This window comes from Scardinius erythrophthalmus (assembly GCF_964197995.2).
Source record: "Scardinius erythrophthalmus genome assembly, chromosome: 3".
Classification (NCBI taxonomy): Eukaryota; Metazoa; Chordata; class Actinopteri; order Cypriniformes; family Leuciscidae; genus Scardinius; species Scardinius erythrophthalmus.
In genome coordinates, this window is record NC_138223.1 from 31,517,072 (window position 1) to 31,661,250 (window position 144,179).

General features: G+C 37.6%; 1 protein-coding gene across 3 annotated transcripts; it reads right to left on the reverse strand.

Annotated features, from left to right (window-relative positions):
* Positions 1 to 13,753: 13,753 nt before the first annotated feature.
* vegfc (vascular endothelial growth factor c) lies at positions 13,754 to 88,377 on the reverse strand. Of its 3 annotated transcripts, none has more exons than XM_081361914.1 (7): positions 88,163 to 88,377; positions 52,431 to 52,641; positions 52,011 to 52,201; positions 46,832 to 46,971; positions 27,165 to 27,268; positions 19,888 to 20,206; positions 13,754 to 16,411 (listed from the first exon to the last, which is right to left on the reverse strand). In XM_081361914.1, exons 2-7 carry the CDS (start codon positions 52,579 to 52,581, stop codon positions 16,297 to 16,299), a joined length of 1,020 nt encoding a protein of 339 aa, XP_081218040.1. In that variant the 5' UTR covers positions 52,582 to 52,641; positions 88,163 to 88,377; the 3' UTR covers positions 13,754 to 16,296. The 3 variants fall into 3 exon arrangements, with proteins under 3 accessions (XP_081218040.1, XP_081218039.1, XP_081218041.1); XM_081361913.1 differs by lacking the exon at positions 88,163 to 88,377 and adding an exon at positions 64,827 to 65,427; XM_081361915.1 differs by lacking the exon at positions 88,163 to 88,377 and adding an exon at positions 64,827 to 65,191 and having other exon boundaries at positions 52,011 to 52,080; positions 52,484 to 52,641.
* Positions 88,378 to 144,179: the final 55,802 nt, after the last annotated feature.

Sequence of the window (144,179 nt, forward strand, 5' to 3'; positions counted from 1 at the left end):
CCTTTAAAGTTGTCAATTTATTTTCGCGGTTGTGCTGCATTCACAAAAATACATGTTTTATATATTTACGGTAGTAAATGTACAAAATATCTTCATGGAACATGATCTTTACTTAAAGCTGAACTTTTGGCGCTCTAGCGGTTAATAAGCAGAACTGCATGCGTCTTGCGGAAGAACATTGTAGCCGGAGCTACTTCTCTCTGTTTATGTCTATGACGAGTCACGCAGGTATTGGGCTACTCCGCAGCAGTACGAACCGAACCAGTCTAAAATAGTCCGAATATTAACACTTTTTTTTCACAGATGATTGCTTTTAAAATATGTTATCTGGGGTTTAAACTATTTTGCCCAAATAGAAGAAAAAATATCAGGTAGCCTACACCTTTAATATCCTAATGATTTTTGGCATAAAATAAAAATCAATCATTTTGACCCATGCAATGTATTGTTGGCTATTCCCGTGCTACTTGTGACTGGTTTTGTGATCCAGGATCTCACACACACACACACACACACACACACACACACACACACACACACACACACACACATATATATGAAGACTTCAGATGCAAAAGCCTCTAAGTGCCATCTGAAATTTCCTTCTAGAATGATCATTTTTATCAGGCTTGTATGTTTGAAAATGACCTATTAATTGTCATTAAAGTGAAATTATTGAACTTAAAAATACGAGCTTGATAAAAATACTCATTTTAGAAGAAAATTTCAGATGGCACTTAGAGGCTTTTGCATCTGAAGTCTTCATATATATATATATATAAATGGAGGAGAAATGTTTTAAATGATTGCATAATACTTTCATGATAAATTAGGGGGTTTTTTTCTACTGATCCTTTAGCCTATATTCACTAGCTGTTTAATTCATAACATTTCATTCAAATTGAATGTGAATTAAAAATAAATCCATAAAATTATCCCATAATGGAACCCCTAAAGGCTTCTATACATGAAGCACCTGACATAACACTTTAAGGTTTTATACAGAATCTTCTTCTGAGAGTGTTCAAATCAAAGTTACTCATTTCTGCAAACTAAATAGGCACCTACATGCAGAATTTAGTTCCAACTGAAATCAAACACATCTGATCCAAATAATAATGTTCTTTGGGCGTATTTGAAAATTACAACTGGGTGTGTGGAGTGTATTTGCTGCTAAACTGCGTCGCAAAGTGTCTCTTTAAAAAGTGTCTGACATTAAATTCCAAGTAAAAACTGTTATTACTTGAAGAATTGAAATTCTGCGTTTTGGGGAGAGACGAGAAATATTTGTTTTAACAGTTCCCGGATTCAGTCACCAGATGGCAGCACTTGAACACTTCACTTCAGTATGCCAGTTCCAGTATTTTACAGTTTTTCTCGATTGTTTACACACATTTTCTGAAAGCATGCCTCATATTCTCAGAACTCTACACACAAATCCAAAAACACACACACAATGGGCAAAACCCCTCAATTCTCCTGCAAAATGAAACTTTACATTCAAAACAATGTTATTTCTTCTCAAAATGGTATTTTGTTTTCAAATGACACACACAAACCCTCACATGAATAGACATTTATAAGAACCAGTTGAACACTGATGTGCTCAATGTAAAACACTATGATGAATGTAAAACACTTCTTCTCCATTCATCATAATGACTTAGGCCTTTATTTTGGTTCAGTGTTACACTTTCTACATACAGTAGTATACATAAGTGTGTTGTAAAATATTTGAGAATATTGTTTTTATACTCAGAACACACAAATACACGGTAACAAATATATTTTATTTTTTTCCACAAAAAACAATGTACACAGTGTACATCCCAACCAACACAAAGCTGCACATACAGTGGTCTACATACAAAACAACAGAAGAATTGACTGTATACAGTAAAAAAAAAAAAAAAAAATCCAATGTTGGCATCCATTGCTCCATTGAAGAGCTGACCTGTTGCCCTTTTATGCTAAAGCTCTGACTGCTAATTGTAAAACTGTGTGACGGGTGTTTGCCCATGTGATGAGTCAGTGTGCATATTTGAATGGCAGTGTGTTCCTTGTGAAAACAAGAGATTTTCTGCATGAAAATTGTGCCAAAAGCAGAGAATTGTGTGTAGTGTTTTGAAAAAAGTGTGTTTTAGAACTGCAATTTGAGTGTAAAGCAGGAATTGTGCTTGTAGTTTAGCAGATTTGGTTCAGGGGGTTGGTGAATGAGTTACATGTTGTGGTCATTGTGTCTCAAGTACCAGAAAATGTGTGTAAACAATTGAGGAAAAACTGTAACTAGAGAGACGCTATGATTAGAGAACCCCAGACAATTTTAACATTGAGCTCATTTTTTTGTAAATTTGGAGTGCTGTCAATACAGAGAACAACGACAAAAATCGGTGTTGCCTACACCGTGTTATCCTCTTTTTAAAATTTGCACCCTGTTGACTTCAATGGGGCAAGTTTTAAACCTGCTTTTAGCCTCTTAACATCCTTGATGTGTCATTACAAGTGCACAGCTAATGTGAGTGATTCCTTTAGAGTGAACACAGGTGAATCTGACTGCAGTAGATGTGAAAGATATGAATAAAAATGATGTTATTTCAGCCAGAGCACATACCCGTATTTACATCCTGTTTTCGGTTGAAGTCCATAGTAATTGATTGTCGAGTTCACACGCATAGGTTTAGTTACCTATGATCACGTGCATGAACTCGACAATCGATTACTGTGGACTTCAACCAAAAACAGGATGTAAATACGGGTATGTGCGCTGGCTGAAATAACATCATTTTTATTCATATCTTTCACATCTACTGCAGTCAGATTCACCCGTGTTCACTCTAAAGGAATCACTCACATGGCTGGGCACTTGTAATGACACATCAAGGATGTTAGGATGTCAACAGGGTGCAAATTTTAAAAAGAGGATAACACGGTGTAGGCAACACCGATTTTTGTCGTTGTTCTCTGTATTGACAGCACTCCAAATTTACAAAAAAATTAGCTCAATGTTAAAATCAATACACCAAGGCATAAATTGCTTGTGCTAACTGTTACCACATTCTGCTGCAAAAACTCCACGCATGATAACTTTATAATTTTTGAACTCAGTTCATAATCTAAAATCACTTGGACAAAAACTGAGCTAATGTGGAAAAACATCTCTCATCATCAGTCCAAACACAGTGAAACAAAATGCAATATTCTGCTTTCTTGATTGTCTCAAATATATCAGTCACACAATAGCTTTCCGAAATACCAAGAAATAGATTGATAATGGGAAAGAAATGAAATACTGTGCAATGTAATTATGTAATATGATTGAAAACTGCATTTGCAAGTAACTCATGATAAGGTCACTAATCGCTTGGCTAAGAAACCAGAAGTCATCTTGTAGATAAAGTTATATGCTCACATCCAAATTGCGTGACAATGCCTGTTCTACCGACATGATGGCATACAGACACACATTACATATTAAAGTATAATGTTTCTGCAAATGCTTGTTGGTGTATTGATTATGTTTTGAACATACTAAGTTGTTCAGTAAATAGTTAGATGCTTCTTATGTTTTAAAAAAAAATGAGAATATAGCATTTGACAACCGGCTTTCTAAATAGCAAATAGAAATTAGTATTTGCTTCTCTGTGTGTGTGTGTGTGTGTGTGTGTGTGTGTGTGTGTGTGTGTGTGTGTGTGTGTGTGTGTGTGTGTGTGTGTGTGTGTGTGTGTGTGTGTGTGTGTGTGTGTGTGTGTGTGTGTGTGTGTGTGTGTGTGTGTGTGTGTGTGTGTGTGTGTGTGTGTGTGTGTGTGTTAACTAAGCATATTCATTATTTGTTATTTTTAAGTTTGGTTGAAAGTAGTCCACTAAATTTAAAATACAGTTTTCTTTATTTCTTGCTGTGCCACCAAAAAAAAATAATAATAATTAGGCCTATGTAATAACTACTAGCCACTGTTTAATAATCTATTCATATTTTTTATTTTATGATAACATATGTACTTTTATTTTTAATTTTATGTTATGTAATGCTAACATGCTAATTTATTTTATTTTATTTTTTATTTTTTGAGTGTCCAGATGTCCAGAATCTATCTAGATACTCTGCTTTAAGATGGGTGAAAGAAAGAAAGAAAGAAAGAAAGAAAGAAAGAAAGAAAGAAAGAAAGAAAGAAAGAAAGAAAGAAAGAAAGAAAGAAAGAAAGAAAGAAAGAAACCATTATACATCTCATTCAGAGCAACAGTGTATCACACAAAAGAAACATAAGATCAAGTTTTCTCATTGAGTAAGAGCATGTGAAAGGAAATAGGTAAAATATTTGCACTCAAAATTCAATTTCTCAACATACGTAATAGAAATAAATAATAGTACACACAGAGAGGGTAATAAGAGGAAATTCAACCTCATGTGAGCCATTTGGACCAAAGGAGAATGTTCTGGACATTTTCACTAAAATAAAACACAAACCAAGGTTTATAATGAGGTGATTGTGGTGAATAAGAGGGATTTTATACTACAACAAAAGCAGATGATCACATAGTTGGAACTTCTCCCTGTCTCTTAAAGAATAAGCATGTCACCAGTAGATCAAAGATGGAAGCTAACACAGAGGATGCTCACAGGGCTTGTAAAGGGAAAACAATGTGATTAATATACACAACAAAACTATCAAATGGCTTCAGAAGGCATGAATAAAACACACAAGAACTGCTTCTTTAATGTCTTTCGTTATTTTGAAGCATAACAACCCTAGTCACGTTCATTATCAGCCCTTTCTCCGTTTTTGTTCTACCAAAAAAGAAAGAAAGAAAATCGGGTTTGGCATAACACAAGGGTGAGCTGACAGATTAATGACAGAATTTTCAAATATTCATTTAATGTGCATTTATGTGGACTGGGAGTTCAACTTTGATTGTTAACACATTGACACATTTTTATGACAAAAATGCTGTTCATGCAAGAGGAATGAAAACCCAAAAGTATGAAACTATTAATTTCAACCTATTTTTACTGTATTAATGTTGAGCATTCACTTTGAAATGTTAAGATTTATTAGGAGTTATTATTTGTTTTTCAAGAAATGCAGGTATGTCCTTGCACTATAGGGCTTAAGAAACTAATTCTGTTCTTGACAAATCTCCCAGAATTGCTTCATTTCTTAGTGAGTTAAGAAGGCCAAACTAATGTAATTTAATAAAGATCACACTAATTAAATGGCAGCAGAAACTTTTGGTTCATGCTTTTCTTGCTCTCCCACTCCTATAAATCCTAACAGTTTCTTACCACAGACAATTCACAATTCAAAAAGCACAGTTCATGTATTTACGGAAGTGGACTGCGTAAACGGGAATTAATATCTGATTTCTATGACAATTCCTGTTGTGAAGTCAGGTGGCGGGCAGCATTGTCTTGAAGTCCTTCAAACAGAATGCCACAGATGCTGTTTGTGTGAATTGTGCTTTGTCTCCATATGCTCTTCCTCTAATTCCCAGTGCGATTCATTGTAATATTTGCCATTATTGTGGGCAGATGCCCGTCTGTGGCATTTAAAGAATTCAGCTTTGTGCCATTTCCTAGACAGATATAATAGAGATTTATGCCACACTGATGCACTGTTGTGGTTTGTCTAATTGACGCATGTTTTTCTAGCCTCTGTGCTACACATTCCACTTCTCTGATTCATTTAACATTGAATCATAAGCATGTAAAGACATTGCAAATCGAATAACAAATAGTGTGTGTTCTTCCTGCAGATTCCACTGTTGTATGTGTCAGTGCTTATACTGTGTCTGTTTTCTCTTTACTGTGTCTATTGGCAATTTGTGTTTTGCCTTCTTCTCTGGAACGAAAATGGTCAGTCTCAACAACAATCACTTGATATTTCCTTCCCAGCTCGAGTTGTTCTGAGTATGTGCTTGTTTGTCTTGAGGGGAGAGTATGGAGTGCAAAGGATCTTCAGGAAAAAACATTTGAGGAGCAGGGCTATCTGAATCACCGGAGTTCAAAGGTGTCTGTTTTCCTTGCAACAAGCTTCAGAAGACTTCACGTATTATGCGCACGTATTGTGCTTCAGCAGGCGTCTCAGGAGAACGATGCAATTTGCTAAACTCAAACCTTTAGTTTCCTACATGAAAATGCCAAAACTCATGTTGCTGCAGTGTCAGACTGAACCTGGCCTTTTAATGGAAAAAAAATATATGTATATAAAAATTTATATAACCCTAAGGGCGCTTTCACACTAGCACTTTTGGTTCGAATGACGTCAGACTTCGGTTCGTTTGGATGATCTGTCTTCCGAACTCGGGTGCGCACCCGCGAACCGTACTCGAGTCCGCTTAAAAAGGTGGTCTGGGGTACGGTTCATGTGAACTCGGGTACGGTTCGCTGCTGATATGAACGCAATCGAACCAAACCGCGGAAGTGAATCGCTATGCCTTGACGTATAATGTGTCTTCAGCGGACAGGCCGCTGTCTTTGAAACGTTTTCAGATTTTTTACGGCAGACAGACGCAAGTGTGTTTCAGTATGTCTATGTTGAAAACAAAACCAAAGGTTAAAAAAAAGAAGAAATATTGTCAACCGAGCAAGTCTATCCACATTCGCGGTTACCAAGCAACACCATTACGCCAGCTGCAGCCTGATGACGCAAGTGTACCGCGGTTCGGATAGAAATAATATAATGTGAACACAGTCCATCGGGGGCAGGGGGAGGGGGGAGCAATCGAACTCGGGTTCGGAACAGGCAACCGAACCAAGTGTGAAAGCACCCTAAATCTACAACGGTCACCTTCGGTCCTTGAATCTGATTGGTCGAGCAGCATCCCAATAGCGCTTTCACAGTTGGTCTGTCATTGTCTGTTCCAGTCATTCTGTCCATTAGTGATATGGATTTCTGTGACTGGAGGTTACCAGTGGTAACGAATACCAGTAGGTGGCGACAAAAAGGTCATTCGCTCAACCGATTAGTTCAACAATCTCACATCTTTATGAGTGAGTCATTGAATAATTCTTTCAAACGATTTTTTTTTTTTTTTTAAACAAGTGACTGGCTGCATCCAAACTTTGTTTGAATAAGTATGAATAAGTACTTATTTAAGTATATACTTATTATATATATATAGTGAGTGAGTGTGTGTAGTATACAACATTCATCATGCTGTCATGTGACCAGCGTCACTTCCCGCTCTCTTGTGGCCTCTTGGGATAGAGTCCACCGGATGCGCATTTCAGAATTTTGCCGGAAGTAATATGTCATACGTTAATTTTGCTTACTGTTTCATGAACACTGTGAATACGGACATTCTCCAATAATATATAATAAGCTCAAACCATACACAAAGGCAAACTGATGTAGGCAATTTACACACTTTCTGCATTAAAAACTCTCCCTTCTTTCATTGTTGTACGCCCATTCCAGCACACACCCATCTAACGAAACACAAGCTAACTCAGATAATGGGATTCTCAGTGGTTCCTGCCTCGCCCCTTAAAAAGGGCAAAAGTCATCTACAATTTCTATAGCAGGAAGAGTGCATGATAGTAAATAATGGCCACTCTGATGTAATATATGGTGTGAACTGGTCACAGTGGCTTGAAGACTATCTGACAATCTGGAAAGCAAGGCAATTGACACCGTTTCCTTCCCTCCTCTGAGGATATTGGCCATCCTTGAAAGAGTTTCTTGGACCCAGTCAAGACACTTGTTGTTGACTTATGGTATCTAGGAGACAAGCTAACAACAAACAGTTTTTTCGCAAAGAAAGTATTTCGTTTAAGCATAATCCTGAAATTATGAAATTGAACTTTAAGCAACAGTGTTTGGAAGAATGTCAAGGCAATAACAAATTGTGCGATAAAGAATGATTGCCTGGAAAAGGACGAAATACGAGAGAGGAATTTTCATTTCACCTTAGAGGCTGGATTTAATTTTAGTATGTACTTTCAGTGCTGTACTACTAGACTTTGATTGAACTAAAACATAAATTGATGTTGACTCTTAAGATTATTATGGCCAGCCTGGCTCAGCCTATAACATTCAAAGACCGTTTCAGTTTTGTCTGAGGTGATGATCACTATAAACTGAACTGCTTGATGAATATGTGGTCTAAAAACCATTACCCCCCTATTGAATTTGGTAAGAAAACATATCCCTGCATTTGGTTAGAGCTGAAATATTACATAGGCAACATTAATTACGTGCTTTGACAACACAACAAAGGTTTCCCTGCTTTGCAATAGCATTGTCCCATAGTCCTCTGAGGTCATTGGCAAAAGATTGAATACCATTCGAGGAGTCTGACTGTAACAGTTCTGTGTGGCTGTAATAAAGCGCATGACACAGGGAGATTCAAAGAAGCAGTATTTAATAAGCTTAAAGATCCCTCAGGAAATCAACAACGTAAACGAGACCAAACAAAGAACTCAATGAACTGAAGGTTTAAATACACAGACTGAGTTGAGTAATCACCAGGAAACAGAACAGGTGCATAATTAGAAACTATGGAAACGAATAAGCACAGGGAAGAGGCAAACCAGTACAGGGAAAACGGAACCAACACACAAGGACACTAAACCTAAACAGAACATTCATGTTACACACTGACACATAGTGTCTCACATAACTGAAAAATAAGAGTGAAAATGGTAAAGAAAGGGAAAGATCTTCTGAAAATCTTGTTTAAAGGGATACTTTTTTTGGAAATAGGCTCATTTTACAACTCCCCCAGAGTTAAACAGTTGAGTTTTACCGTTTTCGAATCCATTCAGCTAATCTCCAGGTCTGGCAGTACCACTTTTAGCATAGCTTAGCATAGATCATTGATTCGGACAAGACCATTAGTCTAATCAGTATAATCAAGAAACTTTGCTGCCGTACCATGAGTGCAGCAGGCGTAATGATATGACGCAGCACCTGAAAATAGGTCTAGACAAACTTAGTCCCGGTCACGTTGGAAGTTACTGAGCTGGGGACTATTTTCAGGCACTGCGTCATATCATTACGCCTGCTGCACTCAAGGAATGAAAGTATAGTTCCTAGCCATATCAGCCTAGAAAATCGCAACTTTACATTTTCCGTCGGTCTTAGTGCACGATGTAACTACAGAAGAGTCCAGTTTTAAATAGGAAAAATATCGAAACTCTTTGGTCATTTTTTTGAGAGAGATGCTAATGGTCTTGTCCGATTCAATGATCTATGCTAAGCTATGCTAAAAGTGAATGGATTCAAAAACGGTAAAACTCAATTGTTTAACTCTGGGGGAGTTGTAAAATGAGCCTATTTCCAAAAATAAGTAGAGTATCCCTTTAAAACATGTGCAAGTTGTTAGAAATGTACTCTTTGTATTTATTTTGATTTCTCATGGTTTTGGAAAAACTATTATACCAACAAATGTTTAAGAGGTAATGAATCTTGATAAAAATGTAATGCGGTGAAACCATCAAGTAAATATAAATAGTAGGCTATATGTTTATTTACATTTCAAAATGACTGTTTACATCCTTATCATTATTTAATAAAATAGTATATTTTTATTTGAATAAATTAATAGATCTGAACACACACAAAAAATGTCATGACAAAAATATGATTAAAACGGATGGGCTTTTTTGCTATCTGGCTTTAGGACAAAATGTTTGGGTTAAGGCGGTTTGGGTTTAAAAAAAAATGGTTTCAATAAACCTCTCCTCTTGGCTATAGTTTTGTTTCATTAAACCACACAGGGGCTTGTCTCCCACATGGAGCTCGGTTGTGAAAATGTGTTGCAAAATGGCTTTCTTCAAGAGTAGTAAAGTTGAAAGTGTGAAAAGCAAGTCTGTGTATTTGTGCGTGGGTGTTGTTGGGCACCACAGGCTGTTTCAGTTAGATTCAGACATTTATGAACTACATCTGGAGTGTGACAATTACATTTACATGCTATAGTAGCCCCGAACAGCCTGAAGCCATACATTTATAGATCCTGCCTGTGACTTAGCTCATTCTCAGTTTTAACAACCATTATAGTCTCCGATATAGTTGTGAACCTCAGTGGAAAGCAATGGTAAATCTCCTCTTGTTTGTGCAAGCGACATGTGAGGAAAAAACTTCAAAACGTTAGCATCCAACCACATAGACTGAATAAGCCTAATATAATCAAATAATTCCCAGATGACACAAAGCAATTCCAGAAGTAAGGGTGCAGCTTTCTCTTTTGTGTTTATGGCTTGAAGAACGTTAACTTGTAAAAGCAGTGCATGACAACTGGCAACCTATTTGAAATGTGTTCCAAGTAGCACACATAGTCCTCTATAGGCAAATACACTGGTGGCTGAGAACAGATGGAAATTATCGGATGGATTTAGAAACAATGGAACGTTTTCATAAAGGCTCCAGACAATTCTACTGGGGTGATGCAGAATGTCTGATTGTATAATAGATTTTGCATTGTGGATGATCACGTAAACACACTGCCTTTGGTTTTGACCTTTAAAATGGCATAAGCCACTTTCATTGTACAAACTGAGGTCTGTTAACTTTTTAGTTTATTCACAAGTTTATTTGGGGCTGATCACTATCAGTGTGTGTCCAGAATCAGATTGAATCTGATGGCAATTTCCTCACACAATGATGTGACGTCTGGTAATTTTCATGCTGAATAGGACACTTTTTGTATGAACATAATAAAATGAAACCTCAAATGGGAAATTATTTTCTGACTGCTGATTAAAGGATTGTGTTTTGAATGCACATGGTCAATATCATCTTTGATGTGACAGTGCTGGACTTTGAATTGACTATATGTTATTTCCACCAACTGTGAGCCTGCCTGAACCGGAAAAAAAACCCTACTGAAATAATGCATGCCATATATATATATTTTTTTTTTTACAAATACCCCTTTAAGGGTAAATCTCCAGAAAAGGGAATGAAATCAACTGGATAGCATATCTGTGAATGAGAACTACACTGCTTGAACTAATTATAAGATAATATGAAATAAAAATAACCAAAAACAAGCTATTTTCAGAGAATAGTTTACAGTGGGTAAAAGAGTATTTGTTTTCTCAAATGTTTTTCCATGGGAGTGCAAATGTTGTAAAATTAAAAACTGATCAAACTAAAACATCCTAATGCTGCCAAGGAAATAAACGGCACGACTGTAATAATAAGACAAACCCAAATTGAGGCTTTGGATATTAAAGTGTGAAATTAGATCAATTTGAAACTTACTTTGCCTTTGATTGTCAAAATATCATATAGTAGATCGTGTTGCAGGTTGAACTGGTCACTGATATTTCTGTCTAAAACCATTGTTTTTATTTTGACTGCAATCTGATGATTGAATTGGTTTAGACCACCTGTGTGAAAAGTGCTTTTATTTCTTGTTTTGTTCCATTCTTAGTCTCTTTGACGTGAAAAAAGACGTGCTAAAAAAAACGAATGTGAAAAAATCCATGTCTGCCAAAAGCTTAATATATTTGCTGGATCCTAATGCACAGCTGTTTATTCTGGGCCATATTTTCCAAAGTATCACAGACCTAATGGCTTTAAATGGCATCTGCTTTGAGAGCTTATCTTGATAAATTAAGGCTCTACAAAAAGAAGGAATGTCATGTTTAAGTTTAAATGACAAATACTATAGAGAAAGTATCGAGACAGATAGATGGATTCTGAGAAGTCTGTGTCTATAGCAGGGCGTCTGTTGACCCCTGGCTTTTTCTTCACAGACGTACATAGGGTGGCTTTAATTGTTGAAAGGAAAACACCCTCACAACTTGCCAATATCCACATCCTCTCTTTCTTGCCCTTTCGATTAATTTTTCATAATCACTTAATGGTTTCCTTTTCCCACACGCTAAAAAAACAGGCCCATCAGGGCACACTGATCCTTATTCTGGCCTCTCTTGTCAGCAAGGCCTCAGAGGAATTCGACTCGCTGAGGAGATGAAGTTTGCTGTTTAGTACAGACAGTTCATTTTCCAGCACCCTGAGGCTGCTATCATTTTCAAGAGATGAACATTTAGACCTCTTCTGACACAGGTCCCAGCCATCATCCTGAGACTTGTGTGGGATACCGTGTTTTGGAGTTGGCTTGTGACTGATTGATTTGCTGAAAGGCGGAGACATGGGAAATAAGGCGACGTCCTCCTTTTTCCTTCGCGAGCTACTCCAGCAGTGGGTGTAATTTAGAGGAAGTCTTAATCCCTCAGCGGAGGAGTGGTCGGGAGGTGTTTACCTTCTTACACTTGTGTGTTTATTGTGGTGGTTTGGTGGTTTCAGGCCTGGAGGAAAATGTAGGAGGGGGCGCTCTGGCTGGGCTATAGCTGAGCAGGAAGAGGGTGAGGTGCTATGGAGGGTTTTGCATCCTGTAGGTCAGGTTGACCAGTCTTATTGTACTGTAAAATGGACAGTTTCATATGAATAAACTTACTAACATGAAACCTTGTGTGACAGCAAGACAACCATGACTCCCAGTGCTGCAGGATCCATAAAAGCAGCAAAGAGGCCAAAAACTGTGACCTCTCAGGAACTCAGTCTGAAATATCCATGATTTATGCCTCTGAGAGAAGTGAAAGAAATGGGGTCTGTTTTCCGGGACAATCACTCAGTCATTCCATATTCTGCCTCTGTGTATTTGCTCTTGGGTCTGTCAGGGACACTGAGAGGAAGTCATTCCGTGCCTCAGTCATTTGAACATACCAAGCGTTCCTCTTATGTTAGTGTATGGTTAATTTTTGGAAAACTTCTACATTTATTAATTTAGCAGATCTACAAATGAGGAATACAACAAGCGACTAATATTCCAGGAATGTTATTTGTAGGATTTTTATTTTTATAGCCATGAATTATATTTGCATATATGTTCTGAGTAAAGAACATATTCTAATAAAACTTATAAAAACGTTCACTAAAGGTTATTTTTAGGTTTCAATTTTAATACCAAAAAGTAATGTTTCAAAAAGTAAAACATTTTTGATACCTACACATTCATTCTGTAAAAGGATCTTAACCCTTAAATGCATGAATGTTTCACCGACCATTATTACATAATCGGGTCTTTAGCGACCTTAATTTATATATATCATTGATGGATCTCTACCTGTCACGATAGTATAAAACTCTACTGATATTAGAGTAACCATTACAGAAGAATAACATAAAGTATATTTTGTTACCTTTTGGAGCTTGGAAGGGTTCAGTTTGAGCAGATGTTTTAGATCATCATCACTGTCCTCATCAGAGCTCATTTTCCCAGTACATTCAGCATCTGGCTCATTTTCGCAATCTCAAACATATTCTGAAAACTATTATTTTCAACATCTTCGAAATCAATATTTTGATCGCTGACCAGATCCACCATCAAGTGACAGTAAATCTAATATTTGACTGTGTTCAGTACTTGCTCTGCAGTAAACCATTTCAAGTTTTGCTGATGATACTTACTATTCTTTTGTTTTCTGCCTGCGGTAACTATGAGTGAAACGTCACTTCATCATTGTAGATCAGATATTGCTACTTCATGTAATAAAGGTGAATTGCACTTCAGTCATCAAACATTCAATTCTTGTTGTGCAGAAAAAAATACACTGTTACACACCTCGGGTCATTATAACTACCTTAATAACTATTAATAAGCATAGGAGTTTATTGAGGCAAAAGTCGTAGTTAATATTTAGTTACTTCTGAGAATTTGACCCTAATCTAAAGAGTGACGATATATTCTTGCAATAGTGCAAAGTAAAACGAAACTGTCTTGTTTACTCATACAGAATCCACATCATAAGAATATAAACATGTCTTTTTATTCACATGACATTTTTATTTTATTTTTCAACTTGACAACTGGAGCTGTGTGAGTGCTTGGAAGAATAAATGCACAGGCTGGAAGTTCAGACAAATGCCCGAGGACAGGACTCAGTTGATTGCCAGCACTTTAGTAATGCCACAAACAGATTCCACAATCAGCTATGAAAACAAGCACTCATGCATTTCCCCTAAAGAGACATGTGATGTGTGGATAATGTACATGAAGGCAATAATAAACCCCTAACCAACTGCAACTTAATTTTGTACATCTGAATCCATATTAAAATCATACACAGGTGACTTAAGTTGCATCCAGTTTGTGATAGAACAGCACATAATGGAGAGAGTAATCTTAACTGCAATGAAAAGCCTAGCAATGCAGCAGATACCTAACCGATGCCAGGTGTATGATACTGGAGCCCATTCAGGTGAAAATACAGGCAGAAATTACAGCTTTTATGGACTTGAGGATTTATTTGATGACCTCTAGTTGAGGTTCCCAGGACCACACACAGGGAGAGATATTTCTTTAGCAGCGTAACATATTTCTGCTTGTTGACATGTTCTGGCTACCACATAGTTTTCTATGCATAATCAAATTTACGTTACTACGAACTTCTCTGTAAATTCTTTGTTGTGCTGCGTTTTACTCATCGCTTATTTTTGTTTACATTGTATAAACATGCTAGCTGGGACGTCTGAAACTCTAGTCCTTTAAATTATCAGAACAAACCACTCATTTATTTACATGTCTGTACTTATTTTCGTTTCTAGTTCACTGGAATATACAAGCACCAGATGAAAACCTAATGTCAGCTACATGTTGAAATTTAAACCTCATCTTCATTCACCACTATGAACTAGGTAAGCAAGCCAAGGCAGAGGGGAAAATCAGGCTAGACATGGCTTCACCCTCATTCTCAAAAACCCAAATCCACTGACAGGAAGACTGTTTCTAGTTATTTCACGGTGATTCACTGTGAGTCCACACGTGTTATTTTTATCAGGTCTCTCCTGGGATTGTGCAGCGGATGCAGATGGCTATGGTACAATCTGTTGCAAACCAGGGTACAGGGAAACCCTCGTTTCAGCTGGAAACAGATAAATGATGCACAATTTTACAGCGTAAAGTCCATGGTAGCATGTCAGAATGCATATGTCAGATGCATATGTCAGAATGTTAGAGAAGGAAGGGGTAATATAGTCCAGATGCAAAAGTGATGCAACTAGATCTGAAGAGTCCTGAAGAAAAGAAGCAAGGATGTGTGTGCATTTAGACAATGTCTATGCATGTACTGGGGTTAAAACACATGGGAACGAGGCCACCTGCTGTATAAATATGCTAGAAGACAAAAGATGTGCTGGATTTAGCTCCAGAGCTTGTTTCTGATTCTTCCCATCTGATGGCTGAAGATTATTGTTCCATTATGGATCAACAGGGGCTTTCTATGGAATGAGAAACAGTGAAAAAAAGGGAGAGAAAAAAAATCACACACACACTTTTGGCAGACACAGATGCAAGGACTGGGATGGAAGCAGAGGTGATTTATTATATTTACAGTGTCAAGCTGAAACAGTGGGCCGATATCAAGTGGAGTTGGGCCAATCACATTGCTCCTATTTACAAATCCATTGAGGTTAAAGTCCTAAAAGAAGACTGTTCTCCAAACTTCAGGTCATTCCACACACCACTTGCTCACTGTATACTGCTTTTACTTAAGGAGGCAGGTTGGATGTGACGTAAGTGGAATCCATTCATCCAAGTGTACATTGTCACTCATGTAACTTATGGAACTGCATACATGTAGCACCAGGTTTCAGCTTCTAATGGTCCATATCCAGGTTTTTCTCCTGTTAATATCATGCTGCATTTCCTTGTTCAGAGTCTTCGATGTTGTAGGTGACTTGCATGAGGGTTTTAGATTGTCAACAAGCAATGCTTCCAGCACTAAAACATTTCTTTGCCGGCTTGCACTGTCAGTTTGATATAATTTATCTGGAATGATAGGTGCATATATTTGGTAGTCAAAACTGAATAAATTTGAATCATGTGCAGTATTATTTCAATAAGATAGTCTAGCTTATAAATAAGTTAACAATATATAATACAACTGTATACTTTATTTTACGGGACTTAACATGATACAAAAATATTGATCACAGTGGTTTTTTTTCTTTGCAGAGATTCGAAATGAATGCTATGAACAAGGGAGATTCAAAACATTTCATGGCAATAAATTATATAATCATAATCATCTGACAAATAACGAAAAGACAATTCAGTTAAAACGATGAAAAAACATGGCTCCAGCCTTAGAAAATTTCTCTCTGTCCTTAATAGCTCACCCCATGCTTGATATGTGGGGTTAAATGTGGACATTTCTTGTCTCCCACTTACTCCACACTAGTCCACATGACTAGCACACGTGAGTCAGATAAGCAGCAGCCGAACATTAGCACTGCTCCAAATGCCAGCGTGTCCGTAAGCATTCAGCGCTACCTGCACTGTTGGTTGGGTTTAGTTCAGTCTCCCCCAGTATGTGGGTATACAGTGACACAGTTGCTCACTGAAATACTCATTATCCTTACATCTCCTTTTCCTGGGGTCCACGTTACACGGCGGCCAGACACAACTAACAATAAGAAAGGGAAAAAATGGTATTACTATCTGATATTATCACTGTAGCATGTACAGGTAAGCGCAGCAGAAATATTTTGTAAGGTTTTTTAAAATCAACAACAATCACAGAATTACTTGAATTATTTGATAAGAAAATAAATTAAACTGAAGCAAATATACAGTAAACCTTTACAAAATAAAGGTAAACATATAAAAATAAACAGCATTGTAAGACAATATGGAAAAATAAAACATTGCTAAAACATTTCCATAAACGGTAACACTTTACAAAAAGGTTTCATTTACGTTAAACGTACAGTATGTCATTTTTTTCGCCACTAGGGGTCGCTAACCTCTTACAATAACAAAGGCGTAGTTTGATGACGCAACATTTGCTAAGAATTATGGATCTTGTCGTCAACGTCAAGCCGACTGATCTAATAATGTTTACGGATGACTGAATACATCAATGCTTTTATCATGACTGTGATATGAAGCAGTTTGGGATTGCTAAGAGACAGCTATCAGCTCCACACGCGACGCGAGCTCCCGCGGATATAAAAGGAATATGGACATTTCATTCTACCGAACTACACGCGAGTGCAGAATTACAACTCACAGGTCAGTTTATTAGAAAAATTAAACTTGTGAGGTAATGCAGCGCTGTTTCACTTGGTCTAACATTACACTATCACACTAAACTGCATTTCAATGTGTTGAAATTTATGTGTTAGTTTGTCTGTATGAGACTAACAGTAAGCTAGATCAACATTAGAATAACATACAGATCATATTCTGACATTTTATCATTGTTGAACTATAAAACATTGATTAGTTTTATGTAAATGTGCTCACCTGTTTAATAAGTACATGTAGGAGCGGTCGAAGTCTCGGACGTGGAGCTCTCGTTTATATACTGTCTATGGGAGCTCTCGGCATCTCGAAAACACCGCGCTAATATTGATTCTCGTTTTAGTTCTCCTTTTTTATCCAAAGTCTGCTTGCCATGGTCCATAATGTTTGAACGAAACAACAACAGCGTGCAAATAGACATTGCGAACTACATTGTCCACGTCTGTCGCCTTGGTTACAATCAGAGGGCTCTGGTTACCATGGCAGTACGAGCGGAAACCAGGGACAACGCGGATATGACGCCACTGACTGCGACAAAACGGAAATAAAGAAACGTGCCGTGTCTTCAAATTAAATTAAAATTTCTCCTGGTTTGAAAGTTGTTGGAAACAGTCAGGATAATGTAAGTACACAACTAAAAAAATATATATAACATAGATATAGTGATTTTTGCTATTTTTAAAGCAAAAAAGTTACATGTTGTGCCTTTAACTACATTAGTTAACATGAACTAACAATGAACAATACTTCTAAATAATTTAATAATTTTAATTAATGTTAATTTCTTTCAACATTTAATTTCAATACATATATATGAATGGCTGCCCTGTCATCATAATTCATATAGCAAAGTGTGGCAATTTCATGCAGGGCTGGCCATTGTAATGAAAGGGCCTTAATTACCCATAATTCTGCAAAGTGTTTATTGTACATTAAATCCATCAACATTTTTGCTATTAGTGTGAATAGCATATAACACTTTGCATAAAACGATAACAACCTTTAATATTTATCTTTACACTTGCTAACGTAATTAAACTTTAGTTAATCATGGATTTCACATAATTATGGACAAACACAAATGCTTTAAGGTCCCGATATACTTCAAGCGTAATTGAAGAAAGGTTCCGAGGGTTTCGAAGGTTTCAGAGTTTGTTTCTGGAATTCAAAACGGATTGGTCAGGCGTAGGCATGTGCCGGTATCACATTTTCATGCTGCGATTAATTGAGTGAGCTTTTATCACGGTATACGGTATTATCACGATATTTTAATATTTTAATTTTAATTTAATTGGGGGGGGGGGGGGGTAAAAATAAAATAAAATAAAACTTGCATCACAAGGTGTAATTGTGATTGTCATAACATTTGGTAACTAAACTGAATTTTATTAAGTTTAGTGACAACATGTTACAATGATTACATGATACTATGACTGGTAGGCTACTGTTTGTATTGCTTAACACAAATTTAACGATTTCAATTCAATACTTGGAATTTGATTTAAATCTTGATTCAGTATTGACTAATTTTGGATAAATATTAGGAAGGCTACAGTAGATAGCCCACATGTTATTTTTTTCTCACGAAAAAAAAATAATCTCACATAATGCTATGTAACCATATAAAGCCCTATCAGCTGGTATTATTAAAGGTTCCAAATAACTAATTAAATCAAATATAATGTGGTTTTTATTATAATAACAATTATGTAATGACACAAGTAAAAATATAATAAATATGTAAAAAAGTGCAGTGCACATATTCAGCAAAATACTCCTCTTTATCTATTTGTTTTAGTCATCTAACATGCTGCTGGTCATTAAATGGTTTAAATGTAACGTTCTGTGACACAATTGTTCTCCTGTTTCATATCAAAAGTAACCTGCTCTGTCTTGTTTGACGGTCTTCGTGTCCTCTTTGCTCAGCGATTTTTCTCTGCGTGAGGAAACGGATGTGTGGCGTGAGCGTGTGAAGAGTCTCGCGCTGAATGCGTCGAGTTGGCAGCTCTGCTTTTAGAAGCGGGATGGATCCAGATAGATCGGCGGCGGCCATAGAGGCGGCGGCGTGTGAGGACTGTTTACATTAGACTAGAAAGTGCGCTCCGGCCGCATGCTTATACACGTGGCGATTGTTTACATCAGAGTGCGCACGTGTTTCGCGCAGCATATACGCAGTGTTTGTTTAAGCGGTTGATGGAAAATAAGCTATAAAGCGCGTTCTAAAAATCTAAATTCAGATCTATTATTTTTCACGGTATTTTGAAGTGCCCGCGATAACAATATCGTGCATATTTATTACCGCGATTTATCGCATTACCGAATACCGGCACATGCCTAGTCAGGCGCAAATAAAAAATTCAACACACTGGACAGCTGCTTTTATAGTAAAAATTATAATTGAAAGCAACAATTTTCAGATTTTTAATGTTTAATGCTGTAAAGCTGCTTACTTTAAAGTAATATATTCTATAAAGTGGTATATAAATAAATGTGACGTGACTGCCAAATTGCAGAACTCGTGCAAGCATATGCACACAAAGCTAAAATCAGATGCTATCTTATCTGCTGTCATTTTTGTTGTATAGAGAAATGTGAGCAGCACATATTTACATTTACATATTTACATATGCATCGGAATGCTTCTGAAAAGATTTTTCAAACTTCTTTTTAGCCCTAAGCGAAAAACGGAAAAGAACTTTGCCTTGAGTTTAATGGGCCTTTAGGGAGAACCATCAAACACAGCAACATAGCTCAACCAATGATGCAAGTTTGGGGTCCAATGGCAGATTGATATGACATCTGTCAGTATCTCAAAAGTCATTTTACATTTGATAAATAACAGACAACTTTTCTCACCTGCATGTGGCTGGGTGGAACCGACTCCCTTTTAAGAAGCACTTGTTAGGAGACTCTGTGCATTCACACACACATTTGGTGCGGTTAAGAGGATGATTCCTAGGACACACCTTGGCGCAGGTGCACTGGCAGGTGTCCTTGTTGAAGCTCTGATGAGACCCGCAGGAGGAGGGCTGCGCTTTACACACACACTGACAGGTGTTCTTGTCCAGGTAGTGGAGTGGTCCACAGTCTGCTGTTCTCAGCTCTTTTCGGCATACACACTGACAGGTCTCCTCATCCAGCTCTTTGTCCGGGCCACAAAAGTCCTGCTCAGTGTCTGCAGATGGAGAGAAGATAAATAGAAGTTCTATCATGACAGCTCTATGAATATTTTTGTGTCCTAACCAGAGGCGATACGATAAGATTCCAGCGACAAATCATTTGTCTGTCCACACTAGACGCGACGCGACTGCGAGATGCGTCAAAATCAATCAAAACCCACAGCCAATCAGAACAGTGTGTGGGCGGAGTCACCAGAGCACCAGAGAGTAATTTTGACGGCAAAACGGTGTAATGGAAATGACAATGGTAATGTATTTGTTATTGGCGAAATAGATCTGCTACACTGCTGCTTCTGATATTACTCATGCTTTTGAGTATTGCTGTTTTTGTAGGTTGCAGGAACTTGCTACTGCCAATACATACACTGATATGCTGCTGTTGAGCATGTATGACGTGACATACTGCTTCAGCACAAATAGGATATATAGCAGATCTATACAGGAAGTGGGGAAGGTGGAGGGTTTCATACTGCTAAAGTGAATGCTAACTATTTAAATGTTGAGAAGCAAGTTCATTGGCTGCTGATGCAACATTAACCAATCAGCTTGTGCCATGTAGATAGCAATGTAAATATCATCAGTTATGTTAAAGACCCATGAGTTTGCACCATCTAGAGTTTCATGACAGAGCTTCTTATTTTACATTACAACATATTTTTACATTTGTGAGGAAATCTTCGGTCAATGCTATGGAATGCCAGGCCAATTCCCAGAGCGTTACGCAAGTAAAGAACAATGTCCAGCATGCACATTTGTCAGACATGATAAAATGTTTAGAAATACAGTGTTTCTACCCAGCATTCCTCATGCTACCCCCAAAGGCCTAAACAGATGTTTTTCTTTACAACTCGATGAAAACAAATTCAGTGGCTAATTCAACTCTGCCACAGTATATTGCTTTCTTTGTTTTGGAGTACCCAAAATGGCCTAAACATTTGACTGATGAGAGAGAGTGAATTATTGTCACTGCTGTTTGTGATTGCTAATGATTAAACACATAGTGGACACATTACGAAGAATCAACCTTAAGTGGAAAGAGTTTATAAACTGCCTAATAAACATTTTTTCTATCATGTTGTTGCTCCACATGTGCAGGGAATCTTGCAAAATGGACAAAATGTTATGTCATTTAAACCAGAATGATTTAAACATTTAGGGGCCAGATTTACTAAACAGGGCAAATTAGCATGAGAGCACAATTACAAAAAAAGCGCCGATGGGAATGGAAAGTTCTGCGTGTGATCTACTGATGTCGTGCAAATTAAAGAACACAGACACAGCCGGATCATTTCCATAATGACCAACGCAATCTACCAAGACCAGCGCAAATTAGTGTCTGGTTTAAGACATTTTGGGCATTACATAATGGTACACATACCAGTAAATTGACGAGCGCAAACCTTAGGAAATCACCTTGCATGATTTAATTAAATACTCTCCTCCCATAGATATTGCGTCTGAAAGTGAAACTTCTCAGTCAGTCGCAAAAATAACACTGCGTGTCTTAAGTAAATCCTGACAGTAGTTTTTTTTTTTAACACCAAAAGAGGTAATCATGGCATGGCAATGGTATTTTTAGTGTGGTTTGCCGTTGCCATTTCAAGACATTTCTCTTGGGAAGCTGCTCAGTTACAGTAAATAAAAACTATTTGGTTTTCACTGGAAAGGTACCATGCTGGTCTGATTTTGTTGCAGTGACCACATTTTTAAAAAACTTTCACAACACAGGGGGAATTATTTTTTTAGTTTTTTTTTTTAATGTCACTCGGGATTAAACTCACATATGATTTCATAGAATGTATTCCCTTTGAGAGATATGGGGTTTACCTCATTTACCATACTTGAGATTCAAGTCTGCATTCGTATTGGTTAAAATAGCACGGAGAGCACATTTTTGCAGGTGTTGGATTTAGACAGTTGTTCTGAAACACTTTCAGAGTATTATGAGGTGAGGTTGGATATATAATTTGGTTCATTGGACTTGAGCAATCTTTGTGCAACTGCTTTGACATGACATTCATTTTGTCTGGACCTATTAATGCATTCAAGATACAACAAAATAGAGTTTTCAACGGGCCTGAAAATTACAACCCGACCCGACCCGTGGCTTTTAAAACCCGGACCCGATGTAACCCGACACATCAACATGAATTATCTGCCCGACCCGGCCTTTTTTTTTTTCTCATACACGTATTATCATGTAGCCTGACTACGTCAGACTTCCTACTTCCGCTCAATTTCATTTAGCTTCTGTAGTCAGTCTGAGATAGCAGCCTATCTTTCAGTTTTCCAGCGGCCTTCGGACGGCCGGGCCAATCAACGAACAGAGGGCGGGCTGAGAACCGTGACGTAGACGCTGATTGTAACATGGATGCGTAGATTTACTTCACATAATCTGCAAAAGTCGTTCACAGCCATGTTTACTCCGGTATTTCGCTCGATGTTTTTTTTTTCGCATCATACATGTGTTTACAGTGGAAGTTAGATGCGGCTGAGCATGCGCATAACACACGCCATAACCAAACGTCATGTGATTAGCTTACGGGTTACCAATGATTTTAAACTTCAGACAAGCGACCCCCGTGAGAGAGAAAACACTTCTTTATTATGCCATTCCAGACTCTGTCTACGAAGCAAAGCGAAGTAGCAGAGTTTGGTATTACCAGGCTAATTATTATGACCAGCAGACGGGAAATCAAATCAACCTTTAATGTTCATGCCTTTTAACAATACAAACAACTGACACAATAAACTTTAAATATATAAATAGGCTGTAGTAGTGACGGTGAATTCACCTGCGGCAAGTTTACTTTTCACCAACTCCATCTTCTTCTCTCCAGGCTAAAGGCGTGCACGTAGCAGCGTCAGGTCTGCCCCGCCCCTCTCCATGATGCACGTTGCACGCAGCAGCCAGACTTTCTTTACGGCGAACAGCAGCGATGATTAATAAATGTTTTTTATGTTTTATGTAATTTTTTTTTTTTTTTTTTTTTTTTTCACTGAGCGGAAAAGATTAAGCCCGAGGTCCGACCCGACCCGAGTCATTTGCTTATATTTTCGACCCGAACCCGCGGGTCCCGTCGGGTTTGTCGGGCCGACCCGACCCGTTGAGAACTCTACAACAAAACCTGAAATTCATCATAGTAATTACTTGAATACACCTCTCGTATGATGCATGTATGACATATTAGTGGTTTTTTTTTCGCCCTATTTTATTTTATTTTTTTGGGGGGGGGGGGAGAAGAAGAATAAGAAATAATGGAACATGGCAATGTTAGATGTAGATATAAAATGTCATGTGGTACACCCTCTATGATAATTCACAGTATGTTAAAGAAAGAAAGAAAGAAAGAAAGAAAGAAAGAAAGAAAGAAAGAAAGAAAGAAAGAAAGAAAGAAAGAAAGAAAGAAAGAAAGAAAGAAAGAAAGAAAGAAAGAAATTTTGAAAAAGTCACAGTTTTGAAAAACTGATCAATTCAAACCACACAAATAAAAATGTTAATGTACATACACAAAATAAAAATATCGTATTCTGCAAAAGGCTGCTTCACAAGCACCAAACACAATCCTGCCAAAGTTGCACACTCTGACAGCAATTAGTGTTTAAGCAGTGTTGCTCTGTGCTGGTCAAGCCACACAACTGCTCTCAAAGCATTTCAGCTGTGTTTATGTGCCTCAAAAGACATACAGAACAAAGAGAGAGAGAGAGAGAGAGAGAGAGAGAGAGAGAGAGAGAGAGAGAGAGAGAGAGAGAGAGAGAGAGAGAGAGAGAGAGAGAGAGAGAGAGAGAGAGAGAGAGAGAGAGAGAGAGAGAGAGAGAGAGAGAGAGAGAGAGAGAGAGAGAGAGACTCTCTAGATTAGTGTGACTGTAGTAACTGTAGTGTGACTGTAAACTGTACTGGAGACCCCTACCCCTGAAATAACCCCTACACTTTACATCAGTAGCATCAGTTCCTCTTACGTAACCTGCCACTGCAGCTGAGGAAGATCTTGCTACCTTTGAAGTGAGCATGTATATGTTCGAACATATGAAATTACACAGCTGGAAAGAGGCACATCTGTAGTGCTTAGCTATTAGTAGTTAAAGTAATCTGACCTCCAAGATAATGTACTAGCAGGGTGTACTATAAAGCTTTTCTGTCAAGGACTGAGCCAAGTACTGTAAAAAGGTGATGTGGGATATTTCCATGAAGCAAGCAACACGAATAACAATCCCGACACATTCCTCTTAGTGTGTCTGCTTTAGCAAAGATTAATTTCACCTGTGTCTCACTCCCTAACCGCTACAGAGGAGCTGAATGCAAATCTATTATTCCACTTCACTATGACAGTCAACAAAATTGGCCAGCATACTATAGTATTATAACAATCTACACCAAATCAACTTGTCTTTTCATATTTAATATAGTGCCCCAATATGTGTGCAGTAGTTTGCACTCACGCATGCAGTATATATTTGTCTATTTCGGAAACTGCTATCTGCTCCTCTTGAGACTCAATACTACATGTTAGCCTCAGGGTCTTCTGACTGCATATCTTATGTATTATTATGCTGTGTGCATAAACCAACAGACTGCTATTTCCATCTCAGGTTTGACCTGTCACATTTACTAAGCGTAAAGAAGACAAGTATGTCACTACCATTGCACTGAACCTGAATTACGTCATGCTCCACTTGAACCAGATCTCTGGTTTGAGATGGATTATAAGGCTGAGAATGAGACATTATTCCATTTTACTATGCACACTTTTCTGGGGATGTTTTTTGTTTGATTTAAATGATGTGCAGTTTTACCTTCTACTGAAACTCAACAGAGTTTTTGTAGGCCTTGTTTTGATGACAAGTAGACAAGGGTGTTGACTGCTGAGTGTTGTTTTTTTGGCAACAATTTAGAGTTTATTCTGTGATTGTGATCTGCCATGATGACAAACTATTTCCTATATTACAGAATGGCACTGGCACCACCCATATTGCCATGGCATATTCATTAATTTGTTCGTAAACATTTTTGTTTGAATTAATAAATGAGTACATTACATATAAATACATACACACAATATGTATGTATGTATGTATTTATATGAATGAATGAATTAATTAATACTTTGTATACTTAATGAATTAATTAAAGTTACTGCATAAAAGTCCAAAGAAATGTGATAAATGAGCTGGTTTGGTATACTTGGTATTTGCCCAATACAAATATGTTTTGCTCAGCAAGAACAAAAATTTGAGGGAACTCTGATTACATGCAAAGTAAAGAAAATTAATAACATACTTAAATGCTTCAAATAATTTCAGTGCAAGTCATGACATTTGAGAATACAGACATAAATAAACTAGCCAAAACCCTCAATATAATAATTCCTCAAACTTTTTTCTTTTTTTTTGTAAATGGATATACACTCACCGGCATCTTAGTTACACCTAGCTAGTACTGGGTTGACCCATGTTTGCCTTCAGAACTGCACTGATTCATCATAGCATAGATTCAACAAGGAGCTGGAAACATTCCTCAGAGAATTTGGTCCACTGACATCATATATAACGCAGTTGCTACAGATTTGTTGGCTGCACATCCATGATGCAAATCTCCCGTTCTACCACATCCCAAGGTGCTCTATTGGATTGAGATCAGGTGACTGTGGAGGCCATTTGACTAGTGAACTCATATAATGTTCATTAAAACAGTTTGCCATGATTTGAGCTTTGTGACATGGTGCATTATCCTGCTGGAAGTAACCATCAGAAGATGGGTACACTGTGGTCATAAAGGGATAGATATGGTCAGCAACACTACTCAGGCTGTGGTGTTTAAACAATGCTTAATTGGTACTAAGGGGCCCAAAGTGTAAAATAAAAGAAAGTATCCCCCACACCATTACACCGGCAGCATGAACTGTTGATGCAAGGCAGGATGGATCCATGCTTTCAAGTTGTTTACACCAAATTCTGACCCTACCATCTAAATGGTAAATGTCAAAATCAGATGTCGAATCAGAAATCAAGACTCAGCAACGTTTTTCCAATCTTCCATTGTCCAACTTTGGTGAGCCTCTGCGAATTGTAGCCTCATTTTCCTGTTCTTAGTTGACAGGAGTGGCACCTGGTGTGATGATCTGATGCTGTAGCCCATCTGTTTCAAGGTTCGATGTGTTGTGCATTCAGAGATGCTCTTCTGCAAACCTCTGTTGTAACAAGTGGTTTTTGAGTTACTGTTGCCTTTCTATCAGCTTGAACCAGTGTGGCCATTCTCCTCGGACCTCTGGCATCAACACGGCATTTTCGCCCACAGAACTGGTACTCGCTGAATATTTTCTCTTTTTCAGACCATTTTGTAAACTCTAGAGCAGTTCATCTCAAATCCTAATAAAACACACATGAAGCAACCAATTAACGTCTTCAGGATCACTTGAAAATTAAAGACAGGTGTGTTTGATTAGGGTTGGAGATGAACTGTGCAGGAGAGTCGATCGGCAGGAGCAGGATTGGGCACCCCTGCTCTAGAGATAGTTGTGCATGAAAATCTCAGTAGATTAGCAGTTTCTGAAATACTCATACCAGCCCATCTGGCACCAACAACTATGCAACATTCAATGTACTTAAATCTCCTTTCTTCCCCATTCTGATGCTCACTTTGAACTTCAGCAGATCGTCTTGACCATTTCTAAATGCACTGATTTGCTGCCATGTGATTGGATGATTAAATATTTGCATTAACAAGCAGTTGAATGTGTGTCTAAGAAAGTGGCCGCTAAGTGTATTTTTGTAGAGGCGATAGGGTCCTATGCGGCAAAAAGTCAACAAAAATTATCTAAAGAAGAGAAGTTCTGTCATCAGTTCTGTCTCTTTTTGGGTCCCTCTTTCAGTGGGTTTGTTTCTCTTTTATAGTCGCATGTAGACACACATGAAAAACACAGCATTGTAAGGCTGTGAACGTGCATTAGCACTTACCAGAATGTGGTTTTGAAAGAAGGTTGTCGGGCACCGGCTCACATCTGCATAAGCGATTACTCCAGCTGTGATTTTTTGGGCATGTTTTATTTGCCACATGACATCTGCGGAGGAAATAAGTGATTAGCAAGGAGACAGACGGTAGCGTGGGATTTATATATATATAAAAAGGCAGAATAATAGTTTTAATTCAAATAGCGCTGACTCGCATAAACACAAAAAAAATTTAGATGTTGACCTAACTATAATAACTCAGAAACTGATATTTCATAGACACATCTCTTTTGATCACAGGGTGTGTGTCTAAGCCTTGCTGCAAATTAGGCTGTTTGCTTTAGTTGATTCAATAGTAAAATGACCTACTTTCAAAGAGGACATGGAAGATGACCGCACTGTCTACAAATAAATTTTATTCAGATCACTCACTTCACTTCATTTCTTAACTAAACACACCTCAAATGAACTTTCCTTTTCTGAAGAAAAAAACAAAACAAAAAAAAACATTTTATACTGTGTTCTGGGTTTGGCATGACTCTGGCAGTCTATCAACAGGATGGAAGAGTCAGAGCTATTTACGACAGAAGGAAGGAGGGAGTGATGCTATCAGGGTCTTTTGCTGTCCTGCTAACCAGTAGCACATGGAGTAGTTGGCATGGAGGTTGAATGAAGTAGAAGCACACTTCAGTCCTTTAAATCATGAACAGAACTGGTCAGATTCTTTCAAATAGCTTATTCAGATGCCACAAAACTGCAATATGCAGAGCCTGATTCCACAAAGTGCAACATTCAACAAGTTCAACATCAAATCAGATTTGAGGGACAAGTTTACATTTTATGTCAAGTTTTGCCTTAAAATCAGGGTTAGGTGCTTCTGCATCAGTGTTATTCACCAACTATTTCCCTCTGATTTTAGGAATAATTTATGGGTAGGGTTAGGTTTAGGGAACAGGAATGTTGTTCCAGGATCAACAAAATATGTTGACCCAGGAAAGTGTCTAACTCTGCAAAATCAGGACGTGCCTGCAATAAAGATCTCTAAATATAATTATTTTCTTTCAAAATGTAGTATTCAGTTTATAAGTAATAAATAAAACGTATACTGTGGTATGTCTGAATACGCGATTCTGGTTGGCTGGAAGGTTGCATCTCACATGACGTGCGGTGAAACATATTTTTGCCATGTCAAGTCATAGACGTGCCAGGATCTACTGCATGTAGGAGTGGGATCAGTCTGGGCAATCTGATGTTTCAAGACTTTCCGATACTCAGGTCCCAATATAGCTTTTGTAATTCTTTCAAACTTGTGCAATACACTAAGTATTGCAAATCATTTCTGCGATTCAATGTGGTTTCTTACATTTTTAACCACACAAAGAATATGGAGTATGTGACTTTTGTTTGACATTGCTTGCAAAATACATTTTACATCAAGCTTTTCCTTTAAAACACTCCCCCGCCAACCGTAAACTGTACAACCTAGAGGTAATGCATTTTGTAATAAATACAAAAATAAATAATGCCTATTAGGAGGATCCAAACTAAAGTCACAGACTCACTCAAGCCCATCTTCTTGTCTGCTCTATTATCCATCCATCTTCTCAAGGCTGCAGCTACTGGGCAGTGAAATTACAGGCTTCCCCCAAGAAAAACTTTACTCTGGCTTCTCTTTTTTGAAGTGATATGAATCTACAAATTTGGAAAGTGACTGCTACGCTAAGAGTGGATCAACACTGGTGTGAAATGTTGCTTTTCTATTACATTTAAGTGTGGACTGCAAATCCTGCAGGAAAGAAAAAATTATATGGAGTAATCCATCGAAGAGAGTCTTGTTCTATTAAAACTGTGTGAGGAGGTAATTTCTAAAGCCTCTCTGAATTGCAAGGAATCTTTTTCCATTTGCATGAAGAGTAATCAGTGTATATGCATCTGGTTATAAACATCTGCAATGCATTTACATATATCCACAGCCGTAAGGCATTTATAAACCTGCACACTAAAGAGATTTATGTTAACTCCATCTGTATATTTTTTGACTATCAATGTTGGGAGTCGAGCCATAAAACATAGATTGTAGGATGCAGTATTTTTTATTTATTATTATCAACATATCAACAAATCCCAGAAACTTAAGCAACAATAATACTCTGTAGTAAAACTGCCACAATCCATACAGTCCAATGAAACTGAAAGGCCAAGAGCAATGCTTTTCCTGACCGCTAGAAAGACTATCCACTAAAAAATATCTTTTAGGGGCTCACTATGAAGAGAAGGTGGTCAAAATCCTTCAATACTCAAAATATAGTCTGTGCACATTTTCAGTATAGGGGACAGCAGGGATAACTAAAAATTGTTTTGGTTTAGGCCCACGTATTAAGAAAATCTTTAGCCTAAAGCTTTGAATTTTTGCATCAGACACCTTTGACGTGTCAGTTGTCATTTCTAATGTCAATTAAATTATTAAATTAATTGAGTTGGATATAATTAAGGTAGAAGCACACAAAGGTTAAGGTTAAATTCAGTGGGATATGTGATAAATATAACAGTATAGGTGATACATCAAATGTAAGACTAGTGAGAATGTATTTAAATGGAGAAAAATGTGTTAAAGATATAAAAGATTGGATGACGCGTAATTTTCTTTTATTAAATCCAGACAAGACAGAGGTACTACTTATCGGTTCAAAAAAACCACCCACGAAACCTCTCACAATACAACTTTAACATAGTAGGATGTCCTGTTACTTTATCCTCTACAGTAAAAGACCTGGGTGTTATACTAGATTGCAACCTGTCTTTTGAAAATCATATTTCATATGTTACAAAAACAGCCTTTTTCCACCTTAGAAACATTGCTAAGCTACGTAATATGGTATCGGTTTCTGATGCAGAAAAGTTAGTTCATGCGTTCATGACCTCGAGACTAGATCACTGTAATGCTTTATTAGCCGGTTGTCCTGCATCCTCAATAAACAAGCTACAGTTAGTCCAAAATGCAGCCGCTAGAGTTCTTACTAGATCAAGAAAATATGATCACATAACAACGATTTTATCATCACTACATTGGCTACCTATAAAGTTCCGTATTAATTACAAGGTATTGCTACTGACTTATAAAGCCCTAAACGGCTTAGCTCCAGTCTATTTAACAGATCTTCTATCGCCCTATAATCCATCGCGCTCTTTAAGATCACTAAATTCGAGGCTTTTGGTCATACCTAGGATATCTAGGTCCACCAAAGGAGGGAGAACATTTTCACATTTAGCTCCAAAACTCTGGAATAGCCTTCCTGATACTGTTCGTTGCTCAGACTCGCTCTCCCAGTTTAAAACTAGATTAAAGACGCATCTCTTCAGCCAGGCATTCATATAATATTTTTAATCTTACAGTTCAAACTACAATCCGGCCTCTAGTTCATAAACGCCAGAGGAGAACTGGCCCCCGACTGAGCCTGGGTTCTCCCAAGGTTTTTTTTTTCTCCATTAGGTCACCTGATGGAGTTTCAGGTCACCATTAGGTCACCTGATGGAGTTTTTCGGTTCCTTGCCTCTGTTGCCTTTGGCTTGCTCAGTTGGGGATATTTTGGGGATATTTAATTTAATTTTATCAATCAATAAATTCCACTAGAAACAAACCTTGTTGTATTATTTTAATTTAATACTGTGAAGCTGCTTTGATACAATCTGTATTGTGAAAAGCGCTATACTTTGCTTGACTTGACTTGACTTGACTTGAGAAGAGAAAACAGTTTCAGTTTAAAATCATCATCAATATCCAAAATTGCTTAAGACAAATATTTTTACTTAACTAAATATAAAATATACTAAGTATGCTCCTGATATTAATATTATTGAAACTGCCCATATTTTGAGAGGAGGTGAAGAATTGAATTGTGTGCACAACCATATGTAGCTGTATTGTGGGTTAACTTTGAACTTAGCAAATCTCAAAGTCAAATTTAGACCTACAGACCCTCCTCTCTCCAAATCTAACTTAAGGAAATACCAATCATGAACCCGTCCTCAGAGAGCAAAAAAAAAAGAAAAAGAAAAAAAACCCTGAAAAAAAAAAAAGAATGTGGATGTGAACAATCAGGTTGGGGCCATTCTGTTCTGTATTTTCAAGCCCACTCTATTTATTACTTTGTCACCTCCCTCCCCTTCCCTTAAGCACTCTCTCTCTCTCCTCTCTATTTTCGTGAGTTTAAGTGGCTCAGGCGTAATGTCAGGTCCCCAGGCAGATTTGGTCTCAGATTTATCCAGTGAAAAACCAGGCTCAGATGTGGGTTCCCTTTCTAGATCAGAGAGACACGAGACTTCTCAGTCTGCCCTCAACCTTTGCACTAAGTGTGTCTGTGTGCAAGTGTGTGTGTGTGTTCAATCTTACACCCTGCTGAGAACTGACTCGGATGTAACAGCTCCAGTTACAGGTCCACTATCATTAACCTCCCTTGGCTAAAAGGTGACAGGTCAGGACCAGTTAGCATGACCCAAGGCTGAATCAGGTCCAAAGAAGGACCATTCTCATGGATAGATCATCCCTCCTGTCTGGCTGTCCATGAAATCACTGCTTTTCCATCTAGACAGCATGGGTGATTTATTACCCATGTAGAATTGCATGTCAATAAGGGTTTATTCATACTGCACACAAATCTGATTTGGGTTTCATATCTGATCTTTAGGACTTAATATCCACACTTTTATTTTGCAAATGATGAAATCTGATCTGTTTGTTTGTAGTCAATATGCAGAGTATATGCCTCAGTTGTTATAGTAATGATGTAACTATCAACACAGAAAATAACCATTATAGGGGATGCACCGACATGAAATTTCTGGCTGATACTGATAAGATGATTTTCATGTTATTTGCTGATATAAATTAGTATAAATTAAGTCAGCATAAATTAAGAATAAAACACACAAAATGATATTGATCATCTTAAATGCTAAAAGTGAATTTAGGCATCACGACACTAAAAAGTGCTATACATTATTCAATTAAATGAAAATTAGATGATATAAAATATTGTCTAAAATGTCAAAATAAGAGAAATGAGCATGTACAATTAAATATCCAATATTGCCTGCTATTGTGCATGCCGAGTCGTAAGTGTGGAAAAAGAACGGAGAACGGAAAACTTGTGTGACCATCCCACAAGATGCATTAGACAAGATTGGCAATGTGCAAAAACTAACTCTGATTAAACCATTCGATGCATCAGAAGATGCTATCAAAAATGTGGTTTGGACCTGGTGTGTAAAAAGTTTGTTTGCTGTTTTGACTGAATTTGAGTCAAATACTCTAGAATATCAGAATATTGCTGCCTGTCTGAAGGCATATAATGAAAATTGGAGTAACCATTGAATACGATGGTTTATGGCAACAAAAGTAACATTAGATAATAACACAAGTGTTGATATTGCGTCCCACTGAGCACAGTATATGTGCTTATGTATCTAATGAACAACAAGCTTTATGAAACAAAACATCATAACACCATTACATATCAGTCCAGTATGCATTCTAAACTTAAAACATACCATGCACGCTTTTCAAACAGATATCCGCATGATTAGCGTTGTGAGTTGTTTACTTAGAAAAAGAAAAACAGGTTGTTGAATATCAGAACCGTGAAATAAAGCAAATTGCCGACTAGCCCTGAAACGGTTCAGTGGTAAACTACACATGTACAAGGTTCTCAATGTGTTTTGAATTACCATATGCTCAGTGGCATAAAACAACACATTCCTGAGAACAGAGCGGGGGGATAAAAAGGACTTATGATATGGTCCACGCGAGGTGATGCACTTGCACCTTGCGTAAAGCAAAACAGACGAGTCCATTTAGTCTAGCAAGGTGCCAGGAAGATAATATATAGGCTAGAATAACTTAGAGAGCATGTTTCTAATACGGCAACACTGTCGTACACGTCCCTTGGCCGCATTGAGACAAATCTGCATTCCCACCTCTACAGTAATTCAACTGCTTGGTCAATAAAGCCCATATGTTGTTTGTTACACAGAGCTGATTTGTTCTTTGCTGGGGGCTGTCTGAAGAGGTCTGCGGCTCAACTGATTTACATTTAAAAGGTTAAAGAGGTTATAAATATCCATTTTCCATATGTTAATGTAAACTACGCTACAAGGGATAGTCGGCCTGCACTTTGAATCATGTTAAAATGCCCAAATCAAGGTCGGCTGTTCAAACAAACACACATTTCACAACCTCTTCACTTTATTTCACAATGCTGAAAACACTACTTATCATACCTACAATAATGGACTGCTAAATGTTCCAGTAATACAAACTATGCACGAGATTGAAATCAGTGGTGTAACCAGTGTAATGGAAAATTTAGATTTTCATTGATTTACAGTGTTGATTTTCATTATTTTCATTATTAAGACATTGAAATGATCTTTGCTTGACTGTACGTAGTCTGCCAACATATGACTAATGTGTGTGTGTGTGTTTTTAAACACTGGGAAACAGGTGAGACATCAGGAGGAGGCAGGTTGAAAAGGGGCTCTGACCCCTAGGGTCAGAGGCCGGCCAATTTAGAACTTGTGAGTTTGTAAGAATAAACTCAGCAGAATTAGATGACTAGCAGAGAAACCTTCCCTTGTTTAGATAAGGGCCTGTAAGCAAGAGACCTTGAAATCAGTATAAAGGCTCCTCTGCCCTCCCTCCCTGGTCGCACTTGTTTCACAGACTGTACTGGTGACTTCTGTGTGGCAACTGGGCCTTCTTGCAAGAATAAATACTTTTAAAAGACAATTTGAATCAGAAATGTCTCTTACGCAGGTGATGATTGTTTAATGAATATTTTTGCCACAACAATTGGTGTCAGAAGTTGGGATTCCATGGCAGTTTCTTCTGGCCCTGAGTAAAGCGGATTGACGATTGATCATCCTGAAGCACAGGCTTTAGTCTTACCTCGCAGAATTGAGAGAGAAGAGCCAACTGCTATCAGGGCCAGGAGGAATTCCACTGGAATCAGAAAGAACCCGGTGGCAACAGAAGCATCTCTGGTAAGAGACAGTAAATATTTTCTTTTGGGGATTTTAAGAAAATGTATGGGTGAACCATGATGGCTGTATTTGGGAACTGAAACTAGAGCTGTGGTACGGGGAAGAGCGGCTTTTAAAAAGGGCACGGAAATTGAGACCTCAGGGGTCAAGAAATTGTCCGGACCGAAGCTGAGTACTCGTTGATACGGGGAAGGGTGGCTTCATAAGGGAACGGAAATTGAGACGAAAGATCAAAGATATTGTCCGAACCAGAAGCCAAGTACTCGTTAATAGGAAATTGATTCAAGAGCTGAAATAATTAATCACTGGAACAGTCCAGAGAGAGACATTGAGAGTAAGCAGAATTAATTTCAACCCTTCTGAGCTTGGGTGAATAGTCAGTCTAGTGCGCGCTAATAAAAGATTAAAAGCCACGAGCAATAGTGAAAGAGGAAAAGACAGCCATTATGGGAACATCCAATAGTAAATATTGCACGCCGGTGTACTGTGCAATGAAGAAAACTATGGGGAAAAGGGCATGTTAGACATAGAAAAGTTGTGCCAGTGCAAAACATGTGTGTATAAAACTGTTAAGCAACGGTTGAATGTTGGTTTGAATGAAAAGCAAGAAATGAGTGTGAATAACAGCAGAGATAAGTGGGACTGAGAAAATAATGATAACGTTAAGTTGAATCTGCAGCCTAACCATTTGATAGAGGAATACTGTTTCAACCCAGTTTTAATAAAATTGATGGCATATAGCACAAATGTTTATACTTTATGAAGAGTATGATTTGGCTATTGGGATTGAATCCACACTGGTGGACTGTAAAAGAATACAGAGAACTGTTTATCAGTGGCTCTGTTTACATTCCTGATCGGGACACACTGCTTCAAGGGTGTGCAGTAAGTTGGAGCTGTTTGCAAGCTCAATGATCAAACTATAGGTAAAGAGAGTGTTTTAATTGTGGTCAGCAGGGCCATTTAGCCCGTAATTGTAAATGGACACTCAGAAAAGAAAGTGATAACGTGAAAGTCATGTGATTAATGTGGGTTTTTGAAAGTAGAACAGTATTTAAATGATGATATTAAAGTTTTCGTCTGAGAAAGAACTAAGAATGTGAACGCAGTGCTAAAGAAAGTGAAAAGAACGTGCAAGGGAGAAAAGAAAGTTAATAGATGGAAGTCGTAAGAAGATTGAAGGTTAAAAGAAGGTTGAAAGATTTAAGTCTTAAGGGAATCCTTTTGAAGGAAAGAGCTAGAATTGATGAATACAGGTTGATGTAAAATTACAGATAATAATGACTCCAACAAATGAGTTGCAAAATATTTTAAAAGTACCGTTAACTAAAAGGATGATTGTGTTTTTAATGGAATACTTTAAAAGGGTTTAGATGATGTAGAGAGACTAATCTGACAGATTATTTACAATGATAAATGCAAAAAATGCATCACAAGCGGAGAGTTCTTTACTCCTCAAAGTTAGTGTGAATCCTAATTGCAGATTGATAAACTGCTAGAAAAAAAACATTGAAGTAATTAGAACTTGACAACTAAAATTGAGATGAAATGCGAAACGTTATTAAGAACTAGAATAATTATTATTCTTTCTTTAAGATAAAATAAGCAGAGGCAGTGTTACGGGATTAACAGTTGCTAAATGTAAAATGTGTAGAAAGGCATCTGATTAAACAAACAGCTTGTTAGTGTTTTGAATGTGGAGAAATGGTGTTGACCAAGAAAGAACTAGGAGCTGATGTTTTGTTTTCAGAAGATAAGCTTGTGATTGGCTGAAACAGTTTGCTTATGTGAATCTGGTGTGTGCTGTGGCTGAAACAGCCAGAGACACAATCTGAGTGAAATTTGTAATGTCTAAATTCCCTGATGTGGGCAAAAGACAAATATAAAAATTATGTTTATTTGAAAACGCATGTCATTTCTGGCAAAGATGCTTTAAGCTGGGCTAGAGTTAAAAGATGTTAGATAAAGTTTGATTTTAGAAGTTTATGAGAGTAGAGTGTACCAGTCCTGAATGCCTCAGAGTCTCTCTCATTCAATGTCAGCTAAAAGTTGTTATCTGAGCCTGTGTCATAAGTGATAATAAGCTATTTATAGTAAAGCACAGTGTTTCAGTTGGAAACCATAGACATAGAGATGTTAAAAGGAAATCATGCTACAGGCAGTTAATATTTTATACATTTAGAGGGTAAATGCTTTAAAAGTAAAATTAAATGACTTTAAAGAAGTCTTAAACGATAGAAGTGACATGTTTGACTAGTTTAGAACCAGTAACTTCTTTGTCTGATTTTAGCCTCAACCATGAAACAGGGCTGATGGCTCCGGCTACAGATGTAACAGTACACTGAATGGACGGTTGATTCAATTGCGATTTTGCTGATTTGAAGATGTTTAAAAGATTTAGGTGATTAAATACTGTTGTTATTAACTTGTCTCCCTGTGTTAACACTATTAGGCAGTCCAGAGTGCTCTGGTGACTCTTGAATGTGCGTTCCCTAAGCTCCAGAAAACAACCGAGTCTGTTGGGGAAAACTGATTTTGCGGTGGGAAAGAGCGGCTACCAGTGTGCACGAAGTGGCTACTCAAGGACGGGTAAGAACCTTTGGCCAGAGGTCAACCTAAGGCAGGGGGTCACGCCGACACTGGGCATCTCCTGAAGGGAGGTGTGTTTATGTGAGAAAGGTATTAGAGTTGAGCGGTGACTGTGAGGCCAGCAGCATCAGCAGAACATTGAGAGGGGAGATGAGCTGTGAGGAGTTACGGCAGTCTGCCCCAGAAAATGTGAGTTCCTCTATATACCACTTGCAAGAAACCGCATTCATTGTATGGCTTGGTTTTCATTATGACAAGTGTTTGCAACCATGCCAGGGGACAACACCCTGATGAAGATTATAGATAAAGAGCTGATGGGAATGGGCTTTCAAGAGCCAGCTGAGACCGTGAGGTGATTGTCATTATTTGTTGTGGAGACAGTAACAAAACTTAATTTATGTCAGGAACATGATGCTGGTTGCCTTATGGGCAAGGAAAATATTATAGAAGTTGATATTGAAATAATATGTCTTTAAGATATGTAAGATATGTTTTGTAGGTTTTAAATCCTGAAGGTCATTAGACGTGGTGGTGGCAAAAGGTGAAGACAGCTTTTGTAGATTCAAGAAAAGTCTGGATAAAGGTTAACGGTCAAAGGTTATTGTAATGAATTTATTATTATGTTTTGTCTAAATTACAGTCTTAGGAGGCTGTTGAAAAGATTATTTGTTTTATAGTGAGAGAGACTGCTTGAGTGAAGGAACGGATGGTATTCTGTCAGTCTTTCTGTTATCGGCATGCTAAAGCAAGTTGAAGCAAAATAATGATAATGAACCAAAACAACCCAGCTGACTTTTCTAAGAGAAAATGAATAATGAACAAACGGTCTTTGAAACTGGTAAAGAGACCATGTAAAATTAGATAAAAGCTACAGGAAAATGAGAAGTTTAAAATCTTATTTAAAATTTAAATATGCTTAGAGTTAAAATCAAAGATATGAATATGAGAATATGAGCGGTTCATAGTCAGGTATGTGTGTGTTGATTCATGTTTGGTATGTGTTAGTTTAGGGGAGCTATTCTGTTTTAAGTTGATTGGTCATCAACCTCTGTCAGGTAGTAATTACTTTAGTCATTTATGGTGTTGATTTGAATTACTTTCTAGATCAGGTTGAGTATTTATGTAAATGGGAATTGTGAAGTTGTAGATCGTCGTCCATCATGGGTTGATATAAACGAAAATGATTGAAAATGAATGAAGATTTGATGGAAAAAAAAACAAAAGTGACACATTGGCTAAGTCAATATCAAATTATCCAGAGAGCCCCTCACATTTATGATTATTGTGAACAAATGAGGAGAATGTTGTTTGACTGATACTGACCAAGTCTGTACACGACGACCTGACCTGATAGAAACAATTGATTACTTTGACATTGGAAAATGTTTGTAGATGACTGACTTAAGAGACCAAACAACAGGCCTGAAAAGCAGTGAGACTCAGGACCGTTGCCCTTCAAATTATTAGATAAGAAGATGAGATTGTGGCCTACGTAATGTTTTGTTTCAGAGGCAGAGAAAGATGTCTGGGGGGAAATTTGGCTGAAGGACAACGTTTGGGTTAGTGTTGAAAACTTTGTTTACCCAAACACCATTATGTTAAATTGATGCACAAGTTATATCATGCATCAAAAGGGGGATGGTAACAATTGCCATACCAAGGGGTTCAAATTTGCTGAATGCAATCAAACAGGTGGGACGATAAATGTTGGGAGGACACTGCGTTTAACTGGGTAAAAGCAATGTAAGAAGTCATTTTTCTCCCTAACAAAATTGCTGTCTGTAAGTGTGCTAATAAGGACTGTTTCAACAGGGAACTCCAGGGCAGATGCGGCAGCGAAGGCTGCGTCAGCACAGCAGACAAAAGAAACTGTGTACTTTACTATCTGACAATAACCTCGACGGTTGTTTTTCTTTACAGAGCATGCAGACTTTTGATGTAGGTCAAAGTGTGCCAGTAAAATAATGGCTATGGATGAATTTGGCTGACTATCCTGGCTTGAGTTATTATTGTGGCAGAAAGGCCACACCTTGCGCAGCGCATAACTTAAAACTTTCCTTTTGCAGGATGTCAGGATGGATTGTGTCGAACAGAACTGATTCTGTTCCAAATGTATAAATATTGTTTTATTAACATGAGCAAAGCGGGTTGAGAGTTTTTTCCTTTCAGGTTTTTCAGTGCCATTCAGTGAGCAAAATTATCTGGTGACAATATGTTTCAGGCTGTTGATTCAACAGGTCACACCAAAAGGGACGACCGGCCAGACAAGCGGTCAATAACAAAATAGCTAGGGTCTGCATTCACAGGTGACAGCGGGCAGGAAATGGTTAATTCCAGTAGAGGTGCGGTCGGGATAAGGAAAAATCTTGTAATGATCAGAAAATGGTTGGAGAGGGTGACATCTGGGTCCACGCCTCTGACCTTAGACTACACCAACCAACCTCAGCAACCCCACGCGCCGACGCGAAGGACAGTGAGGGGTCAAGGACGTGCTAGTAACGTACCCTCCCTTGCCAGCGATGGAAAATCCTCTCTACGGCACGCAAAGTGTCATATTGGTGAAGACGGAATGTCCATGGGGTAAACGAACACGACCTGCTGACAGTGAGGAGGACACGGAGGATGTGGACCAACTAATGGTTTAAGTTTAGCTGAATAATTTGTTTTGTGATGATGTTGATGATTTTATTTGATTAAATCAAACTAGTGCTTAGTATTGATATAGATCTAATGATTTGATTGGTGCAAATGTTTTCAGGAAAAGTGGAAATTCTATTCAATGATGTGGAAGTAGTGGAAGCTACAGTAACGTGGTCAATTTGGAGGGTGTTTTTCATTTTCCTATTTTCTTACTTTCTAAATTCTTTCTTTCTAAGGACGATGATAATGTATAAAGAGGGTTAAAAACAGTAGCCATCCGTGTTACGAGGTGGCATACAAGGACAGGGTTTGAATTGAGGGATATTTTTGTATCTACTTTTTCCTTTTTCTTTGTTTTCCTACTAAATATAACTACACTATTTCTTGTTTATATCAAGGTGACCGAGGGTCCAGACTATAGTTTTTGGGGGTGCAATAACAGTGCTTGTTCACCTAGCCCGGCCTTATATAAACCTTTATTTGCTTGCTATAAAATTAAGGGCCTATCCTTACAAAAACAGCCTAAGCTTATTTCATTTTTAATCCTTTCTTTTCCTACAAGTTTAAAGAAGAGTGATCAGTCATATGAAAATCAGAGATGAACAGTATAAGTATTATTATGGTTTGGTTTGTCTTGATTGATCCGTTATCAATGAATGATAAAAAGGGGGAATTGTAATGGAAAATTTAGATTTTCATTGATTTACAGTGTTGATTTTCATTATTTTCATTATTAAGACATTGAAATGATCTTTGCTTGACTGTACGTAGTCTGCCAACATATGACTAATGTGTGTGTGTGTGTGTGTTTTTAAACACTGGGAAACAGGTGAGACATCAGGAGGAGGCAGGTTGAAAAGGGGCTCTGACCCCTAGGGTCAGAGGCCGGCCAATTTAGAACTTGTGAGTTTGTAAGAATAAACTCAGCAGAATTAGATGACTAGCAGAGAAACCTTCCCTTGTTTAGATAAGGGCCTGTAAGCAAGAGACCTTGAAATCAGTATAAAGGCTCCTCTGCCCTCCCTCCCTGGTCGCACTTGTTTCACAGACTGTACTGGTGACTTCTGTGTGGCAACTGGGCCTTCTTGCAAGAATAAATACTTTTAAAAGACAATTTGAATCAGAAATGTCTCTTACGCAGGTGATGATTGTTTAATGAATATTTTTGCCACAACACCAGGAAATATGTACAACAGTATAAAGCAGTAAGTGGTGTATAGGTACTTTTATAAAGGTATAGGCATTAAGATATATATTATTTTTACTGGAAAATCATCCTTTACACCACATAACCATGGTGTAATTAGAAATTTTTATACTCAATATTGTAAAAATGAACCTTTTTTGATGCACTTAGACATATAAAATAAAATAAGATTATTCACAACAAATGAAATCATTATGCACTTGAGCTAAAACAAACTCAAAACAGTATTACATGATTAGATGAGCCACATTAAAAGCCGTAACAAGGCCAAAATATGTCATTACAGAATGCATCCAAGTTAAAGCGCTAAGATGCGGCATTGCTTGCCTACAGTTGAGTCGGGTTACACCATGTCAAAACTAAATAACTTCCTTTGTCATCAATGAAGTGGTTTACGTGGCAAGACTACAGGAATTGAAGCTGTATACTATAAATATTAAATCAACAGAAGAATGGAATAATGGGATGTTGACTACTATAATCAACAACTACAGTACGAGAAACACTACGAGAAAGAGTGGGAAAACAATAGTAAAATCTTGATGAACTAATGAAAAACAAAGACATATTGGCATGTAAAGAGCAACTGGGGGTCAAAAGTCATTAGATAACAGTCTGAGTAGTGTCTGAATGTTTCTCCTCCTTGAGAGTCTTTACTTTCTCAACATAGTGAGCCATCAACTCCCAAACAATACAGAGTGAGAGACAGTGGAACGCAACAACGAGCCAACTGCTGATAATCACTACCAGCCCTCTGCCATTTCATTGCACAAGCGTTGATAACACCAATAGCGTTTATATGCTACGTTACACTCTAAACCACACATCTGAGGTTAAACATGCACATTTTCTCCTTCACAACAAACAGCGGGAACGGCGAGACTTTGTTAACACCTTGAGGTCTTGCTTGAAGCAGACCACCCTGCGTTAACCCTCCTGCCCTTGCCTTTATCAGATGACACAAGTTTGAGCAGGATTTTTCCAAATATAAGATTAGAATCAAGCTAAAAGCATTCAAAGATGATCCGGAGTGATCTTAAATTAAGCTGGCCTTAGAGTCAGATTAAATTAAATACTCCTCTTACTCAAGAACAGATTCAGAAAGCACGCTATGAAACACGCAAAGACCAAAACGCAAGACTTACAGCAGGTCCCCAACTTGGGTGTTGACCTTTACAGCTGTAAACAATTAAAAACAGTGTAAGAGACAAACACACAGCAAATGACATCAGTGAAGATAAAGCTGAACTCTCTGTCTCTAAAAAGCGGCATCCTCACGTGCGCAGACGCTATACTGTCCCCACTTGCGTGAAAGCACGAAAGGAATGAGGAGATGAAGCCTCAGTGTGTCCAGGAAACCAAAACAACATATAACACACTTCCACAGCGCAGGTCGCCCTAGGAACACATCTGCTTTTTCTTAAGAAAGGCCTGGCTATGCAGGACCTTGTGGGGGGATGATGCCTCTTTCCTTTTCACTCCCCCTACCGCAAATCAATTTGACAGGGGATGGCTTAAGAAAAAACAATAAACAATTCTTTTCTCCAGTTCTTCACCGAGGGATTAATGAGTTGCTTTTTAATATTTAACATGGTTCGATTTGACATGCAAACATTTTAGATAAATAATCAAAGGTTTAGTTCACCCAAAAATGAAAACCCTGTCATCAATTAGTCACCCTCATGCATCCCAAACCCTTGATATTTTCTTTAATCTCATACACGAGCACAACAGATATGGTCAATGGAAGATCAAACGTGCTTGGCTGATGTGCGAGAACCAATAGGGTTTGTTCTCGCATGACACACAAGCACATTTGAGCTTCCACAAGAACCAATAAGGTTCGTTTTTTTCAAGTCAAGTGTGGTTGGGTTTCCATTTCCATGCTTATTGTGCTCGATGTATGTGGGCTGATCAATGTTTATATGTAAATAAAAGCCTAAATTAAATCTGTTTATTATATAAAGTGATAGTGTCTCTTCAGAAGACTTAGATTAAACCGCTCGATTCATATGGATTACTTTTAATATGTCTTTGTGAACTTTTTGAAGCATCAAAGGTTTGGTGAAATGGACTTTTAAAGGAGAGCATGAATCTCTCAGGTTTCATTAAAAAAATCTTCTTTTGTATTTCAGAGATTAAAAAAAGAGGTTGAGTATGTGATGAGTTGGTGCTCTATCCCTTTAACACTGATTTATGGAAGCGGTTTGGTGTTAACCAAGATGTTTGAAATTCTGGAGACATCTGTAAACACCATGAAGTTAGTTATCATGAAGTCACTGTAGCTCAACTGGTATAACAGTGCTAGCGATGCTAATCCTTGTCTTGAATGCACTATACAGCACCAAATACACAATGCAAATGACTAACCAGCATAAAAAGACAACAAGTAAAAGTTGTTGACTAGTTTTCATTACTGATTTCATATTTTATTACTGACATAATGCCTTCCTTGCTCAAACTGACAGGAAATGTTTTACTAAACAAAGTCATCAAATGTTCAACGGCAGCACCGCACTGTATGTGTGCTTCCCCTCCTGTTTGCAAACAGATCTCTGAGCAATGGCGTAACGTACTGGCTTCCAATGCCACACATGTGGGATCAATACGTTTCCTCCGCACAGAAAGAGCAGGCGCTGTTTTTGCACACAAAGTGTACATTATTAAGTATTTTTCACTCTTTTTCTCTCCTTTCTTCTGAGTATGCATGCCAATGAGTCACTGTTTATCACGCTGACTTCTGTCACGAACAGTGAAAGGGCTAGTCCTTCGTTCTGTGAGGGGATAAAATGATAAACATTTACACAAATATGCGAGGGAACAAGACAGGGTTGAAAACAGGGGCTGTGCTTCATTCTAAAAAAAATACTGAATGATAGAAAACAGACTCAGTGTTCCCATTCTACTCAAGACAGTATTTTGCTACTCATTTCCAGGATGTTTTATGCGATCAACACCTGTAATGTTTATGCAAAAACACACTGGAGGTTGAGCTTCATTGTGGTTTCTGGCATGCAAAAACATGACACCACAGCACAGTCATGCCAAAAACCACAATGTAGAACAATCTACAGTGTTATTGCTTTTGTACAACAGCATTGTCATTGACAAAAAGATAAAAAATGATAGTTTAGTAGTGTGTAATTGGAACTCGGAACTTGGATTCCCAAAATCTAGGGAGCTCTCTTAGCCCATTTTAGGGTGTGTTCACACTTGGCATGTTTGGTTAAAACAAACCCTGGTGCGATTACTCTGTTAGTGCGGTTCATCTGAATAAGTGTGAACGTTGCCATCTGAACCCTGGTGTGCACCAAACAAGCGGACCAAGATCGCTGAAAAGATGGACCACGGACCAATCAGGTTGTGAACATATCCCTATCCTTTTAGGTTCGGTGTTAGAAATGGCAATCTGAACACTAAACGGACTAGGACTAAATGGATTTTTTTGGGGAGCCCGGACCAAACGAACCAAGCGACCCGAACTATAAGTGTGAACACGCACCCTTATTAAAAAGCAATTTATGCCATTTAATGGAAATCAGATTAAAACAGCAGTTAGATATACAAATAATGCTTAAATGATCAGTTCATATACATTCAGTTATGAATATATATAAGTTTCATGAAATTCTGTACTGAATGTACATTAAATAATGATTAAGTATTGCATAATATAAAAAATGCTAAATATGCTAAGCTGCATTACAGAAAACTTTTGAGCTGATGCGGCAAAAAAAAGAGAAATGAATATAGTTTCACAGTTGATTCATTATCTTTCCACGTTTACAGCTCTCGCTGTGTGTCTCCGCTCCGCTCTATTCTCATTAGAATGATTCCTCTATCCTTCACTGTGACGGCAAGGGAAGAGGCGAAAGGCATCGGAGATATAGAAATTGGGTTTAGGACTAGAGATGAAAAAATATTTCTGTCTCTCTCTTTATCTCTGGTGGCTAAAACCCAAGGTTGCTCTGTGTATCAAATTGCTTTTGATGAAACAGTGTGATCCACAGGCAATATTGGTTTGAGCTTAAGCAAGCAATACATACCCTCTCACTCCTGCAGAACAATTGTAAGCCTTTTAAATGTACATGCGGTTACAATCAATTAACTCTTTTTTTTTTTATCCATATTGTATAATGCATAAACTGCAAGTTATATTACAAGTTATCGTTACTGTTTAGCTAATGCTTTGATCCAAAACAGCTTACAGTATATTAAAACCAGAGATGCACTTTTGGTAAAAACTGCAAGTCATGGTATTTACTGAGTGAATTGCCCATGAATTGCATACTACCACCATTGACAATTAGGTACCACCAGCCTAAAATTAATTGAAAAATTATTTTTAATTTGAACATCTGTTACAAATAACATATAGGCTTTTTATCATTAGGCAACAAAATAATACATGTGCTTTGTAGCTCACTTGTCGGTGCTGATTAGTTAATCAAATCTGTACATTGCACGGTAAGTTCATTAGGATTCTCTACTGGGATTTTCCTGATAAAATTCCTACAACAACATATGAAGAGGAAGTTCTCTGTCAGCCTTAACAATGGGTGGCCACACCACACCGCCGATATGAAAATCAATTTGATGAGCTACTGTACGTCATTGGGTGTGCAGTTACATCCAAAATACACACATTAGTGCAGCCGCATATCCGCTGATGAGACGCTACTCAGGGCCAAAGCACATTTGGTATACAATATAAAGTCAATATCTTGAATGTCTTGGATGAAGATACTTCATCTCTTATAAGTTAACCTATTATAATATTATTGTAAATAAACTTTTTGATTCAAAAACTTTATTGATGTGTGTTAACAAAATAGCTCAGTGGGATAAAAAAAAAAATATTTTACTCTATTTGTATGTGCTACTGTTTTTTTTAGATTATTAGCTCATATAATCTTAAAGTGCAGTCACAAATTAGGACCAGTGTCAATAGTGTAGTGATGAATGATGCACGGTTCATACAGAAGTCACTTTAAAATCAAGCCACTTTCTGTCGGTACACTGATAAACCATGTAAGCAGCTTGAACCCGTAGCAAAAAAAAAAAATCTCCCTTACGTAAAATTCCCTATTGCGTGGATTCCTTGGTATCCTTGGGATCGTGGTATCCTTGTTTCAGTGTAATTATATACATTTAAAGGGATCGTTCACCAAAAATGTAAATTCTGTAACATATAAACATTGATCATGCTTGAGCTTCCGTTTACCACAACTGATGTGTGAGTTGATTAATGTTTATGTGCATAAAAGCCTAAATTCAATCTGTTTATTATATAAAGCGATCTCGTCTCTTCAGAAAATTTTGACTAAACCACATTTCATATGAATTAGTTTTTCAATCTCTTTATGAACTTTTTGAAGCGTCAAAGTTACAGTTGTGAAGATCTTCATTTGTGTTCCGAAGACTTACGGGTTTGGAACGACATGAGGGAGAGTAAATAATAAAAGATTTTTCATTTCTGGGTGAACTATCCCTTTCAGTAACGAGTTGTATTAATTAACTACATTTACTTACTTAGTACTTAGTTACATGTAATTATGCATAATTTTAAGTTATTACTAGAGTAACTACATGTAACAAGGACACTTTAAAATAAAGTGTTATCCAACTTGTCAAGTCTCTTATGTGGTGTGCAGCATTGCTACCTAGAGGGCTCCAAATGGATCACTTGAGAGGCTCCAGGATGTTTAGGAGCTGCCTATTTAGGTGCTTGACTGACTAGATATTGGAACATAGCTAAAATGTGCCCAACCTTCAAAAGGAAAACTACAGTTTTATATTTATATTCAAAATGTCACTCTTATACCATTATACATAATCAGTGAGACTGACTACACATGGATGAGACAATAAACTGAATCCCTGTTCTAGTTCTAACATAACTCCTTGCGCTACTTGAAAAAAAGTACAAATGGATTTGGAACCATGGTTTTCACATTCACAGACAGCCTCAAGCTGATGTGGCGTGATGCAACGTGACAACAGTTGAGCCCTGTGTAGACCAGTGTTAGTCTAACATTGACATTCTAGTCTAACCTCTCAAACGTTCAAAAGAACAAATAAATGAGAGAATACTGTAAACTTAAATATTTAACATGTTAAAACCCTTGACATAAAACATTTGGGTTTACACACTTCAAAAATAGGGCTTTGGGAAATATAAAGGAGTGTGAACACTTACTCTGCTAGGGCCCTTCGTATGATTGAGTGCCGCTGTCGGTACACATCCAGTTTTGACAAACAGCTGCAGGAAGTGTGGTTGGCGAAGCTTATGGTGACTGGCTTGGTCCCTTGCTTGATAGGAACTGTGATTTCAAACAACTGCAGAGTGAAAATAGTAGAAAGGTCACATTTTCAATAAAATACTACAGACTAACACAGACTAACTGACGTAAGATGCGAGACCGCATGAAAGGTTACTTATACTTTTAGGAGTTTGCTAGATGTCAAAATGAATTGTGGGCAGTCAATTATATCTAAATCAAGATTAATGAATGGATTTATGTCTAAAGGAGTTGTGCAACTGTGATTGCACAGTCTTTCTGTGAAATCAGTGTACAGACACAACCACAACTACAGTCTGATCAAACAAACTGGTAAGGGGAAATGGGTAATGGGGAACTCGTGCAAGATAATTTGCAAGGCAGGCAAATAATGTTAGACCAATAAATCAAAACTTCCTCCAGCTATGGGGAAACATTCCAAGGAATTTATGTTGAATGTGCAATCATAAGTGCTAGTAACGGTAATGTGCTGCCAAAATGGCCAAGTACATTTAGTTTTTGTTTTATGTTTTATGTCATATAGATCATAAATGACATTGAGTCTCATTGTTGATTTTTTTTATGAGAATGAGTGAGAACATTAGGAAAGTAGGTGTGCTTTCAAAAAATCTAATTTGCCTAAAAGCATCATTGGATCTGACTAATCTACATGATTCAATTAATTCCTTAATAGGACAGTTCACCCAGAAATGAAAATTCTGTCCTTATTTACTCACCCTTATGTTGCTCCAAATGCATATTACTTTATTTCCTCTGTGGAACATAAAAGGAGAATATCTGAATATCTGAGCACATATGGTGCTTTGAAGCACCATATGACTTGTGTGCTAGTACAATAGCATCAATGAACTTAAAAACCAATCGAAATTCATTGATAAACTGTCCTTCATTGAGCTGTGAGTGGTAAATCACCACCTTTAGGATACTTTTATGGTGATTGCTTTGTCTTTTTTAAGTTTGAAAACTTAAAGTAAAAATAATTGTAATTGCATGGAAAAGAACATGGAAAGAAAGTCATACAGGCCTGGAACGACATGAGGCTTAGATGCCATAAATTTCATTTTTGGTCTGTATTGTCTTGTCTACTCATCAAACTCTTATTTCTACTCTTCCACTAAGTTCAGTGTCTTTGACATGAATAGTGGGTGCTATAGAAACCTTCAGCAACCAAGGCAGCACATTCTTTCAGCAAGATAAACAAACAAACAAACAAGCTTCCAAACATTCTGGAATGTTAAACCTCCAATTTCAGCTCCTGTTGGATCAGGAGCTCTCATGGTACAAATAAATTAATTATGTCCGATGAGGAAGAGAATTATGGGATATTCCAGTCTCCTCTGGTTGGCTCACTTCAGATATTCTTTTCTGCCTCTCCTTGGACTCATCTTCTTCTATGCCTCTTAGGTACACAGAAGCATCATATAGCCACTTTCTAATTGCATAGCTACAGTACATCTAAAGATAACTTCTTTAGCATTCAAAATCTATGAAAATGTATTGTATCGGACTGGCATCAATCCAGAATGCACAGGTAATACAAAGGCAAAATGTAATTAGAAAACTATTTTTAACACCTTAGGGCCCTATTTTAACGATCTAACCGCATGGTCTAAAGTGCAGGGTGCAAGTTCACTTAGGGTGTATCCGAATCCACTTTTGCTAGTTTAACGATGGGAAAAATGGTCTAAAGGGGTTGTCCCTATTCTCTTAATGAGTAATGGGTGTGTTTTGGGATTTACGTACGTTAAACCAATCAGAGTCTCATCTCCCATTCCCTTTAAATGCCAGTTGCGCTCGTGCCATGGCAGATTCGCTCTTTACATGGCGGAATTTGATAGTGGAAAGACCGAACGCGTCTCCAGAGCGCAAACGGAAAGTGCGCAAGCAGACCATCTACGGGACAAGCCAGATTCCACCATGTCGCCATTGACTTTAGACCAGGTTTCAGTTGGTCAATGGCGCAGTCTATTTCTGTTGCCTCAAAATAGCAACACACCAACAATGCGAAAGAACACACCTCGTTTTCAGACCAGCATGCCCATGGGCACACAAATGGGTGCAAATGCATTTGCTATTTAAACAACGTGGCGCAGGACGTGAAAATGATAACTGCGTCGGACTGAAACTAGCAAAAAAATACTTGCATCGTGCCGGGTGTAAGATAGGGGCCCCCTAATGTTAAATCAAATACAATGGAAACACTAACAAGCCAGCTCTACTCAGCATACAGAAGATTGATCTGGTTAAATGGAATAGGGCCGAAAGCTTGTGAAATACTCTCTTTCTTTGATGTTTGCAGAACTCCATTATTTAGTAGTTAACTGCTTTTACCAGGACAAGTGATCCCAAAAGCTTCACTTGATCACTTTGTAAATCTGTCATCCCACCAGTCTTGATGATAAAATGACTTTACTGCAGGATTAACAGTCTACTAGGCATGAGTATTACATATGTGCAGGTGAGACAAGGGTTTGATAAAACCAGAAATCCATTTAATATGTTTTTTTTTAGATGACAAGCTAACAGATTCCCTTGTTACAGTTACAGTACATCACAGATATAAACTTGATATTTCACTCTTGACGTCATGTTGTCATTACATTATATTGTTCCCAATGTCAATATTGTATCAATAATAATACCATTAATTCAAAACACAACCATGCTCATCTGATGAATATTTTACTCTTGACCCAGTCATTTTGTCAATGAAACCTGGAGCTTGTGATTTCATAATCCGAATCTTACTAAAATATATTGAAACATCTTCAGATTGCATCTGTTGTTCAGGCTTTGTGCCCAGAATGGGAGTGGTACGTCTCTGCTGCAGTAGCGTGGACATGGAGACCTTGACCTGCTCAGATGCTCAACTGGTGGGAGGGCGTCATGGTTTAAATCACAAGAGGAGAACCCATTGCCTGCTAAGGTCAGCCCACCCAAAATAAGTGGGCAATTAAAGGAGGCCTTCTTGCAAATAATTCACAGCCATGACCTCCCAACCAAACCCCTGCCTTGTCCACAACTCTCTAAATCAAAGCTGAACAGATAAGTTCTCTCTGCACAGGGAAGTAGGCTTTAAAACAAAAGCAGACACTTTTATTCAAAGCAGTAATTTTATTCAGTAAGATTATTCAAGTTTACAATTAAATTATATATTGTGTATATTATATATATTTGTGAGAAATGGATTTATATATAAGGTGTTAGTTAAGGGTATGCAACGAAACAGTTGCCTACATATGTATCTGTATTTGATACAATGAAAAAATATTCTGCATCTGTATTCAGACAGAACTAGATGTGGGCGGAGCTTAAACTGAAAGTGTGTCAAATTTAAAAGACAATCCTATTTTTAGAAATAACTTCATTTATAGTATATTTATAGTTAACATAAAATAACTGTATAAATCTCTTAATCCTTGTGTTTTGGGATAGTCAGTCATATAAATATTTATCAAATCAATAGATTTTATTTATTTTTTTCATTTTGAAGTCATTATTCCTGCATTCCCCAATGTTAGTATTAAAGGGGTACTTCCGCGCTGACAAAATTGACTTTCAGTGAAACTTGGCTGCCTATGCAGATGAAAAGCAAAAATAAACTGTTTGAAATCAGTGCTACCTGACTAGAGAAAACAGAGGAAAATGTACTTGTAAGGTAAGAAAGCTGCTGCCATAATGTTACATTTCACCATAATGCTGTTTAAAGAGTATAAAAGTACAATATTTTTTTTTTGTTATAAACCTACCCTTAGAATAACTGTTCTGTTAATAACCCTCTGTCGATCTGACTGTCAATCGGCACGGATAAAAAAATGCGGAAGTATAATCTGTAGTTTTCACAAAAGTCCTGATGCTATCAAAAGTCCACCGAATGACACAATAAGCTTGACAAAAAACCTTGAATTTCAAATTGGTTGCACTACAAAGCCCATGAGTCAAGGCACTATAAAAGGAAATCAAACTGGTTGGGCTTCCTCTTTGTGGTACCATGTGCTAAGGAGAAGCTGTGTGGCATTTTTCAAGGCTGTGTAATAGCAGATGAAAAGACAGTTGATTAATGAGCAGCATAGAAATGAAATGTGAAGGTAAGGGTTGTGATTTATTATGGCTAAAGTGAGTTGTTTAGTTTTAACATTTGTATTTGATTTTTGTTGTAGTGTCCTTCTGGGAAATGGGTTGAATGGTTCCTCAGAGAATTAAGCAGATACATGTACGAATACAGGTACTGATCTCAATGGAATTGATTTGGGAAATTTGGTTTTAAGCATTTTATATTGTAATTTCTTTTTTTTTATGTTGAATGTTTTTTTTTTTTTATAGGGCAATCATGAATTGTATTTTCTTTGTTCTTTACACATGATGCATGATTGCCGTTTACTTTTTATTGAAAACATTGGTGGTTTAAAGGGGTGTCTGAAGAGATGAAGTGCATGGTGAAGTGGCAAAGTGATTTAATGTGTGAGATTGTTTTGTTTCTTTTGTGGTTCCCATTTCCTTATAGATGGGTTACTCTGTTAAGGTGGGGGGAATAATTTATGGTGGTTTGATTTGATTACTTTTGCTTTGGAGTTTGGAGTGAAATTGTTGAATGTGCACTTATTGGCATGCAATAACCATTGGAAAGGATTGGGAACCCTGTTAAACTGTAAAAAAAAAAAAAAAAAAAAAAAGAATATATATATATATATATATATATATATATATATATATATATATATATATATATATATATATATATATATATATATATATATATATATATATATATATATATATATATATATATATATATATATATATATATATATATATATATATATATATATCTTTTTATCTGTTTTGTTTCTTTTCAATTTCTTAATACCCAATGTGCTACTGTTGAATGTTGTATAATAAACTTTGTTATATTTGCAAGAAACACACTGTGGTTGTTGCCCTTTTCTTAGTTCTTCTCTCTTGCGAGATGTTGGGGTTACACTAACATCAGCAAAGGTACACTTTAAGGTCAGTACTGCTCATCATTGGTTCCAAACAGATTTGTGGACACAAACACATGCTGAAAGAGTCACTCACCGTCTTGCTGATGTATGAAGTGCTGATGTTCACGCACTGATGCTCCTCACTGTTACAGCAGCCCCCACATCTGTAGACAGACACGCAGGGTGGTTTATAGAAGGTGTTTGTAGCTGCCCCAAACTCTTTCCCCACATCTAAACAAACTTGGCGTGGCATGCACAGGGTCTTTCTCCACTCTGTCTCAATACCTGGAGGAAGCGCAGCGAGACAGGAAGAAGAGGCACATTAAAAAAAAGGCCAGCAGTGAAATACATGGATTTGTATGCACTGCAATTATTGCAGATCAGGGTCTGACACATTCTTGGCATCCTAAAGAAACTTTTTGTCAGGACTGTCAAAAAGCATAAATTCTAGACAATAATGACAAAAAAAACACTGCCAGCACAATCTGTGCCGGTCTTAAATTAAGTCACTCACTTTTAATAATTTCAAGATTGATGAAAGCAGCCGCAAAGGTGGCCTCCTCCGACCTTGTTTCTGTGGAGCTGTATTCTCTGTGAGGTAAGCGCGATCCCGCCTTGGAACGACACTTCAGCATGCTCCAGTAACTGGGGTAAACTATCCTCATAAGTTCATCCACGCTACCCGCTGAACGTAACTGCTCCACCTGGTCTGGCTCTGAATGCTCCTGATAAGACACAGAGAAACAGAATAAAACAGCAGCCTGTCAGCTTCTCCTACAAAGAATTCTTCACATTTCTTCTGTCACAATTAACTTTTTCTTAGGGAAGGACACAATTTTTGAGACTTGTTGGAAATACCAAATACCAGAAAAATTACTCTTTCTTAAAAGGATAGTCCACCCAAAATGACAATTCTGTCATCATTTACTCTTTCCAAAACTGTGTGACAATCTTTCTTCAGCAGAACATAAAAGAAGATATTTTGAAGAATGTTGGTGACCAAACAGTTTTGGTTCTGACTGACTTCCATTATATGAACAAAAATTACAATGTAAGTCAATGGAAACTGTTTGGTAACTAGACATTTTGGTTCCCATTGACTTCCAATGTAATTTTGGTTCAAAAACTGCCCAAAAACCACAGATTTTTGTCCACGAAACTGTTTGTTTACCAACATTCTTCAAAACATATTTTACATTCTGCAGAAGAAAGAAAGTTACACAGGTTTAGAACAATATAAGGATGAGTAAATGATGGCAGAATTTTCATTTTTGAGTGGACTATCCCATTAAGAGGGATTCTATACCAGAGTAACACTTAACAGGATAGTTCACACAAAATGTTTAATTCTGTCATCATTTATGTTGTCAACCAAAAGTTTTGGTTACCCATTGACTGTCACTGTATGAAAAAAAAGAAAGAAATTGTTTCTTTCATGTTCCAAATAAGAAATTCATACAGTTTTGGAAAGACATGAGTAAATGATGACAGAATTTTCATTTTTGGGCTAACTATTCCTTGGACAGCAACATAGTTACGCCAACACCAGAGCTATACATACTGAAGAGGATTTGATCAACGTGCTGGAAAGAACTACTGCAACAGTTAAGCATGCCATATTGTATAAATCCCAAAGCGACTAAGAGAAATATCAATTGTTTTAATGTTATTTTTATTGAATGTTTCAATCTCTAATTGATTTAGAAAAGATGGTTTGTGACTCTACTCACTGAATCAATATTTGAAGATCTAATCAGGGATAATAAACACAAGTGATTAACTTTTCAATTGTTTTATCATGTTCTTATCACTAGACAGTTATAATGGCCAACTGTACGCCGGTAACATTTTGTTGTATTTAATCATGCTGACACTACAAATCACTATTTACTCATCAGATGGGTTTTTAAAATGAATGTACCACAGTAAACCAACAGATATAAGTAAAGCTTTCCCATGTCAAAATGTGTGAATGTGAAGAGTGAAACTGAGACATGCAAATCATGCTTTAATGGATGGAATGGTCAGAACTCAATGGTCTCGACTCAGCCAATTGAAAGTATTGCTTACTCAGTAAGCTGATGGATGGGATCCAGGGTTGCCTGTGAAGACGGAGCCATGTCTGTCAGCAGCAAGAGACACCCTAGCACACGCAATCAAACCCCCAAAGTCTTGACCTCCCCGCAATCCGCAGCGGAATGAAAGTTTGCAAGAAGTGTGAAAACACCAACGGCGTCTGAAACAGCCTGAAGTCCCTGATGGAAAATGATACTGCTGTCTGGGACATTCCAGGAAACATGCCCAGTTTACCCACATAGCTGATCATGGCTGTCGATAAAAAAACACCCTCCCCCTCTTGTAGAGGTGTTAAATTTTTTTAGAAAAACAACAACTAGAAATTGAGTCTCAACAGAATTCCCCTTTCCAGAAGGCCAGTCTTTGGTATTGGTTCCAGCCACTCTGTATCACATTTGACTGGTGAATAAACATACTTTTTTTTTTAGCGAAATCTCATTAGGCAAATCACCAAGTTTACGGCAGACAATTTATAAAATCAAATGGTAGGAAATGAGGACATTTTGCTGTAAAACTTATTATTAACATAAAATACTTTTTTGGGGGGCCGGATAAGTACAAGCAATGCTTTTCTAGGCCTCCCTACCAAACTCACTTTCAAAGGAGATCCTCAGAACAAACAGGAGCTTTACAGTTTGACAATTTTTTGAAAGTATAAACTTGAAGGCCATTTTTCATGATACAGGACACTTCGCTGTGCCAGAATATATACAAATGTAACCATTTACATGAAATATGACTTTAAGATTGCATAGTTTCAAATGTTATCATAAAACCTTTGACATAGTAGCTGAACACGATTCTAAACCCACATTGTTACCTGCAAACATTCAGTTGTACCACATACCAAGGAAAATAGCTCTAATCGTGGAAAGAGGAAAAATATAATCCTTGTAGGAAATGACCACTTCTGCATTGACTCCCTTCTGTTTATCCAGGAAACCCAAATACCACAAAAAGAGTATGAACAAGACTATTGTATGTGGCCTCTTCCATGCCTTTGTTTACAGTGATTCCTGAAATAACACACTGGTCTGTTTCCTACCAGAAACAATGGACTGAGAAAATGATGTGTGGAGCACAGAACACAGACACATTCACACGTGAGTCAGGCCCAAACTTCAGGTTTGGTAATTGTAAAAATGCTAATACAATGCCCTATTTTTATGTTTTAGTGGCAACTAAAAAAAGACACTGATGAGAGAACGATACAAATAGGAACCATGAAGTCTAAGAGCACTTGACCCAGAAATGCATTCATTGTTTTACTCTTGTGATCTAATTCATAATATTAGGGATAGCTTTATTCTAATATTACAAAAAAAAATACATTTTAGTGCATAATAATAAAAAATAATAAATTTACTAAATTATATTTCATCCCCATTTACCTATCAGACTCAGTATCAAATATCATGTTAAATTCACATTTAATTTCATTTAAAGATAAAATTCAAATTGCATACAACTAACTGCTAGCCTGGCAAGCCAGACCTACATCAAGATGTTAGGTCTGGCAACTCATCATAGACACGGCTCAATCCGAGGGGCGGGATAAACGGCTGTCTTTCAAATTCACTCTGCACGCAATAGGACAGTTCTTCAACCAACCAGAGCGTTTTCCCAACAGCGGAGCTTACGTTAGTTCTGCGTTAGTTGATAGATTCAACTTTTGAATCTGGCCGGCAAGAATGACTTAAGCTCTTTGCTCTTTTCTCAAAGAAAAACTTAACTCCAAGTCCTCCAGAGTCGCGGCCAAAGCCGATTCGAAAGAATGTTCGCCAGCAGCTGCCACCATTCTTTGTTTTCAAGTAGCAGGGAACCGTCACAACTCTGTCGTCATTATCTTAAGCCCGCCCCGCCTACTCTATACACGATGTGATTGGCCTGACCCAATTTAGGTTTTTACAGCTCCGAAAGTCAACGGAGAGTTGCTAGACTACCCTCATATACCCACATAACGCTTGGCATGAGACCATTCTGTGATACTTTTGCATCTTTTCTTAAAAGCTTGACACTGGTCGCTAATTCACTGCCATTATATGGACGAGTGCGAGTGGGACATTTTTTAAATTTCTCCTTCTGTGGTCCGAAAAATAAAGAACGGCACACTGCATTAGAACAACACCAAGGTGAGTAAATTATGACTTAATTTTCATTTTAGGGTGAACTATCCCTTTAAAGAAAAAAGGTTTGAAATTTTTAAATGAAAGAAAATAAATAGTACATCTGATTAATCAAGTTGAAGGGAGAATGGCGTCAATACGAGATTGCATTTGGCCCCCGAAAAGCAGTGATTCATGGGATGTAATGAAATGATGACCTGATGATAGATGCATACAACATCAGTGGCCAGCCATGAGCCACATTGTATTATTGGCCAATAAAAAAAGACTTCACCTTCACCAAGCTAGAAAGTATGTCTCATTGAATTATCCACAATAGAAAGCAGATGGGTTTAACACTTGGGACAGGATGCCATCTCCACTTTAACAAAATCATTTTATGCCACACACGCACAGGATCCCAATAATGACAGTGACACCATCATGACTGACATTATTTTAAAGTTCAAATGTGAGTCAACAGTTTGATGGATTATAAAATGTGCATCATTAGACAGAATGCTCATTTCAGACACCCTGAAGCAACACGTATTCTCTTGATGGCGTAGTGTTTCCTGAAGAAAACCACAAAACTGACACAATGACACAAACAACTAGATCCTTTTTTGGCAATGAGGTTAGAGTTTATCCTCTAAGCTGATACCAGCATCCGGAGCTATTTTGGATGAGGTTTCTGGAAGGCACCCTCACCCAATGAATTCCTTTAGTCTGAGTCAAAAGGATTCAAATTTAGGCCAGGTTTATACAGTTCCATTTTCATTACAGTCACCCCATACTCCTACATTAAAGCTTAATCAAAACGTCAGCCATCACAAATTCATGATTTATGAGTTCACATTTTCATATTCTCCTTAGGTACAGATAACTAGCTTGTTGGCGATTATTTAATCAAGAATTGATTGATGTATTAGCGAAAATACAGTTGTTTCAAATATTTCAGCAGCAAAATTGACAATTTCATGATTTCTACTTTCTTACACAGATACATTTATTTCATAGCTAACCATTCAGAAAGAAAATAAAATTAGCAATTTTAATGCTACAAAGGCCTCTCAAGCAGTCAATTGTGGTTTATAACCTATAATGGGCAGTTATGCAATTGTGAAGAGAGGACCAGACAGTACAAGAGATTATAATCATAACAGTGCTCAACCAGATTGCTTCTGCACACATACAATAGGTTATATTTTCAAGTAAATAAAAAGCAAAGTCAAAGCCATTCTTATACTAATTTCTACTTTCAACACAATGGAAAATACCAAATGCTGTCACTAGGGAGTATTACAGACATCAACACAGAGCATAACACATGCTCACTGAACTCAGGTGAAACATGGCCCCCATCATGGATATTATAGCAGTGGTGCATATGCACAGGAACACATCTGTTCGCATCTGTTCCATCCAGGCATACCTTTCATCCTCAATATTGGACTCCAGAGAGCAGGCTTGCGAATGGTGCTGTGCTCACTGAACAAGAATGATGTCGTTGAAGTCTGCTGGGGGCATGTCTGGGTTACGTTTGCCAACACTCAGGAGGAGAGTAAGAGGATCTGAAATATCATTAACCCCCTAATGATCTCCTAGAAACCCTATAACTAACTGCAAGCTTTGAGCCTTTGACCTAGGGGAGAACCAATTCCTTGGAGAATAAGTCTGGCCACAAGTCTGAAGAGTAACTGAGACCCTCTTCAACATCCAAGCATCCCACATTTCAGACAAACAATCCTAATCTGTCACGTTTTCCTAAAGCAATTGAGATGCTCCCCAAGGTAGGAGGACTGCACTATGAAGCTCATGATTTCTATATTACGGCCTCTCATATGAATCTAAACCAACTGCTGGATTCAGTACACACGCTAACGCACATTTGCATGCGCTCTTGAGACCAAAGCATCCGCATGGAAATAATTCTTCCAGTCTTTAGCCTAGTATCTGTTGGATCCATTAATATGACTAAGCAGCATTGGATGCAACATAGAGCACATAACAGCAGAGAGCACGGCCTATGTCTGAATCAATCTCAGCCAAAATGGAAAGTTGTGAATCATGCATAATAAGAGCAGGAATGTGCCATTTTGATTTTATGTTGACTTAAAGAAATAATCTAGAGATTTGTCTGAGTCCCATAAGAACCTCTCTTCGTTTTTTAGAAAGACTTGCTTTCTGGGTCTGATCCGTTTCACATGTAGAGGCGGGCGTGTGTCAGGATGCAATTACTGTGCACTTCTGACGCGTACTTGGTTAAGGTTTCTGTGGTGCAATAAAACTATTAGCCTGGAGGGTTGCCCACTACTCAATAAGACCATAGGGATATTAGGTCTAATGTTCTGTAACCCAATTCTTGAGCTCTCCAAAACATTATGCTCTGCATGAAATCCCAATGAAACTCCCTGTAGACACGTTTTTAAAAAGCTACACAGATACAGTGGGGGCAGGAGGGGTTCTTGTTTTGGCATACTTAAAGCATTATATGAAGCATGTATCCTGGCAGGACAGAAACTGTCAAGAGTGACATTAGTAAGGTTTAAGCAGCATCCACTCAGTGAGTATTCATAGGTCTTGGCATGTGGATTACACAAGTCTTAAGAAAGCTTTAAAAGATTAGTTTGTCTAAAAATGAAAACTCTATCACCATTTACTTACCCTTAAGTTGTTCCAAACCTGTATGACTTTCTTTTCTGTGTTAAACACATAAGCAGTTAATTAGCTGAAATTCCAAGCTGCCCTTTTTCTTGCACTGTTTCTGCTTTCATTGAATAAAAAAGAGCAGCTTCGGCATTTAGCTAAAATTTCTTCTTTTGAGTTAAACAAAATAAATAACACATTTTTGGAATTACATGAGGCTGAATAAATGATGACAGACTTTAATTTTCCCTATTCTTTTTGTAAATCCAATGCATTAATATTCAAATATAAAGACCTTTAGGCACCAGAGAAGACAACCTACAGACATTAACCTATCAATACTAAGTGTGACACACAAAACAATGCAAAATAATAAGGACTCCACACATTTGCCTCATGTATTATAATAAAACTACATGAATCATCTGTAGACTAGAGGACTCTCTTGACTCTATTTACAGAATTGATAACACTTGTCCACTCATTAAGTTGATTCATTGGACTTTTTAGTGCTGGTTTCTTGGGCTGTGTCCAAAATCGCCCTCTATACCCTTAAATACTAGGGCACTATTTTAGGGGACAGCCATTTGTAGTTGTTTTCGAAACCATAGTGGACGTTATCGCGTGCACTCATTCAATCCCACAATGCACCGCAATAACAAATGTACAATGATGTATGCTCAACGGATTTGCGCACCGAATTAATTCCTACATCTGACCAGATGTCACCCACATCTGAATCATCCATCCACTTTCCAAACCGCTGGTCCAATGTGGCTACAGCGTAATATCATCCAGGTACAAATTCCTTTTTAGGAAATGAATATTAAATTGTTTAATTAAGGTTTATACTGTCACGTTCAGTTTAGTTTTGTTCAAGGACTTTCAGTGTGTTTTCATCTGTCACATGTTTCTTGGTTTAGTTTCCCGCTACTCATCAGTCTCCTTGGTTACTGTCATTATTAGTTAATGTGCGTCAGCTGTGTTTAGTAATTATCCTTGTTGTGTTCACTACTTAAGTTGTTCCTTCTCCTGCACTCCTTGTCTGGTGGTCACTGTAATACCTACACTGCTGTGTTAATGTGAGTTTCCCTGCTCGTTACCTGATTCTTGAGTGTTATTATTAAAGTGTTGTTTGTATTTAATCTTCTGAGTCTTCAGCCTGTTCTTGGGTACACCACACCATTACATATACATTAGTTTCCATGACAGAATGCAATATAAATCTTTTCATCTCACTACTGGAGCTGCCAGTTTGCTAAGTTTCAAATAAAGTTTAAACAACAAGCAAAAACTATGCAAAAGCGGCAGCCCATTCCATTATATATTTATAATATATAAATATATTACTAAACTAATGTAGGGAATAATAAATGAGGGTATAGGGGGGTGATTTTGGACACTGCCCAGGTCTCCAGAGCAACATACCTCTAAGATAAAATAAGCAATTAAAAAAGCAGTTGATGTTACACAGTACTGTACTTTTTTTTTTTCTAAGATGATAATTCTGGCCTCAGCCTACATGTGCACGACATGTTCCTTTTCGTCTCACTCTGACTAAATGAACGGGTCACTACACAAACCAGTTTTATCCATTAGAGCAGTGATTCAGGGTTTAGAAAGATTTCCATTTCCTTTGTAAGTCTCTATAAGTCTTTGCTACACTGCAAGTCATGACTTCTCATTAAGATCTGTACAAATGATTGCATATCCACTCGTGGTTGAAATTTGGTGACGAGGACTAATGACTTCATGTTTGTCAAATTTCATATCTAAATTTGATTTATAAATAAATATGCCATTTTGTCTAATAGAGAAAGTGTCTGCATGATTGCTCACTGAACAGACAAGCTCAGGCGTAAAGGGAAACGAATAGCAAGGTTTTCTGGTTTTAGCTCAAACAAATCACAGTAAAGGTGACCAATTTTACAACAATGTTAAATGATATTCTGTATAATGTGTAAAAAGAAACATTTCTGATTTATTGTCTATAAAGGAGTACTTAAGACTTACTGATGGGGCTCTGTGGGTACATAAGACAAAAAAATCCCTACTACTAATTCCCTTCTCATACTGCCTTAAGGCCCGTACACACCGGGACGAATATCGGCGCGCGTTATTCGCCAGCGTTTTTCAACACGTTTTTTGTGTTCACACCCAAGCGATTTTCGCTGACGATGAGCCGAGTGAACATGCAAATTCATTCCCTGACATTAGATGGCGCTTAATACCACTCCATAACAGTTCTCTTTTATCAAGATTTTTGTAGTCGCTGTCGCGTTTGTCATATAGTTATTTATGTTCCGACACCAACGAGACCAGCAGCTCTACATTCATCTTGCCTTGCATCTTCCTCGTCTTATTTCTTCCCGGCAGTGTTTAGACGCTACTCGACATATATCTTCTTCGCCATTACGTATGTGTGCTCGGCAAGACCGTTTTGTGTTTGAGCGCCCCCAAGTTGTGTTTTACTGTAACTTCAGAAGCTCCAGACACGTGAGCAAAAGCGCCAATCTCATTGGTCGGATAGTTTTTGACGCGTCAAACCAAAAAAACGAACCCGAGGCGTTTTTTAAAAAATGACGCTTTTACGCGTGGCGTTTTTCACGTCGATGTGCACACTCACATTAGCGCCCTTTGTTTAGTCATGAGGTGTTAAACGTCGGCAAATATCGCGCGCGAAATTCGTCCCGGTGTGAACAGGCCCTTAGTCTACTACCAAGGGTCTAGTCTCCATACTTTTCTTACTCCATACTACTCAGTACTAACAGTTTACACTCCCAGAGTGGTCCACACACTGGCTATAATAAGGTTCCTAGAAGGCAGGCAAAAAAAAAAGTTACTAATTTTAAGTGATCTGGATTTTTCTGCCGTATAACACATTCCAGTGCTTCTCCTTGCAGAGGAAATTGCAAAAGTGGTCTCGGATCTGAAAAAAAAGTGCAAAAAAACCCCAAAAAATCTCAGTCCCCCAGCTGCTTCAGGCACACTGCTGGGTCACAGTCAGGGCTGAATTCCTCTGCTGAGGGGGACTGAGATCCACAGCCAGTTTATAGACAGTGCAAAAAGAAGGAGACAGCAACAGCTACTCAAATTGAAAATGCAATCACTACTGATTAAAGAAAGAGATTTTTACAGATGTCCAAACCAGAAAGTAGCCTAATTATTATTATTTTTTGCTCCTGTGTCTGTCCATGTGAGTGAGTGCCTGAATGAAGAGCGACGTTTTTGATTGGCTCTATACCAAGATTATCGTTAACGAAAACTATTACGAAAACCCGAAGTCAAAGACAACAATAAAAAAAAAGGGTTGGCTAAAGACTGCAAACTAAACTAATACTTAAAATCTGAACTAAAAAATGAACTTTCATGAAAGACTTTCATATGTTCAGTCAACATCTCTCAAGTCTACTCAAACCAATTAGACAACAAGTAGCATAAAACAAGCAAAGTTCGCTGGTCAGATGTTCAGGTTTTTTTTTTTTTTTTTTTAGTTTGTTGAGCTGTTTAAGAGATGAAAAGTGTAATTAATATTGAAAAACATAATACAACTAAAATGATACAATCAAAATAAAAAAAATATCAACAAGTAAACAAACTATAATAACCCTTTTATATCAATGCACAGTAACTGCTGCCACTGCAGCCTTCAAGAGAACCAAGAACTAACTACTAACATCACTAAACTAAACTTAACATCACCTCATATAATCTACTCCATTTTCCTCCATGAACATTTGGTACACTCCCCCCAAAAACACTTTAAAGCCTTTCAAACATGTCATTCCTTTACTACAGCATTGCACAATCATGAAAATAGGTTCTTAGAAGTAACAGCTACTGAAACACCCCATTTGGAGAAGTTGTCTAATTCAAAGAATTACCTCCCCAAAGACGTGACGTCTTCTGGCTTATGTCATCACAACATCTGACTCTCCCTCCCCCAACCCCCCCTCTAGCTCCTCTAAAGTTGTGAAAGTGTTGAAAGGTGGTTGTGCTAAATCTGAAGTTAAAGGATGAGCTGATCTGGCAGGTGGATTGGCTATTAGAGTGGTGAAGACAAGAGGCAGAAGTGAGTAATCTGTTCCACCTGTGCTAACTTTCCTACCTGGGAAGACACATGTACCACACACTCACACTGGAGAAGATATCCCTGGGGAATCCCTTGGTTATCAACAAAGAGCAGAAATAAACAAGAATGGTTTAAAAGAGGAGCTTTTACTACTAGCTGAAGATCCTTTATCATGGGTGGTTTATCCTCGGGCATTCATTACTAGCCATGAGACACACTCGGTGGCTGAAATATAATGCTTACTTAAACCAGAGAGTCTCAAGAGACTTGCAACATAGCGGCTAATAATACAAAAGAGACATTCCCAAAGCAGTCAACATCCCAGTTAAAATGATGGAGTTTTTGTAAAGCCACATGACAAAACCATTCGTCAGTCCCAATGAATGAGGTCAAGACTGCAGCTGAGCCTTTAAGACTACAAATCAGGGGGTCCCAGCATCTCATGTGTACTCACCAAGCACCCACATTTCCCAGGTGACCCCTTCAGAAAGATAGTCTTACTAGACAATAACTCTCTCTACATGTACAATCCGCATGATTTACAATTACAATCCCAATTACTAATGATTTACAAGACAGCTTTGCCAAACATATGAGAGATGGCCATGACAGAAAAGTCCAAGGGAGAGAAATAAGGTCAGTAAATTAGTCGATCGCTGACTGATGCCCAATGAATTATTGAGTCAACCATCCCATACATTCATAGCGTACAGCCACATGTGCAATTATGGAACAATTATTCAATTTCGTGGCATAAGTGCAAGACAAATATCCCCCAAGTGGACTGAAAATAAACCATTAGAAATTCAGCAGCTTTTTATGTTGTTGCTGTTGTACTTACGATTGGCTTTTGCTTCTCTCAGTGAATTCCAACTAAATGAATCTTAATAACCATAGAATTTCACAGCGACCCAAAGGAGTTTAAGAGAGAGAGCAGTGAAAACAAAGCAAGTCTAATTTTAGGCACTCATGATTAGTTTACCGTACGGCCCATGTCGCACATTACCAATGGGAAGCATTTCAAGACCTTATCAAGATGTCCACATTGTTGCGCGTAGCATATGGTACCTATCATTTATACACTGCACATAGTACAATTCTTCTGCTGCTGTATATGAAATGATAGAATGTTGTGTCTAAGTAATCATGAATAATAGTGTAATTTAAAACATATTGTGGCTGGGTGTGGGAGCTAAGGAGTTAACAGACATCTTTTGTTTTCAGACAGGTCACATTGGAGCTCCTGAGGTAAGAAGAGATAATCAAATTAATTGCACCCATTGAGTATATTTATCATCATATACATGATCAAAGAAACACTTTCTCTCTTCTTTCTTTCTCAGTGGAGACAGAATAATGAGAGAGATAGAGAGACTACTTCTCAGTTTGCTGACCCAATGTCACCTGCTTCCACTTCTTATGGCAATATAACTGTGCTCTCAAATTATTTGCCTTATAAACCATAGATGTGTGAATGAAGTTATCTTAAAGTGACGTCCATATGATAAATAGGCTACATGAAAATGGTAAATATTCCAGAGGTATTGGGTGCGTTTAATAATTTGTTGAATATATATTGTAATAAATAAAAACCAAAACACAAATAAATAAACAGAGAACAGTACAGTCAAAAGTTGTTTAAATGTCACATTACCCTAAATTGTAAAAAAAAAATGTATTTTAATGATCTGTCCAAGCTTAAGAGATTTAAATACATTTTTGGATTTTATATAAGTTCCATTCAAGTGTTTTTGAAAGAAGACCCTATTAAATGAATCAGGATTCTAAACTAAAGCTAATCTGAGCTAAGTACAAGCATATAGTCACCAGTGCCAGTGATGTTGGCTGTTGATTTGTTGCATCTCAGAGCTCCAAGCAGTACAACTAAGTTTGAAAATAACTTCATGCTGAGTTTAGGGCAACAAATCAACTAATAATAAATGATGCATCAAACCAATTTGTCCACTTTTAAAAGATAAAACTTGAAAATGATCTTGCCAGTGCTTACCATGGCATCTCCTTGATCTTGATCATAATCATAGTAGTCGTGACTTGACTCCAAAGCAAGGTTTGCATAAAACAATGCGAGACAGAAGACAGAAATTCCAAATAAGTGCATTTTAGAAAGAAAAAAAAATTCTCTGAAGTCTGAGCAGAGTCTGTTGAAAGTTCCTCTTTTGCAGCTTTCAGCAGCAGGTTTCTAGAAAATTCTGTCCTTAAACTAAAATAATACCCATGTATACATCCAACATTTTAAGAAGACACTTCGACACTGGTCCATGGAATGCACTTTGAGCTCGTCCCCTTCACAAGCGCCTGTGAACATCCACTCTGTGCGGAGAGAGATCAGTGTGGAAGTGCGCTCAGCGCTCTATGGCATGTTTTATGCAATTTCACGCTGCTACTTTGACTCCTTCTCCTCCCCCTCTCCGTTTTCCCCCAGCCTGCCTCTTCTGTCGCTGCTAGACACATTCCGAAACATCAAGAGAGGAATATGAGTCATGGCACGCGCGCTTTTCTCAGGTGTCGACTACAGCACGTCAAAGTCATTGTGAGCAATTCACGCACGAGCGCGCCGAATGAACCATGCAGTTGCCGTTTTTTTGTGTAAGGTGAAAGGGCAGTGGTTCGTTCCAACATGAAAACTGTTTTTACTTACCCATTCACCTCATATTTATTTTTAAAGAATATGCAGGTCTGGCTTTTTATAGGCCTACTATTACAGTGAACATGGACGAGCTTAAAAAATTAACGCAAAAACAAGATAAAAGTAGCCTATCATAAAAGTAGTTCACGCGACTGCTTACTATTATATTAAGTCATAAACCTAAATTAAAATGTTTTAAAAGAGTATACAAGTTTAGTATACTACTTACTGACAATGAAAAGTGTTTTTTCAGCATGCTAAATTTAAACTAAGTTTAAAAATGTTATAAAAAAAAACAATAAAGTAAGAGTAGTATAGACATTGTAAACCACACACTAAATAATAATAATACTAATAAAACAACACACATGTATGGCCAATTCTGGTTAACTGGGCCACCTTGATTGGGGCTGGGTAAATTGGGATGACTGTCAAAAAGTGGAACAATTTACCTGAATTCACCCTACTCATAGTGAGCTTCTTTGGGGAAGTTTAAATTCTCTTGGAGGGTTTTTCTCCATAGGGGGTCTTAGTCCTCAAGTTCACCGAGTGCTCTTCTAATGCTGTGGAATGCAAGTTCCACTTGAGTCATTGTGTTCCATTTACCGCTGTCAAATGGTTGCATTTCATTTTGTGATCTTCTCAAATACTACTTTAAGTAGCAGGCTAAACATGCACTGTCAAATGCATTCAGTGTTAACACTAAAGGTCTAGTTTGAATAGGCTCAGGGGCTAAGGGTTTGTGAATGATAACCTAATTAGCCATGACACCATTGAATACTTCAATGTGAAGATACCTGACAATTCACATTTAAATAGCTGGCCAAATGCTTTCCAGGGCAATTGAGATAAAAGTTCTGCTTTTGTTTTCTATTAAATAAAAATTATAGCGATAAATGATTGTACCAAATGACTGGTGACAATAAAAATATGGTGGTTGTTGTTGTTAAAGCCAAACAATTCCATAAGCAGAAGACATACAGTAGTAGCCTATTTTCAAGTCAATGCAAATTACTTGCGGAACTTGTTGTCGCAAATTTGAAGCAAACAAAAGGCTTGTCAGTCATACTTGGCAGTGGCCAGCAACTTCGCCAACTTATTTGACTTCTCTTTGCTTAGGAACTGTCTCATTCTGCTTCCCTGAATGCTTTGACTGGTCTAATTCTAAAAGGTCAAAGTTCAGACTAGTTTCATAAGGATTAACATGAGTTGCTTGTGCTTTGACGTTACTAAACAGATTACTTCATAGGAGAAGTTATAATGTCGTCATGCAGCCAGGCGTCTGATGCTGCTTTTTTAGCCACATATAATCTTATTTAGAAGTCCTCAGTGGAACTTTTGACATACTTAGATTTAGTCTCAAAAAGAGTTTCAGAAGCTGACTATTCCATGCTTTTGTTCTACATTACCATTTACATCCTTTTCCATTTTTCCCTCATCTGGCCCACGCATACCAAGTAATCTGGAATCTGTGTCCTTATTTAAACTCTGCTTTGTGCTCCAGAACTCTTTTCAAAGCAGTTTTGCGTATGATTTATATAATGCATTCATTATAATAACTGATTTTTATCAATTAAAGCTGATCTGAGGGTTTTGTCTGACATTATTTGTTTTTTTTTACATTAAATTTTTTTATGCACATTAAATTGATTCATTTAAATGAAAGAGAAAGAAAGAAACATGAAATCACTTGACACTTGATGAACCAATATGCTTTAGTTACATCACAGCCATGAATCATGATATGCTTTGTAGTTTGAAGGTGGAATTGAGGGAGGGACATTTCCATTATTGAGAGTATTTGTTTGGACAAAAGTCTATGTATGAGAAGTAAATTGTGTATTTTAAATGTGAAAAGGAGAGTTTTGTCAATGATTAGAAGAATACTAGCATATGTTTGCTTCAAACTATAACATGGATGAAATAAAAGCTACATAACTTTGACTTAATTTTCATTGTCATTTGTTGCTGTACCAGGTCCAAATACGGGTCCACTGACTTCATTGACACCAACTATGAGCACTCAGTCTGTGGCCTGAAAAGGAAGGCACCACCATAGGAATTTATGAGGGTCCTCATGGCACAGTGACCCAGCACTGTATAACACTTTTGCTTGTCTGCTCATGTGTGCACAGCTTGTTCCCACACTGGGAATTTCTCCTGCCGGAACTGGGAAACAATGGATGTGGGAGTCCTGTGACTGGAGCTGCTGCTTTGGGAAGCGCTGGACCCTGTTAATGCTGGAATTTGCAGTGTCCCTTACGTTTCAAACAACGGTTGTGTTGGGTAGGGTAGATCGATGAGGATAATATGGTCACGGGGGGTAGGCCTAATCTTGCACTCTCCAGCATTCCTTGGCATCCCCATTGGTTTGTTTGTAATAAATTATATAGCATTTTGACATTGAAGGCCTATAGATAGGAAAATACAATATCACTGCATTTTGTGTTTAATGTATACAAAGAATAAAATGTTTCAAAAATCAAAATCTTCACATACGTATTTAAATAATGCAGAAGGACTATTTTTGAGCAGATATTTCAACGTCAAAAACGACCCATAGAATTAAAAACCAAATGGAGGGCCTGTGTTTCAGTAATTAAGAAGGGAAACGTGCTATGACTGAGATAAGGATTGGTCTTAAAGCGTCTTTGTTTCACAGTTGACAGCTGAGACAATTAATTAACCAACAAATAAGGAAAATGGTCATGCAAGAGCATGTTGTGTGTGGTCTTGTATGGGTGACAGTAGCCTTAAATAAGAAACAATTACCCACAGTAGAAACCATGTTAGTTCTCATATCATCAATAATATTAATATGTTATGTTATTTATTAATTAAATTGATTAAAGGTAAATATAAATAATTTTACATTGCTGCACTTCGTTTTCAATGTTGATAATAATATGAAATGTTTCTTAAGCACAAAATCAGAATATTAGAATGATTTCTGAAGAATCATGTAACACTGAAGACGATGCTGAAAATTTGTGGCCTTGCCATTACAGAAAATAAATAACATTTTAACATACAATGTATGTTTCAAGTTGTAATAATGTTTCACAATATTACTGTATATTGTACATTTATAGTTAGAACCAGTGTTGGGAAAGTTCACTTTCTACATGAACTAGTTCAAAGTTCAGTTCATACATTTTAAAATGAACTAGGTCAGGTCATAGGTCATACTCAACATTTTGAACTAAGTTCACAGTTCCAAAAATGAACTAGTTCATAGTTCTTTTTTTTCCATGTTGCTGCGAGATATTATTTTCCAAAATGATTGCCACAGCCTATATAGAACCACAGACAATTATTTTATCAGGTTTGTTTAACACTGAAACTATGCGTCAGATTTTTCCCACCCTCACCGACCTTGTCTTAAAACTCGTTTAAATGATCATACGTTTGTAACGTGTCATCAGTCGTTCATGAACGATCTATTCACTAAGTCCGTCTGTCACGTGACAAATGAACGAAAGACTCGGAAGGTAGTTATTTATGTTCCCTGTAAACGAATTTTGACTGCATTATAATGATCTCTTAATTCAGAATATGATCAAGATTGTGTAGGTGGATGTGTTCTGGGAATTTGCCAGTTAATAGTGACATTTAAAGCCCCTTAAATGAACGAAATGACTCGAAAAAAGATTTGTTCATTTTGATGAACGAGATCGAACAAGAGATCGTCACTGGTGGCTAGTTGCCAGATTGGGTGTTTTTTCCGCTACATATTAAGGCCGGTTTACGGTGTGTTTTAGCCGGGTTTTCGCCTCGAAGACCCTATAGAAATCTGGCACTCTAATTGAACGAAGTTAAACTGAGAGAGCGTGGCGTTCACAGACACCAGAATGAACGAGTTCACAGTAACGTCCATCAGGCAGTAATACAGTACGTTCAGTTCACGTTCGCCCAAAATATGAACGAGTTCATGAACTATCGTTCAATGAACGCGTTCAGGCACAACACTGGTTAGAACCAGCATGATATTTTGAATGTAAATAGGGAGGAAATACTGACAGAGTTCCAAAGTTTAGGTGGAATTTAAAACTGTAAAATTACATCAGACTTACTAAAGATATGGTGATCAACACTTGCTTTGAGAGATAAAATCCAACGGCAACGGCCAAGACACATGTTACCCTAGCTTCCCTGTTGGGTATATTGAGAGAGTAAGTCCTATCCTTCCTTCAACCACATACACTTATGGTCAAAATATCCAGTTCTAGAATAAAAAGAAAATGTAGACGAAATCTTCTCATAGTCATGTTAGTAAATGTTTGATGACTGAAAAGCACTTCATAAAAAGTGTGCAAACCACTGGTTAGAATGTTACGGGCACTATAGAGGCATTTGACCCTCGGCTCATTGACATATTTGCCAAGCAAATTACCCTCACTGAGAAGGTTTTCAAAGTAAGGGACCAGTGAAGTGACCTCTTAAAGGCGATCTTTTACACATGTAAAAACATTCCCACTCACACACATACTGACACACACACACACACACACACACACACACTGGCGTTCGAGAGATGCTAAAGAGTGAGAGAATGGGGAGGGCTAAAATAGAGAGAAAGAGACCTTCCACCTCTAGCCTGCTTGCATTCGTATGGAAATAAGTCTTCTCGAGAAGTTTACGTTAAACTCTGAATGAGGATTAACATGGCTCCCGCTTCACTAAACAAAGCAATTACTGAGCACACATCTCCGTCAGCCTGACCGGCTGTATAAATACTGCCTATCCTGTTACAAACAAATTGCAAAGTCACAAACAAATTGTATTTCTTGGTACAGACTAAATGTACTAAACAGATTTTATCACATCCTTCATGACGACATGAGATGCGTATGGAATTTTCAGATAGAATTTGCTTTGAATATAGTATAAATCAAGGCCACAAGTGAGACCTCTGACTCCCACCTTCTTGTTATGAACGATAACGGGTGTGAGGAGATGTTTGACAAAGACTGATAGCCTATCTCACAACTTCGAAAAACTTGAAAATGTAGTATCTCAGTTTTACCTAAACGTTTATATACTAACATTCACACAGATCACATTGTGTGTGAAGGAATGACGCCTCAGGCTTTCACAAAAGATAATCTGTAATCTGTCTAACAGACAGATTTGTCCAAACTGGCCTTTTAAGCTTCACTGGTCATATACAGTGGGCCAGTTTTCTCAGTGTTAACGTATATTGAGATTTAATCTGTTTTCTTTAGAATATAATCAAGCAAGCCTTACTAGTTCTGAACTGAACTAGCAAGACGGTTCCCATGGATATTATTCATGACCTCATCTCTAAATAGCTTTTTTTACAGCTTGTACCATCATGCTTATTTCTTTTGTATATATATATATATATATATATATATATATATATATATATATATATATATATATATATATATATATATATATTAGTGGTGGGCCGTTATCGGCGTTAACGCACTGCGTTAACGCGAGACTCTTACTGTGCGTTCACACCGCCGCCGACTTGAGCTTCCAAAGTTACCGGAAATCATTCATTTTCAATGGAAGCTGGCTTCTCTCAGCTGCAAGGAGCGTCAAATTCCTCGGCGTCGCGTTTTGGGCGTTTTGAGCGTTTTGAGCGTCAATCTGAAAGTTGAGAGAAGCTCAACTTTATGGTAATGAGCTATGACGCGGTTCAGCGGCAAGCAGCGGCAAAACGCCAGCAACCAATCGGAATATAGACGTCCTTCGCGCTGGCTGATTCCGGAGAAACATACGATGTAAACTTTCGTTCCTACCAAAACATTTATTCAAAATCAATTGATACGATGGTGTCGAAAAAAAAACTCTCCAGTGATGAAATGTTTTCTGTGTTGACAAATCTTGCGCGATATCCTAAATTGCCGAATGCATTGCTTGTTTTTTCTGTTTACATTTCATGGTGTGACACTTCTCTTCTTCCATGATCGAACACAGAATGCTGCTACGTCAGAGCGGCCAAAGCGTCAACAAGCTTCCCCGTACTTTTTGACAAGCGTCTTTGACTGGGCGGCCAGAGCTTCTTTGCAGCTCAAGTCGGCGGCGGTGTGAACGCACAGTTATCGCGCGATAAAAAAAATATCGCCGTTAATCTATTCTCCAAGTTGGGTTGGGAGATGGCTCAAGCTACACAAGCTATGATGACGCAATCTACCCGCGGCCGCGAGGTACACCCGGCTGCAACGCATCATATTCGTCGTCATATTAAAGGTCCCATGACATGAAATTTTCACTTTCTGAGGTTTTTTAACATTAATATGAGTTCCCCTAGCCTGTATATGGTCCCCAAGTTTCTAGAAATTTCAATCGGTGTAAATCGAGCTTTTGTTATCTTTCTCTGCCTTTGAGAAAATGGAAGCTCAATCGCGCTGATCTTGAATCTCCTCCTTGTGACGTTATAAGGAGGAATGTTACCTCCCCTGTCTCTGCTTTGCCCGCCCAGAGAATATTTCTCGCCCATGAGAAAATGAGCTAGGAAGGAAGTAGGAACGCGCGCGCGCGATTTTAGTTTGTCCACGAGAGATATCATGGCTTTTGAGCGAGCGAAGCATAACAATTGCTCAATAATTGGATGTCCAAATGAACACGAAAGGGTCAATACAGAGCTGGGCTTGCTGAACGTCTGAAACTAAAGTCTGGATCACTCTCTTTGGCTCAGCTACACACCTCGGAACAGTAAGTCAACTAATGATATATAAGTGTGTTGCTTTACTGTTTATGTTTGCCTAGACTGTTACAAGTAGAATGTGGCTGTCACATTAGCTATGCAGTTTATGTGTGTGAATACACACACTGTAACGCGAGTGTTGTACACTTCTTTGTTATTTGGATAACCGTTTTCCTGTTGGTTATACGGCGCGCGCGATATCCGCATTTCAAGATCGCAGAGCTTGATGATGTAATTGTAATAAGATAAATTACAGATGTTACAGATCTCTCATGAAAAGGCAACAGTAGGTTAGCGTTAGCTACATGATAATAACTGTAAACCATCCGAATAAAGTACCGTATCCAGACATAATATTTTAAACTAACCATTCGGAAATGTCCTGCTGGAGCCGCTGAGTTGCAACTTCTTCATCCGTTGCTTCTCCATCCGGATCAGATTCTGGGTCAAACTGAAATGCTTGAACGACTGCGTGTCTCCGTGCCATTGCAATATATCCAATGTAAACATGCATGGTCTACCGTTGCCGCAGATGGTCAAGGCCACACCCACCCTCCACCTTGCGCCGCCTTTCTCCTCCTCATTAGTATTTAAAGCTACAGACACCGAAACGGCCTGTCTGAAGGAAGCTCATTCTGGGACTGGCTTATAGTGGCTATAATTCTGCACTGAGACTGAATTTTTGAAAAGAGATTTCAGATACAGTACTAGGGACCACTAAGGCCTATATTAAAGCCTACAAAAAATAGCATGTCATGGGACCTTTAAGTAAACACGGCTGAAAGTGAAAGCTGGTGTAAAAGATCGGTGCAACATCTATTATTTGGACTTGGTTCGGATTTAAGCCGTCCGACGTAGACTGTGTGGTGTAACAGTTCGGTAAGTTAACACACACACGACTAATCCGTTCTACCACCTCAAATTCAAAACGAAACATATCACTGAATACCAGCGCGCGCGTATTATTCCCAATATATCTGAGTGGTGTAGAACATAATCTCTGTCTGCGCCCGATTTTAAGAATCGTTGTTGTGTTTCTTTTTAACTGAAAAGACATCAGTTAGAATATTCTAATTTTAAATTTGGGGTTTCATAAGCTCTAAAGCCATAATAAACATTAGACCTACTTAAGTCTCTGCAGCTAGTGTACTTAAATTTTATTTATCTGCAAAATTATGTTGTATACTTACAGTTTTGCACAATATATGTTCTCAAAACTACATGCACCCTTAAAAAAAAAAAAAAAAAAAAAACATTTAGCAGTTGTTTAGCAGGGTCTGTGTAACCTGTTCTGAAATGGTTTTATTATAATATCATTTTCGCAAGAGGCTGCAATGTATATCACAATATGGATTTTAGGCCATATCGCCCATCCCTAATTGATAGCCTATAGTAGTTGATAATAACATAGGCCTACCTAATGTTGCCTACGGACGGTAACAGTACAGTAGTAACTTTTTTACTGTCTATGAGTAGAACAGCTTTCTCAAGCAGTTTGTGATGCATTTTGGAAACAGGAGATGAGCCCCTGGTCTAATGCGCCACCTGGCTTGAGAAACCCGTTCTCAAAGACTTACTTTTATAGTCATTATTTGGGTAGCACACATATTCTGAATGCCTTCGGCAGAATTCAAATGAGCCATTTTAATCTAGATTAATCTAGATTAATTTCAAAATTAATCTAGATTAATCTAGATTAAAAAAATTAATCTATGCCCACCTCTAATATATATATATATATATATATATATATATATATATATATATATATATATATATATATATATATATATATATATATTTCAAAAGTAATTATTAAGAGCTCAGTATAATAATTTGATCTCAGCCAACATAAGAAGTATTTAGAGGACTGTGGATGAAATGTCTATTTGCATTAAGGATGACAGTCTCTGACAATTTCTGGGAATGTTCTCTTCTTTTAAACATGACTCAGAGGAAACAAGTTTGACAGGGTGTCAGAATGATAAGACTTTTGGGCAAAAAATTGTGGTGAGTGTGTAACTTCATGAAATATTAATATTCTTAGTCATTGTCAAGGACTCACATGATGATTTGCACAAGGTCAAATAGAGATTACAAATTTTAGTGAAGACAAAAGAGTCTTATTGGCATTTGGAGTTTGACCTTTACAAAATTAGCATAGTTCCCTAATGTCTTTCCCGACAAATGACACTCAAAGTAAACAATTGTCTGCAAAGTTAGAAACAAAGAATAAGTCTAAGAAGATAGCAGAAATCAATGATAGAGTGATTTTCCCCACTACACTTCATATAAAAGTTGTGTAAGCTCAGTGTAGAAATATGAGGGGAATATATTATGAAATCAAATGCAGTGCTGCCAAAGAAAACTGTTTGAAGCAGCAAAAAAAAGTGTACAAGACAGAAATGCCAGTAAAACTGATGGCAGATTAGATGATTTTGGCATCAACTTCCCTGAAGCGAAGTCTTATAGGACCTCGCTTCCTGGCATATTACCGTGGGGTCATGATGTACATCAAAATGTACACTATCATATGGGAACTGGGTATAGAGCACCTGCCAGCCAAACAACAAAACCAACTGTTACTCTTCAAAAGGCTGAGGTCAGATCACTTGCTTGTAAATTAGGAAAACGACCCCTCCAGACTAACTGACGTGTGTGAGAGAGAGAGAGAGAGAGAGAGAGAGAGAGAGAGAGAGAGAGAGAGAGAGAGAGAGAGAGAGAGAGAGAGATGTTTCCCATGAACATTTGCCAGGTTCTGTCGGACTAATCCGCAGGGAAAAAAACAAACCCAGTGTCTTTCAGGACTTTGGTTAAGTAATGAGGAATTCTTGCCTCAGTCTTTAATAGGAGAAAATGGACTTTTTTTTCTTGTCCTCAGGACTACACAGACTGATGTCTCAACCTGCTCAGTTATCCGAGAAGCAGGCTTTTCAGACATCGAAGAGCTTGTTTATTTCACATTAACTCAGATAAGTCTTTGTCAAATAACAAGCCTTAGATTGGCACATGTAAGTAATAGCCAAATTCAGGCGTGTAAATCTGCATGTGAACCACACAAAGACTAAACAGTGAGCAACTAGATTCTTGAGGCTTAGTCAGCTTTAATTTGTCTTCTGTTTACTCATAAATCTGCCGTTAGTCTGCAATAAAGTATTTATCCTTCATTTTTTATCATTTTCTTCATATTTTATTTAACCATGAAAATCTCTCTGAGATTAAAAATCTCTTTCACAGGAGTGTCCTGGCCAGGAATGGACAGCAGTTACAATCACAAAATTTACAGATCAAAACAACAAATATAAAATTAAAACCCTTAAAAACAATTGCACATCATTGAGTCTTCTCCGAGTGACCGAATAATAGATTTAAAATGTTCCATAGGCACCAGAGTTTGTAGTTTCAATTTCGCTTGGAGTAGATTCCATTCAAATGGAGCTGCACACATAAAAGCCCTTTTTCCAAGTTCAGTTCTTACAAATGGAACAGAAAGAGTAAAACAATTTCCCAACACTTTTCTTTTGAATTAGACAACCTAGATACAAAGGCAACAACCCCAGAATAGTTTTTATAAATAATTAGGTATAGTGCATTTTCCTTCTAATGGAGAGAGAGGGCCAGGCTATTCTGTTATACAATATACAATGATGAGTTTACAATCTGATATAAATCTTAAAGCGCTATGATAAATGGCATCCAAAGAGGAGAGAAGATGAGAAGAAGCAAACTTATACACCACACCACCGTAATCAAGTACAGGCAAAAAAGTAGCAGAAACTAACCTCTTTCTTACATTAAATGAAAAACAAAACTTGTTTCTAAAATAAAACCCAAGCTTTTTTTTAAGTTTTTCTTTAACTGAGAGCCAAAAGATAATGTATCGTCAATGATAATGGCAAGATATTTATACTCTTTTACTAACTCAATCACATTACCTCGTAAAGTCTGGAGAGGAATAAGCTTGAAAATAACATAATTTTGGTTTTGTCTACATTCAGAACAAGTTTTAGTGTATGAAGTCGTGACTGAATGACATAAAAAGCCACTTGAAGCTTATAAGCAAGGCTTGCTGTTTAGAAGGTGCACCACAATACATACAGTATCATCTGCATAAAAGTGAAAATTAGATTAGCATCCTGAATATCATAATCAAGACTGTTTATGAAGGTAGTAAATAAAAGAGGCCCCAACACAGATCCTTGAGGAACACCTTTAACAATCTCCAATAGTCCTGAATTTTTACCTTCAGCCTGAACACATTGAGTTCTATCACTTAAAGGAACATTATGTATCTTTTCAACCTTCATAATATATTTCCAAGACCCTTGTGATGGTACATCGACTTACAATAGGTTGAATGACGCGTCTGCCATAGACTGACTGGGTCTATATCGCTTTTACTGGCACTGCGTAACTTCGGGGTTCGGGTAGTAACCCGAGCACAAAAAGAACTACAAAATTTGACTGCTTTACGGCATACGTCACATCCCCCACCACTACCTCAAATTTGGACTTGAGAGGCCAACCAGCGTTTGTTTTCGGCTTTCGTGCGTATGTTTTTGTCATGGGGGCTGTTTACACCTGGCCACTTCATGCGTTTTCTCAGATCGGATAGCTATCCGATCGTGAAAAGACCAGGTGTAAATGCCCTCCGAAACGCATTCGAGACGGATTTGAATCCGATCGCTCAAACCACTTCAGGAGGAGGTCTGAGACGCATTCCCGACGAAACTGGACAAGTGTAAATGCATCTGGTTGTTAAAACCACATATGTAAATTGTACTCCTCCCAAAAATGCTAAAAAAAAAGAAAACCGTGTGAGAGCGTATTATAGGCTATATGGGTGGAGGGGTGGAGGGGTATTTACGACAGTGCAAGTATTCCAAAGCGACTCTAGGGGTCGCTGTTTGACAAAAACACAATTTCTCCACAGTGTGCCTTTAAATTATTTTTAAACCAGAAAATAACATGATTGATAAGCCAACACTCTCTAGCCTATGCAGCAATATTTCATGATCCACTGTGTCGAAAGTCTTTGATAAATCAATAAAAAGGGAAGCGCAATAATCATCTTTATCCACTGATCCCACAATGTCATTTAAAACTTTCAAAACGGCTGTTGTGGTACTATGTTTTTTACGAAATACTGATTGATAATTAGATAGAACTTTGTTTACATTCAAATAACAGGTCAACTTGTCACTAATGAAACTTTCTAAAAATTTTGATAGGACACAAAGCTTTGAGATTGGCCTATAATTATCCAGTATAATGGGATCTCCCCCTTTTAATAAATGAACAACAAAAGCTGATTTCTAAATTTCCGGAAAAACACCAGTATCTATTGAAAGATTAAAAAGATAAGTTAGAGGGATTGAAATATCAGCTGCTATTTTCAAATAGATAGTTTCCACACAATCATTTATATCAAGCGATGTAAGTGCTTTATGGACATCAGAACTCTTGATATGTACAAAAGTGAACAAGTTTCTGCACTAACAAAATCATAATTTGAGCACAAAAGATTTTGTGACTCAAATAATGACCCAGAGGCAATAAAATGCTTTAGCATTTGCTCTTTATCAGATATGCTAGTAGAATCCGTATTTATACATGAGGGGTCAAGAGCCTTAAGCAGGCTCTTTTTATATGTTCCCTACCATAGCTTCATCAAATCGTCACTGTTGTATTTTGTAAATCAATGATTACATCATGATTAAATCAATCATGTTCATATCTGTGTGCGTTTTATGAATGTTTATGACATTTTATAATGTTATTCTAATACAGTTATGCCATTACGTTGTTACTTGGTCTGACAAAACCTTTGGCTTGTATTTAGGGATCAACTAGGTCTGGGTAGATCAATCATTTGACCCCCTAATGAACTTAATGAAATCTAAAGAATTCTAATCTCTGAAATGCATACAAAGACATATGAAAGTCAAACAAAATTACTACCTGTCAAAACAGACATGGTGCTCTTCATTGCTGCGATAGCTCTCAATGATAACATGACCTCATTACCTTATTGGTTTGGTAAACTACAGGAACACAGCACTACTTGGGCAATTTGTGTCTTTTAGGAAGATAGAAGCATCAAAATACAATTTTAATACTAAAAGTATGCTTTGAATGTGTTTCACTCTACCATTTTGTTTTAACTGTCATTATATGTGTGTGATGCGTGAAATAGGATTATCTAGGTTTTATGTTGGATCTGAATCTGTTGCGTAGGAGCCAGTTATAGACGTTCAGTGCTGAGCCACTATTATTATTCCAAACCAATGAAATCATCCTTGCTGGCTGGTTTTTATTTACTCTGCAGAATACCATATGTAGAGGTCATTTGCTGTTTCATGCTTGTCTATTTAGCTTTTGCAGGATTAATGTTATTCTACAAAAGGTCTGCATGAGTGGCACAGTGAGTGTACATGAAACAAATGGCTGTATCAGAATCGAGTCCTCCTGGGAAATTCCTACTTATGAGTCCTACTTTGGAAATCACAATTACAACACGATGTGCTTTAAATTACTTTGGTTGGAATAAAATGGACTCGCTGAAAAATCTCTATTTTTCTCTTCCAGACAAAGACATTACGTTGTTTTTTTTTGTGATAATGCAATGTGTATGAGTAATTATTTTTATTGTACTTTAATGTGCAAATTCAATTGTAGCTACTGTCAAATTTAAAATTGATATGTCTTTAAGTGGAAGAAATGTAGCTTTTTTTTACATGCAGACATATGACACTCTCTGTTCTGAAATTAATTTATGATCCACATTACTGTCCTTATTGTAAATGATGCTATAACTTGGAATCCTCTCAGCTCCATGTAAAAGTTAATGTTAGATCTATTTCTCTCTACAAATCCTAACTTTCACAATGATCACATATACTGTATAGCGTGACACTAATCTCAGACATGTGTAAACTTTCAACAGAGGTCTTGCAGGAGTGGTGTATGTTTTTAACATAAACGTCCTCTGAAGAGAGACTGTTTGCTAACTCTGCTCTGGTGTTTTGGGAGAGATGAGTGATTTATCATCACTTCCTTTACAGCAAGGAGGTACACTTGTGTGAAGGTTTTCAGATTTTAATTCTCATAAATCGGTAGTGATGAGATGTCAGCATGCTGCACAGAAAAGCTGTCAAGGCCTGGATTTTACGGGAAGCCTCTGAACGGAAACTTCAGGCCCCAGGTATAGACCCGGGTTAATCCACACAGAGGCTTCTTATTCTGTTGCTCAAGTCTTCATCTACAATCAGTCATCAGTGCAATAATTTCATCGAGTTTCAGCAGTAAAACTGGTAAATACAAATACATTTATGTTCAAAACAAAAGTCTTAAGTTTGGCATTTGAAGACATCGCTGTAACGATATATATATATATATATATATATATATATATATATATTACTGAAAATGCTTCTATTTATAATTTTTTTCTATCTATACAAATTATATATAAATTATATCATTATGACCAAAAGGTTTTATATTCATTCAAAGGTTTTATACTAAATAAAAAAATTGTAAAAGTATTTAAAAAGTATTTATTAATACCTAACTACACATACATAAAAATAACAAAAGTAATTGTTAAAGGACAAGTTCGGTATTTTACACTTAAAGCCCTGTTTACTGACAGGGATTAAAATTAAAATTTGATTAAAATTTAGATTAAAATTTGGACACATGCTGCTGTCCCGAGAATTTTAGGTTTATTTCACTCCCCCCCCCCCCCACCTACACAATGGCAGCCTATGGGCATTGGAACAATCCTTCATAAAACGCATTAAACTTTCTATTACAAAGACGTGAAAGACGTGAATTACAAAGATGTGAAAAAACGCTGCAAAAGATGCTTAGTGTAGGTGGGGGGGAAAGCGAAATAAACCTAAAATTCTCGGGACAGCAGCATGTGTCCAAATTTTAATCTTAACCGCTCTATTTCATCAGAAACGATCTGTAAACAGGGCTTTAAGTGTAAAATACCGAACTTGTCCTTTAAGGGTCTGGTGCTGCATTACAGAATTCCTAAGTCTTAAAATGAAATGACCATGGTCACTAAACAGGATTTGAGTTTGAATTTTTCTGTAGAAATTGCAACTTATGGTAACAACTGCAGTTCACAGGGTTACATTTTGCAGTCTTTATATGTAGTAAACATTATTTTTAATAGTAAAAATGGGTCTCTGCAGAACATAAAGGGTGGATTAACGAGCATTGAGCTAATAGGTTTGATCCTTGTAGCAAATTTTCTTTAGCTCTTGGAAAAGCCTCAGCAGTAAAGTCAATCCCACATAACACAGAGCCTGCATCATTTTACATAAAGTAGGTATATTTTTATGGCATAAGATTCAGTGGTGCTTTTGCTCCAACAAAGCTGAACATTCCTTTTGATTTGTGTAGTATATTGTATGGTACTGCTATATTTGAGTTTTATATTGCCTCATGTAGAGAGACTATATTACTCCAGTAAAGTAGGGGGGGATGAGGCAAAGGTCACACACCATTTAAAACACATTGAGACACAAATACAAAGTCAGCTTTTTCAAGTCTATATGCCTGCTTATTACATGGCTTGGTTGAATTCTAATTTAGAATGCGGTCTGTTATTTCTTGATTACGCTGCTAAGTATAACACACCGTTGCCATGAAAAACAGAGCGTTGCTATGGACGCAGGATTCTAACCGTAGAGACGGAACGGACTATTTTCTTTAGCGGAAGTAATGCAATCGTTTTTAAATCAATAAAGTCCTTTTTATATCAATATTTTGTCAAATTATTGATTTATTTGGTATGTAGCCTTGTAATAAGCGGGATAATGTAGAGCGAGGCGGTTGTTATAGCGAATACAACCCGACAGGCTGATCAGGACCCCGACGCGAAGCGGAGGAAAATGTAATGAATGTAATGCCTCGCTCTACATTATCCCTTACTTAAGGCTCTTGACCCTTCAGATGCTAGGTTTGTCTGGAATCCTCTATGGTTTTGCTCTGTGATTTTAATAACAAAAAATTGCAGATATGTTAGAATATATTATTTTAATAGAATTCTGGAATCCCCTCTTAAAAAGGCGTTAAAACAGGTAATTTTTGAGGTATGTTTTGGTAAATATTAAAGAGGACCTTAATAGCATTTGTGTTCAGCTCAGATTCTGAGGCCACTTTTGCATAATTCCTTGTGAATTGAGTGCTAAAATACATACAATAGTATTTGCAAATAAACACTGTTATAAGCAGATACATTTATATTGTTTCCCCCTGTCTGTTTTAAGGCAGAATATGTATATACAGCTACAACAAAGATGAACGATGGTGTGCGATACCAGCTATGGTAGGGTAGGCAATTTTTTTTTATTAAATACTTTTTTTTATACTGGTTGAAACTCTCTTCATATCCTGATAGCAATCAAAACCAGAAGTGGACTAAATATTAAAGCATGTATATGTCTTCTGTGGAAGTCTCAGGACCAAAAAATGTTCGTCCAGTCCGAATGCAGTGATACGTTGGCTGTTTCTCAATTCCAAGAATGCAAAGAACGGACTTTCTCGTGGAGACCGGTCTTGCCAGGCGACCTTGAAAGAACTCAATCTGAAGGACACAAGGACACAGAACGTGTCTTTGTGAGAATTGAGATGTGTGTAGACAGACAGTCACAGAGAGCCGCAAACAAACAGCACAGCAGCCACCTTTTACAGCTCCTCCTGAATCAAAACAACAAGCTTATGCTGCATTCAGGCCATGTCTTAACTGCAATTGCGAGAACTGTGACATTCTACCCGGAGCTGTTTGCATCCTCAGACTCAAATTTATGCGTCACTGTTATGTCTATTAATCGAATTATGTCAACACAATCAATGCCAAAATTAAACTGCAGCAGTCAGGTTGTAAAAGTAAAAGCTCTGTAATTGTTTACAGCCATTATTATTGCAATGATGTCTGCTTTGCTGTATCTAGTGATGCTTTGCAGACTCTGCTGTTTGCATTGCATACATTGTTTGGCAGGAGGTGTTGCTTTGTAGAGGCTCTGAAGATTTGTATTTGGTTGGGATATCCTTTCAAATCTAGCTTGCTATACAGCCTCTCCAAAAGTGTCTACCCTACCTTTAATTTGTAACCTCAAATTAGCATCACTGCGGATTTCGCATAGAGGTAAATGACCGTGTCAAAGCACACAAACTGCCAATTCATTATAATCGATGTAAACTATGTAAACGCGTGTGAGCCAACTCGTGGATGTTTTTGGGTCAATGAGGATTACATTTCAGTCTGTTTTTTTTTTTTTTACACAAAAAATTGAATAACTTCATTACTTTAAGCTATACAACATTAGTATAATGTTTACGACAGTGAGGTATGGTTATACTATGGAAGCTTGTTTCCGCCACTGAATAATAAATAAATAATAATAATTGCGACTTTTTATCACAATTCTGACTTTTTTTCTCACAATTGTGATATATCAAGTCAGAATTGTGACTTTTTTTCTCAGAATTGCGAGATATAAAGTCGCAATTGCGGGATATAAAGTCACAATTCTGAGAAATAAAGTCGCAATTGCGAGATATAAAGTCGCAATTGCGGGATATAAAGTCACAATTCTGAGAAATAAAGTCGCAATTGCGAGATATAAAGTCGCAATTCTGAGAAATAAAGTCGCAATTGCTTGATATAAAGTCAGAATTGTGAGATATAAACTATTCTGTGGTAAAAAAAAAAAAAAAAAAAAAGTCCGTCTTTTTTTCCTTAGAATTGGAATTTATATCTCACAATTGTGAGTTTATATCACACAATTCTGAGAAAAGATGTCAGAATTACGAGATATAAACTCGCAATTGCGTGTTATAAAGTCAGAATTGCGTAATATAAAGTCGCAATTGCGAGAAAAAAAGTCAGAATTATGACTTTATAACACGCAATTCTGACTTTATATCTCGCAATTCTGACTTTATAACACGCAATTGCGACTTTATTTCACGCAATTCTGACTTTATATCTCGCAATTCTGACTTTATAACACGCAATTGCGACATTTCACGCAATTCTGACTTTATATCTCGCAATTCTGAGAAATAAAGTCAGAATTGCGAGATGTAAACTCGCAATTGTGAGATAAAAAGGCGCAATTATTTTTTAAAATGTTTTATTCTGTGGCGGAAACAAGCTTCCATATTATACTGCCGTGATACGTTATAGATAAAAATAAAAAATAAAAAATAAACATTGGCACTAAAGCCCGTGAAGGAGAAGTTAGTCTGTTATCAGTATTCTACGGTTTGAGACCTGCCTGAACGTGTTATCACAGTAAAATATATTAAAGGGATAGTTCACCCAAAAATGAAAATTCTGTCAGTAATTACTCACCCTCATGTTGTTCCAACCCCGTAAGACTTTCGTTCATCTTCGGAACACAAATTAAGATATTTTTGATTAAATCTGAGTGCTGGCTCACTCCTCCACAGGCTTATGGACACTATAACTTGCTGGCCCAGAAAATGTATTAAAGACATTGTTAATATAGTCCAAGTGACTCCAGTGGCTCAATCTTAAGTTTATAAAGAGACGAGAATACTTTTTGTGCGCAAAAACAAACCAAAATAACGACTTTAATCCACTATTCATTTCATTCTCTCTCTGTGCCTCGAGTTAGTGTACGTAGTGTTTTTGCGCAGCGTCTGTGTTGCACGTCACCACATAGGCTCACTATTGGCCGATGCTGGTCATGTGTGTGATGCGTGGTGACGTGCAACACAGACGTGCTACGCAAAAACACTACGTGAAAAGACTCGAGGCCCAGAGAGAAGGAAATGAAAGTGGAATAAAGTCGTTATTTTTGTCTGTTTTTGCACACAAAAAAGTATTCTTGTCGCTTTATATTAATTTGTTTAAGCATAAGTGGACAAGTTCCTGTTTAGAGGATTGCATTTTCCCATAAACGCTATAGGCTACTTGATGTTTTTGTTGTTAATATTTAGCCTATATGAAAGCAGTATTACTGTTAGGCCTAACTGACAAAGGTTTTGGGCTAAAACATGCTTGCAGAGTCATTCCTGGGATTCGGTAATAGGGCTGCAACAAACGATTATTTTGATAATCGACTAATCTAACGATTATTAGAACGATTAATCGACTATTCATCGATTATTTCGCCGACTAATCAGTACGTTTGGAACGATTATTCAGCCTTTTCAATTAGTTAAAACACTGAGTTATACATATTCTAACTATAATATATATAAAAAAAATCACTTCAGCTTTTGAAATGGTTGTTTTAATGAACTTTGAGCAACTAAACAGGTCATTCTATTTAAGTTTTCAGATTTCTGTCCAACTCAAATCACACACAAATGCTCTCTAAGCAACATTGGTTAAATATTCTGTTCTCTTTAAATAGAAAAAAATAAACAAAAAAAATTATCAGCAGCATTACAGACACACTTAAACTGCAAACAATTATTATAGGAATTTTTTTTTTAAAATTGATATGACAATTGAGCTGAGCTGACAGAGACATTCTCATTCACCTTTTAATTTACAGTATAAAAAAATAACTGACATGATATTCTTCATAACATCTCCTTTTGTAAGTCTTCATGAATATGGAACAAAATACAGGCAAGGGATAATACTGTAATAACGTTACCTAATAGAGCTACAATAATAAAAACAGCCCTGACTCCTAAGCTCGATCAAGCTTTATTCTATGCAAAAATAAATCATCACATTACTGTAATTATATTATTATTGTTAATATTATTGCTATTATTAGTAGTATTGCATTCTCTAAAAAGAGATTTACTGCTAGTTATTTAGCTTCAGCTGGAGAACATTCACCTCTCACTGGCTCGTCTTGTGCCGGTGTGTTTCCTCTTTAAGTGCTTTAACATGCATGTTGTGCTCCCGTGAAAAGCAAGTTACGCCTTGCATGTATTGCATACGATAGTTTTGTGAAACTTTACACACCTTGCTAGTTCGGATTCGTTTGCACTCCGTCATAATTCGCGCTGTGTTTTCTTCTACCGCAATAGCATTTGTAACGGCTGCATTACACTCTAGCGCTACAGCGCCGTAGCGGTCAAATCGCGATATTGCAGGCCCTTACATTAGGTCACGTGGGATCAAACGACTACTCGACAACAAAGATATTTGTCGACAATTTTTTATTGTCGACGTTGTCGACAATGTCGACTAATCGTTTCAGCCCTATTCGGTAATATTTTTTAAAGTGAAGACTTTTTTAGAGTGGTGGTTCACCAAAGTTAAATGTAATAGCTTTTCATTTGTGAAGTAGTATTTATTTGCGGTTCTTTCTTGTGAAAAAAAAATATATATATATATATTTTGATGTAATGTGTCCACTTGACAAGCATCCTATGTAGATATTTTGAACCAGAAAGAAGGGCACAATATGAGACACAGAGACAAACATTTTTAAATATTGTATATAAAATTGAAGGCAATATCCCTTCAAACTGGTTACAGTCTTCAACCCGGTATTCTCATCCTTGTCACAAATATTTTTTGGAAAAAAATAAGGAAGATGATGAAAAAAATAAGGCCTTTCTTGCTGATTACTACCTGACATGTTAAAGAATAACAAAATATAGTGTGTTTTTTTTTTTATTAAAGGGGGGGTACAATGGTGTTCAGTGGCGTAACTTTGTTTTAAAAAGTGGGTGGGACGGGTTTTTAAAAAAAAAACCGGGGGGGGGGGGATTTATGAATGCTAAATCATAAATCGATGTATGTACAATAACATTACGATGTCCAGCAATCGATTGAAATAGTGCATGGGTTTAATTTGTCGTTTAATGAGGTCTGATATATGTTGGTTTGGGTAAATCCGTTATAGAAATGTGTATATTGAAATGGTCCAGTGGTAGAACTTTTGCCAAGCATGTCAGAGGTTGTGGGTTCTAATCCGCACTCGTAGGCTATATTTTTATATCGTTGACTCGTAGTTTTTTTTTTTTTTTTTTTTTTTTCATTAAAACCGATTATGTTTATCATCAGTGGTTGTATATCAGGCAAGCATTTTGTTTTGTAATTTCACCGGAACGAATAGAGTCTCCACAACGGATTGAAGCACGCGTCCGAGTGAAGACTGTGCGCGAGCCACAAGAGAACACAGTATCCGCGCCTGTGTCTGTATCTGTATCTGATCACAGCGGCAACGAGCACTTTGATCACTTGATTTCAAAAACAACACATTTCAGTGCTAGATCGCCTCCTACAAACGAACTAAATGAATGCTCTGCTAGTTAACTGGAGATGTTTTATTTATTTGTATTTGTACATTCGTGCCGCGAGATGTTTCAAAAGTGGTGGGGACAACAGCGGCGGTTTCTTCATTAGGGCGATCGGGCGACGCACCACCTAAGTGTGAAAGGGACTTTCTATCACTATCTCATTCAACCACAGAGTTACGCTAGCAGTCACTCACTGTTGTTCTGCCTCTGGATATAGTCCAATCAGCGCCGAGTCACGTTCTGTGGAGTACCGCCTCTTTTTGGGCGATTTCACTCTGGCTGAGAATCGCCCAGAGTCTTCCCATAGACTTACATTCAAAGATTTTTTTTTTCGAACTGCAGGCACTGCAATGCATTCTCTATGGGTTCCGGGAGGGCTCGCACTAACGTGCTTTCGTCATCATACGTAACCTTAAACTTGTGCAGCGATTGGTGGAAACAAATGTACCTCTATTAGTATTTAGCCATAAGCTGAAGTGACATCCAATAATTTCCTCAGTGCATAACTTACATTTCACGGACATATTCTCCATCTGTAAATGTTAGAAAGTCCAGTTTGCCGTCATGAGTGGGCGAGCTTTCTGCAAGCTATACTTCCGTGAACGAGCGCCCCCGCGTGCATGCGCGCCGAACAGACGGAGCGCAATAGAATAGGAGCGCAATTATTCTGACTAATATACATTAGCACTAAATTATAAATATATTTAGCTAAAACATTTGTTGTTGAATATTTGTTGTTGTTGTTGGTGAACATAAATGTGCTAGATAATTTCAAACCTACCTGTGTATTTTTATGATATTAGCTTTTTTTTTTTTGGTTTAGAAAATTTAACTACTTCTTTAAAAAACATTATTTTGTTTTTAGATTGTAATGTTGCAATGTTAGAATGTAATGTGATTCATTTGACCCCTTTTTTGGATAGACTGCAGATAGACAGCAAGGTTGCACTATGTTTGTTTTTATAACCTTCAATATAAACATTGTTTGTAGGACAATATCGATCAGGATATTAAATATTAAAAAAAAAAAAAAATACAGGTTTTTTTTTATTCAAATAGAAAAATAATAATTAAATACTCAGATTATACCATTTATGCCATTTAGCCCAAAAATTCAGATTTATTTGGCAATTGGCTATTTCCCAACCCTACCGGCTGAAGTTTTAGCTAAACTTTAGGCTTATGATAGCTACATTATTATCACTGTTAAATTGTTATTTAACAATAAGCCTACATTCAGTCCTGAATTAAAAATTCAGTTTGTTGTGCCCCCCCAAAAAATTTTAGCACCAGCCGCCACTGGGGGACAATATCGACCTTAGCAAAAAGTGGTGGGGACATGTCCCACCCGTCCCACCCGCAAATTACGCCTATGATGGTGTTTCATGTATTCAGAGTTGTTTACAGTGTTAAAGAGATGGATTCTCATGCTAAACATGGCCAAAGTTTAAAAAAAAAATTTTGGACGAATAACGGAGAATTTCTGTGCCGAAAATCTTACTTCCGGGTTGGTACAAGTTTCGGCTGTTTTTTTTTTGATCGTGGATCTAATGATGTAGACGAGAGTGGAACTCCTTATATGAGCATTTCTCTCGGAAAAGCGCGCCCGCGCACACGTCGACCAGAGGAGAGCGAGACCGCGCACATTAACGCGCTTCAACAGGAAATCATCGGCACTTCGGCAGCCAGCGCTGCATAGGATTTGTTCAAGAATGTCTCCAAAGTGTGTTTTTGGATGTGAGGGAAGGCTTACCGTGTTCAGCTTCCCAAAGAACCCGGCGTTACAGGAACAGTGGATGCAGTTTGTTTTTCCGGGGCAGCAACGGAGTGTAGCAAGTGCGGTTGTGTGTTCTGGTCATTCAGTGACGAATGTTTTATTAACAAGGCCCAGGTCGACACTGGATTTGCAAATCGTTTGCTATTAAAACGTGGAGGAGCAGTCCCAGTGATAAAAGACCCCATTCATGTAAGTACAACTGGATCAGATTTCTGTCTTTTGCTGGAAATCAGCACATAAGTGAATGTTGACTCTATAGCTCCGCCCACGGCACGCCTCCAGGAGCTCGGCTTTTTCCGGAGAGAATAGGAAAGCTGTATTTTTCTTTTATAAATATGATAAAACTAAAGACTTTTTGGAGATATTAAGGATGCACTACTACTCTATAGGTACTCAAGATTAACATGAGATTAGGTGAAATTGTGTATGTTATGTACCCTAGAGACTACAGACACACTATTTGTTTATTTTTAACTTCAGCCATAATAATGTGAAAATTATCATAAATGTTACATAATTATTAAATTGTTATGAGGGGGACATGGGCACTAGGTAGATGTTATTTTACAGCAAGTTTCATGTAAAATCCTTTTTATACCAATTCCATTTTGTCCGATAGGAGGTTGAGAATAAAAGGTGAATACATAAAATATAGGTGAATAAATACAAATACAAATAAAAAATACAAATAATAAAAGGTTTTTAATGCCTGAGCTGGGAAATTATGATTTGTTAGAGATGTGATATGTGCCTAATGATATGGGGTATTTAGAAAATTAATTATATGTAGTTTCAAAAATAAATAAAAATCCAAGTTGAAATATTACCGAATCCCAGGAAAGACCCTACAGAAGTTTAATGCATATTGTATTAATTGAAACAAAAACATATGTCGCATAAGTTATTAAACGTCCCTTATAATTCTCGCAGTCAGTGGCTAAAAATACAGTTCATTTCAGACTCCCTACTGAAAAACTGTGACTTTTCTGTTCTGTGTGGTCTTTAGTGTCATTGTGCATAGATACAGTTCATGAGACACAGCTGTTTGTAAACAATCTGGTGAGCATTATGTTCCAGCAGGACAATTATTTAATTTTTCCACTGAGGCACGGCATGTTCCACAGCTGTAAAATGTTCTTTCTATTTACAAGCAACATAATGCCTCTTGATAGAGGGATAAAATGCTCACTTTTATTGTTTTCCTTTTGTTTTGAGTGATCTGTGAATTGAATAGAATCATTATTTGTGGCAAAGACATAATGCATGCCTCTGTGGACCTCTGTGGTTCTGTATGCAACACATAGTTTTGTTAATGGACATTCTTTGCTTGGAATCAACTTAGTATTTTTCTTGGAGTATCATTTCCATATTTTGTTTTTCATTGGCTTCTCTACACTATGTGCTGTTGGGGGTCGGGCCCCACCAGATGGTGCTATGGTACAAAATGCATTATATGAGCATCAGTTTCTGTAAACTAAACTTGTTAGCTAGGCTACATTCCTGTAAAATTCTAGTTGTGAAAGGCTACGTGTTAACTCTTTCCCCACCAGCGTTTTTTTTTTTTTTTAAATAAGTTGCCAGTCTCCAACTCCACCAACATTTTTGACCATTTTCACAAAAATGTCATGGCTCCCAGAATATTTATTTTTTTTGTATGAAAATCTGAACATGCAATATATCATAAGAAAGAACGATCTGTTCTTTTTAAACGGTCTCTGCTATTAAAAAATAAATAAATTAAAAAAACATTTTATAAAAAATAAAATAATTATCAACACTTTTGAGCAAAAAGCTAAGAAAATCACGTTTTGTCAAAGACTACATCTAGATCGGATTCAGAACAATGATCAAAACACAGATGGAGTTTATCGAGCACCCCTAATGCTTGCACAGTCCCATAGCTCATCCTGGGTTGACATTTCACTCAGTTTTGATTATATGCTGTTTAATGTTGATGACACGTTATTTTACATATGCATATGATAACATATGATATCACTCGTTTCTTATATGCTCTGAGAACGAACACTGCACTAGTGATATAAAACGCACACACACAGGTCTGTTATATTAAGCAATACTTTTAAGGTAGTCTAATATTTTTCTGACTAACAAATTACTGACACAGTAAAGGGTAGATTTAAATAAAGAAAAACTAAATTTAAATAAAGAAAAGGGAAATTTAAATAAAGAAAAACGAAATTAAGTTAAATTGAAAACGAGATTAATTTAGATTGATAATAACGGGTAAAAAGGCAAATACATTTTGTTTCTATTATTCTATTTTCCACAATGTCAAAGCAACGCAGCTTAACCCAAAACACAAGCTCAGGCATGCACTTCTGTCCATGCAAACTCCGCTGTTCTGCGCTCTAGCCAGAGAATACTCCCCTTGCTGGAACACTGGCGTCAGTTCTACTTTTAGCATGCATTTCCGCGTGGCTTGAGCCGCGCCTGAGACGCGTGTCTCACGCAGGCAGTGTGCAAACTCCAACCTGTTAACATGGGAGCGAAATAAAAATGGACACGCCACGCAGCCAGTGTCCCCGGCCTTATTCAAGCGCAAATGAGAACTGTTTCGCGGGGGATCCCAGGTGTGCCAAAAAAACAACAACAAAAAAAAATGAATATTCGAATGTCAAATTTTCAAATCGAATACCAACCCACCGAATGAATATTCGGGTCCAGCCCTGCATCTCCTTTACATGTGTTTTGATTAGGAGATTCAGTCTTCTTTATATAACCCCTACCATATAACAGTGAAGACACGGAAAGACGGAAAATTCCGTCAATGGCGGGGAAAAAAATAAGCCATTTTGTAAAAATGCACTGACTAATTCTTTGGCATTGAATTTGGCATTAATAATTATTTGGCATTGTCTACTCGCATGATATATAAATGTATTGCTTCTGATGACATTAGAAATGATTCTGTAATTATGTAGGCTATTCCATGACAGAGAAATTATTTAAAAATAGAGGTAGGCTAATACTAAAAGATATGTTTACCCTTTATAGTTTTTGAGCAATGTTATTATAATTTCTTTGGAAGTCAACCACAAGTTGGAATGTTACAATATCATATTGTGGTTGTTCACATATATAGTTCAAAGCAGAATACTGACTAACAGCCAATCCTTCAGCATTTCTATCATAGATTCCTTTTCAGATCTGACAAACTGCAGTAGTGCTCTCCATGGCAACAGCAGCCTCAATAGACCCATTTCATCTCTTTATTCTAACACAAGCCAGACCCCCAGCAGAGAACTTACTCTCTTATCCTTACGTTTTTGCATGAAGTCCAAATAAATCATCTCTGTGGATATGGGCCAGGGAGAGAGATTCCTGTCTCACATTATAAACCTTGTCCACAAAAAGCATCTCTTATAGAGTGCAGTTTATAACCGGACATTTTTTAAAGTGAGTTTTAGTTATTTACTGTAGTGGAAGGTCTGCTTGGTCATCCTAAACTTGTTTTGAATACAGAACAAACAAAATATTTTCCCTCTAACTCATATCAGGGTTTAATGAAAGCATTGTTGCTACTCAAGGTCAACAAACTAAAGTAGTTTCCACCCTTAAATGCCTAGGATTTTTAAATGATGACCGGATTTCCTTTAGGTCCCATATTCAGAATTTGTGTGTTTTGTTGTTTCTGAAACATTCTTCAGTGCCGCCCATCTTAGCATGCTTTGAGATTTTAAATTTCAGTTGGACTCTGTGAAGTCTGTGCTAAACATTAGATCATAAAACAACTGTCATGAATGAAGAATTTGCAATGGTTATAATGACAGAGATATTGATCATTTTCAAGTAGGCTCTCTGTCTTTTACTATGCAGTCACTGAATTGTGTCATTTGTGCCACAACATTTTTTTTCTTCAGTTTCTTGAGGTCTCCACTGTCTTATGTTGTTTGAACAAACCAATAGTTCCACCCCAAATTCATGCCAGTCGTTGAGCCAGTTTTGCTATGCAAAAACCAACCTACTAATGGCCTACCAGTTTTCACAATCTGGATGTTAAGATGAGATAAGAAAAAGTACTTTAACATAGTAAAAAATCAAGTAGGCCTATCTTGATGCTTAAGCCAGGGGTGTCCAAACCTGCTCCTGAAGCCCCAATTAACCAATTAAACACACTTGAACCAGCTAATCAAGGTCACACTCGTCACTTCCCGGCAGGTGTGTTGAGGCAAGTAGGACCGAATTTGGAAACCCCTGCTTTAAGCTGTAATGCATACGTCTCAGTATATATTGGTTAAGCTTTTTTAGTTGTGATCTGGCCCACACAGAACTTTAGACCTTCTTGGTATTTTTCTTTTTTTTTGCACTGGGGTACAGTCTGGTAGGAAAAGGGCAGGAATGCCATTTCTCACAAGTCATTTGGAGAGGCTTCCTCAAGGACCCTTTGGGGAGACATACCACTCTCATGACCTACCATGACTGTTCTTCATTTCCTTTGGACCTGATTGTTTCTCAAGAAAAAATGTCAGTTGTTTGGCTACAGCATACTGCTCCTCAGATATAAAGCTGATGTTTATTTTTTTTTTCTCAGTCGTAAAGACTAATGCGCTCTGAAAATTCTTTACTGACCTTTAAGGATGGATGTAGTTACGAGTTGATTAAATTTGTACCTGGGTTATGCAGCTGATGCTATTTATAATTGTAATATAGTGTTTAACATTATTTGTAGGTCATATGGGTCATCTATTCTCGAGACATTATAAAAACTTGACATATTTAGTCTAGATAGAGCCATCATTTGCAGTGCAACCGTACCGTTTTAATTCAAAACCCGCAGTAGAAAATTTCTGTTTTTTGTAAATTACCTGCAATATCATGTCTGTATCTCATAGTTCACAAATTGATTAGATCCGCTATTGCTCAGAGACTTAAAGAACAGAACTCCAAAACCTGGTGGAAGGCCTCTTATTAGTCACAAAAATGTATTTTGAAATTGAGCACAGGCTGCAAAAGAAAAAAATGGCCTTCAAGATGAAGAGGCAGTGATTACTTTACTTTCTTTCCTGGAGGCTGGTCACGAGTCACTGATGCCTCTGTGCGGTTACCACTTGGGTCAAATGCCAGACATGCAGTGTCATGCATAATGATGTTGGTTTATGATGGATAGTAACCCTCACTTACATCTAAAGTGCAATTGCCCATGATAAACTGCAGTTAAATATGTTTTTATGCTAGTAGCCATGTGAACTAGGAAACGAACGATGACATTCTGTAGCCTATGTCTTAAGTATACCATAAATTATTCTCTGGAACGTCTCTTTTCTTGTTATCTTGATTTAAGTTTTTTTTTTCTTACCACATTGGCAATGGCAAATGTTTTTTTTTCTTTCTTTTTTTAAGTATAAACCACACTAAATTGATTAGATGCTTAAGAAAAAAGAAACAATTAAACAGTTTATGAAAAAGTAAATTTTTATTCAAGACGTACACTTTGAAAACAGGTTTTATTATTTTACACAGCTTTGCTAAAATATAAACAAGATAACATACTGATTTAGATCACATCATGTTAACACTCTTGTTCTGTTGGGGGTATTGTGTACCTATAGGTTATATTTATGCTTCAATGATCTTCCAAGTATAATTTTTTTTATTACATTTTTTATGTTTGAAGTACCATGAATATGAAGCATGAATCAATTTAAAGATATTACAGGCTATAGGATACTCTGTCTCAATTTAACTTATTTTAATTTAATTTACATTTATTTTGGGGGGTCAAATGTACCCCAAACAGAAGCAGCATTTCTGAAAAGTGCCAGCCTACTTTGTGGTGCCTGAACATAAAAGCAGAACATGAGGGTTAATGATAAATACCAATCCACTGATTACTGATCTCTGAAAATACATCCTTGACTCCCACTTCCCACAGAAGTTAAATAAAGTGCTCTGCTGTTGACATGTCTCAATATGGGGTTGTGAGGTCCACATTAGAGGATATCTCACTGATAACAGCCTCAAAAGCCCTGGTCTCTGTCACTGTTGTTTCTGGGGACAACGCTCTGACCCGCTGAGAACTGAGAATGGAATCTCTGTAAGACAGACGATTGATGTGGGGTTTTTTTCAGGGCTATTCATTTTTTTTGTAATAGATTGTTTTTCTTCCACGATATTGCGTTTCACATGTTCTTTGATGGGGGGGTAAAAAAATCAAGAAAACTGTGAATGATCCTGTAATCATTAAGGAATTATTCATAATTAGGGCTCAGATCAGCAGGGTCCCCTAAAGCACTATTAGGGACTGGTATTCACTCGCACATATTGACAAATGAACTGCTGTCTAGTCTACTTAAGCTAGGCTACCACCAATACATTTTCCATACATTCAATCCTGTTCAGCAGTGGCAACAAAAACTTAGCCTATCTTCCACAGACACATATCAGTGGAAATTTCCCCCTTTTTTTTTTTTTTTTTTTTTTTTTAGAGCTGAATGGCACACAGATCTAAACACTGACCATAGGTCTATGGTGAGATTTTTTTTTTTGGTGTGTGTGTGTGTGTGTGTGTGTGTGTGTGTGTGTGTGTGTGTGTGTGTGTGTGTGTGTGTGTGTGTGTGTGTGTGTGTGTGTGTGTGTGTGTGGCCATGCCACTGAGCCTGGGAGTGCACATTGAGTTCCTCTGGGAAACCTCCTGCATGAATTTCTCAAATCATCAGAAGCACTTCCTGGACAGTATCAAGAGAGAACAGTTTAAAAATGATTCTCAATGTTTTAAGGCCTGTTTTAGCTTGTCTGGCAGATCTTGAGTGTGTGGGCAGGATTTGTCAAGCCATATCAAATGGCATTTATTTAAAGAAAACTATGTGTGTGTGTGTGAGAGTATTCAGGTTGTTTGGGAGGACACTTTTTCCAAGTCATCTCAATGGCTCAATCACCCTGAATTTTGAATTCACCCGATGAGCCAAAACATTATAACCACCTGCCTAATATGCTGTTGGTCCTCCACATTCTACCAAAACAGCGCCGACCTGCCAAGGCATGGATGGTACAAGATCCCTTTTTGTGTTCTGTGGTGTCTGGCACAAAGATGTTAGCAGCAGATCCTTCAAGTCTAGTAGGATGCATCACATTCCCTCTACCAGTGTGTTGGCGTTCCACACTGCATCCTGGTCTCATCACTTCCCCATGTAAATGGCGCACACATGGGCGGCCGTGCACACGTGCGCCATTTACATGGGGAAGTGTTGGCACCATGATGCACTGTGGGACGTCGACAAGAAGGTAGAGGGAGTGTGAAGGATCCCATTGATGCGTTCGACGCTGGACAGGAGTCATCATAGGCACTCCGATTGGTCTGTGGTTATGCAGCCCTACAGCAGTTTTGAGACATATTCCTCCCATAACCATCATTAAAATTGTGTGTAACTTGTGCCATAGTAGACCTTCTGTTGACTCGCACCAGACGGGATAGACTTCGTTGCCCTTGTGCATTAATGAGTCTTGGGCTCCCAACACCCTGTCGCCTGTTTGTGGTTTGTCTCTCCTCGGACCACTGCTGGTAAATTCTCACCACTGCTGACTGGGAGCAACGCACAAGCCTTGTCATTTCAGAAACGGTCGCCTTGCCTTAACAATTTGGCCCTTGTCAAAGTCTCTCAGATCTTTATTCCTGTCCATTTCTCCTGCATCCAGCACATTGATTACAAGATGATTGTTTGCTTACAGTACCATCTAATCAATACAGACCTTAATATGTGGCCTTGTTAGGAGATGCAGTGATATTCGCTTCACCTGTGGTTGGTTATAATGATTTTGGCTCACCAATAGGCATAATGTGAAAGTAAGAAAAATATTGATTAAATGTTATATTCTGAATATGATTACAGTCCAAGAATGCGTTAAGGTGCCATTTACACAACACCTTTTTCAACTAGAAACTAAAAACTTTTTATGCATTTTGGCCTTTCCTTTACAGGACAGTGGCGTTTTGGTGACCTGAAAATGCAAACTATTGAAAACTGGTTTCAAAGTTTTTGAAAACGATACTGGTATAGTCTCCGTGTAAACTACAAAAATGCAAATTTGTGAAAACTGTGACGTCATGTGCATGCGTATTACGTGTTCAGTCTATAGGTTTGTAGATTTTCTTTACAAAGTGACCTCGCCAACTACTGGCCTGACATGGATAATACAGCATCATTTTTTATAGTTTTCGAGGATCCGTGTGAACAGGGATCGTTTTGACAACACTGTCGTCTGTATGCGAAAAATTTAAAGGAAAAACGTTTCCATTTTTAGTACATCATTGTCGTGTACCCTTAGAGTGAACTGTCAAGCCTCTTGCCACTTAAATACAAATTTATAATAGTACAATTTATAATTGCCTGTCAGAATGTCAGAACATGATCCCCTCTGTCGGACGTCACACTGTGGGATGTCAGTTGTCATTAATGTCAGACTGTATGGCAGTCAAGACACAAAACTTAGGCACACAAGAAGACTCGTCCAGAGTTTTACATCTTTGCCGATGTGTGTGAAGCAAATGGTGGTTTAATGATGTCTCACTAATTGTGTCATAACGTTCGATGCTTCTATTAGTTTTCTGATTTGACGGTTGTCGTAGAAGTCACACTACAGGACTGTGCGTCAAATCTTCTAATAGTGCCAATTTTGCCTCTAAAATTGATCAAATGAACATGTCAAACTAATGACCAAAGACTTTGATTTTGGCCTAGGATCAGAGGAATCTTTCAAGATTCACAAAATTTTTCTTAGACTGCTAAATTGTGATCAACCTATACAGTGTGAACCTGGATTTAGTGAAATTGAAGGCGATGGAAAGCAGTGGCGTGGAGACCTCCATGAAAGATAACAGCCGCTAGGTACTAATTTGCCAGGTGATGAATGAATCGTCTGTAAATCCTGAATACAGGCAGAGAGGTTAATACAGCTGTACTGCATTGCATTAATCAGATGCTGTCACTTGAAGATGCTTTCCAGACCTATTTGAGAATAGAAGGAAAGGCTATTGCAGCTTCATAGAAGTCTTCAACCAGTAAATAAGATGCTAGCTGTTTTATCCTCTTGAACTATCATTCAATGAATGTGGTTTGAATTATTTTGTTATGCTTAAAGTAACTATGGTTGCGCGCACAGCTTTTGGCAGCTTTTCATATCCGTCAAATAATGTAAGCAAAACTTGACAGCCACCTCAGGGCAATCACAGCTGAAGTGGATAAATCAGATTTTCTTATGCAAAAATTAAAAAAGTGCAAGCTGTTGTGCTTACAAGAACATATTGACATCTTTTGTCTGAGCTTTTTTTATGAGCTGCTGTCAGTGTTTTTATCTTTTGTTTTATTGTTAAGCCACAAATTTACTACAACTTTAGGCCCAACTTTAAGCATTTACTACAAATTTACTACTTAACATATTTATTTAGTATGAATTCCACTTATGAAATTTCGTTCTTCATAATTTCGTTTTTTAGGCTGGCACATGATGCGGCCTCTGCACACCTCAGGGGCCAGTTGCATAAACATAGCCGTTATGGTAAGACAGTGTCTTAAGATCTAGTATGACCCACTAGCAGTTAGTCAAAGGGCAGTCAATCTTACTTTTCGGTATGAATTTAGGCCAATCTACGTTTTTATGTAACTGACGTTTAAAAGTTATGAACAGTCTTAAAGACAAAAATGTTAAGACTGACTCGTAAGACTAGTCTTAACGGTTTATGTAACCGGCCACAGATTTCTCTGTGTGCCCGTTTTATGATTTGCTTCCCTCTTTCATTGAAGCTGAGTTGCGACAAAACGTTTTCCTGAGCATATGATTGTGACAAGCAGGACAAGGCCCAAGGCCGTGAGAGAGCGGCACGAGACCGGTGCGTCGCGCAGGTGTCGCTCATCAGTACGCCACCGGCCTCGTGCCGCTCTCTCACGGCCCTCAGCCTCATCCTGCTCGCCACATAGATGTTTGAGATCTTTTAGGGCACCATGTGACCCAGAACTATCACTGCTCTGTCATTTGGAAATTTAAAATATAAAGGCTAATTAGATTTTTTTTATATGACCCTTTTAGTTAGATGAAACATTAGGAAATAACTGACATGAGAAGGCAGATGTCATGACAAAAACATTTGGCTAAAAAGGGAAACCCTATTAACTTAAGTTGTTTTCCTGTCTGCTATTATAACAGCCACTTGAGTTCTGTTTACATTGTTTCAATCTGTTAAGAATAGTATCATAGTAAGTCATGTTACAGTCAACCTAACTTAGGGCAACAGTATCTTAAAAAAATAGGAAAAAGGAAACCTTTGCCCACATGGAAGAAATCCAAAGTTGTTCTCCGCTCCTGAAGGGAACCATCTGTAATCATCTCATTAAAGTCTACCAATGGTAATAATCCAGAATCCACATTGAGAAAAGTGGCCAGTGTGGATTTGAAGGTGGTTAAGAGGTTCAATTTCTTGAATAAACCAGGAAAAGATTAGTGGTTGTATTAAAGTCAGAGTCACATGGTGTGAAGCATCCAGATGTGGTCTGGAGAAAAGTCAGAATGTATGATTGCTTAGATCAGCGTGTTCATTACAAGATTATGTCCAGTGAAGACAGTGGTGGTCAACATTGGTCTGGGAGATATGTTTGATTATAGGAAAATGTGAACTATGCTGCCATCTCCTGGTGTATGGAGGTTGTCATTTTGTTGATGCATTTGCGTGTACAGGTAAATGGCAGCATGTAACATTACCTTTATATTTTCCATTATAGCTCCATTTATTGAGTTTAAATAATAATAGTTTGTAGTCCAATTCTTCAATTCATAACATACATTTTAAAGATGCTGTTATGTTATAAATTGTTATAATTTGGCCTGCTTTGCAGCCATGATAAAATCATGCTTAAGCACTTCTTGAACTTCTATATAATTTAATTATTTTGTAAATATATATTTTTAAGTCGGTTTGCACAGATTTAGTGTTTTTGTTTGATACTTTCCTTTGATCTCGACAATATGCGTCATGAAATCCTAAAACACATTTGAAGTGTTAACATCTCACATTATTAATGAGAATTTCCTTCAATTGCTACAGCACACTTCCTGATACAGTAGCAAGCACACAGCAGAGGATTCAAAAGCAAAATAAATCACGCACAGAAGTCTTGAGAGCAGTTTGTAAGCATCATTCACTGTGCGAATCCTGACCACTGTCTTTTATTTTTTATTTTTTTTATATATATATCTAGAGCTGCAAACATGAAACAGCATCGTTTTGGTGCACATATTTGGTCACTAAATAAAATATATTTATGGAAATAACTGCTTTGTTACAGTGGCATGTCTGATCATAGACACAACAGTACAGACGACAATGATAGTCTAAAACTGTCATGCTACAACTTGTTTAACCAATATATAATTCGTTCTGTAGTGTTGAAGACCTTTTAAATCCTTTTCGTCAGTTTTTCTTCCTTGAAGACCAATATCTCTAAAATGTTAAAATACCCATTTGTTGATATATGTGTACCATTTATCTCATGTTTGTCTATGATAGTTACGTTATAAACACGTTCACACATGTGCTATGACTGGTGTAGAGCAATGTCTCGGCTCACGCTGTAGTGTCCATCTCTGAATGTGTTGGAAGTAAGTGAGTTGTTGGTCTCCTTCCCTCTTCCCATTCTCTGCCCTCCCACCTTTTCACAGCTTTTCACAGTTGTTTCTTGAATATTTTTCAAAATTGAGTTGTGATAAACTTAAACAACCCTTTAACATTGCCTAATTTCTTAGATTTATTTTACTTTCGCCCTTGTGCATGTCACTTTACAGATAGTTGCAGATGTCACTTTACAGATAGTTGCAGATGTCACTTTCTGCAGTTTTTTTTTTTACCTGAGGCAATGTTTTCTATCATCTTCATTTTGAGTGCTTCTGCTTTGTGTCTTGAGGGTTAGTTTAGTGCATTTACATGCTTATGAATGCTTATGGCTTTCTCATTTTCCTCTGCTTCTGCACCATTTGCTTCATAATTTCTGCAGCAAGTGGAAGGAATTGCTTATTTGACGCCTCCACTAATCAGACCCTAATGGACACAAAGACACTTTGCCAGCAAGCCGGAACTTCAGGAAAGGGACATAGATTTTAATTGAACGCGGAAAACTTTCATTTGATTCTGCAGTTAATTTTCACAGCGGGAAACACAGTTAATTCAATTTGCTTCATAGATTCAAGGTTCCACTTTTTTGGGCATGTGCAAAAAGGTCACAGAAAGTCATTCAACTCAGTCTTTTGTCAATTTTATTATGTAGCGTCAAACAGTTTCATATAGCCTAGGTTATTGGCTGGTGTTGGATTATTATTTTTTTTTAATTATACCTGTTCCTCTCACCAATTTTTACATTTAAAGCAGCACTCAGTAGCTTCGGGATTTCTTCGCTGTATTCTCGCTTTTTGCTCGCAGGTTTCTCTCTAGAGCTCCCCCCACAGCTTCGGAATAGATATTTGACAACACTGTTGTAAAAACTCGTTGGTGTTTCTCAGACACCAGAGGCTATAGATCAACGACATCAAAGCAGGTGGGACATTCTTTAAAACGTCTTCTTCATTCGGGTTCGGACAGCGTGAGGGAGCGCAATAATGACAGCATTTTAGCAGATTTCTTTTGGCCGTAAAGCAATTGTTTACATCGCGAGACCTGATATCACGCGAGACTTCCTGATGGGGCGGCCGGCGTATTTTCCGCTCATGGGCACCAGGGGGGTGCGAAACGACCACCATTCAACCCGAAATAAGTAATATAACCATTCCAATGACTCCGAAGCTGTTCAGTTAAAGGTGCATTGCGCAAGTCTCTGAGTTTTTGCAGAACTATGCCCCCTTCTGGCGACACGCGAAACTGCAACCAGAGTTGTGCACGCGGTTACGTGGAGTTTGCGTTGGGGTTTGGGATGAACTAGAAGCCGGTCTCTTTGAATCCATCTTCTACTTTTGCCAAAGTCGCTTGAGTTGTCTTCGCTGATGCGGATAATGGCGGCGAATACACAAACCTGCCAGACATAGCCAGGTGAGCGTGAACGCGCATGACGTCACGCCCAGTCGATTCCGTCCCGAATCCCTCTTATTTATTTTACTGTACAGGATTATAGAGGCAATCGCAGAGATCATAGAAGGGCTCATTCAGCCCTTCAGGCTGTTGTTTTCAGTTTTTAGTGTTATATTTTTAATTTTAGACAAAATGTTAAAGAATTTAATTTATTGTAACATGAAAATAATTCACTATTTATCAAATTGGTCAGAATTAGCAGCATCTCTTACAACACTGTCATTCTTGCTATACATGTGGTGAGAACTTGTGCATTCAAAAAGTCAATTACAAACAGATTCATAATGTAAGCTAATGCTCAACGTGCCCATTAAACGGAACAGACCAGGTCTGATTTATACTATGGTATTTATTCTCATGAAAATGTTTATTCAGAATCCTATGTGTGATGTTTCTACAGCTAATGTGGAGATGACGCCGAATAAATACATTTCTTCTTTATTAGGTTTCCTCACCCCAAATGTATCTTACTGGTGGTGCTGTCAAAGCAGCAGTTGTTTGAATTAGGCAATAATGTTGTCCAAAGATAAATGCTCATCTCGGGTGGGCGGTAACCCAGGAATCGTGATGTACCAGTGTGCCCTGATGCCAGAAGCGCAGGAGGAGAGCTCAGCGCCCTGCTGCTCACTCTTAGGACCGGGCTTTGGTGCGGCACCAGCACAAAGCTACGGTTGGCTTACCACCCTGTTTTTCTGGGGTTAAGGATTTGTCCACTAACTCGTTGGCACGTGCTGCGTGGTGTTTAATCATCAATAGTCTGTGCCCAGTCATTTTCCGGATTATTTTGTTCCACTGCATTAAATCATCATAAGCAATAGAGCTTTTGTACTGTATGTTATCTAGTTATTATAAAAGCGGGCCAGCAATCATAAATCTTTTTTGGTCGAAGAATAAGCTGTAGTTTGAAACAAGGCTTGTAGTTTGAACACTTTATTCAGCAAATTTGATGGCGGCAACACGCACCAGTAAATGCTTATTGCCTTTTTACAATTTCAATTGTTCATATTGTTACCTTGCTAAAGTTATTGCCATTGCGCCTGTACTGTCATTCTTACAGCTCACAATAATTAAATTCAAAATAACAGACTGAGAGAGCGAATAAATAGCACCTTGTTTCATCCATGAAGGGCATTTGCAGTTTACTGAACTGATTGTTCGTGAAAAAATGGTGAGGTTGATTGAAAAATACTTATCTGCCGAGTCCAATAGCACTTGTTTACCTGCCAATTTGTATTCGCACAAGCTGCGATGGGAGTTGCTAAATGTCCCTTTAGTGCAGTAATTTGTCTGTCATTTAGTATTAGTTCATTTGTCAGATTTGACCATGCTGGACATTTTCAGAAGCTTTTGTGCAGCTCACATTTATTTAACTTTTTATTCACTAACTGAATGGATGTCAGACCGGTAGTTGTTTGAAATAAGCATTGCAATTGCATTATAGTTCTGTGTATCATGATGTTGTCTTCTATTTTCTTTTCATCATTTTTTAAACCAATGCATGTTGTGGTAATTTCAAACATAAATCTACAAACACACCTGCAGTCTTTTGTATAAAGGAATGTATTGAGCTGCTTCAACGTTTGCTCTCTTAATTTTTTTTCCCCCTCACTGCAATTGATCTTGTGCAGTCTCTGCATCTTGAGTTTCTACATGCGTGACGGATCAATCCGGTCACGCCTGTCAGTTTGCAGCTTAGCAAAATCATGAAACCTTTCACTGAAGATGAAGGCGGATTGAATATTCACTCGACGGGCACGGCATCAACGGCTCTTCCTCTTCCTCTTATTGCTAGGAAATACTCGCATGAAAACCGGAACGGCCTGACAAGAACACACGTTCTACCCTTTGAGCAGCCTCCTCCCGTGTCATGCCAGTCAAGCCGTGAGAGTTGAGATGGAGAGTGGGGCCTGATCAGACCTGTTTTACAAGTCTTATGGCAGTGCTGGCGGATCCGCACCACAGCACCATTCTCTGCTCCCACAGCGCCCGTCAGGATGGACCGATGCTGGAGAGAGCCATCTTTTCTCCACTGTTCAGGCATTTAACAAACAGGCTCCAGAGACTTGCATCATAGCTCTTCTTTTGAAAGCGCTCTCCTAGTTTTTACCTCTGGAGAGGCACTTGCTTTAAGTTTTTGAAGAAGTCTCTTTGCAATTTTCTCAGAAGTAAAAACAGCTCACCGCACGAAGGTATTAAAGACAGGTTTAATTTATTTTTTGTGTAAATTTTAAGAGGTTACAGGTACTGCTTACAGAGGCTTAGTAGAATGTCAGTGCTGAGCCTATTTTTTTCTTGTGTGTAGCACAGAAAATGCATTCAAATTCACTATAAACCTATTTAACTACATAAATTTACCTAAAATATTACATTTAACTACATAAAACTACATAAATTACTTATTCATTTAGCAGATAATCAAATAGTAGGTTTGGGGGGACGAATCCAGATTCCTTTCGATGAAGATTAAATTACCATGATATATTTCTTGACAATCAAGTTTGTTGTTCTACTCTTTTAAATATCACACTTCCAATAACCATTTCATATAAAAATACTATAAATGAATGCTCCATTTACATTTAATGTTGACATGCTTTTTAGGATAAAGGAACTAAATTCGGAATTAAAAAAAAATACTCTCATGTAAATTTATGCTCCATTTTCTTTATGTTTACATGGTTTTTGGAACAGAACTTTTGATGTTAGTTAACCTAAGATTCATTTTAGTATGCATTTAATTTTTTAAGCCATATACCCCCAGTTTCACAAACAAGGCTAAAATGCATTTTTGAGCTGTTTTAGCTGAAAGCAACTTGCACTCACATAAAATATATCAGTGTCATTGTTTTGTCTCAAGATGCACAACAGTAATGTTTTTGTCTAATGCATGTTTATAAAAGTTACTTAAATGTCCTAATTGAACTAAGGCCTAATCCTGGCTTAATCTAAGCCCAGTCTGTGAAACCAGGCCTTAATTGGTAAAAATGATTATAATACACTGTAAAAAATGTATTGTCAAATTAACAGTAACTTACTGGCAACAATTATCCAGTAGTTGCTGTATTTCATCCAACAGTAAAATTACTTTTAACACTAAATACAGTACTGTTAAGCATACTGTAAAATTAAATACATTATTTTACTGTAATTTTTACCACGTTAAAACACAGTATTACACCGTTGATTTTTAATAATACTATATAGTATTATACAGTTATGAATTAAATTTATTCAGTTATACATTTAAACATATACTTTATGCCAATTTAGTCCCAATCAGTATTGAAATGGTACACTTACAAGTTTACTACAATTGTACACAATGATTTTAGTATACTTACTACATAAAGTATACTTAAACAACATACTTGAACATTACTTAAGGATACTTCATAAAATTAACTTGAAGTATACTTCTTTTTTGTAAGGGTTTCTTTTTTTTTCTCTTTTTTTTTTTTTTACTAAGAGCTCAATGAGAAGTTTAAGGGAGTCAAGAGACACTGCTTCACTCTAAAACTTCATCATCAACAAACAATGTTTTGTTTTATTGTAGTGCTGTAGATTTTCTCCTCTGAATTCCGTGGCACCATTGCTTCCCTTGCCTTCTTGGACAAAATGCCCTATAGGCTTGCTGTGCGAAACAGGCCAAATACTGCAGTAGAGTGTAGACTGCAAAACCTGTGCTGGCATCCTTGTCAGAAAATTATGTGACCCACAGATCAAGCCCATAGGGCTTGTGCAGGTGAATCTAAAAGCATCAAGTCACTGAATGAGAACTTTGCTGACACAAAAATTAAATATCATCCCATTACAGCAAAGGTCACCGGGTGTGAAACAAGCCAAATAAACAGAATGGGGCTGTTGACAAAAGGTGACCATAGACTAGTTTACTAGTTTTTACAGACTTCTCATAAAATCCACCACATGCTCCCGTCTACGGGGGAAAGGCCTGGTGGTGTAATATGCATTATGCATGAGCGGTGCCTCTAAAGACAGCTCATTGTGTTCAGAGGGGAGCGGTAGTTCTGGTCTTTATTGTATGTTTATTGTTCAGACAGATTTGAGTGTAATAAAATAAAATACATGGGCAGACACACCCCAGGTGAAGGTGACGAAGTATGCAGATTAAAGGTTCATGCTAACAGCGGATGTCACAAATATTATTAAAGCTTTTCAGAATATTGAATCATTTCCATTGACATCCTGCAGTGTTGCTCTATTTCTGCTTGCTTTTATTTTTCATGCCTTTCACTGTATTTGCTAAACTAATCTGAGAAGAATCAAGACCTTGTTAAATAACAGCGGCAGCTTTGTAAATTTATATTTAAGTGCAGATAATTATGATAAGTGAGGAACGAAGAGGCATTTTTCGCTTGACTCTTCCTTTTGACGACTGTGGTAGGTAGTAATAAGTGGCTGAAGACTGGAGCCCATGGACCATATCTTCTCTGTCTTGTTATCCCAGCTCTAAATCTCTAGTATGTTGGCAGTCCAGGAGATGTGTATTCCCAAACACGCTTCCTAACTACCTCCCCCAATGGTAACCATCATCATGGCACTCTCTCTCAAGTACTCCTACACACACACACACACACACACACACACACACACACACACACACACACACACACACACACACACAGCCTCTCGGCTATATTTAGTAAGACTAATTGGGTGTGTTGGAAATCACTGTCGACCACGAGTGACACCGATGAAGTTGAAATGAATCTCGGGTGCATTGTTTTATTTTTGTTTTATTATTATGTTTTTGTTTTTTTTTTCTCTCGTTCTTTGTTGTGGATGTTTTGCTGCATGGGAAAGTTAGAGCAAATGAAGTGGTGGTTTATATGACAGCTCATTTAAAGAAAAAAGGTGTGAGAAACTGAAGAAGAGATGAAACAATGTTTCTATAAATGACTTGCTTGTCCTTTTTTATCAAGAGTGCCCTGGGCAGCTTTAGTCCCATAAGGTGTCAGACAGGTGCGTCTCGCTCTTCATGTCGGAAATAAGTGATTTGTCACCAGGGAGGTAAACAAGCACAGCATCTCTCATGTGTGCGAGCCGCTGATTGTGTTGCGGGTCAACAGGCCGAGACGAAAGTGACTCTGATTGTGAGACCGTGATGTGTCATTGACAGCCATTTGCATGCAGGTCATCCCATTTATTGAGTTGCCTGTTTATCAAATATCTAAAGCGGGTATTGTCATGCCTGTAAAAAAAAAAAACAGATTAGGTTGCGGTGAATGGTGAATAAATAATTTTTAGTGATTTGTTCTCTAGGTGTTCACAGGTGTAGCTGTAAAGATGTGTCTGTTAAATCATGTTTTCTTATTCTGACCAAGCAGTGCATCAATATGCCAGTACAATTTAATGTGATTTTTAGCTTAATTTGGTAAAGAGTTACACGTGTTATACATGTTTTTTATTCTTTTTTTTTAACAAAATATTTATTTAAGTTAAATTGGAAAAAATTAATATCCTAAAATCTGTTTATTTCAAGTTTTAAAGTAAATGTAAATTAGTTTTTTTTTTTTTTTTACCTGGCTGTATCTGTTTGGAATTGTACTCCTAAATCTTTTTATCTTATTTTATTTATTTAAATTTATATCAATTTGCAGAGTTTGAATCATGCTTTGCAGTGAGCTGTTCCTTTCATATGGCCTAGTCATACAGCCAGGATTAGTGAGCGTACAGTATGTCATTCATACATGTTCACCTTGTATGCATTTTATGTGGGTGCACAGTAAGTTTTCCATGTGTTTTTACTGTTAAACACATGGAGTGAAACATCTGCCTTTTCTCCGTGTGTTAATTCCACAAGGCTGAGGTGAATGTAACCTTCCTCTATCCGGTCATGTGTCTGAGCCTCCTGATAAGTGCTGAGAGGCCTCTCTCCAATCATCATGGTGACAAGAGCAAACCCATCCACAGAGACTTACTCACACCCTCTTTACCTGTCGTAATACCCACGGCCACAACCTTTTCTGCAATAAGAGCACATCATCCATGGTTTGAAATATGGTTTGCTGATTAGATGAGAGTCTGTTCCTCCAGGTTCCAGGAGAGGGCACGAGAGGACATTCAAAAGTGTGATAAGTATCAGTAGACTCAAAAATGAGCCTCGCATTCCAATTCCATGCACAACCTTTGTTTGGATTTTAAAAGCAGTTTTAATGGTTTTGCATTTGTGTGGTGTTGCTTTACCTAATTATTTTAGAACTTGAAAAAATATATTTTTAATCTTGTTCTTGCCTTTCAATTACGATAAACATCCTTAAAGTCTTAACATCCTTAAAAAAGTTCCTTTTACTAAGATGTTAGGAATGGTTTAATTGTTCTTAAATCATTGGCATTTGTAAGCACTCTTTTAAAAATTTATTCCATTTGTTCAAACCTAAAAAAAAAAAATTATGCAAATGGGGTATGCATCTTGAATTAAGTTTATTTATCTAAGATTCTTAAAATCTTTATTAAAGGATGTTTAAATATAATTTCTTAATCTTAATTTCTTTTTAATATTATAATTATAATGGAATAGTTTATGCATACAGATGCAATAAAGATGTGTTCGAGTTACTGTGTTGGCTGTTTTTTTTAGAAACGGGTACTTTGTAATCTTAAAATTCCCTCGTACTCTACTTTTTTTTTTTTTTTTTTTTTTACCGTAATGTCAAACAACAAATATCAGTGAGAGTGTCCATCAATACACAAAGAGATATACGATGGGTGACGCATCCTTTACCAACACAGAAGCATATGTCAGCAGAGCAGAGATAGCTCATCTTGTCAGCCACTGAATCATAACGGGAAAAAAATCTGAATAATATTTCTATTTTTTACTTGTCCGTGCATTTCTCTAAATAAGCTCTTCTCGTTTGGAAGGCAGAGTTGGTGAAAACCAGGCCACACAAACTTTTTTTTATTGGATGTTCCGTAACAAGGTATTTCTTGTAATCAGCAGTATCGGAGAACAAGAATGTCATTGTCTCTTCCCTCATTTCCCGTCCGGTTCATATGGTCAAAGTGAGGCAAATATTAGATCAACAAGATGTATTGAAATATATGATTACAAAGACAAGCTGTTACACTGTGGATACCTCCGCAAGTCAGGACTGATGTTAGTTCTCCTGTTTCATTATTCATCTCACAAATACAATTTTACATCATATTTTATTCACAAGTTCCTCTCCGCTTGAAAACGACACCTTAACATTTAATTGCGGTGAAGTTTTTGAAGAACGCTCACAAGGGCAAACGTGTGTTTATGGAAAACATCTTCGGTCTATTTTTTGCCTATTTGCTCCTTTTTTACAATATTGATCTGAATGAAAGATTATCAATGAAATGAGCTTGCCCTTTTAAAATATAGCCTCATCCATCATAAATGCCCTTTATAAGACATCCATCGTGTTTCTCTTTCCTTTGTTCTTTGTGCGACTCTCTTTTTTTTGAAAGTGTCTATTTTATCATCATTTGCCCCCCTTTTTAATGCCCGTCCTCACCATTAGCAAAACACTTGACACATCCTGGGTTTGTTATAAGACTGTCTGCAGGCTGTGAAAATGCTAAAGACAATTTTCTTTCTCACTAGTCCTCTGAGATTTGTGAACCGCTGCTGCAAAGAAAAGGACCTCTGGGGTCGAGGCGGACTAATACGTTAACTTATTTGGAGCAATAAATTTATTGCACATATAACTTTGAATTAGGTGAGCATATGTCTCTTTCTCTTCTCTCTCTCTCTCTCTCTCTCTCTCTCTCTCTCTCACATACACAGGTGGCTGTACATTTACATCAAGGCATGTTTAATAACATGGGGAGAGACACAACTTCTGCCGCTCTCTGCCGTCCTAATTACATTCGTCTTTCTGACTTCTATGAAAGCCTCTCTGAAACTCATTTTACTGGAGACAAGGAAACACGAGCTGGCAGCTTTGACGGAGCTCTCATTTTGGCTGTCTATAAAGGGCAGAGGGGCCTCTTGTTTGAAACAAAGAGCACTAAATTACAGCGTGTCATCACCTCTCTCCAGAAATTCTTGATTGTGGCCAGGGCGGCTGTGGACGTCCAAGGCATTAATGGCAAAAAATATATGCCATCAGCTCCCACTGACGAAGCAAGGAAGCTACCTGAATAGCCATTTACTGGAATAAAAAGAACTCCACGCCAATGAGTTGTGATTGCTTCCATAATAATGGAATGTTCCTGAATTGTTCTGATTGGCACAGCTATTGGATGCTCATTTAAGTGTGACCAATTACACCCATCATCCCGTCACATTATTTTGTATTTATTAATTTTAACCACTTTTCTACCCCAAACTGCCAGATTAATTGGAAAGTCGAGTCCCCTTTTCAAAGTTTCCAAACTTGTTACAACTCGTAACAATAGCGGGAGTACTTTTGCAGACTTTGATAGCGGCATGCTTCTGCATGACGGCTGATACAGAGAAGTCATCTTCCGTCCACTTTGACTCTCCACACCATGGCATTAACAGCCACCTAAGCGTGGTAAGAACCTTGCGCTTTGTGAAGGTTTCCCGTGTGGACAATTGCAGGTCATGGCTCAAAGCTCTCGCGGCCTGTCGGTCTGATGACGGGGGACCGTTTACAGAGCATTAGAACTGCTGGGCACTCGCCCGCTTACCTGACAACACCGACTGAGTCGCAACCACTGGGGCGGTGGCTCTGCTGTGCTCAGTAGTACGGAATAAAATCCATGGCAAATTTTTGCAGCTTACGGCTTGTTGTAACAGCGCCGAAGTGCTTTGTGTTTCTTAAAAACAAAATCAAAAATGTATTTTTTGCTGTAGTGAGATGAATGTTTATTAGATTTGATATCTTTGAATAGAGTGAGGAGAGTGACTCCTTATTTCAAGCAAGTGAGAATGATTATTTTTCCCCCTTCTCTTTGCCTTTAATTTCACCAAACTATTCACAGTTCTAAAGTAATTTGGATTCTTTGCAGCTTATTGTCGACTGTTTTCCCCCTGCACTTCAATTTGTCTTTAATTAAGAAAAAATGTTTAGGCTGAAGGTGAATTGCAGATAATGAGCGGCAAGGTTGGCCTGTTTTTTCCCCTTTCCCTTCGTGCGCCCTGTAAACCGCTCTTTATTTTTGCTGTCAACGGTGGCTGCTCCTCCAGGACAGCTAGAAGCCTAATGAGCTACAGGGGAGACAATAAAAGACTTTCCTCCCTCCCTATCTCTCCCTCTCTCTCCTTTTTCTTACCGTGTCTCTAGATGTGACAGGGGGCCTATGCCAGTCACTGGCTAGAAACCTGCTTCTGTAAAGGGGAGTAAGGACTAGTTATGAATTTAATCAAACCATAATTAGATGAGGATTTAACCTCCATTCTCGGATAACATTTTTATTTCAGGTTGGTACAAGAGTTGTCAAAAGGTGCAATGATTTTATTATTTTTCTGAGAAAATGTCCTTTTTGTAAAGATGAGCTGGTTTCTAAGCTGGTAAATAGTTGGTCCAAACTGTTTTTAACTGGTGCATGAAAGCATGTCATCAAGTGGTTGACCAGTGTCCATGTTCTCAAATCCAGCTTGCCCACCTTAAGCTGGTAAGATCAGCTAGTAGCAAGGATTGGTCCCGGTCCAAGACACAGCTAGCAGCTTAACTCTTTCCGCAGCTGTGTTTTTTTTTTTTTTTTTTACGTTGCCAGCCACCGCCAGCGTTTTTGATCATTTTCACAAAAGTGTCATGCCCCCATAATATTTTGTTGTTTAAATATCTGAACATTCAATATATCAAAAGAAAGAACAGACCCAATACTTAACGTTTTAAGAATAACGTTTTAATCTAGCTTCATGCATTCTTTTTTTATACACATGAATAAGCTGATAAAATCACATTTTTGTCACAGACTACATCCAGATCGGATTCAGAACGATGATCAAAACATAGATGGAGTAGATCGAGTCCATCAACACCCCTAATGCTTGCATAGTCCTATACCTCGTCCTGTGTTGACATTTCATTCAGTAGCATTAGGCAGTTTTGATTTATATTCTGTTTAATATTAATGACCGTGTTATTTTACATATGCATTGCTTATGCCATCGCTTGTTTCTGCCTCTTCTTCGCATGTGTTTTGATCAGGCGATTCAGTTCTCTTTCAGAAGATGTGTAATAGTGCCCATATAAAAGTGAAAACACGGAAAGCCGGAAAATTCTGTCAATGGCGGGGAAAGAGTTAAGATGGATTTTCTGGTGAGGTTAGGCGTAGAAATGTGATTGTGATTTCATTGTATTTTTCCATCATGCAATTGAGAGTCAAGTAAAAAAAAAGGTTGAATCTTTCTTTAATGTTTTTGATAAGTAAGAAAAAACAGTTATCAAGTTCTGGGGAACCTGATTTCTCTCTTTGGGAGCTGTAGTTGCTACATGCACTCAATTAATTGACTTTGTTGTAGAGGTAGCATAATGCCAGTTAATAGTTACACTCAGTGTTCAAAAATGAACTATAGCGCTGAAAAGTTTAATTGTAGTTTGACTATGCCTCTGTATCTTGGTGTCCTTTTACTTTCCGATTAATGTCTTGTTACCCTGCCCTTTGTCTTAACAGGGTGAAAATCTCAGATCTTGCTTTTTTCACAATAAAGTGGGTGCTTTAGATTTCCTTGTGTTTGATACCTCCGAGCATGCTCCAGGCAAGGTTAGCATCTTGTAAACCTGAATAAAGAGACTAAATGCAGCCTCAAGGACTCAATGACATCTTTCTTTTTAAAGCAAACCATTTTCAGAGATGTTCTCCTGCCCATTCTTCTCATATTGAAAACCAAATAGTGTTGTGGAACAAGCAGTGCCAGTGTGGAGAGTATTTGGCCTATTGAATTATCTATTAACTTTTAACTTTGGTAACTTCTGACCTCGTAGACTCTTAAAACACATTATTTGTATTGTATTGTATTTGTCTACTAACAGTGAATTGTTTACAATCATCACAGGATAATTCTGTAATGCAGTTTTCTCTTCATGAATGTCATGATTATTTTCACCACATCAAATCATGTGTGGTGTTTAATAGTATTTTGTAGTGGACTGTGGAAATTAGCCTACATTTTAAACATTCTGTAATAAAATCCACTCCTTTCTTAAAAGGCTAATTTATAAAATGGCTAGAACTTTATGAATCATAAATACACACAATGTATTAATTATTTTTAATAATATATAGGTGTTGTTGTTTTTTTATTATTTTGTTTTATTTATTTATTTATTTTCTGCTTCACACATCATATATATCATGTTTACTTTAGTCTCAAGCCTGCTCTTCACTGACAAGGTTGTATGGTAACTAAGCACACTAACTTTGAGGTAGAAATTATGGCATACTTGTGGGAGAGCTATATGTGTCACGTTCACCGTCTGTCTCTGCACTACATTACCCAGGATACCTCTCTCTCTCTCTCTCTCTCTCTCTCTCTGTGTAAAATAATTTTCACATAATAAATATTGAAATATTTCATGTTTATTTGACCCTTCAAATCATCATAGTTTATATACACTGTATGTAATTGTTTTCTTAACAGTAGCCAAACTCAAGTTTGGCTGTCACACTTGGATTCTTTTAATTTGATTTCGCTGGCAGTAAAAATGTTATGTTTTATTTTTTCCCAAATTCCATTTTATTTTTTTTTCCCCGAATCCTGTGCTTTCCATTTTAATTGTTTTGGATTTCTGTTTTAATGGTTTATTTAAATTAGGGATGCCCTGAAGTATCAGCCAATAATTGATCATTGTCTGATTAAAGCAATTATTTTCAATGTTGACCATCGGCCAATTTTTTAACCAACTGTTATTGTTCATTTGGGAGTCACACTTGTGTTGTTCACAGTCAAAAGTGACCGAACACCTGAAATGCAACTTTTTATTTTGAGTAAAATCAATGTAAACATATTGCGATTTGATTAAGTATACAGTGTACTATTTATTCATCTATGACATTGCTTGCTAGACAGTAAATTCCATTTTTATGACTGCACTGCAATTCAGTCTGCGTTTTTTATAGTGTGCAAATCAAAGGGCATGTGTACAAACCCTCATTCGTTTCCTGCTCTTGAGGAGACTTTGAAGCCAATCTCTAACTGAATTGCTAACCGCAAGATCAGGGAGGTTGTGGCAGTCTTGACCTTTTTTTTTACTGATTCAGGTGTCATTCACAGAGCGTGTGTTTGAGCAGTCAGGCTTGCCGTGTCTGTATGGGAGAGAGAGATGTATGACACGCTGCAGCCGACAGTGTTAATAAGTGTACGGACATGGAGATGTGGCTGGGTCTTTCTCTTGCTCCTTTTTCTCTCTGAATGATTACTGGTAGATCTGGCTGAAGAGATGTGGCTGATTGGCTCCATGTATCCTGCTTCGATAAGGACTAGCTGTTTCATTTCCCTGCATATGGAAAGATTTCCTTCAGCCACAATGATTTTGCTCATCTGCCTTATGTGGTGCTTACACAACATAATTAATAAATAAATCATCCAATTAGATATTTAGTTAATGTAATGAATCCTGTTTACCAAGTTTTGACATTTGTAAAAATATGCATATTTAGTTTTAAGCAAGTGATGAAATTGTGAGGTATGCTGTAGGGCTATTCTAGATATAAATTTCATTAGAGCATTCTAATGGAGAGAAGAAAATTAAATGAATAGTTCAACCAAAAATGTTAATTAGGTCTTTGTTTTTCCTAACATATATTTTTTTTCCCCTCAGAAGCATAACATTTTTTTAAAACTGTACACAACTCTTAATCCATTATGTACTCATCATGAAAAAGCTGTGCAAACACTTCTGATTTTGTGTTCCACATTTAAAAAAAAAAAAAAAAAAAGTGATTAAATTGGGAACCTGAACTCCATTAAGTTGTCCTTGGATATTTTTGGCATTAAATTACCGTCTAATGCACAAATGCCAATAAGTTCACTTCTCTAATCACTGCATTATGACTGTCACAGCAAATTATCAGAAAGGTTTTTTTTTTTTTTTTGGCGAATGTACAAATGAGGACAGACTGTATAAATGTACAAATTCTGATCAGTTAAGATAATCACACTGTGGGTGATTTTAAAGCTCTAAAGCAGGCGTCTTCAACAGGGGGTCTGTGGCAGTGCTGCACGGGGCAACCAATTATTTTTTGATATCATACTAAGTTTTGTGATAAATTGAAATAATTCAAAACTACCACATTAAGACAACTTCAATCAAAACTAAAGTTTAGATAACCATGTTAAAATGTAAGTATAATGGAAATATACATGACTGTACATATATTGATTAATCACTTAGTAATGCAGTTGCATCAAGTATGTCAATACATTAATGTACTATATGTATTCATTTACCATAGACCCGACTTAAAATTCAATGCTCAGTGCCTAATAAGGGCTCCCTGCAATGATGATAATTTAGATGATTTAGTCTGCTGGGATATGCCATTTTATGAGGGTCTGGTATAAAATGCATTATCGATTAATATTTTGAAAACAAAGTGAGCGAAACAAGTGTTTTGAGAGCAAGTCTGCAATCTCAAGCAGTGATATAATTATTTGGCTGAATTTGTGCCGAAGCCGTGGGGACGTTGCATGAACAGCTATTTATTACAAAGTACCCAGCACTGAATAGTTGTAAATAATATAAATTATAATCAGTTCATGCATAGAACAATTGATGACTGTAACTACTACAGATTTATTACATCTTAAAGAACCTGTCATGCATGAATGTTGTTCAATCTCCAAAATGAAAAACAAAATCAGTGGCATACAATACTGTGTTAGAAATATTAAGCAGTTTTCCACATATTGACCTGAATAAAATATGAAAAATAGCCCTTTTCTCTCTCTGTGCTGCTCAATGAATAGTCATATTTTACTTGTCCAGATAGCACATACTTCCAGCTGTTGAGAATGATTTTCTCTAGTGGTCTCTCTACCTGTGCATTACAGAGCTTCAGGCAGAAAGAGGCTCTGACTTCATTTTATCTATATTCACTCTTCTTTTTTTTCGTAGAGCCCGTGCTAATGTTTATCCTCAGCTTAACGGCACGGTAATGTCGTGCTGTCAGAAAAGGAGGGCGTGAAAGGGCTCTGTCTCAATGATTTTCTTGAAGAGAAATGCAATTAGCCTACCAGATCCACCACTAACCGCTTCCATCCAAATCTGCAATCCACGGCACACTATGACAACAGCATTATATGCCATGACTACAAATGTGTCCCATGCTCTTCTCCCAGGCTCCATTAGTAATTGTAATGAATGTAATGTATCACAAGTAAGTGCTGGATGTTAAGACATAAATCCACAAGCTGAAAAAAGAAAGGAAAGAAAAAAAAGAACAGTAAATATATCGAAGAGAGTGTTGCATGAATAATGCAGCTGCCTGCACTGAAATCATAGCAATATCCAGTTTTTAAATTTGTGTCAGTGCAAGTCCTTTTAGCCAAAGTCTAGAAATCTGACATGCCATTCCATTTCTGGCTCCTTCACTTCAGAATAAGAAATGCTCTCAGAAAGGATAAAAAAAAATCATAAATGTTAATGAAACTTCTTGAGTGGAAACTTTTTGTACATTTGCTTTGTCTCATATCCTGCCTGCAGGCAGACAGCTTATTAAAATGACCCCCCACCTTCGCTTGTGACTTTGCCTGACTTGGTCATTGTGTGACTTTTCCTTCCCGACTTTGTGCCTGTGGCAATGTCATTAATGAAAAGACAGCCTTCAGAGAAGTAGAATTTTTTATTCATGTGTGTTGTTTACTAGAAGTTGAAAGGACATAAACTGTGGTTTGTGTAGTGGTGACCGTCGGGCACTCTTTTGTAACTCCCTTTGGCTGGTATGAGGTTTAATATCATTGCAGAGATGTTGTTCATAAACAGTGGGTTAGTGTTTTCATTTATACCAATATTCAAATCAAATGTTGCTGCCCGGAGGCATACACAGTATTATAATGTGCACCCTAGGGCAACTTTGCTTCTCCTACAAGGAAAGATCCATCAATAATTCATAAAATCACCAAAATGACCTTAACAGAAGTGTAGATGTTGGATAGGGATGGAGTTCGTGACATGTTAGACCTTCTAAGCTTCTAACCTTGGTGCTTGAGATGAAAAGAACACTGAATAACATGTGTAATCCTTTTAAAATCAGTGTTTGCGGGTTTTCAGTACCACCAACCAACCATACCATAATCACCCCCTCCAGGACGAGATAAGAGATCTCATATGACGACATAACTATGCAAACACTATTCCCAGACCTTGTCAAGCAGTGCAGATGTTTCTGGAACGTCCATGGGTGGCTGCTGATTTAATGACTGGACTTGTTCTAGAGGAGAGGCCCCAGTGTGGCATCTCAGAACTCAGTCTTGGTGACATTTAAGAAAGGTTGAAATAATTACTGGCATGAAAGCCTCCAAATCAGACAAATTTAACCCAGATGTTATGGAAAGGCTAAGTGGGAAATGCCAGCCCCTAATTAAGTGCTTAATCAGAGAGGCGTTGAAACAGATAGACTAGTTTGATGTATAAGCTGAAAAGCTCATTAAAGATGTGTCATTTGACCCCTGTTCCTTAATCTCCCTCAAGAATTACACCCCACTGTCCAATGAAGGAAGTAATAAAGCGTCCAGTCTGATAAAAGGTACATCAAAATATCACCTCCGTTATACCTCTGCTCATCAAATTTTGCTTCAAATGCTGTGCATGGTGCTTAGGAACAAATTGTGTGTATGAGAGAATCTGATAACTTGAGATGTATCCTTATGTGCATACTAGGGCTGGGCGATAAATCGATTTCCTCGATTAACTCGAATGTGTAGTTTATGTCGATTTGTTTGAATAAAAATCGATTTTCTCTTTAACATTCGCCGACGCTCCCCTCTGGGCTCCCGTAGTTCCGAACGGGCTCAGCCCTCCCTCCGCGCATTTGCCATACAGATACACAAACAACATGGCACATGAACAAGACCATGACAGCACAAGCACACCCGCCAAAAACATTTACAAACTGAATCAGCAGGGCTGCCAACTCTCACGCATTCACCGGTGAGACTCACGCAATTGTCACTTTTTACACGCTCTCACACCACACATCCATTTTCTCACGCAGAGAAAAATCGCGAAGCAAAGAGGACACTGACACCGACAGACAAGACAGAGAAGGTTACTATTGATATGAAACAAATTTTCAGCTCTCAGATTCTGTCAATTTTAGCTCTCTGGACCATGACATCTCTGACAGAGTTCAAGCAGCACGTGAACCGATCATCTGTTACTCTTTACTACTTGTTAATAGTAGGCTAAATAAACACGAATGATCAATAGGTCAAGGCTGGATTACCTGCCCCTGCCTGACAACCACACCCTCCAAAGGAGGCACCAGAATTTCTGAAATTTTGGTGGTGTTTTCGTGGAGATATTAGCCGAAAACCATCAGGCGCGCTTCAAAATGGCGGCCGCCAGTGACGTCACAATCTCAGAAGAAAATCGCTCGTATCTCGGCAACGCGAAGACCCAGAGAGCTCAAATTCGGGTGAGGAGGTCACCCGAACGAGAGAGCAGGGCCATGCTGCAGACCTTTTGAGGGGCATGTGTTGAAAATGAAAAAGGGCACCCCCTCCCTGTTTTTTTTTATATATTTTTTTTTTATATTAAGATTATTTAGTAAGCCTACATAAAAGGAAGAAATGGTCACATCTTCATAACAAATTCAATAACACAAAATAATAGTCTCAAAAGCTTTAGATTTATTCACTATTAATAACAACCATAATAATAACGAGATTTATAGGGTTTCAGGTAGGGATGGGACGATTACTGGTTTCACTATAAACCACGATAAAATGTACTGACGGTTAGTATTATCGTTTAATTTAATTATCATTAAAACTGTGTTTGATTATCGCGATTTTAATAACTCACTGTAAATCCCTGACGCAGGCGCAGCACGCAATGTTGTTGTTTTTTTATTTGAGAAGGAATTGCGGAAGCAGGTGGGAAGGAAGTCGACCGGAAGTTGAAGCCGGCTGCGTGCCACCATCTTGTAGCAGAACTTCACCTGCAGTTAGCATCCCATTGACTCCCATTCATTTTGGCGTCACTTTGACAGCGAATAACTTTACATCTGAGGCGTTTGAAGACTCCATTTGTCCATTATTTATTTCTAAAGAAACACGACAATGTATAAAATGCTCCATTACCTTGTAGCTTATGTTATGGCCCCGTAGAAGCAGTTTTTGTAAAAGTAGGCTAACGATTGCGTCATAACCAAGCGACTCTCTGTCGCACAGTAGAGAGATTACCGTATGGACGGGAGGAGAAGCTCGCGGGCAATCGGGGGGACGTAGAGGCAAAATGACAATATAATTAATCAGAATACTTAGCAAAAGTTGCTCCTGCTCCAAGCTCATGGACAATTCCTACTCACACTCTTCGTCTCTGCAAGATTCGGAAGGGAATGATTCAGATTTCTCTTGGCACAGCTACTAGAAGACAGACGGGTTGCTCACGTGGTCCGTGTAACGCTTTGCTCGGTTTGAGTCTGCGCGTCAAGAAAGGAAGTGCTAAGAAATCGCTAAAAATGGGCTTCACTTGTCTCAATTGAGTTCCAATGGGGTCGCTGTGTCCATTTCTTTTACTGTATATGGGCGGAAGGCAGTGACCGTGCTAGGGATATTTTTCAGCCTTTTAAGAGGACCAAATATGAGGTGTGGTCATATTTTAGCTTTTACAAAAGTCCTGAGGGAAACTTAATCGAGGATGGCCTGTCTGCAGAACATGCACAAAAAAAGTCGCTGCAATAGGGGGAAACACTTCAAATCTGAGTCAAAGTCGTCTTGTGTGACAATCACCCACTGTTGTATAGCAAAGGCAAGGCAACTTAACTTTGACCTCAATACCAAAACTACGTCTGGGAAATAATTGGGCACAAAATTTAGTTTTGAGTTAAAATATTTTACCTCACTCACTTGAAATAAACTTGAAGCTTCCGCGAAGAAAAGTCCACAGCAATTGGCTTTGAGCCAAAGACGAACGAACAAGTTCAAACAAGACTATTAAGAGTGACATTCATTGTGATATTCATTGTACACTTATTACACCATTTTTTTTAACCACATAATTACGGGGACATATTGAATTGAGATTAATGTTTTAAATCTTACCTGTTTATAAATTCATTTTGTACAGCGTACAAAACAATCATCCAGACAAGATGATCACATCAATATTATCAGTTTCTGATTATTTCTATTATCTGATTTCATTTTCAGTACAATCAAAAACGGAGACGCAAGACGGCAAGTTGCATTTGAATGAAACGAGAGAGCGCGTCCGTTGTTGTGATACATGGATGTGCGCTGTGTTATAATGCGTTGCTATTGACGACGGTCATTATAAGGAAGGAAATGCCGCAGAATAGAATATTGCTTAAAAAAGTGCATAGAGCTGCTTGTTTTATTTGTTGTTTGTTGATTTTCAAATATAAAACTTGTTGAAATGTTTTCAGTGTGAGCATCAGTTATTTTTGAACACTTTCATCTTGTTTTAACAAAACCGTGATAATATTGATAATCACGATAATTTTGGTCACTATTATCTCGATATAACATTTTCACACCGTCCCATCCCTAGTTTCAGGGCTGCTTTAGCCCTTAAGCCCTTAAAAAAACATGTTTTACTACATTTATACATGTGAAGACGAGCAGAGAGTAGCCTATAGAATACTATAGATTCAAAAATTAGCTAGATAGCGAATACGTGCATATTAACAGCCTTAAATTAACCATAATTGAATATTATTACTATAACATGATTAAATGTTAATAAATGAAGTTTATCAGCAGTCATAAATCAAAGAAGAAATTTCTTTGAAATAAATGTTACCTAGGTGACGAGGATCACTCAGTCGCTTTGTGTAAATTCCAGTACGAAACAGTGCGGGGGTGCACTTGTGCTTATGATTTTCCAATGGTAAAAACAAATGATAGGCTATGTTGATGTATTACTTATCAATATATTGTGATTTTACAAAAGTCAAACTCAAATGCATTTACGGGGTTTTTGACCAGCGAATGTGTGCAAATGTGCATTTTGTCCGTCATTAAAACGGCGCCAGCGGCATCACATTAAATTTTCATCAACAGGTTACAAACTAGTTTGTTGTAGCTATGGGTATATACATCAGTTTTTCCTCTTGTAAAATACATTTGGCCAAAATCTCATTTTCTAAAAGATGAAATGCTACTGTATGCACAGGCTATTTAAGTGTAGGCTATGTATTGGCTATGACTAGATGACAAATGCTAGACCTCTCTCTCAGGTCCCACATGTCTCAGTCAGACATCAAATGAATAAAATATGAGACTTTATAGACATAGTGTTTAGTACTTAATCAAACAACAAGATCTTTGTTTACCCTTGCAAAACTTGCGGCTGCTGCGTAACTTCAGTTGATTCGAGAATTCAGTCAAGATAGAGGGGGCGGAGTTATCAGGTTTACTGACAGTTTGAGGATCGCATAAGATTTACACAAGCTCTTTTTAAAAACTTTCATTGACTAAATATTTGTAAAACAGACAGACAGACAGACGTAAAGGGTTACCAATAGCATTGATTTATTGAAGAAAAGAAAAAAAACACCACCACCAAAAAAAAGGGCACTTCGGAGCGTAAGGGCAAAAAGGGTATGTGCTCTGCACAGGTTGAGCCCTACCTGTGCACGTGCCTGCGCGAGAGTGGCCAGATCGCCGTTCGCTGGGACCCCCGACTTTGAACAGCTATAACTCGGGGCCCTGGGCGAATTGGACCTCGTGGGTGTGCTCGTTCAAAAGGCCTCATGAGGAATATTGAGCGAGGGGTTCTCAAGATATACCTTTAGAAATATAAGGTATTTTCATTCACTTTACATTTTTATATTTAAAAAAAACTCCTATCAAGAAGGGCCCCTCTCTGCGCAAGGCCCCCTGGGCACATGCCAAGATTGCCCGTATGGTATAAGTAGTAACTTTGTCTGATTTCAAAGAAATTGATGGCAAAATTTTGGAAGAAACCGTACAGCACCTTAAAACATCAACCTGCGCTCTTGACACATTTTTCAAAAGTGTGTTAAACAGTTTAGAAGCAGATCTTCTAGAAGTGGTAAATGCCTCACTTCTCTCTGGGAGTTTTCCAAACTCCCTGAAAACTGCAGTTGTCAAGCCCCTCCTGAAAAAGAACAATCTGGATAAGACCATATTAAGCAACTATAGGCCGATCTCAAATCTTCCTTTCATAGGCAAGATCTTTGAAAAAGTTGTCTTCAATCAGCTGAATAAATTCTTGAGCTCGAATGGATACTTTGACAATTTTCAATCTGGTTTCCGACCGCACCACAGCACAGAGACAGCGCTCATAAAGATAATAAACGATATTCGCTTAAATACTGATCAGGCAAATTATCGGTGCTGGTACTACTCGACCTCAGTGCTGCATTTGACACTGTCGATCACAACATACTTCTTGACAGGCTGGAAAACTGGGTGGGGCTTTCTGGGATAGTCCTAAAATGGTTCAGGTCATACTTAGATGGGAGAGGTTATTATATGAGTATAGGAGATCATAAGTCTGAGTGGACATCCATGACATGCGGAGTCCCTCAAGGCTCAATTCTTGCGCCACTCCTGTTCAACCTGTATATGCTCCCAATGCAAACCAAATTGCTTATCACAGCTATGCAGACGACACACAGATCTACTTAGCCCTATCGCCTAACGATCACAGCCCCATTGACTCCCTGTGCCAATGCATTGATGAAGTCAACAGTTGGATGTGTCAAAACTTTCTTCAGTTAAACAAAGACAAAACTGAAGTCATTGTATTTAGAAACAAAGATGAAGTTCTCAAGGTGAATGCATACCTTCACTCTAGGAGTCAAACAACTAAACATCAAGTCAGGAATCTTGGTGTGACACTAGAGTCAGACCTTAGTTTCAGTTTCATGTCAAAGCAATAACTAAATCAGCATACTATTATCTGAAAAATATTGCAAGAATTAGATGCTTTGTTTCCAGACAAGACTTAGAGAAACTTGTTCATGCCTTCATCACCAGCAGGGTGGATTATTGTAACGGACTCCTCACTGGCCTTCCCAAAAAGACCATAAGACAGTTGCAGCTCAGACAGAACGCTGCCGCCAGGATTCTGAGCAGAACTAAAAAATATGAACATATCACACCAGTCCTCAGGTCTTTACACTGGCTCCCAGTTAAATTTAGGATTGATTTTAAAGTATTATTACTGGTATATAAATCATTCAATGGCCTAGGACCTCAATACATTGCAGATATGCTCACTGAATATAAACCCAACAGATCACTCAGATCACTAGGATCACATCAGCTAGAAATACCAAGGGTTCACTCTAAGCACGGTGAGTCTGCTTTTAGCTATTATGCCAGCCGCAGCTGGAACCAGCTTCCAGAAGAGATCAGACGTGCTCCTACTGTAGTCACATTCAAATCCAGACTCAAAACACATCTGTTTAGCTATGCATTTACTGAATGAGCACTGTGCCAATGTTCGTCCGACTGTTTGTACTGTACTGTATTTTATTTTTTATTTTTCTAAACTGTTTTAATTATTCTTATTTCTTTTTATTATTTTATTATTTTATTTTATTTTATTATTGTAAAGCACTTTGAATTGCCATTGTGTATGAAATGTGCTATATAAATAAACTTGCCTTGCCTTGCCTTGCCTATATCCGGGCCAGCAATAGGTAATTTGAAAGATACAGTTCAACTTACCGAAATGAAATAAAAATCGATCGATCAGTGTTTTTCAACCGTGGAAAGAGGTCCATAAAACAGCTGGAGAACAATATGTCACGTAACGTTACATTTACCTCAGGAAAGCCATTTAATTACCATAGCACATTAGTTGGACTTAAATAAATTGCTATAGAGAGGAGTATTTTGCTAAATATGATAAATATATTACATATTTATTATATTTTTACCTATATCATTAAAATATTATAATGTTGTTATTATAAAACAACACATTATATTTAATTTGAGATGTCATTTTTAACCTTTAATAATAATGCCAGCTGACAGGGCTCTGTATGTTTACAGCACTGGGTGAGATTATTATTATTATTATTATTATTATTATTACTATTATTATTATTAAATTAACATTATCTACTGTACCTAATATTTATCCAAAGGAATCGATATTGAATCAAGATCAGAATCAAATCACAATAATTGAACTGAAATTGTGAAAGCAATAATAAAAACAGTATTATACCAGTCATTGTGCCATGTAAACATTGTGTTGTCACTAAACTGTTTAGTTACCAAATGTTTTGACAATCACAATACACTTATTGTGATGTAAGGTTTTTTTTGTCTTCTTTTTTTCACTCCCCCCCAATCCCAATCCACCAATTGTATGTTATGTTACATTTTCACTGTTTACAAAGGCAGGGCCTGCCATTATGGAAGTAAAATAATGTCAATTGTTTTTGAAATAAAAAAGCCTGTTGAATTGCACTACTTGAAAAAAATAGGCATTGCATTAACCATGCTTGCATTTTAATGCATTGGATTTTTAGGGCTTGCATTTTTATGGGCTGAAATTCAACATGGTTGAATATTTAAGCTGTGAATATTTCAATTAAAAACATTTCAAACACATTTTCATTATTGTAACCGCACTGGGTAGTACACATTAACATTAGCTCAAATGATATATAGGGAATTTTAATAATTAATCAGGAATATGATTCATATATATATCGCATATTACAGTTACATATATGTATATATATATTTATATATATATATATATGAATGATTACCACAATGGGTTATGGTTCGTCATTAATATATCAATAGTCTTTTACAGATCGATTGTATGAGATAACCTTTAATGGAATTAATTTAGTTATCGAACAATCTGTATGTCCAGCAAACGGCCGTAAGATTAACTTATCAACTTCTTAATAAAGTTATCACTTCTTATAATTTCAGGAAAAATTGTTTCTGGCCATGAAACTATTCCCCTGTCCTTATAAAATTTAGGTTACTGAAAAGTAACAAATAAGCTTTGTAGCTAAGATCAAACATTTCATTCACTTTGTAATATGAGCATTTTAGACAGGAGCAAGAATATAATGGTTTTAACAACTGAACTAATAATACATCGAACTACAATTCACACAGAATATATTTATGTATATACACCCGAAACAAACAAAACGAAAAGCATTACGAACACGAATTAACAGAGGATGAGAGAATTACAGAGATCAGACGATGAGAGAGGTGAGAGAGGATGAGCGAGCGAAAGTGAAAGCAAAATAGGGAGAGATCGCAGTATGGCAAAAATCACAGACAATGTAACCTTTGAGAGAGACAACAAGAAATCACATCAATCCAATAAAAAATCTATATTTGCATATGGTTCTCTTTATATTTGCTGAGGAAAGAAGGCGCGTGTGTCGTTCTTTCAGAGCTGGGCGTGTTCTCTCGTGTCTTCCGGGGCGAGCAGACTCGCGGGAAGATTTAAAGGTTCACCGAACGTGAAGTTACTAAAGAAACAATTCAGAATTCATCTGCCTCGTGGAGGGAGAGGCGAATATAAAAATAAAACTTAGAAAAGAAAAGAAAGGTTGGGAGTGACGCGGAGGTGCGCATCCGAAGACGGTGGCCGAAGCCCTGTCCGAAGTTGGTGTTTTTCCGAAGTTTGACCAAAGAGCGAGTTTGACCAAAGAGCGAGAAACGGGTAAGTTCCGTCTTTTGAGGGAATCCCGTCCACGCCCCTTTTTGCGGGGAGGGCAAATCATCTCCCGAGATTTTCGAGCGGGAAGAAGTTCCTTTGTCCTGTAGGCGACGCCCACTGGAATGAGTCATGAGGAGATGGGATTGAGCCGTATCATAACTATATGATCAAAACAAAACTAATCAAACATGCATGCATACAGGAAGGTCAGATACAAGTCTGAGTTACATACAAAGGACGTTTGTGTGTGTGAAGGTGCAGAGAGAGTTCGTGATCTCTCTGAAGCTGCTCAAACGTGACTCGCGTGGAATGTCTGCTTTTCCTGGGTAAACTCAGCGGGCCCGTAAAAGGTGTCAGAGGTGGGGGTAATTTGCTCTAGACTTTCTGGCGTTCAGGCCATAATTTGCATCTGGGAGTCAGGAGGTTAAAAGCTTTAGTAATCTTAGCAAAGAATGTGTTTATTTGCTATAACGAACAAATCATGATTTCTTAGTCCATAGTCAATATGCTACATTATTAAAAATTCAAAAATCCATATTCGCCTTTCATATTTCACTTCCAAAATATTCAAACTGTTTAAAAATACAACCTATAATATTCAACAGGCAATTTTCGGTCCATTTTATTTCGCTTTGCAAATTCGCTTCCACAAATTCAGTGGTTCAAATTCGACAGTAAATTCAACATTGACATCCAGGAACTGCAGGAAAAGCAGTAGATTGCCGAGCATACTCTCCATCTGCTGTTAGTCAACCCCACCAGCAGGAGGTGCAAAAGCGCGTGTTGTTGACGAAGACCAGCAACAGTTAGAACAAGCCATTCATTCATAAAACTCATTTACAGCAATGTAAGTGTATTTGTGATTATTATGATGGCTGTTTTATGTTAAATTCAGTGTTTTAACGGTTACTTTTCCTGTGTAATGAAAATGTGTTTGAAATGTTTTTAATTGAAATATTCACAGCTTAAATATTCAACCATGTTGAATTTCAGCCCATAAAAATGCAAGCCCTAAAAATCCAATGCATTAAAATGCAAGCATGGTTAATGCAATGCCTATTTTTTTTCAGTAGTGCAATTCAACAGGCTTTTTTATTTCAAAAACATTTGACATTATTTTACTTCCATATGCCATCTTGTCTTTCTGGCTTGTTGTTTCTGATTGCACTTTAACCCCAAGTGGGAAATCCAGATCAAATCCAAGAAGGGAAAATCAAAACAAAATAAAGTTAAAACATGTTTTGAACAATTTCTTTGTCATCTGCAGATTGATTTTAAGTAGGGGAAGAAAAAAAATATATTTAAATCGTAAATCGGATTTTTTGAGAAAAAATCTGGGTTTTTTTTTAGGCCATATGTATACCTGTTTATTCACATAACAAGCATGAGCATTAGCTGGACCATCAATCCATCAATCAATCCTTCAGTCAATCAATCCTTCAATCAATCAATCAATCAATCAATGATTCAATCAACCATCAATCAATGATTCAATCAACCATCAATCCATTCATCCATCCATTGGCTAGTAATTTTGGTAAAGGTCAAGTTTAGGGATGCTCTGATCATGATTTTTGATTATTCCATTTTTTACACGCAAATTGGCCAATTCTGATACCAGTAGCTGAATTATTTTTTCTTCAGTTAAATTTATTTGCTGTTTATTTGCTTTATTACATGCCGAATGCAAACAAAGATGCTACACACATGTAGCATGAGTTTAATAGTTTAATAATTTAAATCTCTTTGATTTCATTGTGACATTTAAAATAGGTAAAATAGCTCATTCATTTAATAAGAAATGAGATGTGACATCCATCCATCCATCAAACCATTTTCAAATCTTGTCCTAAACTTGCCTGCTTGTCCTATGTAGGGTCAGGGATGCTGGAGCATATCCCACCTTCTTAGGCTGTAGGCAGGGAAATACCCTGAATGGATGGATGCGAGGTACTATTTAATGTCATATATGACACCTGCTGACATGAATTTCTCATACAATACTGTACTGTAGATTGAAGTGTGTCATCTAGTATGTTTTCTTTACCATGGTCAAAGTGACCATCTAGTACTCTACCTGGATGCAAGTTTAACCGTGTATTTGTCTCCAACATCATTTCCTCTTGCTCATTCTATTTCCACCTCTCTGTCTTTTCTCTCTCCTCCGAAAATGTATTGTTTTCCATATGCCATCCACATGCCCCTGCTGGGCACGGAGCATTTTTCCCTCTCAGCACATTCAGCGCAATCAGTTGCGCTTTCACCGCGCCACATGCAGCAAAACACACAAGCAAGACAATAAAGAAGAGAGAGGGGAATGGGTGCCATAAATGGGACCAATTTGCCTTCTCCTTCTGTCTTTGTTTTTTAATGAGCACATTTTCCCACCAGCAGGTTAAAAATATCAAGCCGCCCCTAAATGATCATATTCACCATTGCCTTGCCGTTCCAGCCCACTTTGCCAGGCTGGTGACATTTTCTCTAGACGCAAAGAGTGCTGCTGCCTTCCATACACACACATGCAGAGACACGAGCATGTAAAATGCTTATAAATGAGACATGTGTGCTGGCAGCTGTGTGCAGCTTTTCCTGTTTTGGAGAGGAGAAACTCTAGGATTGCTCCAATGGCTCTGCCCACCTGCTCCTCTGTGTTGACTTGTCCTTCCACATTCCCTCTCTTTTATCTTCACTTCTCACTCCTCCTTTTCTTAGTAATTTTTTGTTCCGTTCCTAACTTCTCTTCTCTCTTTAACTGTCATTTGGAATGTGGCAGTGCCGTACTCACCATAGACATTGAGAGGGACAAATCCCCCCGCCCCCGCCCCCCAATAATTACTTATTTCCAAGTTGCCCCCCCCCAATAATTACTTATATCCAAGTTCCCCCCCCCCAATAATTACTTATATCCAAGTTGCCCCCCCCCCCCAATAATTACTTATATTCAAGATATTATATAAAGTTAATACAAGACAACGCAAGCACATGGCCCAAACAAATGGCCATGTGCTGCACATGAAAACATGGGTCTGTCATGATTCTGCCGCAAGACGAGAGAAAATCAAGAACAAGATGGCAGAATCATGACAGTTTGTTCTTAAGTCTTAACAGTGTGTCAGTGTCAAAATAATTGAAATCAATTAAAATAATCTTTACTGTTCACAGAAAAATTCGCCTTGAATTTGAGTGCACTGCATCACTTTTAAAGGTAAAAGAGTGAGAGGTAAAATGTAAGCGGATAAGCATGGACTACTATTTTACAATAGAAACTACTGAAAGTAATATACAAGTGATTCAAACAATTTGACTTTTTTAATCAATTTCGTTTTGAATTGGAAGATATAGGCTATCATTAACATAATTCATGTAATTCATAATTGAATGAGATGAGACAAGAAACATGAACAACGGTTTTCGGCATATGGATATGACAAATTGATTACTTCACAATACATCTAGTACTTAATTTTTTATTTACTTAAATCCTTTAAATATTTAATTCCTTTAAATGAAAAGGACTGTTACTACATTACTTTGTCCTTCAAACCAATTGGTTTGATCAATGTTCAAGACTTGTTTATGGCCTTGGAATGTGGTAGATGGTTTCTAGCTGGTCCAAGCTAGTAGACTATATTAGACCACCAACAAAGCATGTGTCAGATGATTTATATTAGCATACGGCTAGATTTTCCAACAACCTTCGTCAACCACAATTGTTCCACATTTACTTTTTTCCCTCTGTCAATCTTCCATTCTCTCTCACACTGCTCGTATTTCCTCTTATGGGAACAACAGTGAGGATGTTCAGTAAATTGTGAGGAACTGTCCTCTTGCTGAAGTGCATCTGACAGCCCATGATCACACACAAAGCCTGTGAATAATTCTGTTTGTCCTGACGCTCAGACATGATAATGCAGCACTGATGTCTTTGCCCAGCTATTGGATTACTTAACAAGCAGATAGGATTTCTGACACGCAGGTTATAAAACAACACAATAAGAGACATGGTGCAGATAATTGATCTTGTTAAACCATTTGTTCCCGATGTCAAAAGTCTTGGGTGGACTTGTGCTGAAGAATACGTCTTAATACTTCAAAGTAGATCCGGCTCAGACATTACACTGAGAAAATGCCTTGTAAACCCTGTGTGACTGAGCTACTCATATCAGGGTCATTATAGGGTATGAATGAGGTGCTGAATAGGTGCCTGTGCTGTTCTGCCACACGTCAGCAGCACTTATTTTCCCCTCGAGGCAGCAATATGACTCTAAATCTATTTGCAACATCTGTTTTGATCAGCTTAAGAAATTTCACTGTAGCTCGCACTGAATATATCACAGCCAATATAGAGGCAGCGTCATGGTTACAAGAAGCCCAATTAGAGTCACTAAAAGGCTTTTATGCCTTACGTAGAGTGAGATAAATGACACTGTGCATTTTAGATTTCTTTTATCACTATATCCATTCTAGAGTCACTCTCTGTCTCACAGCAGGATGCTGTGGTTTAGCGGCAGGGTCAAGTCATGTTGCCAGTATGAAACAGCTCCACTCAGGTGTTGGTCTCATATATGCATTCTCACGCAGTGGTTGGCGTTATATCAACAGACTAGGACTTTTCTCACTTTATCTGCCTGCATCGTTGTGAATCCCCTTGGTTGGCGAGAATCGTCTAAGAGCCTTGTTACACTGAGCAAATAGTCATTAAAAGCAAATGAAAAGCAACCATGGAGGCCAGACATGGACCCGGGCATCAGTCATTGTGGGTGGTGTAGAATAACTTATACAAATACACAGGATTAATTGAGGAACAGTATGTTCATGAAAGATGTTTTTTCAGTCTTTCAGTCAAACTTGTCTGAGGCACAAACCAATTCAGACATACTGACAAAATGCAGCATTTTGGTGTGCCATATATGAGCATTATGTTTTCCATACACTCATGATAAATGTTACTTTATTCTCACTAAGAATGAATTGTGCTGTCTGTTGTACCAGATTTTTTTTTCTTAATTGCTCGGTATCATTGCTGATACTAGATATTTGATTGTGCATGCTAATTTCCACTTTACATTTAGATTACTTTTGCCATCATCTAACACTCACTTCAACTTAATTTATTTAAACTAAATAGTATAATATTTGTATATATATTGTTGCTGACCAGAATCATAATATATGTGTATTAGTTGACAACTGCAGCAGATAAATAACACTTTTTATTTTCTGTGATTTAGCAATTATTGCCTGGTTAAACTGAATTATGAATAGTTGATAAATATCATGCAGTATTTTTGGGACTCAAATTGAGTGAAATCTCCCTTTATGCTTTGTTTGCTTTGTTAATAAATAATGCTGTAAGCCCGACTCAATCGGCCCAATGGAGGCATCAGGTCAGCGGATGAAGGTCTCTGCGCGTTACTGTCTTTTCTCGTGGCAAATTATTTTGATTAAATGAAATAAATGTTTTCATATGTAAAACCTCATTATTTCATCTGACTCCATAAATTAAAAAGGTTTTAATGATATATGTGCATCATTAAATGTGAGCGAATGTTTGACTATTCTTTTTAACTCTTTACTGAAAATAATGTCAGAGTCAGAATAAAATCAAATGTTCACAATTTATTATGTCAGGTAAATGTATCATGCCAATTTCATAATCAGTTCAAAGATAATAAATACAAAACATCAAATGCTCTGGAATAAAGAGAAAAGATACGAGAACTTGACATAAGAAAATACTGTACATGAAGCTGAGAGTCTCGGCCACTCTCAGCATCACGGGCCAATTTGTCTACAAATCGCTCCGAGCCTCTTGTTGCATTTCTTTATATAGACAGACCAAGACAAAAACCTCTTTTCAATTGTAAACGAGTTCACAGTGAGAATTTGCATTAATCACCGTCCCAGACTGACTGGGGACAGAAGTTGATTTACATGGAAACATCTGCTAACAATGGGAATTTGCATTGAGTTTACACCTTTTGAGAGCAGGGGGCCATTTGCCTGGAAGACACGCCCTCCTTTGTGTGCAAGTTATCTCTAAATTCTTAAAAACTTCATCACCTTTTGTTTTACTTCTTTTGGGAAATGAGACTTTTGTACCAATCACACTGAGACATTTCAAATGATATCAAATGTGTAATACTGTATGATAATAATTCACATTAAACCATATAGATTCTTGGGTGAATTCAGGTCTAGGGATGGGTGAAGGGAATGATGTGTAAATTGGGAGGGGATCAACTCAAGTGTGATTGTGTCTCGAATGGGAATGGTAATATGAAGTTTTATGTAACAAAGTTCGGGAGGAGCATGTTCAGGTAATCATCCAATCAGCACAAGAAGAAGCCAGTATAAATAAAGCCTTCCCTTACCTCCTGTCTCATGACAAATTTCTCAGCATCCCGCCACTGCCCCATCACCTCACATTCAGATGGGTCTGCTCATAGATACCCATGATCTATACATTCATAGGGGGGAGTTCTCTGGGGTCGGGACGAATTCCGAGCTCGGAGCCCTCCCCCCGGACAGCAAGCCAAATACGCATTATAATATTACATCAGATTTCATTAACATGTGAACTCGTGAAATAGCAAGAGAGTTCAAATGTTAATTTCCTTTGTTTTCTCAGAAAATAGCACTCTCTTCCAGTTCTTCCAGTTTCTCCAGCCTTACAATTCTATCGGCAGAGGACTATGTAAGAATTCTAGAAACAGGGCTTATTGTATTGATTTCTTGTCGAAAGAGTAGTCACGTGCTTTTGATTACAGGTGCAAATGTGAGAAAGCAGTGGAAAAACTGCAGGTGTGTGTGTGCATGAGAAAGGAGAGTCTGTAGACAGTACTTCCCTACGGCTTGTGGTTTCACCCCGTTCTGGAGTTAATAGCGGTCACTGCAGTGTGGTCAGGAGACTGAGCCTCCATTTTCTTCCACTGAGGAGAAATGATAGCCGAAGCTCACTACCCTTCTGGATATGGCCTCAGTCTCACCCACACATGCTTCAAAATCATCATCCTCATCCTCTTCACGGAGTAGTTATTAATTTGAATTTGTACAAGAATTCTGTTATTATGTTATTTCACTCTATGTTAAATCACCCTTATGAATTTTCAAACCCATATGGAGACCATGTCTATAAAATGACATTAAAAAACACATCAAAGCAGTCCATAAAGCAGTGTCATCCATCCACTCACAGTAATTTTTAGCTGTACAAAACAGCTCTTTGGTTGATATTGCTAACTTGTATTTCTTACATGCTTTTAATTGATTGTCATAATTAAACACACTGTGGTTGTAGCGCAAATAGTTTTACCGTTTACTGCATTTAGATTTTTACCAATAGGGCTAACAAATCATAAGTCTCGCATATTCACAGAAAATATCTTTCTTCCACGTTGCTAAATGAAGTGGATAACACACAGTTCAAAATAGTTATATTTTATATATAGTTCATTTCACTCGGCAGCCATCTTTGAAATGCCTCTTGGGCAGCTATTCCAGGAATGCAAGTATCTCTTTGAATGGGGAAAAATTAAATTCTCCAAAGCTGTTCACCAACTTTACAATTAAATTTCCTATTTGAAATCACCAATGATATCTGACAACAACTGTCTCATAAATTTTGTTTCTAAACGCATAAATCATGACAAAAATCGCATTTGTCAGGCTTGGCCAGCCAATGCGCATGTGCAGTCATAAGCGTGCAAGTCAGAACATTGACTGTTTCTACAGCAACCAAAGCTTCGACTGGCTGCTGCATTGACACAATGACTTTACCAATTGTCGATTGGCTTTTTTATTTAGAAGTCGGGACTTCTGCATTTTCTTCCATTTTTAATATGACTGCACCATCCTTGTAGTATAGTCTTCGAAATCTAAAGCCTTGTGAACAGACCAAAATTTAGGTTGAATGTTTGTTAAATCGTTCTCCAGCTGTTGACTCAAGACCAGCTCTGACATTGAGTTAATCCTAGAACCAGATCAGTCAGATTTGTAAATGAAACATCACTTTTGAGCTGATTCTTCAGTATTTAATCGGATTCACTAATTTTTCATTTTTGGTGTCTGACATTAACTGTTTTGAAAGAACAGTTTAATGAATCTTAAAAATTCTCCTTTTGTGAAAATAACAAACAAACAAACAAACAAACAAAAAAACATCCGTCACAAGGTTGAGGACGTAATGAGATTATTTTTAGTTATAGTTTAATTAAAAGTAAATTAAAATGCACAGAAAATACATGGCAAACTTCAAAGTCATATATTTAGCTATAAAACTTGTGAAATAATTATTTTTGTTGCATGAGAATTGATCTCAGCAGCACTTTCTCAGGAGGTAATGAAATAATTGTCCATGTCTCACCAGACTGCTCCCGCTTTGTCCCTAAATGAACCTTTAATTCAGAAATTGTTTGTGGAGTATGTCTGTTATCTCGGCTGCAGCCCCCAACCTTGAGGGACTCGTTGAGAGTGCATTCGTCAGTCCGGATATTTGGTAATAGCATATTTCCTCTCCATTGTTTTTGTTTTGTTTTTGTTTTTTAAATAATTCACATAGGCTACTCTTTGCAAATTAACTGTGATAAAGTCTCAGTTGTCTGGCATAATTAGTCCTGACATAAACTCATAATTAGTTTGAAACCATAGAACCAACTGGTCACATATTTCATTAGTTACAATATGATTTTCAGGCTCTAATTGCTAAAGAAAAACAACTACAATAGAGAGTCATTTAAAATCAATGCATATTCATCTAATCACTTATTTAAATAATATAAAATTGCTGTTGATAACAAGGGATTGAGTTATGTGTACACAATGCAGGAAAAAAAAAATCTTTCAGACTTGATGCATTAAGCCACAGCCAATTTTTAAACTTTGCTGTTTCTTTTGCAGATGGAAGAGTTTTTAAAGACTTAAATAAACCGTCTTCACCCCGTAGCGTCGCCTGCCCTCATTAAACACAACAATTACAATTTGTGTATCAAATCAACACCCAATTCATGCAGTGTGACATTATCATCTGTATGAGGCTCGGCGCTTTTACTGAGCAGGAAGCGAGTTAAAGAACAATTAGTGGCATGATGGGAGGAGATATTTAATGCCTAATCTTCCTTTTTTTGCAAAACACAAAGAGATAACAGGGCCACCGATGGCAGCTGCGACTGCAGTTCTGCTGAGCTTGTAAAGCGATCACAGAGAGAAGGAAGGGGGTTGAGAATAAAAGATAAGCATGCAAAACCATGAAGCTGGGCCCAACCCGCTGACTTGGGCTGAAATATATCAGTGTGTCTGACACAGATTTTGTTTACTGTAATTAACATTATTTCCTTTTCCCGTACAATTTCTTTTTGGGCTTGAATGTGGGCCGCCATCTGGGGAGTTCATTCAGCCTGTTGTATCTGCTCATGCTTTCCCCATGTGAGCAGTACATGCATTTATGACTGTACAATATGGTCTGATTGAATGAAGGTGTATGAATGTGGTACAATGTGTATTATGAGTGATTACACCTGCCGGCTCTTACAATGGCAGCTTTGGAAAGCGCTGGATATCGCATGAGAGAGATCGTGAGGAAAAATAAAACTATGGTTTCTAAGAAACTTACACATCTGTTTCTGATTTCTAAACTGTGGTGTAGACAACTGTTACCTATAGAATTTATTTTGATACTTTTGAAATTTTCATCACGTGCCACATCCTAAATTATTTAGTCCATCTAAACTTTAAATGGATATTGTCTTTATTTATTCTCATGTATATTCACATTATGACTCATTCAAAGTTAATAGGTGGTTAGCGTAGACAAACACAGTGATCTCGTTCAAGGACACGGCAAAGAGTCTGGCACTGGTATCAGAACAGCTTCCTCTGTTTTAGGTGTGCCATTGAATCACGCTTTCAAAGGACGAAGCTAGAAGGAAACCTTACCGCAGATGAGAGAACCGCTTTAACGACTGTCTTCAAAACAGAGTGGCCTCTTTGGAGGATTCTCTGGGAAATGCGTTTTTGAATATCGACATTGAAACAGAGGCCCTCATAGAGAACAATAAAAATGAAGCTTAACTTTGATTGCAATTTTGATGTTATTGTGGCCTCTCCAAACCATTCATTGGTTTGTGCACAATTCTCAAATCCCAATTGAATTGAAAATGTATTTTTAAATTCCAATTCAATTTGCAAATTTGAATTGAGGTATAGCAAACAGGGTTCAGAATTTTACATTTTATTGAAAGGAAGTAGAATGAAAATGGATTGAAATTTCTAGAAATGTTTGTTTTAGTTAGAAAAGAAGTTTGTCGAAACAGAAAAGCTATACCCTTGAATTTTAACCTTCATTCAGTGGCTCAATAAAGCAAAATATTTTTTGTGAAATATTGTTCATAGTTCTTTTGATAAAAAACTAAAATTGTAAATTCAAAATTGAAATTCTATGATCGATTACACACGTTGTGTCATTCCAGTTGTTTACGGTGCCAAAAAGCACTATAAAAGAACAATAAGTTTTGAAGCCAGACCGAATTTATGTGGTTATTTGCTTAAAATCACTCCTTCCACTGTAGACATAAAATTTTATTTAAACATGGCACCTGAAAAGCTTTGGGACAGATTTGACATCAGTAATGTAAAAGATCACAAGAAAAGAGCAACTTTCAGCTAGAAAAAAAAAAGAAAGCATGTCCTTATTTTGTAGTTCATGGAAGGAAGAAAATCATTATGAGTGTGGAAATGATGACTGAATTTTCAGCTTTGATTAAACTATTCATATAATGAAGCTATTGATCCTTTGACCCTTATGTTTGGTCTGTCAAATTCCCAAGAGTAAAGAACATGACCTTCAAAGTAATGTTATTTTGCTTCTGTCCTGTAGATATGAGTTTCAGCCATATGTCATGGGCAGAATGCTTAAAGATGTGGGTAATGTTCTCTAGGGTGGTATAACTTGTTTATGTTGGTGGTGAATTATTATTTGTGCGATACAAATTTTTCTTTAAATGTTTCTTTTGAAATGTTTTTTCTTTCCTATTTTTTGAAAGACAACCAACTTCTTGAGGTAACATTATCTCACTGATATTTACAGACATTTGTCCTACAATTTAAAATTCCTAACATAAAATTAGATTATGTCGTCTGCCCTCGTGACTTCCCAAAGGTTCTTGTTGTGCCTTTGGTATTTCGGTTAAAAGTTTCTCTGCGTATTTTTAAACCTCTCTATACTTGAGCAACACCCCTTTGGCTTTTGTGATAAATATACCTCCTTCACTTAAATTAATTGTTGTGCCTTTTCCCAAGAAATTCCAAGTAAATTCAACATGTTTTGGTTCTGATGCCATCTGTTCCTTAAAGACCGCAGAGATGTAACTTTTTTGTAACTCTTTGATTTTGTCTCAGGTGTGTGCTTTAAAGAGAAACATTGTGTCCTTTCTCCTCAAGTTTCGAGAAAACAATGTTCCTACAGGATGTTCTTGATGGCATTTGAACACTGATTAAGGGCACTGAGGACACTGAAGTTGAAAGTTTTAGATTTAGAATCTTTTTGTGTGTGTGTGTGTGTGTGTGTGTGTGTGTGTGTGTGTGTGTGTGTGTGTGTGTGTGTGTGTGTGTGTGTGTGTGTGTGTGTGTGTGTGTGTGTGTATGTGTGTGTGTGTGTGTGTGTGTGTGTGTGTGTGTGAGAGACAGTTTCCAAAGTGATTGTCCTGGCTGCACAGGCTCATTGCAAAAACGTTCCTGTGGCAACATTTTTGCCAAACGCAAAATACATACCAGCATGTACATATCACTGCAGTTTCTAAAAGAAATGAACACTAGAGGCAGTAAAACAGCAAGCACTTTTAATCGTTTTCACACACAATTATGATTACGGGGTAGATTTTGGATTAATAATGACTAGTTTTCACATGGCTCCTTGCACAACTATGTTGACACTTTTTACCAAAGTGCATGATTTGTAAACTAATACATTTTGGAGTTTACATCACTTAACCAGCTCCATATGTTCAGTTTTACTGTCTTATTAAGCTTGCTCAGTAGATCAGCTGGTACAGAATTGTACTTGTAAGTTTCATAATAAAAAAAAAATAAAAAAAAAAGAATTGTACTTGTGATGTGGAAAGCACGGGTACGAACGCCTTGAAAGACGAGTCACGATACACAAGCTCAAAGTTCAAAAACAAGCTTTAATGCCATGGTTACGATTATGTTATGATGTCACATTTGCGTTTGTTAACACTATCGGGTAGGTTTAGGGTATAGTGTAGGTGTATGTTATTTTAAAACATGATGGAGCATTAAGATTTTAGCACCACTCACCGGACATATTCAGAAATGCAGTGTATTCAGAACTTCAGAATAAAACGTTGCCATATTCATGTTCATCTGTTCAGGGAAAAAACTAAACACGCTTTTAGCGCCACTCACTGGACATTTCACTTTGAAACTGTCGCGAAATGTGCACAGCGCAACGTATTTAGCGTTTTGCAAAAAATTTGCCACAGATACGTTTTTCGAATGAGCTTGGGCTTCTAAAATCTTAATGCTCCATCACATTTTAAAATAACGTACACCTACACCATTATTTAAAATTTACCCCGTAATCATAATTGTGTGTGAAAACAAACGATTATAAGTGCTTGCTGTTTTACTGCCTCTAGTGTTCATTTCTTTTAGAAACTGCAGTGATATGTACGTGCTGGTACGTATTTTGCGTTTTGCAAAAATGTTGCCACAGGAACGTTTTTGCAATGAGCCTGTGCAGCCAGGACAACCACTTTTCAGCCTTTTGAATACGAGTATGTGTTTGGGTATATACCTACCTAAAGGGATAGTTTACCCTAAAATTATAATACTGTCAGTGTCTTCATTTAATCACCCTCATGTCATTCCAAATCCATAAGACCTTTATTCATCTTCAAAGCAGAATGTTAAGAAGCAAGATGTTAGTTTCTTTGAGCGAATAATTAAGTCATAATTAAACCGATTTGTTCAAACAGCTGATCATTTTAGGAAAAAATGCATTTGACTTTCTTAATGTGTGAGTCATTGAATCATTCATACAACCAATTTGTTCAACTGGACTGATTCATTCAGTAACAAAACAGTGCTGTGACTATTTTCATTGGCGAAATAGAGCAAACCAAGCAATATTGTGTCTAAAATGTAAGTCACATAATTGTTTATTAAAGGGTTAGTTCACTCAAAAATTCTGTCAGTAATTACTCACCCTCATGTTGTTCCAAACCCGTAAGACTTTCGTTCTGAAAGGGTCCCTCCACAAAGTCATAAAAAGTCATATATTTTATTTACCAATAAACTTCTATTAATGAAATTATTAACTTCTATTTTTAAAAATCGAATTTGTATTTGGTGTGATATTTAATCACCCTTTGCTTTTAAAGCTGCTTTATCATTGCTACATAGGTAGTTTGCAGGTAATTTGTTCCAAGCTTCTTGGCGAGAAGTTGCCACAATGTATATATGGGGATGGTTAGGAGGCCATTATGATGGACAGAGGCCAATGGGCCGGGGTTAAACCCCTACTCTTTTTTCGAAGGACATCCTGGGAATTTTAATGACCACAGAGTGTCAGGACCTAGGTTTAACGTCTCATCCGAAGGACAGTGCTTTTTTACAGTATAGTATATGAAGTAGATGCTATATATAGATAATGTATAATAAAACATTTGTTTGAAATAATAAAACATTTGTTCCAACTTTTATAGATATTACATGTTATTAATTTTGCCCACAGTGTGTGTAGTCATGGTGTGTAGCATCTACATCATATATACTATACTGTAAAAAAGCACCATCCTTTAGATGAGACGTTAAACCGAGGTCCTGACTCTCTGTGGTCATTAAAAATCCCCTCAAAAAGTTGCCCATTGGCTTCTGTCCATCCTGGCCTCCTAACCATGGTGTGTCACATCTACATCAACTGAATTCTACAGTTGCATCGGTAATTGAAACCTTGAAACCAAGGTTTCAGTATACGTTCAAGACGATATCCATAATGGCAATGCAACAAATGCACTCAGTAATGATTAGTTTATTTAATATTCAGGTAATCTGAATCAGCAATGATCAGTAATGATTTGTTTATTTAAGATTTGTCTGCACTGAAATTAAAGGGCTTATAAATTGAGATATTTGATCTGTCTGCATGCTGACAAGACTGTAGCAACTCTTTAGAAAATGAACTCTGCATAGTCTCATAGTTGATCCTTCCACAGTGATCTTCTCCTCTCCCTCCTCTGTTAAAGGTGCTGTGGGTGATTACAGCTCCTGGGGGTCTACTGCTGGATGTTCCCCTGGGGACAGCTGTCCACAAGGGAGCAGCCTCTCTAGAGAGCCCAAATTAGAGGGTGTGTGACAGGTGCGGCAAGGGGGGCATGACGGCCACCAAATTCCTCTGTGCATTAGATGGATAGAGGGAGAGAAAGTGAGCGTGAGAGAGGGCTGAAATATTTATGATCAACGACTTCACAGGGCAGTGCAGGGCTTCAGCACTGTCCCCCTGGGGAGCAAGTGGACTCAGTCAGTGTGCCCGCCGGTCCAAGCTGACAGCCCCCCGATGGGTCATTAGTGAGCATTACCTGAATGTGCACACACACACACACTTACACATTCTATATATATTCTGTATATATCTTGTTCACTCTCTCTCTTCTACGGTAATGCCGTTTTGCCCTCTGCTGGCATGAGCGGTGCAGATAGACTTTTATAAATGCTGTTTGATTTTTATTGTGTCTGTCACATTGTGATGTTGATTAGCACACGGACCAGTGCTCAGAATGGCCAGAGGAGAAAGCGACAGCAACCTTATCTGACACGATTTAGTTGTACATTGCAAGATGGCTGGTGCCAGAGATAAAAGATTGGCCATGTTTATCCCATTAACCAGCTTGGATTTGTATTGAATAGATCTTTAATTTGTGTCCCCTCTTGACATGCTTTGATCCAGGTATCTTTGCGCTGTGGCGTTGTGACCAGGTTCCAAGAAATCCATTTACTCTTTTAAAATTGACACTGAAAAGGCTTGTTCACGCTAAACAACACATTCTTTGGACCACTCTAAAGATGAGTTGTGTGATCAGTCTTACGAAAAACACACATGCCCGCACATTCAAGCACAGATTTTGTCCCTGCTGCCTGAGACTCCCTGCCAGCACTTGGATGCATACTGTACCATGCCATTTTCATCCAAAAGCTCATTCTCTTGCTGTGCATCAAACAACTTGGTGTGCAATTACACACAATTAAGTTCAAGATGCACTTGAGACCATTATGACGCCTAGCTGAACACATTTGAATCGCCAGGTTTGCGCCCACTACACCCGTTCAGCTCTGGATCCAATTACAAGTTTTTAATTTGCCCCAAAACAATGGAACGGTGACCATTGGGACAAAAAGAAGCAGTGGTCCGTGAAGGTTGTCCCGGATGTAGGGTGAGATGCCCCACCTCCCACCACTGCCAACACATTTATTAAGGGGTTTCCCTTATTAAATGTGATTTTTTTTTTATTTGAACATTAACAATTGCGAGCTTTATTGCAGCAGTTTTGAGGATCAGTTATCTTTTTTTGGTATTGGATAATTGATCTGTGATGTTTTTACATTCATTTGTTATAATATTGTTTTTATTTTGAAGTGAACAATTAAAGTTAGACTTGAATTGAGGCAGAAGGCCTTGAGTGGCACGATGTTACTGTTTTTTTTTATATATATAATTAAATTTAGCAATTATTATAATTCACGGAGTTATTATTCAGTGATCTTGACCTATAGGACAGTTGAGCAGAATCATTCAATCTGAATTTAAATATTTATTGGAAATACCTTCATTTTATTCTGGGATTCTGTCATTCTTCAGTTGTTCAAAATAAACTTTAAAAATGCCAGTAGGACAAGATTCTTGTTTTTCAATTATATAAGAACTATGCTAAACTCATGTTTAAATATGTTAGAATTTAGCAGTGAATACACACTCATTTTACCCTACATACCCTGCTTGAAAATAAATCCGGCATCCTTAATCTCTGTCTCAAACTGGTATTACTTGTTCAATATGGAGCATGGGGATTTTATATATATTTATTTTTTGAATATGAGATGTCTCTGGGCTGTGAGGGCCACTGAATCCCTTTCCCTCTGGCCATGCGTGTGCGCCAGTTGCACTCTTTAGCAAGTGACCCATAGAGTGTGCCAATCCCCATCAAATGCCCAGTCTCTCTCAGTCCTGTGCTGCCAGTTGGCACGCCTGGATGGAGGCAACATATTGCAGCACTGAATGTCCTCAAGTAGACTACGGTACATTGGACATTAATCAGACGGCTCTCTGCTTCCCTGTCCGTATTTGGACGCCGAAGTGCCAAAAATCACAGCCAGACAGTTTAAAGTGAGAAGAATTGCTCTTCGGGGAGCCAAGAGCCAAGCGTATTTCATCCTGGCGGGAACTTGGTCCTATTGTGTCTTGATTGAGTAGTCGCTGTCCTCTCCCTAAATGTCCCTTAAGTAAGCAAAGGTTACAGTAATGTGAGCTTGTACATCTGAATGATTGATTCTTCTGATTGATGTCTCAAATTTGATTTTCCTTTTTCGTGTGTTGGATTTTTTGAGAGCAAAACAATCAAGTTAAGCTGGATGAGAGGAAACATCCATATTAATATTTCAACTTAAAACGCTCGTAATGCACTTTCCAAACACACCCCATTCAGTAATGTCAAATCGGAGGCGATCACTAGCTCATTTCTTTGTTCCTTCTGGGAGGAGGGAGGAGCGACCGCTGTATGTACATGGATAATATGATTGATTTGCATCGTCTACACCAATTTCCCCTTCAGTCCACAGTGCAATTCGTTCAGTGTGACCCCCCCTTCCCCCCCACTGCCAAATGATAAGTGAAGCCATTAGACTAAAGAAGGCAATCTGCGCACAGGGTGCGGTTAGCAGGGTCAAGCCACCTTCCGACTCATTTATCAGCTTTATTCTTCTTATTTCTTAGTTAAAAAAAAAAATGAAAGAGGTCTCATTCTCTTTCTTTGAGGTTTTTTTTTTTTTAAATGTACATTTTTTGGAACATCTGTAGGCTTTTTGTGAGATTTTGAGCACTATTTTCTTGCATTGACCCTTGATAGCCTATAGACATCTATAAAATTTGATCTGAAAAAACATTATCTGCGGCCTTTTCTTTATTTGAAACCCCACTGAAATTAATCATATGCCGAAGATGAAATTGCAGCTGTCTTTGTTTAATGTTTTTTTCTAAAACATTGATGTGTTTTAAACCCTTCAACTTTTGAAAGTCTGTACTATGCAAATCAAACAGAAACGCATGAAAACTGAGACAATAAACCCATCAAATTCCGTCCAATGCCACATGGCTGTGTGTGTGTGTCCATGAAAGCGCTTGGCTTATTCTTGCACGGGTTTTGTGCCGGGCCTCTCTAATCTAAGATTTATTGACCATTAGTGAACTCAGAAAGTCATTACAGTTCATTCTGCTTGGGGCCTGACGTTTTATTAGGACAAATTTCCCCGCTGAGAATGCGCACCAGCGCTGAACTGCTCACGCTTACCACCACGTGAGGTCACGTGACCCCCGGCTCTCCTTTCCTCCCTCCCACCCCCTCGCACACTAAAAGCACAATGTTACTGAACACCAGTCCATTACCAGGGTGCGGGACCTGCCATCGAGAGGGATGGTGGGAAGAGATGCCATCTCACGCCCCATGACTAATTATGTGAGGATGCAAATCGTTTTGCCACACTCCCTTTCTCCCCAATCATTATGTACGGGTTTGATTTGTGCTTTTCAACCAGAGAGGTGACACAAAAGTTGTGGGCAAGACTGAAGTTCACTAAAAGAGATGAATACTGTAAATGAGTATATTCAAGTTTTATCCTTTTTAGAATATATCAGTGTGTGAATATGATTACAGAGACAATTGCTATGTTTTTTGGTTCTACTTTGATTTTGCATTATTTAGTTTCTAGCAAACCTTGTTTTTTATAAGATGCATGGGCTTAATGACACAATTGACATGGGAGATAATTTAGTTTGGACTGACTTTTACACAGTCTCTTCTTTTTTCAAAAGTTTTCTTGAAATATAATTGCATCTAAGTGTCTCACATCTAGGGATGCAGAATATATCTGTGCCATACTGAGAAAAATCTTAAATCTCATTTCCACAAAATAGTGTAGAATTTTTTTACATTTTTTTTTTTGTTTATGAGCCATTACATGGGAATAAGTTTTGGCTTACCAGTATTGACTACAATTTCAATTTCAATTGGTGCATCCCTATTCTGAACTTTTTTTTTTATTCTATCAACTATATATTATATATATATATACATTATATATTTCTGTTTCAGCTTTTTGAGTTGCTTATAGATTTTTCTCAGACACTGCAGAAATGACCTAAATGGTCAGAGCAAGTGCTTTGTAGTCATCTGTTTATATTCATACAATTATATTTAGGCTCTTTTGCATCTCTTTTTATTTTTCATATGTGGTTCCATGGCTTTTTTCCATTGAAGTCTGTTTGCAGAACTATTTTTAGAATAGATACTAGGTCAGTCTTTTATATTGGACATGTCTACATACTGTATGTAAGAGGATAGCTTCAGTATAAATCAGGCTCTGTAAATTTACAATGTAACCAATGTGCATTGAGGCTCTCTGGTCTGTTATCGGCATTGATCGGGAGACATGCCTAAATTGCAATCTGCACTTTCATGTACAGAGAACAGACATGAAAGATACAGGCAGGGTAACAGTGTTAAGTGTGTTCCGTTCAGCGATCACAAACGAGGTCCTGCACCGTTAATGAAAATAGATGCCAAGGGGATTGGGCCCACTAGGGCTAAATGAGCAGCAGTGTAGTGTTTTTTTCTTTCTTTCTTTTTGCGTGTGTGTGTGAGTTACTGTCAGTGTCAGCTTGACTTTATGCCATCCTTCCTCTCCATTTGGGCAGACAGTTCACTTTATGAAACCATCATTCTGCCTCCTACCCTCTGTGTCTTCAGTGCCATAGGGGGAAAAGGGAGAATTCCATTTTACTCGTGTCACCCATTCCTCTTAGTGAAAGTGAGGGGGAGCGAGAGAGGATATGGAAGCTCCAAATGGGACTCTCTTTCTTTTGGAGTGA

What these genes read in the sequence shown, in the direction of transcription:
- vegfc (XM_081361913.1), bottom strand. Translation starts at nt 64,937, where the DNA reads ATGCACTTATTTGGAATTTCTGTCTTCTGTCTCGCATTGTTTTATGCA. An exon ending in CTTCATACATCAGCAAGACG is followed by an intron (nt 46,972 to 52,010) that starts GTGAGTGACTCT and finishes TTCACTCTGCAG; the next exon opens with TTGTTTGAAATCACAGTTCC. An exon ending in ATACGAAGGGCCCTAGCAGA is followed by an intron (nt 27,269 to 46,831) that starts GTAAGTGTTCAC and finishes TTTCCTCCGCAG; the next exon opens with ATGTCATGTGGCAAATAAAA.